The sequence below is a fragment of the Pseudorasbora parva genome, chromosome 23 (genome assembly GCF_024679245.1).
Source record: "Pseudorasbora parva isolate DD20220531a chromosome 23, ASM2467924v1, whole genome shotgun sequence".
Lineage (NCBI taxonomy): Eukaryota > Metazoa > Chordata > Actinopteri > Cypriniformes > Gobionidae > Pseudorasbora > Pseudorasbora parva.
The window spans coordinates 2,820,642-2,964,820 of record NC_090194.1 but is presented as its reverse complement, the minus strand read 5'-3'; the positions used below and the strand labels follow the sequence as shown (position 1 = coordinate 2,964,820).

At 35.9% G+C, this 144,179-nt stretch overlaps 6 protein-coding genes across 10 annotated transcripts in view; 5 read left to right on the top strand and 1 right to left on the bottom strand.

Moving 5' to 3' along the window:
- The window catches only part of lhfpl6 (LHFPL tetraspan subfamily member 6), a 61,083-nt gene extending 42,422 nt beyond the window's left edge, over positions 1-18,661 (top strand). Inside the window, exons 3-4 of the mRNA XM_067433693.1 lie at positions 15,191-15,289; positions 17,968-18,661. Of these exons, the coding sequence (XP_067289794.1) occupies positions 15,191-15,289; positions 17,968-18,086 (218 nt within the window). The 3' untranslated portion in view covers positions 18,087-18,661. The remainder of the gene's footprint in view (positions 1-15,190; positions 15,290-17,967) is intronic.
- On the bottom strand, positions 3,752-6,885 carry LOC137062544 (L-rhamnose-binding lectin CSL3-like). 2 transcript variants are annotated; one of them, XM_067433424.1, is made up of 9 exons: positions 6,758-6,885; positions 6,546-6,675; positions 6,444-6,467; positions 6,289-6,345; positions 6,000-6,135; positions 5,768-5,877; positions 5,621-5,665; positions 5,286-5,406; positions 3,752-3,932 (listed from the first exon to the last, which is right to left on the bottom strand). In XM_067433424.1, the coding sequence occupies exons 2-9, from the start codon at positions 6,634-6,636 to the stop codon at positions 3,788-3,790; spliced, it is 729 nt and encodes a 242-aa protein (XP_067289525.1). In that variant the 5' UTR covers positions 6,637-6,675; positions 6,758-6,885; the 3' UTR covers positions 3,752-3,787. The 2 variants fall into 2 exon arrangements, with proteins under 2 accessions (XP_067289525.1, XP_067289524.1); XM_067433423.1 differs by having other exon boundaries at positions 6,546-6,676; positions 6,767-6,879.
- Positions 18,662-25,872: 7,211 nt separating the features above from the next.
- si:ch211-266i6.3 (cytoskeleton-associated protein 2) lies at positions 25,873-33,733 on the top strand. 2 transcript variants are annotated; one of them, XM_067432766.1, is made up of 7 exons: positions 25,873-26,040; positions 26,747-26,823; positions 26,945-27,744; positions 28,500-28,830; positions 28,917-28,977; positions 29,608-29,920; positions 32,791-33,733. In XM_067432766.1, the coding sequence occupies exons 2-7, from the start codon at positions 26,791-26,793 to the stop codon at positions 33,077-33,079; spliced, it is 1,827 nt and encodes a 608-aa protein (XP_067288867.1). In that variant the 5' UTR covers positions 25,873-26,040; positions 26,747-26,790; the 3' UTR covers positions 33,080-33,733. The 2 variants fall into 2 exon arrangements, with proteins under 2 accessions (XP_067288867.1, XP_067288866.1); XM_067432765.1 differs by having other exon boundaries at positions 25,874-26,040; positions 26,750-26,823.
- Positions 33,734-34,722: 989 nt separating this feature from the next.
- thap12a (THAP domain containing 12a) lies at positions 34,723-42,592 on the top strand. Its single transcript, XM_067433679.1, has 5 exons — positions 34,723-34,981; positions 36,919-37,039; positions 37,331-37,411; positions 37,544-37,583; positions 40,536-42,592. The coding sequence occupies exons 1-5, from the start codon at positions 34,893-34,895 to the stop codon at positions 42,431-42,433; spliced, it is 2,229 nt and encodes a 742-aa protein (XP_067289780.1). The 5' UTR covers positions 34,723-34,892; the 3' UTR covers positions 42,434-42,592.
- A 1,804-nt stretch (positions 42,593-44,396) lies between these two features.
- Positions 44,397-65,244, top strand: si:dkey-250d21.1 (uncharacterized). Its single transcript, XM_067433830.1, has 14 exons — positions 44,397-44,709; positions 45,243-45,363; positions 50,691-50,798; positions 51,332-51,368; positions 51,459-53,308; positions 53,435-53,462; positions 54,459-56,230; positions 56,320-56,368; positions 56,611-56,654; positions 56,851-56,893; positions 57,009-58,855; positions 59,014-59,050; positions 59,218-59,301; positions 59,381-65,244. Exons 1-14 carry the CDS (start codon positions 44,606-44,608, stop codon positions 64,525-64,527), a joined length of 11,271 nt encoding a protein of 3,756 aa, XP_067289931.1. The 5' UTR covers positions 44,397-44,605; the 3' UTR covers positions 64,528-65,244.
- A 360-nt stretch (positions 65,245-65,604) lies between these two features.
- wnt11 (wingless-type MMTV integration site family, member 11) lies at positions 65,605-94,089 on the top strand. Of its 3 annotated transcripts, none has more exons than XM_067432913.1 (6): positions 65,605-65,709; positions 79,527-79,736; positions 80,806-81,032; positions 82,215-82,495; positions 85,392-85,684; positions 93,062-94,089. In XM_067432913.1, the coding sequence occupies exons 2-6, from the start codon at positions 79,654-79,656 to the stop codon at positions 93,234-93,236; spliced, it is 1,059 nt and encodes a 352-aa protein (XP_067289014.1). In that variant the 5' UTR covers positions 65,605-65,709; positions 79,527-79,653; the 3' UTR covers positions 93,237-94,089. The 3 variants fall into 3 exon arrangements, with proteins under 3 accessions (XP_067289014.1, XP_067289015.1, XP_067289013.1); XM_067432914.1 differs by having other exon boundaries at positions 65,695-65,709; positions 79,524-79,736; XM_067432912.1 differs by lacking the exon at positions 65,605-65,709 and adding an exon at positions 78,118-78,327.
- The last annotated feature ends 50,090 nt before the right edge of the window (positions 94,090-144,179 follow it).

Here is a 144,179-nt window from a genome sequence, read left to right as displayed (position 1 = left end):
AATGGTAAATGGACTGCATTTATATAGCGCTTTCAACAGACCCCATGGCCATCAATAAAAAGTAAAAAATAAATAAAAAAGTAATCGAATGTAATCAGTTAGATTACTTTAATAAAGTAATTCAAATAGTTACACTACTATTACATTTTAAATTGGGTAACTTGTAATCTGTAACAACATTTCCAAAGTAACCTTCCCAACACTGTTGACTCATTAAATTTGTAAGTGACAAATAAGTGTATCTTTAAAAAAAAAATGTTTTGCAGGCAACATTATTTGTTGATTGAATTTTTGGTTTTGTGCTAACGTTCATGGTTCGAGTACCATGGCCACAGGGTAAATATAATATACAATATTAAATTATTATTGGTTCTTAAAATCATAAAATTGACTTTTCAATTCAGAAGGGATTTTCCTTGTTTTTCCCTCTGAGGTCATGAAAAATGAACGTCAACAGAAAATGCCTTCATTTCCATATTTCTTTGATGCGATATCTTCTCTTCTGACTTCAGACAGAGGATGGGGCGAATGATAGCAGTGGCATGTGTGGAGACTGTTGTCTGCTGTCGGGATGAGAGATACGTCTTATCATTGTGTTTACTGAATCCATAAGCGACTGAAGCAGCAGTTCATCGCAATTGTAAGTGAAATGTGAAGTTCTTTTAGATTATGTGAGATCTTGAAGGTTGCATCTGCACTGCTGTCCCTCCACCACACATCTCGTTCCCGGTGGAAAACACGCAGATAGGCTACTGTATGAAGGACCGATCTGTGTGCTCTCAGTAGCAGTCTGAGGTGTTGCTCTTGCTGATAAGACCGTTGTCCCAGCTGTCATGAGTACGGTGAAGAGCCGGTGTTGGCACGCTTTCCTGAGGTGTTTTCAGGCTGTGTGAGCGCTGTAGTGTTGACAATACACACCATCTGCTGTGTTGCTCTATTGCTGATCACTAGAACACAACGTTCCCTTTGCTCTCAGGGGTTGCCAGTTATTTTTAGATTTGATTTTCACTACGCTGTGAATTATCTGCATATTTTTTATAATTGAAGTTTATTACATTTCTAAATGACTAATTTCTGTTTTGTGTATTATTTCTTATTAAAAGGCACAATATGTAAGTTTAAAAATAGCCAAAAACCACTAGAAAAATGTTATATATTTTTTGACTGAATGTTTCCAAGAACATTTAAATTTATGGTAAAAATAGACTGCATTATGTAGCGCTTTCCAACAGCCCCTATGGCTAGGCCTGTCCCGATAGTCGATAAATCAATTAATCGCACGATAAAAATAGTTTTAAAAAAAATAATTTTTCCGGCCGCGATAATTGCCATTTGCATGCTTGTTTGTTTTCCTCATCTCTCTCGTTGACTGCGCGCGCCTCGTCCGTTTGGGGAGGTGTGTATACTCGACGCGCAGGCCGGGTGCGGCGCGATGAGACGTCATTCTTGGTCAGCAGATTCGTCTGGAACTCATGGCTCTTCGGTTGCGGAGCCACACGCAAAGTTACGAAATTTGACGTGCACAAAGCCAAAGCCACTTTTGCCACGCGCACCCTCGCGCTCATGCGGACGCGTCGTGTAAAAACGAGGCTTAAAGCTACAATGAAGTTTGATAAACGCAAGTTAATTCTTCAGTTCAATCTTTGTGTGCTAAAAGCACATGAGTTCCTGTAGAGATAGCAATACACATTCTCCTTTTTTTGCCACATAAATGAAAAGCTTGTCATCAATGTCTTCTCTCTTGCTGTATCAAAATATCACTTTCCTCAGAGATGGCCAAGTTCAGTTTGTGCATGATTAGGCTATGATATGACTTTTTTTTTTAATACTGTATCCTAAATTGTGGATAATTAATAAATCAAATGGTGAAGCACATTTCTGGATTAAAAGAAACAAAAAGAACAAGAACCGTTCAGAACGGAAAACAGTGACACGAACCGCGCCGCCCTTAATATGCTCCTAAAACACAATCAGCCGTTGCAGTTTTCATCCATTTTATTTATTGTTTTTGGTACTTATTTAAATGCAATTTTTCTTTAAACAGACTGAGAGTCCATTGCTTTTGTTTTTGGTTGTTTTGTTCATTTATTGTGGTTATTTTAAATGTTTTCCGTTTTCAGTGTTAGTCTTTAGAAATTAAAGTTTATTGATCTTTGAAAAGTTTTACCTGCATTATTATACCATTATCATAGATGTAAATGGTCTCAGAACGACTATTATCGCAATAATTTCTTGGCCAATTTATCGTCCAGCAAAATGTGTTATCGTGACAGGCTTACCTATGGCCATCCAAAGCACTTTACATATTGCCTCACATTCACCGACGGCAATGTATTAGAGATTTACAGAAAATAGCAATTTTATGTCCGTGCGTCGCTTATCACTGACATCATACACTCATTACCAACTTTTATTTTGTAGAAACCATGAAAACACCAAAGCTGCTTTAATATCTGATGTGTTTTATTAGACACTGTTTGGATCATTGATGGACAGAAACTAATGATTGTTCTCCAGCTCTTAGTCTTATTGTTTAAATCTGGTGTTCTTGATTTACCGCAGAGTGTAACATGTTTTACCGCCTAATATGATCTCGCTCACTGCAGTGTGAACAAGTGTCTCATAGTAGCGCCGAGCCAACGCACAGAGTAACATTAACACACTCAAATGCTACACTACATACTATAACACTGCATCAGAATAAAAGCTCAAGCCGTGCTGGTTTCTAATTAGCCATTGGTCCAGTGGCCTCGTTCCACTCCACACTACAGTATTAAATATTTAATACTGTAGCTCATCATGAATATGACTTCTGCCCGAGTCCCATTGGATTTATTTCCGCTGGCTGTAGAGGTGAAGATCCCACATCAAAGTGTCTGCGTTTTGAAGACAAACTCTAGTGGCTAAACTAAACTGCATGAAGTATATTTCAATGAATCAAAATGACCCTGATGGCACGAGACATTAAGAAATCATGTTAATTTCAAATAATTATACTGGCTGTACCACAGTTGTCAGTGATATAGTCATTATAAAGTTGCTGCAGCCCTCAACTGATGATGTTGACATGTGTTTTGGCCTGAAGCTCCACCCTCCACCTGTTGACCAATCACAAAGTCAGTAGTGTTTCGGGTTGCCAGATCTGCTCTAGTTACCACAGCTGCAGATCTACAAACGTTCCTGCAGCCAATCTGGCAACAGGGGGGGGGGGTCGGGTGTTTGTAGTACCAGTTTTGGCCACAAGCTAACATACACTTCCTTTAAATTAAGCTTGAAAAAGCCAACTTCCTGATTTACTATTTAAACTAAGGCATAGTCCATGCAGACAGGTCATTTTTATAAACAGTTCCCTCAGGTTTCTATAAAAATAAAAAGCTATGAAGCACTGTCAAGTGCATGCCAAATCAACAGGTGGAAATAACCATAAAGCCATGTTGGCCAATCAGGAAAAAAAAAAAGTTTTGAAAATACCCATGCATGTTCATGTGGATACTGCTCACTTTAGGCACCATCTCCTCCTTGAGCTTTAAAGCGACAACTGCTGCAGTTCCAGCAGCGCTGACCAAACTGGTATTGGCACAACGTCCACTCCGACTGTTCGGATTCGGGGTGCCATTTTTTTTAACTGACTTACAGTTTACTATAAGTTTCAGCATAAGAGGAAAAATAATAGATTTAGAATGCATATAAAATCAGATTTTTTAGAAATGCTTAAATTTTTCCTATGATAACATTTGTAAAGTATCTGGACTTTTTTAAAAAATTTACTTTATTTTGCTTCCCATTGTCATTCATCATCATGATCATCATCATTGCACCCACATGGATATTTACAGCTGTATGTCAGTTCCAGATACTTATGGACACCCACACATGGGTCAGAGAAAACAGAATTTGAAGCATTTAGTTTACAAGACTTCTTCCCATTGCACCTGAAGAAAAAGAGAAGGAAAAAGGTAATTAGAAAGGCATGGTCTACTCAGGGCTCAACGCTAAGGGATTTTTCTACTGGCCCAGTGGGTCACATTTTTACTTGCCCTGCCAAAATTTGTTCCGACCCCAACACAAAACAAAACCAAAAAAGAGCCTAGTTATTGCTTTTGTTGTTTTTGATCCATGTAACCTTAATAAATTTCAAAAGGTTGACTCCAGAAAGCCTAACATTAGTTATGTATTTATAGTTAAAGACGTGCAACTAAAATAGAATTATGTGCAATAGCACAAATACAACAGATCAACACAGTCAAGGGTTGACTAATAAAGAATGAACTACGCTAGAATAAAGCAGAAGGTCGGTTCTCTCTCTTGATACGCGTGCCTGATTTGAGATTCTGTGTTTTATGAAAATTGAGAAAATTACAAAAACACTGGCGGTGACTGGCATTTCATGTTTACGTTCATTTAAAAAGACATAACCGACTAGGTTTACGATTATACTTGACAAGATTGACATACAATTGTGTAATTATTCACGGACTAAGAGACGCGTGGCGTAGGCGTGCGTCACTGTGCCGCGTGAGAACCAGACTGAGAGACTTTCGTCTATGAACGCTTATATTTAAATAGGCAAAGCTTACAAATGATCAACTTCAGTGAAGATGCAGCACTGTCCCGAGCGGGCAGGGGATAGTGCCGTCAACGGCGGGCAGTCCTCATCGTCAAGCCCTGCTATTAGTTCTTGAATCATTCTACGGTCTCTTAAGGCAATAATTTGTCTGTATTAAAGGGTTAGTTCACCCAAATTTAATTTGTCGTTCCACACCCGTAAGACCTCCGTTCATCTTCGGAACACAGTTTAGATTCACAAATAAAGATTCAAACTTATGAATCAATACACTGATTCATGAACCGTTTGAATCTTTAAGGTTTGAAAACAAGCGGCGAAGACAATGCTGAATAAAGTCGTAGTTTGTTATTTTTGGACCAACATGTATTTCTGATGCTTCAAGAGACTCTAATTAACCCACTGATGTCTCATATGGACTACTTTGAGGATGTTTTTATTCCCTTTCTGGACATGGACAGTATAGTGTGCATACACTTGCATTCGCTCTCAGACTAAATATAAAATGTCTTAAACTGTGTGTGAAGATGAACGGAGGTCTTGCGGGTGTGGAACGACATTAGGGGGAGGAGTTAATGACAAATTTCATTTTTGGCTGAACTAACCCTTTAAGTAGCAATTTAATATACAGCATGATGACGGTCTTAAATACATAGCTCCTTTAGTTTGTACGGTTCAAAAACAGCTGAAGATAGTGAGGTAATGTCTAAAGCTGCTGTACCTGGACGAAAGGCTTCTGGTCTGAAGAGAGAAACAGGCTGATGTGGTTGCAAAGCGATTAGGGCAGGTTTCAAGATCCCGCCGGCCATAATTGGCATGATGAATAGAAATAACACCAGTACCTTTTGATACACAAACACTTATGACAATTTCATGATTGCTAACATGTTAAAATGTCTAATCACAGTCTCCCAAAAAGAAAAAAAACATTTGTGCCAACATGTACTATAGCAGAACCGATCCAGTCAAAATAATTGTGGACATGAGGTCCTTAGGGATTAAAGCAGATGGTGTACGCTTTGGTCTCGGCATATTAGAGGACACAAAAGAACTTACCACACTTAATGACACTCTTATGGGACTCACAGGTTACACGTTTGGCTACAGAAGTCAGAAATATTAACAACAGGAACAAGATAAGTCTATTTTTACTCATTTGCCATGCCGTAAGTTTATAAAATATTAAAACGACAGTTCACTTACTTGCGGGAATACAGTCATAAAACACATCCAGGTATTTAAAAGTCCCAGCACAAGGATCAGAGAAGATGGAGTTCACTGCCTTGACAGTACAGTCCTGCAATCCATCACACCTGATTCATGGACAGACCAAAATAGCTTTAATATACTATGGACAATTATATGCATCTTGTCCTTATATAATGCATAGATATAAGGGTCTACAATATCGGTTTATGCTCGCAGGTAAACCTACCGAGTGGACATTATAGAGCGGGATGCTCTGGCTATGCAGTGTATATTTGAGAGCTGATCAGCTGGTCTTCCACTAGCGCAGGTGTTGCAGTCAGTTCGTCCATAGTTGGCTTTAAGGACCTTTATGAAACCCTTATCTGACATGTTTGAATGAAAGAAAGAGAGCGAGAGAGGGAGAGAATATTGCAGTAAGCATGTTCCATGAGTCTGGAGACATTGTTCAAGTCCAGCCTTATGATCTTGTTCCTCCTCACGGGAACAAAGGCCAAAAATATAACTGGATTACTCACCACATTTGAGACGTGCAGATTTCCCTTCACAGACTACCACACTATTTGCTTCCGCACCTGCACAGGAAAAAAAGGGGGGAAAACGACTTCATAAAACTACTGGTTTTACACTTGAAAGTCTTTAATGAAACTGTACATCATGTTAGTTGCCTTACCATGTTGACACAGTAAGAGCAGCACTGAAAAATTAAATTCATAGAAACAGATCAAACAATTTGAAATCATGCCAGATGAATTGGTTCCAAATCAGTACTTACAAGTGATCCAGCTTAGTTTTAGCACCTGCATGTTGAACGTGTGAACAGAATAAAAACTCTGGAACTCTTTTAAGGAGACCCGTGTGCACATGGCTCTTGTAACAGACTCACAAATGGAAAAACGGGAGCTCTGAAAATTGAAAAACAAAGATTCAAAACAGCTCTTTTTCCCACTCTCAAATTACAGAAAGGACTAAATTAAATTACAGCACCGTTATATTGTTATATTTAGTCCACTGAAGGCAAGTACAGTTGAATCCAAGTGCAACTTGACAAAAATAAAGTTCAAAACAATGACTATGACTTGGGTCATGTGAACATGAGAGTCACCAAACAGAAGGGAAAAAAGATTGACATGAAACATGAGGGCTATATATACACAAGGACTAATGAATTAACAAAACATACCTGAAAGTAATCAACACAATGAACCAATGGGAAGACACCACTGACTGAATACCACATGACAAGACCATAAACCAATGAGAACAAGACACATGAGGCAAAGGAACCAAATACACAGGGGGTGTGTGTCTCATTTAGGGCCTTTATTTATCAAGCCTCAGAATTACTTTCCAAAGAGGAGTTTACATCCAACACACATTTGACAATAAAGAGTTTTCAAGAGAATACATTATAATATACACATTTTAAATGAAAGATAAACATGTTTTCATCCATTTAATTACAATTTTTAAACTGGTGTGCTGTTAACTGACCTGCCTATATATAGCCTAGATTTTTTTCTATATAATCAGCCACCATGGATTCCAAAAGAAACCCGAGCTGGCAGGAGGAAGAATCGATCGCTACTGCTTGCTGAATTAGTCGAACAGCGTTTTTTTTTAATTATAAAAACCAACATTACCCAGTGCTGAAAAAGATGATGTCTGCTCTGTCCAAACGATACTGTTTGATTAACTGCTCGTCGTCAAACATTTCAAACACATTCTCCCTCTATTGAAAGATTTGCGCACGTCTCTGTCTCCTCAATGCTATCTCAAGCCGCTACTGGACACTCCTGACCACTGAGAGACCTCTCGAGCTGTCTTAAATAACTGGGAGAGTAAGAGTGATTCTTAGCTTTAAGAAATTTGATAACTTGCTTTTATACTTAAGTTTGAAAGTAGGAGTACATTTCATGAATTCTCAGCACTTAAGACTAAAATAGCACTTTATGAATAGCAACTGAGAAGCCCAGGGCCCGTATTTATCAAATATCTTAGAATTACTCACAAAAACACTCCTAAGAATTGACTTAAGAGTAAAAAAATTCTTGGCTCAAAGCTGCGCTTAAAAGTGAGTTATCAAGCGTCCCAATCATTCTTTAAGTAAAGTGTAGGACTAAATCTGAAGTGTCAGTCTTAGAGTTGATTTACGACACTTTGCTGTGCCACAAACGGGATTTTGGATGATGTCATAGGCATGAACCAATCACTGAAGAGATGTCCTTATTTAAGAATATTCTCAGATAAATTCACATTGAATGGTGAAATAACTGGGAGAATAAGAGTGATTCTTAGCTTTAAGAAATTTGATAACTTGCTTTTATACTTAAGTTTGAAAGTAGGAGTAAATTTCATGAATTTTCAGCACTTAAGACTAAAATAGCACTTTGAAATGCTTGATAAATACCGGCCCTGGTCTTCTTTTTTTTGCATGATGAGAGTAAGAGATTGACGTTGATCACTGTTATGTGGCCTGAATGACAATTCAAACCCCTGTGCCTCTCCATGCAGGCAGAGTATTGTGTTTAGATGAGGGTTTAAAACAGGATTATGGGTTTCAGGTTAGAGCTTGATCTTTATATGTGAGCAACATGAGAATCCTTAGAGACGAGGATGCTTCTGTTCTCCTGTTTCTCTCTCACACACATACTTAGCAGTTTTGATGCATCTTTATTCTTGATTTCCTCAAAATGTATAGCAGCTGCAGATATGAGACTTTGCCCAGTACACATAATGGTTGCCCTTTTTTGTCCTGTTATTCAAACACATATGAAGTAAACACACATGCATGCCATTAATGGGATCATTATCTGATTCAAACTTTCCACTGTTTTCTTCACTTTGTTCCTTGGATTAATTTTTTTTTAAGTTAAAGCAAAATCCCCATTGGGTTCTGAGCTCTGCTGCTAAATCTGTTCAGATCTGGTATACATTACTCGCATCTGCGACTAGTCAGCTTTAATAATGCACAATCCGGAGTGCACATTCGTTTTTATGCGTAGTTATTTATTTTGTAATGTAGACTTAATGCAATGCATGCTATTTTCGTTGTGAACGCTACATATGATATGCTGCATTTGTAATGTGTTTTTTTTTCTGTGAATGCTATCTAGTGCATACTTGTTTTGTAGTGTTTAGTGCATAGTTCAGTCTATTAGTGTAGTAAATCTTTGTTGTGAATGCTACTTCGTTGATACTTTTTTGTAGTGCATAATTCAGTCTAGTTGTGCAGGACACATTTGTTGTGAATGCTGCATAGTGCATAGTGCCTAGTTCAGTGTAGATTTGCAGTACATATTATGAATTCTATCTCATGCATACTTGTTTTGTAGTGCATAATTCAGTATGGTTGTGCAGGACATATTTGTTGTGAATATGCCATACTTGTTTTGTAGTATTTATGAAGTGTACACTAGTTTTCTAGAGCACTTTTATATTTTAGTGCACACACATTTATTAAAATGAACTTAAATTAGGATCCACTAGGTATGTGCCTGAAGCCGAATACAGAATTTGTAGCCTGGATGCCAGCTGAACTTAGCCCCGCCCACAATTTTTTTAGGACGGGAGGTTCGGTCTGGCCTCGCTCCATAGAGGAGTAATTATCTCTGAACAGAAACTGTTCGGACCAATGAGATCATCAGGGCGGGCTTTAGCCGATGATGGACAGATGATCAACAGTAACGTAATCATCACGTCATCAAAGGGGCTTGGGTTATATTTGAATCCTAAACGGAGAGCTTGTTTGTATCTGCATTCACCTTCACTTAGGGGTGGGCGATATCTCGATATTTAAAATATATCGAGATATTTTTTAAACTCGATATGGATTTTGACTTATCGTATATATCGATTTTGCTTTTGAAAGCATGAAATGAATGAAAAGAAGGCTATATGTAGGCCTATTATTTATTGTATTTTACAGTTAAATTATTATTATTTATGTTATCTGGGAGTTGTTGTTTTTTTGGTCACAAAAGCACTTTGTTTCTTCATGAACTGACTACCTCTTTGCACTTCAATAAAAAAAAGAATTTGTGGTATTTGGCATATTTGTTTTTGCTGTTGTTTTTAGGGGGTTATTTTTCCTGTAAAGATATTGAGATATATATTGTATATAGCAAAATATATATTGAGATATATTTTTTGCTCCATATCGCCCAGCCCTACTTTCACAATTTCTCTCAGAAATGATGATCATGTTGGGTAAGTACTCTGTGTATCATTAAATTATTTTATTTTTTTACAACACCGGCAAAGATAGTTTATTCCAGCGTGTGCAGACAGGGTTGCCAAGTTTTTACAACAAAGCCCCCCAACTACTAGCCCTAAACAATAGCTTCTCGGGGGGTTCTCCAGAAAAAAATGGTGTTTGGGGGTAAAATGTGTGTTATTTTGGCAAGGTTGCTGCTAAAATTTGCATTTATGGGTCTATATATCACATAATAGTCGCTTCAACCCGCGGACATAGAAAACAACCCGCGGGAAAAAAATGCGGACTTGGCAACACAGTGCAGTTGAGCTCTGTTGATGTCGCTTCGTTTCTCTGATTGGTTGTAGGTCTGTCCAATCGAGGTCTTTCCTGGTTCGGTTGAAACACGCCCCATAATCACAGCCCAATGGAGCATCAGACTCAGATTCTGACTAGAGTTGAATATGACCACGTCAAGCTACAGAATTTGGAAAGGAAATAACACATTCTGTGAAGCCTCTAAAGGGACTAATGAAATATATTTTTTCCTCCCATCTCATATTTTTTTCTGTTGCTTACTATATCCATGATTCTTTGGGGGCTCCAGTCCGTAGTATGCGCTATTCACGTTCATGTGTGCCTTTCCAAATGATGTGCTTCTTATTATTTAAGAACTTTCCTTATGCTTGTGCTAATATGACTATGAAACTATGACAGTGCTACCAGAAGCCCATTGCAGGACAACAACCTGTGTGTGCAGCTCTCCGTCTTATTCACTTTATCACTGTCAGTTTTTCCTCACCTTTTCTGTGACCAAAGGACCTCCTCGTTTCACAGTCCATTTTTCTCTTGGTCAAGGAGAACTGCAGTACTCGCAGCTTTAGAAACCTTGCATGAGTATGACGCCGCCATAAAGTTAATTTCTGCGTAAGTTGGCATTCTTTTCATGCGCTCACATATATAACTTGCCCAATATCAACTCATCGATTACTCATTCATAACTTCTGCGATTGCCTCGTGAAAGGTTTTTTCCTTTCCCTCGTTGCTGTTGTGAAATCTAGAGAGGAATGTCATTTTTATAAGCGTCTGACTCAATGTAATGGGTTTTCAGGCCTGCTTGAATGGATGCAGGGAACGGAGACATTTGATGAATTTTAAAGACAAAAGTCTTGAAACGTCTAACAAGAAGCGATTCTGGGATACTAATGCCTTAAACTAGGCTCTTTTATATATCAAAGAATCTCCATGACATCAAAGCAAGTACAAATGGAAGTGCGTCATTTTAAAAATACACGTTATGGGCTTTACTTTGCACTGTGGCAGTGTGGGAGTGTTCTTTGTGTTCAGTCCTCTGTCCTTTCATTATCTCAGACAACAACAACTCGGCACAGACAACTTGAGATGATCACACACCCTTTATTTGTAACCAGACACAACGAGAACCAAACATTACATGACACGCATAGTATGCACACAACAGCACTGGCTGCTAAAAATGTGTTTCATGCACACTGATACACACGGCAAAGTCACTGTAATCAGTCTACTGATTTACATATAATCTCTCTCCCTCTCTCTCTCTCTTTGTCTTGCAAAGCAGTACTGTGAACAGTTTTAGACACTTGTCTAAAAACGCTGTAAAGTAAGAATGCTTTTAAAAAATAATGTCATAAATAGATTTTGTTTATCAATGAACTCCTAATAACTAAAATCAGATCAGTGTTTGGTGTGACCACCCTTTGCTAGTGATGGGACATCTGAAGCGAGGCTCCGGAGCTTGTGTCGAGCAAAAAGGGGCGTTCCAGATGAAGCCCCGATTCGAGGCTTGTATCGTTTCCGTGAAAATCACGTGACGATGACAAACGAGGCCTCGTTTTCTGTTGAATACGTCATTGCTTCATTCTGAGTATCGCTTTCGGACAAAAGTGGTTCGAAACCTCGCGGCTCTTCTGGGGTTTGCAGTAGGCATTTGCATTGGTGTTGAGGTGTTGGTTGTATGTAGTAGCGATATCATTATATATATCATAGCTTGTATTATATATTACATTATACTTAGTTTAGTAGATTATTAGAGTAAATTATGCATAGTAAATTAGCCTATATCTAGTTGTAATACCTATACAACGTAATTATATATATATATATATATATATATATATATATATATATATATATATATATATATATATATATATATATATATTTTAGTAGTAGCCTAGTGTTATTATTATATATATATATATATATTATTGCTATTATTATTATTATTATTATTATTATTATTATTAATATTATTATAAGACTAGACTGTATTAGGGAAAGCTTTTCCCATCCCTGTTCCACAATTCCAGTCCCATCAGCACTGCACTCACAATAATTTATTTACAATCATTCTGGGCATTCACTGTCATCACTAACCCAAAGAACTACTGAATAGTTGAACACAAAGTTGTGTGTTTGTGTGAGTTGTGTGTACATAGGTTAATACAAGCAGAGTAAAATGCTTTATTAATACACAGGCAATAGAAAAAGGGTGTGCCCACAGTATGATCATTTGGTTGCTCAGGATGAATAGATTTGTGTGCGATGCATTGCTTTGCACAGCAGGTGTCACTAGAGAGCACACTGTTTCATGAGGCTTCAGGTAAATGAACCTTTTGGTGAAGCAATGGGCTGGAAAGCCTCAGTGGTTCAGGAAGCCTCATTTGGCCATCACTACCCTTTGCGTTTTTGTGACGAACTGCTCTGAGACAGAAGGTTGGAGATCCAAACGCAGTATTTATTGAAGGGTAATCCAAAGTCGTGGTCCATAGAACAGGCAAAAGGTCATAACAGGAAATCAGTCCAAAAAGGCAAACAAAACAAAAGGGGAATCCACAGAAAAGGCAAGAAATCAAAGACCAAGCTACATGAACCCAGGGAACTGGTCAGAAATGCAGTTGTGACACTGAACAAGACTTCGCAATGAATGACAGAGATAACCAGGCTTATATAGGCAGAGGTAATGAGGTGATGAGACACAGGTGTAAACAGTGAGTGCTAATGAGTCCGGGGAAAGGATTATGGGTAATGTAGTTTGTGATGGAGTGACAGTCCGGGGTGGAGTGCCCTCTGGTGGTGATCACGGGCACTCACACTGGTGAATTGTGACAGTTTTAAACAGCTTTTGTCCTGCTACACCTGCTCATAGTTTTTCAGGAGCTTTACAGGAGGGTTTCTTCAAGCGTCTCAGAGATGTCGTCGCAGTTCTTGTGGATTTTGTCTCAGTTTCTTCATGTAATCCTTCATGTGACTCGGTGATGGTGAGATTAGATCTCCGTGTGGATCAAACACAATGTAAAAAAATATTTCTAAAATAAGTTACCTGGTTGCCTTAAACTTTTGAGTTCATTGAAATAATTTATTTTAGTTAATACGATGAACATTTTAGAAAATCGACAACCTTTATTAAAATATTATTAAAAGATTTTTTAACCATATTGGGTTATTGTTTGTGTTTTATTTCTGATGATGCTGTGAAACATGCCAAATAGTGCTATTTTCATGATTTATCAATTTTTTTATGTGGTTCAGATACAATAATATTTTGAGTTTCTATTTATTAAACAAATTTCCTTCATTGTATCAACCAGGTTACTTACTTTTTAAGTTAAACCAACAAAAACCAACATTTTTTTTACAATGTATATATAAATATATACACTGTATTAAAAAAAAGTTGGTTGGTATACAGGGAGTGCAGAATTATTAGGCAAGTTGTATTTTTGAGGATTCATTTTATTATTGAACAACAACCATGTTCTCAATGAACACAAAAAACTCATTAATATCAAAGCTGAATATTTTTGGAAGTTTTAGTTTTTAGTTTTAGCTATTTTAGGGGGATATCTGTGTGTGCAGGTGACTATTACTGTGCATAATTATTAGGCAACTTAACAAAAAACAAATTGATACCCATTTCAATTATTTATTTTTCAATTATTTATCTTGTGCTTTTGGGCACTCCAGTGATGTTGCAGCACGAAATATGGCCAAACTGGTGGCAAGTGGCATCTTGGCAGCTGCACGCTTGACTTTTCTCAGTTCACGGGCAGTTATTTTGCGCCTTGATTTTTCCACACGCTTCTTGCGACCCTGTTGACTATTTGAATGAAACGCTTGATTGTTCGATGATCACGCTTCAGAAGCTTGGCTATTTTAAGACTGCTGCATCCCTCTGCAATATATCTCACTATTTTTGACTTTTCTGAGCCTGTCAAGTCCTTCTTTTGACCCATTTTGCCAAAGGAAAGGAAGTTGCCTAATAATTATGCACACCTGATATAGGGTGTTGATGTCATTAGACCACACCCCTTCTCATTACAGAGATGCACATCACCTAATATGCTTAATTGGTAGTAGGCTTTCCAGCCTATACAGCTTGGAGTAAGACAACATGCATAACGAGGATGATGTGGTCAAAATACTCATTTGCCTAATAATTCTGCACTCCCTGTGTATATATATATATAGTATAACATGAATAATACAATATATAAATAAAATAATATTAATATGAAAAAATAATTTGAATATATAAGTCATAATCACAAAATATTCACTGAAAAAAGAGACTGTTTCTAGTAACCAGAAGGCATCCAGATAGATGAAGGCCTATGGTTTGCAGTTCGTTTTTTTATTAGGAAACATTCTGGTATAGATTTAGAGCTCACTGGAGAGGAGGAGCCAAGATGAAACTACAGTTTTATATATTTCTGGTGGGAATTACATGCCTGTTTATTTTTGCTGATTTGGCAAGAACATAAAAGGGGAAATATGAAATAATTCCCAAGAAACTTGTTTATAAATAAGCTACTTGCTGCATTCATTATCATATTTTCATGGCTGTTTGGATCTGGAGCCCAGATGAAAACAAGATCTGTTTTTTATCGTCTCTGCGGAGGTGTGTGTTTGCATTTGTGTGTGATAGAGTATCTGTGTCAAATGGGGAAAAAAACAAGCTAATGATCCTGCGTTGTTTGCAGTAAAGCAAATAATAGCTTTTCATACCAATGACAAAATGCGTGAAGCTATATGGCTTTCATGGCTATCATCTATTTTTCAAGAGATATCCCGCTCTCCTCCTCACAGCGGGGAACTTTGTGAGCTCTCTTCTTGAGTTCTTCTCTACTTCTTGTGTATTTTCGTGTGTATTTGCATTGATAGTGTGTTTGGTGTCTCTGCAGGGCTGCTGATCGGATCCGGATGTGCCCTGTACCCTTTAGGATGGGACAGTGAAGAGGTCAGACAGACCTGCGGGAACAGCTCTGACCAGTTCGATCTTGGTACGTTGATATATACATCGAGACACAAAATTTCAGATTTAATTTTAGGCCTATAACGCAAACTAGGGGTATACCAATACTGACATTTGAAAATATAAGATATCATGTATTCCTTTTTTAATGTCAAAAATCATTAGGATATTAAAATCATGTTCCATCAATATATTATTCCATGTATTTACAATATATTATAATATATTTCAAGTAATATATTGGTAAATATATTTTCCTTTCGTAAGGGAGGTCTTCATTTGGACAACTTTAAAGGAGATTTTCTCAATATTTTGATTTTTTGCACCCGTAGATTCCAGATTTAATAGTTGTTTCTCAGACAAATATGGTCCTATCCTAACCAACCACACATCAATGGAAAGCTGATTTATTCAGCTTTCAGATGATGTGTAAATCTCAATTTAAAAAAAAAAGACCCTTATGACTGGTTTTGTGTTCCATGGTCACATTTATGTTAAAATAAATGCTGTTCTTTTAAGCTTTCTATTCATCTAAGAATCCTGAAAAATATATAATTTCCACAAAAATACTAAAGTCCCGGTGAACCGGAAGTAGCAAATGAGTTTTCTTCAGTGCTGTGACATATTTCCAAGTGAAAGTGAATATTGATTAGAGGGCAGGGTTTGACTTTAGCGCTCCTCCTCTCCATCTCTATAGGAGTATGATTAAAACCCATTTAATCCCACCGGTCAAAATAGTGACCGTATAAAAATGCTTAATTTCTAAGGCTATAAAAATGTTACTGAACAATCTATCAATGTATTTCCAGCAGATATTGAAATAATAAAGGGTCTCAATTAAATATGTGCAGTGTTGCATGTTTATGTTAAATTGTCGCATGACCAGAGCTGTTTACTTCCTGTTTGCGTCAAGAGAAGAGGATGGCAGCAAGAAAGCTCCCAAAGAAAAGGATAGTAAAGTAGGAAAGTATGTTAACATAAGGATGGAACATAGATTTTTGGTACACATCATGTTTAAGGTGTCTAGTATTGATATATGCATTTGCAATTACTCAACTTTGTTTAATGTGGCCATAGAACTCACAAACATGTCAACGGCAACAATAGTGACCGGTGGGATAACCCATTGTATCTACATGCTAATACACATAGGCTAACTGTTCTACCTTACTTTCCGCTACTATCTAACTTTCTACCTAATTTTACACAGACAGACAGACACACACACACACACACACACACACACACACACACACACGCGCACACACGCACACGCAGATCTATATTCAATCTGTCCAATGGTTGATACAACACAGTATCCCACCGGTCACAATTGTGACCGATCATAAAACACACTTTTTCACACACTTTTCCATGAAAATTTCAAAAAATTATGATTGATTGTTTGAAAGGGATACTAATGACACATGATTTGGATATATTTTTGTGTCTGGGAAAAATTTGGGAATAAACATTTTCAAACCTAAGCCGTCAAACTGACGTCATCTGAGAAGGAACGCCGTTTCCAGACCGGACGTTACTTTTCAGATTTTGATTAAAGATTACCGCAACAAACTATTTTTTTTCTGTGTATTAACTTGCACGGATTAATTGTTCACCCTAAGACCTGTAATGTGTGATAAGAAAGTAAATACGGTCAATTTTTATTTCATGAGGACTTTAAGCAGCAAAACTGTTTTCAACATTGATGATAATAATAATAATAGTTGGTTTATCTTATCTTAGGTACTGCCCTTCTTTGTATTGTATTTATTATTATGTATCCATTTTGTTAAATTGTTTTTTGTTTTATCTGTTTGTTTGTTTTTTTTGTATTATGATGCTGTGTCTACCTGCCAAGGGACTACAGATGAAAATTAGCTCTCTAGACAACTCTGGCGCATTTACTTTTTTGAGTGTAAAAAAAGTATATTTTTACACTCAAATATTTAATAAATATTTTGAGTGTAAAACAAAAAATGTTAATTAATGTGCATTGTCCCTTTTAAAAAAAGAAAAACAATTTTTTTTAAATTAAAATCAGCACATTAGAATGATCATGTGACATGAAGACTGGAGTAATGATGCAAAAAGCTTTGTTTAAGCATTATTAAAGAGTTAATGAAATGAGATGTGCGTGACAGCAGCAGCCTAATAAACCAGTCACTGAGATTATTCAATTTCTGTATATTGATTATATATTAAGGCCACGGGTAAATATGAGATTTATTATAATGAGTTTATGTGAAGATTGGTTTAAGTTCACTTAAATTAAAAGTATTTTTTAAAGCCTATTAAATGTTGAAATTGATATCTTTCAATGATACTGTAATGTTGGATGTCAATCATTAATTTTATCAGTGTCAGTGATACTGGCCTTCATTCATAAAAACTTGCCATTACAACAAATATTTAAAATATCCTGTCTTTAAGTTGTTTCTATATTAATTTGGAGAGTAACTGTGAAATGATTATAATATAACGTTACAAATATTTAAAACTCTTTTTTTAATTGTAATTAATTCGGAAAAATATACGATTAAGGTGTGTGTGTGTGTGTGTCCGTGCGTGCGTGTGTGTGAGAAATGCTAAATGGAACGCATAAAAAAATCCGCTACCATGGCTAAAGTACATGAAAACATTTTAATGTATTTATGTTTGAAAATAAGTAAGCCGATTATTGAATCTCTGGTTTGTGTCTTTCAGGTTCGTGTGAGATCGGATGGGCTTATTACTGCACCGGGGCCGGGGCCGTGCTGGCCATGCTCTTGTGCACGTGGATGGCATGTTTCGCAGGGAAGAAACAGAAACATTACCCTTACTAAACATGAGGAAGACAAAAAACAACAGTAGAGGACACTATGAACAGCACATATACAGGGCATGACCGTCATTCTCCGATTCAGAGAGCTTGTACATCCAGTGCGCTTCCCTAACACTTATCATATTCAAGAGACAGGGCTCAACGCTGACCTTTCCACGGCAATTCCCACTTGAGATTTTTTCTGTGACTGACCATTGACCTGCATTGGAATCTTTTGCATTTAAAGTTATTAAAAAAATACTGACTTTTGACCTTTTTTGCTCAAAAGGACTGTATTACTCTCATGTATCTGTTGTGTTTGTGTAAGAACAGTATTCTTGGTGGCTTAAGTTGTTGCGCTTTAGTACATTGTGATATTATAATAACCTATTCAATATTATGCATTCATTCATGTCCTGTTATTGACTTAAATGTCTCCTCTGCAATAATATACATCTTAAACGGACTGTGTATTTGCTAATTTGACAATATATTGTCTGATATATTTGTTTGTTATTTACAACTTTTATATAACACATGCATAAATGTCCATTTTATTTCACTGTATTTGTGAATAAATACTGTGATTTAACCTCATTTATTCATGTTAGTGTTTTTTTATTTTTATTTAAAGCTTAAACAGAGACGTCATTTCTTATCTGCATGATCTGTGTATTTTTAACCTGCATGAATCTTTCTGTTTTGGGATGATGGATTGCCTGGTGTTAATTTCCGACAGGGTGATGCAGTGCTGAAGAATTCGCTGCTGGAATGCGAAACTACAGGGATCTAGACTGCGGGGAGATGTAAAAGCTGATCAGAAGTTATTGACGATCTGCTGTTCTCGTTTAGCACTTTAAGCAAACCGTCACACACACGCGCTGAAGTCAGCTGTTGTTTTAGGAATGCATATGCTTGTGTGGGATTACAAATTTAAGAATCTGTGTAAGATCTGGTGATCCTGACATAACAGAACATTTAAAAAAATATCACTGCAAGCAAGTACAAGCACAATAAGTCATACAAGCGTGTCTGGGCATCAGAGCAACTGTAACAACGAGCACTTTAAAGGTGAACTATGTAGTATTTTTGCAGTAAAATATCCAAAAACCACTAGGCCGGTGCTATATATTTTGTTCAGTTGAGTTCTTTTTAAATATTTCAACTATTTGTAAATTGTGAGAAAATTGCTATTTTAACTAAGGACCGGGACGTGTCAGCATAGCGTTTGAGCGAGTCGCCTGTCAATCTCGTCATATCTGCATTACCCTCGGTTTCGGCTTTTATTTGGCAGGAGCGCTTTACTCTTAGCAGTGTGAACAAGTGAACGCACAGAGTAACGTCATAACATCATTTTAAACACACTTAAATGTATCTAATATGATAAACAGAGCTGCTTTACCTCATAATCATAACCGGAAGAGCGGATCAGTGCAGGCGCCCGGCGACTGTGTCCCGTCCCGTCATAATAAAAGTCCCGGTGCTCGCGAGCGGTGTGTGTGTGTATGACAATCGCTCCAGCGGCCGTGCTCAGCTCCACAACACTCGGTCCTGCTCTGCTTTACACTACAGTAACATTAATAACCGCATCCATGAACATGATTTCTGCCCGAGTCCTATTTTCCACCGGCTGTGATGTGAAGACCACATCTCCCAAGATACTGCGCTCACACTTGGCGTCATCAAACTACGCATTTGTTTAGAATAGGCGCCCTCCAGTGGACGGAAAGTTGCATAGTGCACCTTTAAAGGTCCTGTTCTTGGCGATTCCATCTTTAGTGTGTGTAATGTTGCTGTTAGAGCATAAATAATACCTGTACAATTATAAAGCTCAAAGTTCAATGCCAAGCAAGATATTTTATTTAACAGAAGTTCCCTTTCAAAGCCTACAGCGAACGGCCGGTTTGGACTACAGCCCTGCACTTCCTGCTGTAATGACGTCACTAGAACCATTTGTTGACGAACCCTCCGCCCACAAGAGCACGCAAAATAGGGGGCGTGGTCTCGTTGCTCTCCCACGTGGAGAAGAGGGCATATTGAGCGCGTGCATCTCCCAGTTATGGTAAGAGGCGGGACCTTTCCGGGCAAAGTGCGCTAAGCTGCTGTCCAATCACAGCACGGGAAGCGCTGGCCCAATCAGAACTCGTTACGTGTTTCTGAAGGAGGGACTTCATAGAACAAGGAAATCATCAGGCCGTTTTTAGGACAGAGGAAACAGCGCTGTACAGATAAGTCAATTGTGTGAAAAATACTGTGTTTTTTTTACACACGAAACATGAACTCATGTTATATTGCACACTGTAAACATAATCAAAGCTTCGAAAACACGAGAAGAACGGGAGCTGTGATTTATTGGTTTATTACGTTTGACCAATAGGTGGACTGTCAATATGCCAAAGCATTGCAGAGATACAGCCACACTGTCAGCACAAAATCCATACATTTTTGTCAGCACAGACTAAAGATGTTTATCAAATTTTTTATGGTTTTTAATGAAAATCTAAATGGTGGACAGTAAGTTTGTCCGAATATAGCAAGACTGATATCTATGTTCTCGGCATGACCCAGGGAATCTAATAAGATATGTTTCATTACAATAGGCTAATGTAATCAAAGGTTATGAGCATTTTTGTTATAACCTCTGAATACAAGGTGGCGCTGCCTAAAAACTTTTTGAGTACTTTGGTGCCGAAGACACCAGTCAAGTTGCGTAATGATATGCCAGTGCAATCATATTTTTTGGGACAAAATTCAAAATGGCTAATGTGCAAAATGTTCGATATGGGGAAATTGGAAATTGGAAATCTTTTGACTCAGCATGCTGCACCGAATCTAATGAGACCACTTTCATGATTTTTTTGGCCAAAGCGTTAAGTAGTGAGCAAAAATAGCCAAATTTTGTATCTCAAGACCACTAGGTGGCACTGTGCCGAAACACTGCAGGTAGCCTCAGGTCATGGTTTTCTTACACAACAAATGTGTTCAGAATACTCTAAAGCTTTGCGAAGATCTAGCTTCACATTAATTTTGGCGGATACTACACCAAATTCGTTCTGAAGATGATCTGGTTAAATTGTCAGGCTTTTTTAAGACTGAAAACTGGTCTGTGTCTGCTCTGTATTTCCTACTTCACGAGAGGCGTGATCAACTGGCATAGTTCAAATGACTCTGTACGAAATTGGCTCCTTCAACCAATCAGGCCAACGATCCATCACTTCTCTATCCGTCATCGTATTAAAGCCACCGATAATGCACCATGTGGATAAGCCGGTTTGTGATTGGTCCCAGAAGCAGGATAGAAATATGTACAGGTTTCCAGCCTGAGCTGCAGGGCGAAATCAAATCGCCGGCATATATTTTTTTCTGAAAATTCAAAATGGCGTAACCATTTTCATGATGGAAAATGATGTCATTGGTTGCAATCGAGGAAAACAACATTTTTAGTCCTTATGGTTCAAAAGCAGGGGTGTAACGATTCATCTACTACATCGATGTATCGATTTATATTCCTATGATCCAACTACATCGATCCGTGCTCGGCAAGTTGGCCTTAACCAGAAGAGATGTTGGTTGCACTTTATTTTTGATATTAATATTATATTTGTATTATTATTTTTATGTTGAAAAACAACAGCAAAAGTAGCAGGTAAACCTACACTGTCAGAAAAAAAGGTACATTGCTGTCACTGGGGCGGTACCCTAAGGTACAAAACCAAAAAGGTACTAATATGTACCTTTAAGGTTCTACTATGTACCTTTAAGGTACTAATTTGCACTCTTAAAGTACTGATATGTACCTTTTAAGGTACTAATATGTACCATTTGGGGGTGAGTAAGGTACAAAGATGTACCTTTTCACTTTTGTACCTTAGGGTACCGCCCCAGTGACAGCACTGTACCTTTTTTTCTGAGAGTGTACTGTTAATTAAACCTGAAGAGATGTTAGTTGCACTTTATTTTTTATATTCAAATTGTAATATTTTTATTTTGAAAAACAAGCAGAGGTAGCAGTATAGTAGTATGTTGGTTGAACTTACTGTACTTTTATTGAAAATGAGAGCAGAAAAGGTTAACTTACTGTTAATTCAACCTAAACTTTTGGTTGCACTTTATTCAAATAAAATGTGAACACATTTGCCATTAACATTGTTTATATCCATAATTAATTGATACCTGGTTCCCTTAAAAGAAACAACAGGAATCTAGGAAACTTCACCTGCACGTATTTATTTCAGTCACGCTGATTTAAATTTTTATCTACTGAATCGATTTCAAGTCACTGAATCGTTTCGGATCGTATCGTTCTAAATGAAATATCGTCCTTGAATCGTATCGACAACCTCAAATCGTGATACGAATCGAAACGTTAAAACGAATCGTTACACCCCTATTCAAAAGCTATCTGCACAAATGTAAGTCAAATTTTGGACAGGTGGTGACGCTAGAATGATTGAGTTAGAGACTCCAAATTTGCTAATGGACTGCCTTAGACTCAAGAGCAGAAGAAGAAACAGAAGCAGAATAATAGGATCCCCAATGGATACAATAGGTGGCCCCGCCCTAACTAAGGTGAAATACATTGCATTTAGCAGTTCCTGTTCTCTTTATTGTAAGTCAAATGAGTCAGATTACTGAGACTCACCTTTTTTCTTTAATGGCTCTTGGAATAGTTATGCAGATTGGATCAGGATTGATGATACTCTGTCTGATACTTCCTCTTCATTTGCATGCATTAGCCAAATGTCTCCATGTCTAAGCACTGCCTACTAAAATCTATATAAACTACAATATACGAGGCCATAGTTGGCTGCAGAATAAGAATAAGATGAACAGTTATTGATAATCACAGCATTTCATCAAACCCTGCAGGGTTTAACACTTGACTGAGGTGAGGAAAGGTTCAAACCTTTTCCTCCTTGATTAAGCTAAACCCGTCAGCGAGAGGGTGCAAGGCAACAGAAAATCAATGTCGCACATGGTGGAGTTTTGACAAATGTCCCACTTTGTTCAGCAAAGACAAGCAGAATCTGGCAGACTTCAGGGAAAACAAGCTGTCTGGATGTATTAAGCTCATCTCAGCTTTGCTCTGTGATTTCTTCTTACCTCAGTAGTTTTGTTGGAGACTTCACTCTCACTTTGGTCCATATCCCATTGCTCCTATACTGTCTTTGTTAAAAAAAATATATACAGTATAGGATATATACAGTATAGGATATATATATATATATATATATATATATTCCCACACTATATTCCCATAATATATATATTTCCACACCGCTGTCTCCACTGTCCTTTAAACGGCTCGTTTGCTTCCTGCTTCTATCCCTCTGAAAAACGTTTGGTTAGATGGCCAAATGTAGTTTCCTGTATTTTTATTGGCTGAAGTGCCAAGCACAGGTTAAGGCCACGCCCCTTCCCATTAGGGGCAGAAGTCACATCTGCGGAGACTAGCGAGGGTTTATGATGTCACCAACCCAGGAAGAAGCTCGTTGTAGTCCAAACCGGCCGCTATTGTAGGCAATAAACCGCCGTAACTTTAAAAGACAATATCTCCGTTTGCATTGAACTTTCAGCGCTGTAACTTTGCAGAGACTGTTTATGCTCAAGCAGCGACATTACACACTAACTAAAGTTAAAAAAGTGAAATTGCACGCAACCACCCCTTTAAAATCTGTTCAATTTTCGACATACCATAACATACATTTGCCGACTATGTAAAAAGTTACAGAGAAAAACTGGGCATCATGCACTAAATGACTGGATCACAAGTTTTTTTAACACAACATGCAGAAATACATCGTCATGTAATCACAGACAGACTCGATGATGGTGAGATCAGATGTTGTCAGATTCCTTTTGCATACAAAAATCTCACTGGATTATTACAATTAATGGCAAAAGGAATGTTTGGAAATGTAAACTGATATTTCCTACTGACACAGTACAGCGAAATATATAAATAATTGACTTAAAATAGTTTTTTCTTGGTGAAAATACTAACGCGCCTCAGACTTTTACACAATATGTATCTCTGAGTGAATCGGCTTCTCAAATAAGAAAAAGGGTACAAGAATTTTCATGAATTTTCAAAAAAGTAATGATGTGCACGGATATCATGAAAATTATAATTTATAACAAATACTGCAATATTCCATTAAAAAAACAAGATTTGTCCATTTTGATTTCATGGAGACTTTAAGACTCGAGATGCATTTCTATTATACACTACAGGGAACGATTGCTTTTGTTTTTGGCTTGATGTTTAGAGCCATATGGTTGTCATCAGTGCCATATGTGAAGTTTGAAGAGCTACTCTAAAGAAAGAAGTCTCAATTGTTAAAGGTGAGAAACTGTAAACTCAAAAAAAGTTTTTTTTTTCTCTTGTTTCTTCAGGACTGAATAACATTTATATATTACATTTAGAAATACATATGTAAAAATAAATAAACATTAGCAGATATTAAAGGCACAATATGTAAGGTTTTTTGGATTAAAACTAAAACAATGTTATACATTTTGCTGGCTTGTGCACTTACATTATCCCAAATGTTTCCAAGAATGAAACCATGGAAACACCAAAGATGTTTTAATTTAATATCTGATGTGTTTTATTAGCTACTGTTTGGATCATTGATGGACAGAAACTAATGATTGTTCTCCAGCTCAACACAGTTAGTCTTAGTGTTTAAATCTGGTGTTCTTGATGTCTCACATAGCGCCGAGCAAACACACATGGTAGCATTATAACATAACTTTAACACACTCAAATGTGTGTAATACCGGTATGATATTCCCCCCCCCCCCCCCCCACACACACACACATACACGAGCAGAAGAAACAGAGCGCTCATCTGCGGCAGAATAAACGCTCCACCAAATTCAGGCTTCATCAAGCTACGCGTTTGTTTTGAATAAGCAATCTCTAGTGGCGAAAATTACATATTGTGGCTTTAAGTAGGTCCATATCCATTTTAAATCTTATTGTGCATAGCGGAAAACACTGCTTTTCACTGCACATTTCCATGAAAACAGAATAACCAAAATGCTGATGTGCTAATCCAACCTGTTTTTTTTGGTCCCAGACACACAATTACCGACAAGGTAAATGAGTTTCCCATTCTTTATTTAAAATTAATAAAATAACCATACATGTGTGACAGACCTCACATAATCATGCAGTCAGCAGAATATCTCATGAATTAAATATTGCATTAATTAAAGTGGAACCCTCGAGGGAAGCAATTTGAGGTCACAGTTGGAGTCATATAAGCTCCTATTTACTCATTATCACACACTGAAATGAAGGCACATTTTACACTCATACTGTTTTTAATGGGTATCTGATATTCAGAGCTGGTTAAGAGGCTAGGTTAAGAGCATCACGATTGTGGAATCTTTTGCCATCTAGTGGCTAAATGTTATTTTTAATGCACGTGACGTGTGGTCAGTAGAACACATGAACTGTCAATAAGTCCACATTTTTCAATCAAGTACATAAATATATAAAGATATGCTACATCCAGTATGTTGGATTTGTCATTGTCCTTGCACGTATGTTACTGACTAGCAAAAAACATTGTTTACGTCTTATCTTTTCATACATTTTTTTCATACTTTGCATTAAACATTAATGTGATTAGACTGGAATTTAGGGCAACTGGGATCGTCCAAGACACTGGGCAGTTATTAGAGGAATTTTATTTTGGTTCAAAACAGAGGCAGCACCCAGTTTTCGGGACAAAAAGGGCGGGGCCGACTCGATTTTTACCACGTGATCAGAAGCAGCCAATACAATTCGTCGGCTAGAGTGACTCACAAACGGTCATCGCCAATCCGCGCTGATTCTGAACTCAAATCTGTTTGAAAGCGCGTGCGCTGCACTTGAATGTTAGGAGAATTGTTCTTCAAAAACATTTTAAAACTGAGATCCTTATAATTGTCTTTCCTGACTGACTGAAGAAGCCTCAGATAACGTAAGTAGATGTTGCTTTGTCAACCGTCATCGTTGGTTTGTGTGAGTATTGGCATGTCTTGCATCTTTCTGAAGCGTGTTGGAATAACACGGACTCGCTGATTCGCTTTATATGTTTTTTTCTTACCTTGCAAATCTAGCGTTCACTTCAATAATAATGAATGAATTGAGACTAGTGTATTGGTTTATCTTATATGTATTAAATGCAGGAGCCTTTGAGTTTGGGGTATTGTCAGCTACTAATAACTTACGACCTCGTTAAAAAGTCCCACTTTGTGATTGCGTGTGTATTTATATGTTTGTTTAGTTATATTTATGTCGATGTATGTATTTATGAATGTGTGTGTGTGTGTGTATATATATAATTGCGCACACGCCCGTGTTATTATTGTTCTGTTATAATAAAATAAAAATAATACAAATGAAAACAAGAAAAAAAAATACTTGACCTTAAATAAATTATAATCTAAGTGGGTCTATTAATACGTACTATTAGTGTATATCTAAAATAACACTTATATATGTATGTGTGTATATGTATAAATTAGATGAAAATAACTTATAAGTGACTTTGCCTTGTCTAACAGTGTGCTTGGAACACATTTAGCAGCTAAAAGTGGAAATGTTGCTGTTTTAAAAACTAGCTAGGCAGGTAAAGAACACATTTTCTTGTTTTGCTTGTTTGACGATCGTAATGTTATGTTCAGCAGGGAAGATCATCATCTTTGAGGAACTGTCCTTGCACTGGTAGATGCTCAGAATGGAGTCGGTGGTGATGAAAAAGGTATCATTGTATTTTGTGAAGCTGACCAGCTCTTTCATAGTTGGAAGATGTGTTTCTCACATGTACATGTGTAAAAGATGTCTGTATGCATGAAATTAGCTTGTTTTTTACTTCCATTCAGAGTAACAAGGAGAACACTAAACCTGTTTGTGGCCCAAAAAAACAAGTCTGCAGTATTGTATCAAAACAAAGAGTGATTCTTCAGTCGAAGGAGGAGAATTCTGGAAAAAGAGAGAAGGAAAAGGATGTTAGACCGAAGGCCAAAACTAATGATGCTGATCCTACGAAGCGCAACACCCTAAGCCAGGCCTTCCGTACGCAGCAGACTGTAAGACACAGGAAGCTTGTGGAAGAAGTTCAAAAACCACCTTCTACTGTCTCTGCCATTCAGAAATCCAAACCTGGTACGTATAAAGGCCGTGTGGTGCAGTCTAAAATCGACTGTTTCAGAAAACCCAGTGGTGATGTGAAGACTGCAGAAAAGAAAGTGATTCCGAAGCCGGATGCGACCAGACCAAAACCTGAAGTCCCTAAAGTCCGGTCTAAGTCTGTTACTTCCCTGTCGACGTCCACTAAACCCAGAGTCAACTCTTTGCTATCTAGGCCGAAATCTGTTTCTGATGTACCACTGAATGCCACTGAAAAACCAGTCCAGAAGTCTGTTTCCCATAAACGGATGCCTCAAAAGATCTCAGGCTCCGTCTCTCAAGCAGGTGCCCCTCGGGATCGTGTTCCTCCCAGGCCAGCCCCTTCAGCTACAGGGCGCTCGGCCATCAGCAGACCCATCGCTTCAAAGAAGAAAGAGGTGGCGGCGCATGTGGCGAAAACTAAAGCGGCCACCACTGAGCAGAATATCCGCAGACCTGTCACAAGTACAATCAGCCACTACAAAGTGCAAATGGAGACGGCTGAAGAGAGAAGGTGAGTTGTGTACACTGCCATGGATACAGGGTTCCCGTAGGGTCTTAAAAAGCCTTAAAGGTGCACTATGCAGCTTTCCGTCCACTGGAGGGCGCCTATTCAAAACAAATGCGTAGTTTGATGATGCAAAGTGTGAGCGCAGCATCTCGGGAGATGTGGTCTTTTCATCACAGCCGGTGGAAAATAGGACTCAGGTAGAAATCACTTTCATGGATGCGGTTATTAACGTTACTGTAGTGTAAAGCAGAGCAGGACCGAGTGTTGTGGAGCTGAGCACGGCCGCTGGAGCGATTGTTAAACAAATACCCGCCTCGCGAGCACCGGGACTTTTATTATGAAGGGACGGGAGACAGTCGCCGGGCGCCTGCACTGATCCGCTCTTCTGAATATGCATGAATATGAATTCTGCTCCAGTCCTGTCAGATTCTTTTCAATCGGCTGTAGAGGTGAAGACGACAATTCCCTTCAAGTTACGCATTTGTTTTGAATAAGCACCATCTAGCGAAAATTACATATTGTGCCTTTAAAATAGAAATGTTACTTTGAAATTGTACAATATTATTTTTTTTAATCAAATAAATGCAGCCTATGTGAGCATAAGAGGCTGCTTTCAAAAAATGTAACAACCAAATTATTGAACAGTTAAAACTTCAGTCGCATGCGTTACACTATCAATTTTAGCTTGATAAGTGTAACTGATAACAGAGGATATATTGATGGGGTTGCCTAATGTTTAATTTATATTCTGCTTTCAGAGCAAAGCTTGCAGAGTGGCTGGCATCTAAGGGAAAAGCTCTGAAGAGGCCTCCGGTCTCAGAAAAGTCAGCAATCTTTTCACAAAAACCAGCTCCACAGCCTAAAACTGGAGTCGAAGCCACAATTGGTGTGCAGTTTAAGCCTGTCATCCAGCCGGAGGCTGTTAAACCAACCCCTGCATTGCAGACAGACAACCAAACTGATCTCAAAGTCCCTGACGATAAACCAGTGTGTTCTAGCGGATCAAGCAATATTATGAACACCACGCTAGACTTGCTGGACAACAGTGACATGGATCTGCCAGTCGACCCAGAGATAAGAATGGAGTCGGTAAGAACCATAAGAGCGTCTTATTTGTCACACACATACTCGATCATGTGTATTGTCATTTTATAACTGTATTTTCTGTTTTGCAGTTGGTGATGAACTTGTGTGATAAACTAGATGCATTGGAGACGCCCTCATCATGTGAAGATGGTCAGTCTCATGAGGATTCTTTATGCAGTAATTGCAAATTAATAGGTTTGTAAACCCAAAAATGAAAATTCTGTCATTATTTCCTCACCCTCATGTCGTTTCAAACCTGTAAGACCTTCGTTCATCTTCAGAACACAAATGAAGATATTTTTGATTAAATCTGAGACACCAATTTAATTACCACTTTCAAGGCCCAGAAAGTAGTAAAGACATGGTTAAAATAGTCCATGTGACTAGCCATAATGTCATGAAGCCACAAGAATACATAATTCAACACTTTCTTCTCTTCTGTGTCATTCTCCTACACTGTTGAGAGCTTCAGAGTTCTACGTCAGAACGCCGGCTCATTATTGGCTAACGCTGGTCACATGAACACCACAATGCATGCATGTGATGCTGATGAAGGAGTTTCTTCAAAATGTTTTAATTTGTGTTCTGAAGATGAACGAAGGTCTTTCGGGTTTGGAACGACATGAGGGAGAGGAATTAATGACACAATTTTTATTTTTGGGTGATCTAACCCTTTAATACTTGTATAGTACTACTAGATCACCATCCTCATCCACATAAACCAATTTGTAGGCATGTTGTGACTTTAAAAAAAATAATTGTTTTGCCCATCGTCAACAGGCATAAATGGTGACAAAGTGGATGCATTGGCAGAGGAAACAATGGAAGGGCAAGTGGAGGAGCAGGAAATGGATAAAGTGTTTGAAATTCTGGAAGAGGAAGAACTGGGGGATGAGGAAGACTCGGAGAGTGACATTACAGAAGACACCAAGAAGGCTGATATAAAGAGTGATGATGATGATCTGGAACCCAAGGAGAAAAAGCCATTTGAGAGTGAAGATGACAGTGATGATGAGACGAGGAGTGCTACTCCAGAGATGGCAGGGGCTTCCATTGTGAAATACAATGTGAAAACGACTCCATATCTTCAAAGGTGAGTGTGAGGGAATTTAATGGTTTGTACAGACTGGTTTATATGTAAAGGCCCGTTCACACCAAACTCGCTAAATATATTATTGTCTGCACCAACAGACAATAATGTTCTGTTTATTAAAAGTGCGGTGCTGCAGTTATGCCGTCTGCAACTTTAAATGCTTGAACTCTATAACATGTGGTGGATTCTAATTGGTTGTCAATAGCCGCTTTTCCACTGTTGGGCCAGTGCGAGCCAGGGCTTTTAACTTGCCGGGCGAGGCTAATAACCTTGGACCTATAGCACCGAGCCCAAAACGGCACTGCGTTTCCACTGTCAGGCCAAAAGCTCCACAGCGCTTTACTCAAACTTGCCTGTAACACCTCTGGAGCAAAACTTGGTATTATTCCACAAATGAATGGAAGTTTTATTCGAAAATTTATAAAAGAAATCACTAGCAAAGATCGCAAAACGAACATGATAAAAGCAGCAAAAGAAAGAGGACCCGTACTTATTCAGTCGTGTCTGTTTCTGTTTATTTGTAGTCACAGGACAGCATGTTTACATCACATTTAGAAAGAACAAAGAACGATCATTTCTATACATTTTCCACCAAAAATACGACCTGAGCAGCTTTAACACTTTCTCCAGCGACAGTCCCAATAGTTTTCAGTCGGAGAAACAGAGGAAGTTCCTGAAAAAACGGCTAAATATGGATATCAGACAGTCCGATATAAAGAGAGGAGACGTACTGATAGATGAAATAAACATGATTGTTCAAGCGGTTGTATTTACTATGTTTACTATAGTAGCATTGTCTTTTACATCGCATATCAATAGGCCTGTCACGATAACAAATTTTGCTGGACGATAAATTGGCCAAAAAATTATTGCAATAAACAATATTGTCGTTCTGAGACCATTTTCTTTTAAAATAATGATAATGGCATAATAATGCAGGTACATTTTTTCAAAGATCAATAAACTTTTATTTCTAAAGACTAACACTGAAAACGGAAAACATTTAAAATATCAATAAATAAATCATTAATAAAAAAATCATTACAATAAATGAAGAAAAGACCAAAAACAATAAATAAAATGGATGAAAACTGCAACAGATGAGGTGCATATTAGGGGTGGCACGGTTCACAAAACCCACGGTTCAGTTCTGTACGGCTCTTGTTTTTTTGTTTTAATCGTTAACACTCCAGAAATGTACTTTAGCATATGATGAATAACTTAATTATCAACAGTTAAGGATACAGCATTAAAAAAAAGTTATATCTTGTAATCATGCTCAAACAGCTTGACTTGACCATCTCTGAGGAAAGCTATAGGTGAGATTTTGATACAGAAAGAGAGAAGACATTGAAGACATGCTTTTCATTTATTTGGCAAAAAAAGGAGAATGTGTATTGCTATCTACAGTACCTTATGTGCCTTTTTTAGCACACAAAGATTGAACTGAAGAATTAACTTGCATTTATCAAACTGCCAAAGACCCCATTTGTCTTGGCGCTGTGCACGTCAAATTTTGTAACTTTGCGTGCAGCTCCGCAACCGAAGAAGCACGAGCTCCAGGGGAAGCTGGCCAAGCATGACGTCTCATAACACCGGCATCCGGTCTGCGAGTCGAGTATAAACATCTCCCCAAACGATCGGCGTGAGCATACAGTCAACGAGAGACCCGAGGAAAACAAACAAGCATGCAAATGGAAATAATCGCGGCCGGAAAAATGATCAAGCTAATTTTTTTATCGTGCGACAGGTCTACATATCAATATTTCTGACTTGTTCGGTTGATCAGAATCCACATTGGATCACAAATAGAAGTTATTTTAAACACTCCACTGCTGTCTAAAAGTGAGTTTTGAATGAAAATTATTTGAACTGATGTTAGCTGGTATATGCCGTCTCCATCTCCGTTAAACTCCACCTTTGTTCGTAACCACTCCTCAAACCAGAGCTGGCCTACTTTGGACCAAGGTATTCGGCGGGCTAAAAAACCCCGGCTGTTGGCCTCGACAAGCACACCCGCCAGCTTTTGGCCCGCCAGTGGAAACACAGCTATTATTTTTATCGTTCATTAGCTAAAAAAACGTTTATAGCTGTTTTGTGGACTTCCCTATTCGTTAAATTTCGTTAGATGGAATCGGAAATTTCTTACGATTTCCAACCCTAATTTCCCCCAAATTAAAGCGTTATCGTCCTTTTGTGTAAACAGTAGGGCTGTAACGATATGCGATATGAAATCGAAATCGCAATACGCAGGTACACGAACCTGTATCGCGATGTGAGAAGGCAGTATCGCGACACACCCCTTCCAACTGCCAGAATTATCCTTCCTGTCCAGGTCCAACTTTTAAGTCAGCAGTATGGCAATATTTCAGCTACCCGGTGGAGAACAAGGATGGCAATCGTGTAGTTGACAAGACCCACACAATTTGCCGTAAGTGTTTCAAGAAGCTTCCCCAACCGGCTGGCAACGTGGTGTGAGCGTGGCGTTTCTGTTGCGTGTCATCCGCGGGGCGACTGCGTGGCGTTTTCTCTTTCTTTGCACACCAGAAGCGTGTCTGACGCTGCGTTTCTGTTGGTATTGATGTACAGGAGGCCCTATACTTCATGTTAAATATATATTGCCTATTGGTACCGCAAAGAAAACGTCGGCAGTAGCCTATTGACCATACAGATATATGGTATTGACGGCAAAATAGGCTACAGAATACTGTACAGAAAAAAACTGTTTTGTCCCCCCCATATCGAGGTTTGTATCGTACCGTTGGTCAAAAATCGTGATACGAACCGAATCGTGGGTTTGGTGTATCGTTACAGCCCTAGTAAACAGGCCATATGATGTTTAAATATTAATTTGTTTTTCTCGTCATTAGTGTGAAAAAGAGAATCGATTGTGAAACTGCACCAGCCAGTGGCTCGCGACGCAAAAGCACCATCAAAGACCTGAAGTTTCTGACGCCTGTGCGACGATCAACACGAATCCAGCGCAAGTCCTCTCGTCTGCCAGACATGCTGAACGACCATGATGCATGCATCTCCTCGTTGGCTGAGCTGGTGCAGATGGACGATGCAGATGCAAGTGCTTACATCTACAGAAAAAACCCAGCGCTACTGGAAGACCTTCCTGATCAGCCTGAAGACTTTGCAAAAGTATGCAGTTAAGCAATATAAGCTGATACAACACTAATGTCACTTTCAAATCGGATATTTATAGCATGTGTAACACCTATTTGAAGTACTCTGTGACACTATTGAAAATGCTTTATTTTAATATTTAAGTATTGCATTTGGCTGCTATTAATGGCTTAACACTTTCTAAGCGCAATAATTTGATTAATAAGCACTATTGTGAAAGTATCTTCTATGCTAACATTAGGCTCATGCAGTGTATGTGTATATATAAAGAGCTTTTTTGGTACTTTGTAGCATTTTAACTTAACTTAACACTGCTTTGTTCATTCTATGAATCTGGACGTTGGGGAAAATGGACACGGTTGGAAAAAAGTAGGATTTGTTTTGTTCTGGAGAGTATCAAAAAAATGAACAAACCAAAGAATATGTTGCCTTTCACTTGTATTTTCTCTTTGTAAGATGTTCTGCAGTTCTTTGTTAAGCTGTTCACTTTCTCACTTTTAAATATGTTTTTTGTATATACAGTAAAGTCATTAATCATTTTAATGAACTAAACTTTGTTCAGAGGATTTAATTCAACCCACACTAATGACCATGTCTTTTTAAAGGCAAGACGAGCGTTCACTGTATTTTAACTATTCTTTTAATCACTGCACTATAAAATAAAACATCTTAATAAAGAATACTTCAGTGTAATAAAAAATATCCTGTCATTATTAACCTACTTGACATTTCTGATGTGTGTATTAAAGGGTTCAAATGACAAATGTAGTTGATTCACCCTCATGGTAGCTTGAGATGTGCAGGATGACGGTTTCAGCCACCATTCACTTTTATTATATGAAAAAGATGCAAGGAAAGTAAATGAAAAAATACTATAGTATATAATAGTAAAATTACTCTAGTAAATTCTAGTGTTCTTGAACCATATTAGAGTATATTTACTATAGTATGGTTCCAAATCACTGTTTACTAGAAAAAAATACTAGTATATTATAGTAAAATTACTCTAAATACTATATAGTATTTTTTCTAGTAAATACTAATGGTTTTGAACCATACTACAGTAAACTGTAGTATACCTTATTATTTACAATAGTGCATATATTGTAGTTAATTGTTAAAATATAGTTTATACTGAAGTATAAATATACTGAAGTAATATCTTTACTATAGTTTGGTTCAAAAACACTAGTATTTACTAGAGCAGTTTTACTAAATTATACTAGTGTTTTTGAACCATACAGTAAATATATCACACTAAATTGTAGTATACCTCAGTATTTACTATATTTTAATAATTGACTACAGTATGCTGTTATATATATTAACAAAATGTATTAAATACTAGAATATACTTAACTTACTGTTGTATCTTTATTTTACTTTATTATAAAAACACTAAAGTATTTAGTCATTTTAGTATTTTTTCCCCATGTGGAGCTCTCCCAAAAACGAAAATAGTGTAATTCACAGTTTTTTATTTTGTGTTTTTTTAAATATAACACGTTATATTTTAGAGCTTTATGTTTTAATATCTCATTAAAAAATATTTATTTGAATTTATTAACGGTTTCTCCCAAACTGCCGCCAATTCCTTCCCGTAAGCGCAAGCTGATTGGCTGAGGATTTGAACTCGCGTTCCGCGAGCAAAGCATTGTGGGACGGAATCGAACTCCGACGCGCTTCTCCTCCAGGCCACACAAAGCACTAGAGTGCCGATTAATTTACCGCTTTATTAGTCTTTAAAACTACATTTTTAAAACTTTCTGAAGGGAATACCATAACAGTGTGTCAAATGAACTGGATTCGATATTAAGATTCGACTCAGAGTGAACGAACGATGCCCAATTTCTGCGCCGCGCTGAACTGCTCCAGGAGCAGCACTCACTCGGTGCTGGCGTTCTTCAGGTTTCCACGGGATCCCGAGAGGTAATACACACGATTTCCTCACCTATCCCACTCTTTGTTATCCTAACGATAGGATTTCGCGTTTGACCTTCATTTATCTTCGTTTATTTACCAGTACAGCACACCCAAAGCTCCGCTGAGCTAGTTAGCTCGCTTAAAGAGCAGATGCAAGTCTGTCATGTAACGTATTAACTAGTGTTTATATACTACATAAAGTCTTATGAGTTATTCTTCAGTGTTGCTCAGCATTATCATGATTTATAGTGGTTTATATAGGATAGGAAAGTCTCAACTGGCTATTCCAACACAGTTCTGATCGGATGTAACGTTACTCATCTGTCATTCATTGATCTCCGTGTGACCAGACACAATCAACAGTGTGTATTACAGTAAAAACAAAAATACGCACTATATTATTGTATTACACAGATACAATATTACACGTACATCATCGTGATTCTTAAAGGGATAGTTCACCCAAACAAATGAAAATTACTATTTATATTTACTCCCCCATAAGCAATCCTAGGTGTAACTTGATATGTCATTATACTTTCAGACGAATACAATCAAAGATATATTAAAAAATGTCCTGGCTCTTCCAAGTTTTATAATGGCAGTGAATGGAGGATTATATTTTGAAGCCCAAAAAATCCATCCATCAAAATATATCCAAACGCAGCGTTTCTTTAATTTTTTTTATTTTGACCATCCACAATTTAAAGGCCCTAAACTTGTCTTAAACTGGAGCAGAATTAAATTGGCATTAAATTAGGACCCTATGGTTACTGCGATGCAGAAAAACATTTTGCTATTGCAGAATCCAGTCTCTAAAAAATGTTTTGTTTTGTTTTTTTAAACGTTTAATATATTGTTGTTAAATTGTCTGTTTCATGATTTAAATTAATTAGACATGCTTTTTGAATGATATAATTGAATTTAACCATTAAAACAGAAAAATGTAAATAGAATAAACTATAAAAAATTAAATTGCACGAACTGCAAAAAATGTATATGTACCTCAGGATTGTTGTTTCAGTTTCTAAATATCCTTAAATCAAGATGCATTTGAAATGAAAGATTTAGAAATTATTATTATTATTTTTCTGAGAAATTTAACAAAATTAAATGAGTTTATGCTTAAAACAAGAACAAGTTATGTCAATGGGTATGAAAATTACTTGCATTTCAATTAAGTTGATTTTTTATGAACCCATAATATTCTTGTTTTAAAAATGAAATCACTTTTACTTTTACTTAGCAATGTTTTTTGGTAGAAATTAATGAAAAGGTTATGGAGATCATTTGGAAATTTTATTTTCAAACTTTTGCTAATACAACTCATTGTGCGCTTCCTAGAAACGTATATTTAACATATTAACGTGTTATGTTCCCTTCAATTTATTCCTTACATTTTCTTTAAATGGTCTTAAATTTACCAACCAGAAAGAAAAATTTCCATTTTTAAAACTAAAACTTTTGACGTGATGTATGGCTTAGGAGTAGCATAAGCTTTGAGGCCTCTAATTCAACTTCTAATTTGTGACCGGTGTTTTTTTTTTTTTTTGGTTATTTTAGTTCATAAGGTTTTAAAAATTGATATTTTTCTCACTGAAACGCATAGTTTTGCTTTAGAAGGTGTGTGTGTGTGTGTGTGTGTGTGTGTGTGTGTGTGTGTGTGTGTGTGTGTGTGTGTGTGTGTGTGTGTGTGTGTGTGTGTGTGTGTGTGTGTGTGTGTGTGTGTGTGTGTGTGTGTGTGTGTGTGTGTGGAGTTTTATTATTTACTGCCATTATAAATCTTGGAAGAGCCAGGACATTATTTAATATCTGATTGTGTTCGTCTGAAAGAAGAATGTTATATACACCTAGCTTGAGGGTGAGTTAATCTTGGGCTAATTTTCATTTTTGGGTGAACTATCCCTTTAATAACTACTATTCATGTCACATTTATTCCCTAGATGTAAGAAGTGGGTGGAAAACTGCAGTCGTTCAGACCTGAAAGACAAAACGCCTGACCATCTGAACAAATACCACAGACTGTGTGCAAGGCACTTTGAACCTAACTTGATAACCAAAACCGTAAGTTATGCATTCATGTTCAGTATGAAATTGTGGTCGTTTTCTAGTTAAAATTATAAAACGAATGTAAAATTAGTTTAATGGAAAGGGTATATTTTAGGTGCTGTGGCTGCTTACTTTTCAGTTCACTTAAATTTTATATATCTATATATTTTTTAATCTAAATTTAAAAAAAAAAAATGCATTTGTAGTAATTATCCAAGTATTAGAGATTGCTGTATAGAATAGTATATCAACTATTGGACGCTACAAATAGCATGAGATCTCTAACATATTGTGATTACTATCCAGAGCCCTTTCAGGACTGTACTGAAGGATAGTGCGGTACCAACCATATTTGACAATCCTTCCCTCAAACGGTCAAATAATGAGGTAATGGTTGTCCAGTATGTATCTATGTGACACTGTACTGTATTATGCCTGCCTCTTTACATTTCAAAGTAAAGTTGAATGTCTAAATACTGATTGTGAGTGGTACTAAAAACATATCGATTTCTTTAACAGACGGAAAATAAGGATGCCCCTGATGCGAAGAAGAATAAACGTGAGTCGTTTTTTTTTAAATTGTGTTTGTCTTTGTTTTATGTAGGGCTGGGCGATATGGCCCAAAAAATTATCATGATATAATTTTCCATATCAGTCGATATCGATAAATATCACAATAAATGTAAAATCATTATTTTTTTAAGTTTAAAGGCATATTTTTGCTCCTGAGTGAAAGATGTAGAAAACAGACAGTTAACTGTAGTTTTAAACTATCCTTTATTGCTAAAACATGACAAACACTTCCCAAACAGGTGAACAATTTATTAAAACTGAGGTAGGTTTATTTATAAAAAATTTAATTGTGGTCAGCATTTTTTTACTCTACACTGTATATCAATAATATCATTACCTTGTCGTGTAAGTAGTAAAACAATAAAAACGCAAACAGGCAAAAAAAAAAACATGGTCCACTGTTCATCTCTCTCTCTCTCTCTCTCTCACACACACACATTTACATTTACATTTATGCATTTGGCAGACGCATTTATCCAAAGCGACTTACATTGCATTTTAAAGGGGTACTTCAGCGCTGGGAAGATGAATCTGTATTTAAACTGGGTCCTCAATGTAGTAGAAATGTGAAATTATTTTTTAATTTGGTGCCTTCTAGACTGAGAAAAGACAGAAAATGTATTTTAGTCTCATGGGGATGAAAGACTACAATTACCAGAATGCTTCGCTGCCCTATGAGGCCATTCCCAAAGCCACCAACTTGATTACTGTGACTGAGTTAGAGAAGACACTACAATTAAAAACTGAACGTGTCTGTTCAATATAATGAGTGAGTCGCCGTGCGAGTATCACAGCACTGAGCAGGAGTGAGATAAATGAGCTGATGAGCTCTCGTGATGAGGTGAGGTAATCGCGACTACACTCGCGGCATACATTCACAACGCGAGTTCAGTCTGGCACGCGTTTCAGTTCATGCCTTTGCAAGCTTAACTTTCACAGAAATTAATTTGAGAAGTTAGAAGACTTATTGCTCACCATAGCTCCGTTTAAATGAGTGCCTGTAGCTGAGCTCTCCCTGCGAGCTGAGTGTAATCTCCATCCCCCATGCGAAGATTCAAAACATGCGGAAATGGCTCCCTCTGCTGGCTGTAGTCTTTAGCCTTTGGCCAAACATTCCTCCTATGATGCAAATATCGTCAATTTGCATCATAGGAGGAATTTTTCCAGAAATAAAATGCATAAATCTCTTGTCTCAGGGGGATATGAGGGGGGAAAGCACAATCATTTGAATATACTCCAGGGTTTCTACTGATACAAGGCCACATGCTAATCGCTGAAGTAACCCTTTAAGGTACACATTTGACATTTTTTGTCAGTTCTTGCTTTCCCTGGGAATCGAACCCATGACCTTGGCGTTGCTAGCGCCATGCTCTACTGTTTGAGCTACAGGAAAGCTCAACACATACACACATACAGCCGCATCTCACCGACACACACACACAGTGGGCTGGTCAAGAGAGGAGGGAGAGAGCAAAGTTCAGTATTTTTTGGATCTCCAGTAAGGGCTGTCCAGTCTATTTTATCATTTTAAACATCGGATGACATTATTTCTCTTTTGATACATGCGATGCCGAGTCATTAATACTTCGCCAAAGACAAACAATTATGATAGCGATGTACAAGTGATGTTTTAGAGATTATAGTTTGGTAACGTTAGCTTGTTGTAAGTCAACTAACAACGTAATAAGCCTGTGTGTGAATGTAGTTAATGTAGATTTACTGCTGTGTTGGGCTCAATGTTATATGGAAGAACTTCGAAGAAGTACGATAATTTGATAACTAAATTCCATGTGGTGAACGTGAACCTATGATAAGCAGTCCACGTACGTCGCTGTTTTATGTCGGATGGGATCGCCAAAATATCTCCAAACCACTGAAGTTGAGCGAACTAACTTGTCAACGATATCTGTGTCCGCCGAGCTGGTTGTGAGCTCTGAGTTTTCTTCACTACCGCTCATTTTTATCGCTCCACTTCACTTCACTCCGATCCTCAAGCCTGTCAGTCATTGACTGTAAACAACAGCGCGTGCAGCGCCCAGAAGCCCGGTCTGCAATACGTATGCGCAGCATTACACATAGCGCGTAAACATCATATCGAGAATTTATCGAACTGTTGTTATAGTCAGGAATCATGTTTCCTGATATTTATATGAGTCTGATTTCAAACATAAAACAAATTTGCCTGTGAACGCTTTATATTAATACAATATAGGTAGGTCTAAATCTAGGTGATCACTTATATAACGTCAAATTGACTCGTCCAGCCCTACGTTTGTTAATTTGTGTTTATGTGAATTATACCTAATAAATAGGCCGACTACAGCAAGTTGAGCCTTGGAAAAACAACTCTATATCGCGAATCATATCGTTTCCATCAACGATACATATCGTCATATTTTTATATCGCGCTTTATCGTTTAACAATATATCGTTACACCCCTAATATATATTCATGTTTATATCGCTATTGTGCCTGTTATGTGCTATTAACTTTCACACCTTTGCTAAAATATGGTACATTGCATACTCTTCCTATCACAAACATATAATAGTGACTGAGTGCGACCTGAATGCATCAGTTAATGGTGAGATTTGCTAAATAAAATGATCTTGCCAGAAGAATTGCGTGATAACTTTATTATATCTTGTTCCGTCTGTATCAAGAGAGCTTTAATGAGGTTTTACACGTGCACAGTGAGGTGAATTTTGAAAACGCTAGTGTGGACAGAGAGCGTTTTAAAAGGAAAACGCGGTTTTCAAATGTATCCGGATTAGTGTAGACTCTGTTGTTTTGCCACTCAGTGGGCGTAACTGTAGCCACTCCGGCCGACGGTGACGTCACATGCATACTCTCTGTTTGACATTCTTTATATTTACATGCATTCCACAATACAAAAGAATGACTAAACTTACACAACTATTGTTTTTACATTTTCAGCGGACTCCCAAAGTGAGGAAACTAAAGATAACAGTGAGACAACAACCAAAGAGATCAGTGCGAGCAAAAATGGCGATGGGGTGGACAGCAGCCCTCAGGTCATCGATGAGGAAACGCTGAATAAAGAGTATCTCAAGTCTCTGTTTGATGTTGTCGTGATGATGGGCACACAGAACATCCCTCTGCATGGGCACTCAGACAAAGAACCCAGAAGCAAAAGCTTCACTCCCAGCAACTTCCAGGCACTCTTGGAGTATCGGATCAACGCAGGCGACGAATACCTCAGGAAGAAGTTCGAGGGGTCGCCTGTAAACCTCGAGTACTGCTCCTCTACTCAATTGCAGCAGATGCTGGGAGTCATGGAAAAGGGCATTCGTGAAGAGCTTTTAGCTGATGTTAAAGAAGGACGCTTCTTCTCTTTGGTTGTAGACAACCTGGTTGAGTTCGGCGGAGAGAGCCATCTCCCGCTGTTTGTGCGTTTTGTGGACAAGACCAGCTCCCTCCGGGAAGAGTTAGTCGGGTTCCTGCTCTTCGAAGGTGATGTGGAGGCTATCACCGAAAAGCTTGTTGCAGAAGTGACTGAGAAATGTGGCCTGGACATGCAGTATTGCAGAGGACAGGCGTATTTGTGCTCAGGTGTGTCTGCTATGAAAGTCAAAGCGGTGGTGGCCAGAATCGCCGAGCTACACCCACTAGCCGTTCTCACTCCTTGCTCCAACTGCCCCTTGAATATCAACCTGGCAAGCACAATGACGTTCACCGGAGTGCATCTCGTCATGTCTACTCTAAAAAAGCTGGATGCATTTTTTAGTAAATCACCCTTGTTGCAAAATCAGCTGGAAAGTGCCATTTCCATCTACTACCAGGGAAATGAAGAGAAAGCCAGTGTCCTCAAGGAGGCGTGCAACTCGAAGTGGACCGAGCAGCACGACACATTTGAAGTAGCCGTTGACCTCCTGGAGTCTCTCCTGCTTTGCATGGATAGCGTCCATGACAATGAAGATCACAAATGGAACGATGAAGTGGCACACAACGCCTTCATCATATCCGAGGCGTTGGCCGATTTTGAATTTGTCATGACATTAGTGGTGCTCAAAAACGTCCTTTCCTTCACCAGAGCCTTTGGGAAGAATCTGCAAGGGCAAACGAATGAGGTCTTCTTCGCATCCAACAGTCTGACTGCCGTTCTGCATTCTCTGAATGAAGTTTACGACAATATCGAGGTCTACCATGAATTCTGGTTCGAGGAGGCCGTCAACCTGGCCGCAGCCCTTGAAATCCCAGTGAAAGTACCTCGGCTGTACTTCAGAAAACGACCAACGTCTGGTGAGGAAATCCAACCTGAGACCTACTATAAAGAGCAAGTCACCCTTCCCGTGGTCACCCATGTGATTAAGGAGCTCCCTGACCTTTTCTCCGAAAATCATCTGAAGGCCTTGAAGTCCTTGTCGCTCGTCCCTGCCATCATGGGACAGTTGAAGTTCAACACCACAGAGGAGACCAGTGCTGACATTTACAAAGAAGACCTGCTGAACCCAGACACCTTTCCTGCCGAGTTGCACTGCTGGAAAATCAAATGGAAGCATGGAAGTAAAGATGTCGTATTGCCAGCGACCATCTACGAGACACTTCAGCTGTCCGACGTGAAGTTCTTCCCCAACGTGTGTGCTCTCCTGAAAGTCCTGTACAATCTGCCGGTCTTTGCTCTGACCAATGAGAAATGCAGCAATGCGAAACAACGACTGACAACATACCTGGAAGACACACCTGTGCATCACAGAAACAAGAGCATGGCCCTGTTCTATATTAACTCTGCCATTAAGCACGATTTGGACAACATGGTGGAGACATACTTGAAAATGTATCCAGTTAGTGAGCCATCGGAGAAACGTGATTGATTTCAGTCTTATTTATGGCAGTATGATGACTCTGCTTGTCAATCAGCAGTTTGTAATTTTGTGTACGTTTGCTTTTCATGTACAGTCAGCCAAGATTACCAGGACTCGAGCCTTTTCTTATTGTCCTACTGTTTCTTTTAACATTGTGTGTGTGTATATATATATATATATATATATATATATATATATATATATATATATATACATACATACATACATACATACATACATACATATACATGTGCCCTCAATTTGAAAACATTAAAAAGGTATTTTCCTGCCCAACTCCATGAATGTGTCTTGAAATTGTTCAATGTATTTTTCAGAATTCAATACATCTCTGCAAAAATGTTAAAATCATATGTGTTCTTCATCTATAGTATAATTATTATATTAAAACAACTTTTTCACTTGGACTGTCTAATAAATTATGTCCTTTGGACACTGTATTATTAAATTTAATATTATTTATATATTTGTATAACGAATATAATTTAACAGTTATAGTGCTTTTAATTTTTACGTCATGCACATAAATATTTATTTTGCATGCATATTACATTAACTAAAGATTTATATTGCCATATCACAAAGCGTTGCTATTTTACTGGTACATTATTTATTATTTGCAAGGCCTTTGATTGCAGCATCAAAACACCATTAACTCATTTATTAAGTGAGCATGTGTTATACTCCTGGGAAAACCAGTTCAAATCCTATAATTGAACAAACTTTCAAAAACATTAAATATGTATCTAATGGGAAAATATTCCAAAATAGAATAAAAAAGTGACAAACAATAACTACCAGAATATTTATATAATTTTAAATTTGAATAAATATTAATGCATGTACCAAATATGGTGGTTGTGTCATATTTTAGAGGAGCAAACTGAAGTAATAAAGCTAAAGATAAGATGTAGCTCTGTGAAACTGACTGATAACATCCCTGGAAAATACACCTGCGCAGAAATATGCTTTAAAGATGTAATGGTTATTGTGAATTGAATGTTCAATTATTATGTCATGCACATAAATATTTCTTTTGTATGCATATTGAATTTACTAAAGATTTATTACTAAAGCTGCGCTAATTTACTCATACATTATATATTAACCGCGAGGCTTTTGATTGCACCATAAAAACAACTCATTTATTCACACCAGCGAAGTGAGCATGTCTTAAAACCAGTTCAAATCCTATTATTAAACAAACCGTATACCTTTTTTGAAAAGGTTCAAAAACATTAAATCTGTATCTAATGGAGAAATACTCTTATGTAGAATAGAAAAGTGGCAAACAATATCTTCCAGACGAAATTCATTGTTAAAGTAATACGTAATGAAATATTAATATAATTTAAAATGAGAATAAATATGAATGCATGTAGCCTACCAAATACGGTGGTTGTCACATCATGTAATTTATTGTTAACTTCTGTTAGATCCTTCAAAATCTAATGTTATAGGTGGACTTAAATGGGTTAAATTAATTGTTGCATGCATACTTACACCCATAACATAGTTATGACTTTTATATTAAGTGTTATTAAAATTAGAATAAATATGAATGCATGGTTGTGACATCTTGAGCTTGTATTGTTAACAACTTATATCAGATCCTTCAAAATCTAATGTTAGAGGTGGGATTAAATGGGTCAAACTATTTGTTTTACGTATACTTACACTTATTAAATAGTTATGACTTTTATATTAAGTGTTATTAAATGGGTGTGACCTCGAATGTTCACGTGGGTTACCAAAAAAACCCTTTGGCGCCTCGTGGAGAAGGAAAACCTTTTGTATTTGGGTTACCCCTTGCAAAATCATTAAATAAAAAATCAGTTGTGCAGCATTTTTATAAAAATTATTTTTGGACTTGTTCTGCAAATGCACGCGAAAAGGGGAACGAATGACGGTGATAGAGTTATTTTGGAGGGGATCTGTCCTTTAGTCCATTTCCGCTTTTGCATAGGTGTTCTTCCTGGTTGTTGATTCCGATGTGAAAGTAGCAACATTTCGGCCATGAGCAAGTTCCAGTTGCATGCACGCCACGATTGGAAAACGCGCTCGATAGCGTAAAATCTATGTAGACGAGCGCGCGTGCGCTCTTTTTTTGCTGTCAAAGCGTGTCCTTTTGTGCTGGAGGATTCATGCAATGCAATATTCATTATGATTAAGTCCAAAATGCCCGAATGCTGTGCCGCAGCAAACTGCAAGCAGAGTGCGGACCAGTCCAACGTCTCCCTGTTTAGTTTCCCGCTGGATCCTGATCGGTGAGTGCATGCTTTTAGGCGTGAATGCAGTCGCACTATAATCAGTGCTATTTCCCCCTCGCTATTTAGATTTATTTAAGTGCACAATAAGCAAATTAGCTTTATTGTTAGCTGGTTAGCTTCTGCCCTCCTTTTGCAATGATTCATTGAATGCATTGCACCTTAATTGTCATCATGTTGCTACCATTACTCTTTTTTTAGTGTGTCTATGCAAAGGTTTATTTTGTAGCTGGCTGCTAGGAAATCATCTTTCGTGTTTTTTAAAAGTGATATCTGCAACTTTTATGGGGTTACTGTAAGCAAACGAGTCCTGTACACGTTCGCCATCACCAGGCCCTTCCCAAAATGGCAGGAATTTAATTCCCCCAGAACACGTTATTCTGTTTATGGCTTTATTTGGTTTCTTTTTTTGTGATATTTGGTGTTTTGTGATTTTTTTATTTTATGAAACAAATGCTTTGTTTTAGTCCTGTGGTCTTTGATTAAAACATCATTTTTTGCACTACTGCAGTAACCTTACCTCATATCTTTAGATGTAAACTATGGGTGGGTAACTGCCACAGACCAGATCTGGAGACCAAAACGCCTGAAGATTTGCACAGGAACTACAAATTGTGCTCAAAACATTTTGAGACGTCAGTGATATGTCAGCAAGTAAGTGAGCATCTTCTGTTTTAAGAACAGTGTGGACCTTTGTATTATTAACTTTGTTGTATCTGGCATTATCTGCTTGATGTCAGTGAACAAAACCAGTGAAATTAATAAGTTTCCTATGATTGAGCTGTAGTGTTGATGAGTGGGCTGACATGTGTCAGTGTGTCTTTATAAATGTCAAATTAAATTTCCTACATGGCTATTAAAATTAGTTTTCTGACTGCGGAAAGTTGATTTAATCTAGCATTAATGTTGGTGAATTGCTAATGTTTGAAACCACGTTTATTCCACTTAAGGTTATTAAAGGATTAATAAGGATGCTGCATGCTTTAGTGTAAGTTTTAGGGGCTATACTAGATGACTACTTAGCATTTTTAAATGGATGTACAATTAGATTGGTCTTATTAAAATCCATTGTTTCTAATAAGTTAAATGGATAGTTCACTCAAAAATTAAAATTACTCACCTTCAAGCCATCCTAGTTGTATATGACTTTCTTCTCTCAGACGAACACATTAATCAATCAATCAATCAACTTTATTTATATAGCGCTTTTACAATCACGATTGTGTCCAAGCAGCTTCACAGTGTCAAACAATATTGCAACAAAATTACATTTGGCTGTACAGTCGTACTGGAGAAAACAGTGATGTTATCAGCTTATTTTAATTTATCATAGAGAGACAATGTTGGCATATCAGTATTATAGTTAAATAAAACCTAATTCATAAATTGTATTTGTATAATTAATTGAATAACTTTAATCATAATTTTAGTGTCCCCAACTGAGCAAGCCAAGCCAAAGCCGACAGTGGCAAGGAACCAAAACTCCATCAGGGCGTGATGGAGAAAAATAAACCTTGGGAGAAACCAGACTCAGTCGGGGTGCCAGTTCTCCTCTGGCCTATTAACACACCGTGGATGATTATTATTCTGGCAACCTTACAGGTCAAAAATCATATTAGATCGGAATATTCAAAATTTCAGGGTATCCCTGAAGAGACGGGTTTATTTAGGATGGGGCGTCGATTACACAAGAGTATGAATACATGAAAGATCGGAATTATTGTGCCTGAGACGGGTTAATTAAGAGATATATTTAAACATTTCTTGGCTCTTCCAAGCTTTATAATGGCAGTGAATGCGGGTCGAGATTTTAAAGCCCAAACAAGTACATCCTTCTATCCGTCCATCATAAGTGCTCCACACGGCTCCAGAGGATTAATAAAGGTCGTCGGAAGTGATTTAAAGTGTCCCTACTATGGATTTTTGAAAATTACATTTCATGTTGTGTTTAACAAAGCTTCAAGTTTTAAGTTTTAAGTCTGAAAGTGCAGTGTGTATAAAGTCATTGTCTCTCAAAAGTAAGTTCACTAAAGCATTTTTAGCCAGCTGAAAACGCTTTGCTGTGGACGCTTGAGAGCGTTTTGGCAGGGCATCGTGTTTTTCAGACTCTTTGCTTATGATACGGAATATGAAAACATCATGTTGGATAATCATCAAGTTTCAGATAGTTTGTTTCTGTATTGATTCTATGTAAAAATTCAGATACAATGTAAAGTATTTTCTCTGGCTCTCGTCTTGTCGGCTTTTGTTTATGTTGTACAGGCAGAATGTGGTGGTTGGTCTGTGTTGTATTTGTCCCGCCCATCCTCCACTGTGATTGGACGGCTGGGTGAGAAGTGACAATGATGAGCGTTAGGGCTGGGCGATTTTCTAAAAAAAAGAGTATCCCTATTGTCAATTTTTACGACATTTGATGCGTCTCTCGATTTTACAATTAATTTTAAATAAAAAAAAAACATTTTATTTTGCCCACATTAAAAACAACAAAAACGATTTAGATAGACGAAAGTAAATACAAATATTTTAAGTTTAGTGAACAGGTTGGGATGACCAAAATCTTATTTCAGGACACCAGTAATTACATTTTTTTTTTAATGTACTTATGTAATCACAATATAGATATTTAATTTTATTTTTGTTTTTAAAAATAAGCTAAACATGCAAAATACAAACAATACGAATTTTATGATAAGAGTATATTAAAAGCTCTGAAAATAACAATAATAAAGTCAGTAATTTTTCACCCCAGATGCAGCTGTAACCTAAATATTGTATTTTTGGATTTAACGTTTGTGCACATGAAGTGGGGGTGGCATGACATCCATTGATGCTGTCTTTTAATTCTACAATTATTGTAGAGCTCCTTGGATTATTTTTCATCATCCATTTCGTAAAATTTTATTACAGATTAATACACTGTATATAAAAGTATTTAATTTACAAGTGTCATGCTTGTGATTTATGACATCATTACTGATTTGTTTATTCAGAACAAGAAGTAACTTCAATTTATTTGTGTATTCTACTTTTCATTGTATTACTGTAACAACAGCGCACCCACTACATGTGTAAATATATAGCGGTCTAGCTGGAGGGCACTAGGACCTGGAGGAGCTTCTGCTGCTGTGGAGGCTGCCGCACGCGCTAGAGAGTGGGACTGGGGAGACGCGATTGGGCTTGTTTTGGGCTCGTTTTGTTGTGAAAACGTGGCAAATCTGCTGCTGACGGTCACGTCCTTCTGTACGTGCATTCAGAAATTCAAGGCAGCATTTAAAAACAGTCAATATAAATCACTGTACATGCAATGTATTTTCTTGTTTTCACTTGAAGAAAGACCGCAGTGCTGACATGGTCTCATCGCTGTAGCACTCCTTGCACACGTGAGTTATTGCAGGCGCATATCAACACGTTATCATATCGGCATAATGTTTTCATATCGGCCGATGCCGATTTTTATATTTTAAGCGTTTATCGGCCGATTCCGATGTCGTGCCGATAATATCGTGCATCCCTAGTCTTTAACAGTAGCAAGTCAAATTAATAATCAAATATATATTAAAAAACTGCTTAGTCTTCGCTTAATAAATGAACTGTACACTGATTCTTAATACATATTTAAGTTATTTAACCAAGCATGGGGTGGTTTTCTATTTTTCATTGTTGTTTGATTAAAATTACTTACACAGAATATTAGGCTTTCCTGTAGCTCAAACAGTAGAGCATGGTGCTAGCAACGCCAAGGTCATGGGTTCGATTCCCAGGGAAAGCAAAAACTGACAAAAATGTTAAATGTGTACCTCAAAATATCACTTTAGATAAAAGCATCTGCCAAATATGTAAATGTAGAATATTAGGTCCGGCTTAAGACCTGCACGGATTCAGTTCCATCAACTAAAGACATCCCCAACTGTGTTTCCCTGAACGCTCGCCAGGATGTGCATTTTTACATATTCTTGACCATCCAAACCCAATAATCCGTGAAAGAACTGAATCACGATCACATGTTGTCTGCCTGTGCACTTCAGGTCAGAGTCCGGCATTTAGGTTAAGTTCAATTAAGCCGCGTGCACATTGTGCGATTCTGGCCACGATTTGGCCGTCTGAGACAAATTTAGCAAATCCTAAAAGATTCCTCTGATCCTAGGCTAACATCTCACGCTAACATCGTTAGTTTGACATGTTCACCGGCAGCCGATTAATGAGCGCTGCGATCAAATTTTACCTCAGACGAAATTCTGGCAGTGTCAGAAGATTTGGCACACAATCCTGCAGTGTGACTTCTCCTACGACGACAGTCAAATATCTCCGTTTTTCAAGACAAACTATGACCAAAACGAGAGCTAGAGATTTCTTTGTAGCCAGCATTTCAGTCCCACGTGTAATGCAGCTCACTGTCACTGAACGCGTCATTCATTGATGATATAAATCTCCGGACGAGTTTTCTAGCGCGTGTCCGTTTTTAGCGCACCTTGCCTATCGTGCAGTCTAACATTAATGCCAACTGAGATCTTACAGTGTGACATGGCTTACATCGGGGATCATGTTCGTACAATCTGACAAAAGAAAATTCGCAAAGGATTTTGAAAAATCGCACAGTGTGCAGGACCCATTAGTTTGGTTTGTTTGGACTGGACCAAAAAACAAAAACAAAACATATAGTCCTGGTCCGCTTAGTGTTTACACTGGCATTTTTAACAGCGGACCTAAAGTTACCAAACCAAAGGCATAGAGAGACAGTCACAACCTGATTGGTTGACTTATATGAAGTAGGAGCTCGCTTACCGAACATTCAAAACAACGCTGTGTGCTGGATTAAACACAATTATTTTATGCGTGTACACATGCCATTATTTTTACCCGATGAGAACTCATGAAGAGCTCTTAAAATGTTCAAAACATTCAAAACAGCTCCAGGATTTCCTCCGTTGTATGCAGAAAAGAGACGGCCGTCTCTTATGCAAAAGAGATGGCAGTTCTGTCGTCTGTACTGACAAATGGGCAGCACAGGCCCTTTGATGAGAAGAACCAGGTACGTTTTTTTTCTAGCATTTTCGAAACCTGCTCGTCAATATTGATGAGGCACTTCCTCGTTGCTCTACATTTGCCCTCTAACGTTAACATTATTTGGTCATCTTGTGATATTACGTCCGGGTTTTGGTTCGTTTAATGTCTTTGGTCCGTGTTGCGTTCATATATCAATCGAACCGCACCAGAGTTCGTGCGCACCAGGGTTCGGATGGCAGTGTTCACATATGTGAATGGTCTTTTAACAGACCCTATGGCCATCCATAAGTGGCGTTCCTGATTTTGAAGTCCAAAAAAGTGCATCCATCCATCATAAAAGTAATTCATTACTTAGTAATTACTTAGTCAACAACTTAGTAATTTAAATACAGCATTTGTAAAATATATTGTCATGTAGTAAGGGAGGATTTTGAAAGTTTACACACAACTTTTCTGTTTTCTTCTGTCATGTCATAAGCTTTCTTATGCTTGTTATACAGCCAGTTATGAGGGACAATAAGGTATGACATATCGGATTAAAAGAGAAACATTATGAATGATACTTATTTTACACTTGAACAGTTACTATATCAACATCCCAACGATATGAGAATATGATTAAATAATGTATAGTTGTTAAGCTTTTCTTGCGATTTTGCCTCCTATCATGTGTACAGTACAGATACTTTTCATACACAAGAATCGCATTCAAAACCAGACACGCTGTGGTAATGAACAACCATACCTTAATGTGCAGACTTATGTAATGGGGACCATTTAAACAGCTATAAAATAAGTCGCTGCGCACATCCTTAATTCACGTTATATTTTATTTATTTATATTTGAAATATAATAAATCATTCACAAATTCTTAAATAATTCTCCTTGTCCCTGCCCCGACCCAATGTCACAGTTTACCCCTGTATGGTCAAATGTCTAAAACTCCTTTTCCCCCCTTTTTTCTTTTCTTTTTCAGAGCGAGCTCAAGTCTGTTTTGAAGGATGATGCCATTCCAACTATATTTGATTTTGCAGCCAACCAGGACAATGCACAAACTAGCAAAAGAAAAAGGACGAGGGAGAAAGTGAGTCTCTGATTTACACATAAAACCGAATAATTAAATCAGTAATGCATGGTCTCTAGCAACACCCTTAAAGATGGGTTTACCAAAATCTGGTATGCCTAATGAAGACGTGAATTGTTCTGTATTGGATGGGTTTTAAAGGAGTTTCTTTGTAAAGTGTGGTACAGTTAACCAATTGCACAGTAGGTTTCTGCATGCCTAATGACGTCTGCGTAAGACTTATTTATCAGCATGGTCTTATATAATATAGGCTTTTATGAAGCAACATAAAATAACAGAGCAAACCCACTTTTTTTAAGTTGATGTTCATAAAGTTAAATATGCAGTGACAAGGTACACAAACACTCCAGGGAAAGAGTTCTGTGTAGACTAATTACCATTTAAATGTACATGTGATTCCACCATTTCATGTAAATTAAATGTCATGCTTGTAATGCTCTTAGTTAATTTTTTTTATTTTTGTCATGTCTACAGTGTGTTGACTACAAACATTTTAGCATATGATGATACTTTTTTTGTTTGCATTTTTTCAGACTGGAGATGAGCCAATTGTTACAAAGAAAACTAAAGGTAGATGATGCATTTTCATGTCAGCATCTTTGAATTCTCTCTTTTTGTAATTATTTTGTATTAAGTGTTTGTGTTTTTTCTTTTTTGAAGGTACCACCGATAACTCCAACCCCTCTGTGACAGAGGTCGAAGTTAAAATTGAGAGTGACTCCGCAGAGAACGCTGAAGCTCAAAATCCTCCTGCACATGATGAATCAGAGGAGGATCCTGCTATTTCCAAAGCGAAGGAAACTTTGAAAGACTACTTCAAAGAGACGTTAGCCTTCACTGGTTTCAGCATCGCCAACAATGCATCTCTTAACACTGCTAAACCATTGGGGAGTGACCCAGCTGGGCCGCTTTCTGTCAATACCATATGTGCAGAGAAGATCGACCAAAAAGAAGTGCTCACCTTAGGTGAGGATGTAATGCGTGAGGAAATCCGCAATAGCCTCCGCCTTGCACGCTTCTTTTCCATACTTCTCCAAGACAAAATCAACATCGAGGGCAAGGACCAGATTCCTGTGTTTATCCGCTCTGTCACAGGTGAAGGATTCCCACAGAAACACCTCATGGGATTTCTTCCCTGTGATGTTGACTCTGAGAGCCTTTTCCTAATGCTTATATCCGAGATCCGCAACAAGTGGGGCTTACGAATGGAGCACTGCCGTGGCTTCACCTACCTGTCATCAGGTAGCATGTCTCAAAAGCTGAAGGATCTCTCCTGCAGGATGCTGCGGGATTTTCCGCAGGTGGTTTTGTCGCCCAGTGAGCCCTACGCCTTCAACATGTGGTTGATTCGCTCCATGCCTATCCTTCCAATTCAAGATGTTGTTGATACTGTAGAGCAGGTCGCTGCTGTTATTAGGCAATCCGAAACTCTGGCGAAGAAAATTGATATGAAGATCACTGCTTTATACAGCCACATCAAAGGCGAGGTGGACCGAATCAAGGATTCTTGCCAGAACCAATGGGAATATGGCACTGATGCTTTCCAGACCATGCTTGATATCTTGGAGCCGCTTTTGAGCAGCATTGGAGAGATGTGCACCAGTGCCCTTTCCGATCTGGATGCAGACACTGTCGAAGTGCTCCTAAAGCTGAAAGAGAAGCTGAAGAACTTCAATTTCATCATTACTCTTGTGGTCTTAAAGAACACGCTGTGTTGTGTAAGCATCCTGAACCCCAGCCTCAGGGGAATAATCAGCATCAGCAGCACTTTACAGTACACCATCTCAAACGCCTTAAAGCTTCTCACCAAACATATGCAGGAGATTGCCATTTTTCACAGGAAGTGGTTCTCCGATGCATTGGGCAGAGCCAAGAAGTTGGGGGTGTCTGTTAATTTGCCAGTGGAGATGGTGACTAACGGTGACGGCACGGAGAAACCGCAAGCATCATTGGAGGATTACTACAGGGAAGCACTGAGCAAGAAGGTTTTGCAGTACCTTGTTGATGAAGTCAAAAGAGTCCTTGGCACTGAAATGGCAAGAATCCTCAGATGGTTGTCATTGGTTCCCTCATACATGGCTGACCACAATTTTAGCATCCGCAAAGACAAAGTTGCTGATGCTAATCTGAATAACTTGGCTCGTCCTGATTCCTTTTATGATGAGCTGGGCTGTTGGGAAGTGAAATGGAGGCATGCTAGCAAGCGAAGGATTCTTCCCACTAGTGTGTTTGCTACCCTCAAGATCCCAGATATAGGCTTTTACCCAAATGTACAGAGCCTGTTGAGAGTGCTGGGGACCATCCCTTGTGTCCACGCAGATTCAGATGTGTATGGGCAGTATGACATGGTTCTGGACCGGTATCACACCTACATGAAAGAAGTACCAGTGGAAAAAAGACTGAGCAATATGGCCTTTGTTTATGTCAATCAAGATGTCCACTTCAGCATTGAGGAAATGGTGGAGGCCTATGTAAAGAAATATCCAGAAATCCTGCATCTATTACAAGAGGTATACATATTTAATTTATTATTATATTAGTTATATTATTATTTGTGTACAGACCATTACTTATCTCAAAAACCAACTCAAATATGATTTTAACCTGCTGTTCACGTTTTTGTGTGTTTGTTTTAGGATGACCTAATGGAAGTGCAACCATCAGGTAAAGCTTCTCACTTCTGACATATTCATCTTACAAATGTTAAAGTGCCCCTATTATGCTATTTTACAGGCTCCTGATTTTGTTTCGGCGTCTCTTACAACAGGGTACATGCATCAGTGGTCAAAAAAGCAAATTTTCTCATTATACACATTGGACATCACCACATTTTTCAATGATTCTCAAACAACTTGACGGATGAATCGTTCTCTCTAAATCCCTCGTTTCCATGAGTTACTCTGCTCTGATTGGCCAGACGGCCCAGTCTGTTGTGATTGGTCTACCGTGTACAGCTCATTACCATAACTGAACTTCAGCTCCGGAGAAGCTCCACGATCACACACACTGTAAAGACCGTAACAATGGCGTCGCTTTGACCGTATCAATCCTGAGCGCGAGTCCGATGAGGAAACATTGAAGAACTAGTTATTCAACCCGAACCTCCATCGCAAGGACGACTCAAGCAGGACGTTTCTCAGAGATACGCTACTCATTTTGAGGTTCATTATGAGATGTTGAGCTGTAATTCCTCACCATCAGCATTAACAAGTGTGTGTCCATCAACAAACCCATGTGTGTGTTTCTGATTTATTGCGGTGCACATGCGGGAACTGTATCAATAACGGCGCATACGTGAGCCCAGCACTAACGTCAATGACTGATGGAACATAAATCTGGCTCCATCCTTTATCTTTACTCACAGTAGTGCGAACGACAGACGATCTGCATTAATACACACAGATTTAGGTAATAGTGGCCACAGCTGATGAACAGAAGAGTTTCAGTAAGTTAGCAAGAAACTTGAGCAAAACACAAATTCTTTCTTTTAGGGGACAATAACTTGTTTATTTATCGTGCACTTTCAACAAGAGGGAATATTTGAAAAACCATAATGGGGCACTTTAACAGTCTTCTAGTTTTCATCGCTCAAACAAGATTATTGAATTTTATATAGCAGTTGTTGATTTTTCTTTTTCTTTTTTTTCAACCCCTATACAGCAGTTCCAGAAACCAGTGCAAATGACGCCTCTAAAGAAGATGCAGAAGAACAGAGAGAGATGACTTTAAATATGGACGTTGAGAGACAGAAACCGCCCGAGTGTGCAGAAACTGATAAAGAGGCTTTGAAATCTGCATTACAGGCTGCTCTCACTGCAGCTTACAGCAGGCAAAGCAGGCACGCTCAGGGTGACCAAGATCAAGAAGTAGAATATGTTACCAAATCTGAGATGAATGAGGTCCTTAAAGTGTGTGAGGATGTTGTTAGAGATAGGATTCTTTCAGAGGTCAGAAATTCATTCTTCTCCCTGTTCATCGACAGACTTGTCCAATTTGGAGAGACTGACTACTTGCCCGTTTTCCTCAGATTTGTTGACAGTTTTGATGTCATGCGCCTCGAGCTTATGGGATTTGTCGAGGTTACTCTTGACACTGAGGCCATGTGCGAGCGACTTTATGATGTCATCACAAATGAGTGGTGTCTGGATTTAAGCTACTGCAGAGGTCAAGCTTACCTTGGCTCTGGTGAAGTGTCCTACAAGCTCAAGGCTTTTGCATGTAAAATACAGGAGAAGTATCCTCTTGCTATATGCACACACTGCTCGTGTTACTCTTTCAATACCTGGTGGTCAAGGTCAGTTCCAGTAGCTACAGTCATCAGAGCCATAGACACATTAGAGGAGATAGTGTCTTTTTTCCACAGCATGCCTGCCCTTGAGAAACAGTTGGACCAAGTCTTAGCCATAGGCCTAAGGGAGAGCTATGAGAAAATCCATGAGCTTCAAGGAAAGTTTTGCTCTTCTTGGCTTGAAAAGCATGACTCCTACGAAGTCTTCGCTCAGATTTTGGAGCCTCTGGCAGATTGGCTAGAAAATATTGATAACTGCCAACCTCAAAGATGGAGTTTGGCAGTATCCAACCGAGCCAAAAGACTACTCCAGTTAATTCGGGACTTTGACTTCATTGTGGCAATTGTTGCGCTAAAGAATGCTTCATCCTTCACCAGAGAACTGAGTGCAGCGCTACAGAAAGACCATTTTAGCGCTGCCTCGCAGCTCAGCCAGATCAGTGGCATTGTGGCCACGCTTAACCGAGTGAAGACCAACATCAAGGTTTTCCATCAGAACTGGTTTGATGAAGCTTGCGGTTTTGCTCAGAGTCTGGGTGTGCAGGTTAAAGTGCCTGATGGTGTGGTTGTTCCAAGGGACAACCTCTTGAAACCAGGTTCATACTACAAAGATGCAATGAGTGTCCCTTTAGTTGACCACCTGATAAACATGGTGAAAGATTATTTTTCTGATGACCACAAGGAGGCTCTCAACTTATTGTCCTTGGTCCCATGCTCTGTGACAATGAGCTATGTTTTTGAAACGCTGAAGTCAAAACCTCCGTTGTACATGGGTGACCTTCCAGATCCTGACAATTTCTTCACAGAGCTGAGCTGCTGGAAAGTGAAGTGGAAAACGAAAGTGGTTAGTGTAACCATACCAGAGACCATTTTTCAGACTCTGCGTCTACCCCTCATGCAGTACTTTGCGAACATCAATACGTTGCTAAAGATTATGTGCGTGTTGCCGAGCACAGCTTTGGAATATTGTGGTGAGGTGAAGCGGCATAAAATGTATCAAGACTACTTGAGCAACTCCTCAGCCATGGACAGATTGCCCTGTTTAGCCATGCTTCAGGTCGGCATTGACTTCAACAGAGACCTAGACAGAATGGTTACTCAGTGCTTAAAGCTCACACCTAAGACGCTGGAGGGCATTTGCCTGGTAAGGATCAGTTTTTTCAAAGAATTAGTTTGTTTTAAATGTTTAATATGCTTTCCAGATGTGTTTCTAATGTCTGTTGTGCTCCACAGGACAAAGAATCCAAAACCTTAGGAAGGCCTGGTGAAACAAAAACAGGAGGTATTTAATCTATGATTATTCTTAATGCTGTCTTTTTTTTTAAAGAATCAATATCTAAATGTTTTTTTCACTCTTATCTTTTGGGTAAGAAAAAGTATATGTGTGTTCATGTATGATGTATACGTTTGTTTTACTGGTAGATGAGTTATTTACAATAAGATCAATAATATGCGTTAAGAAAAATGCATGAGGTGAATTGTCAGTTTATGTCGACATTAATGCCCACTTTGCCAACATTGCAGATGACATCCACATGGTTGAAGTAGAGAACAGGGACACTCTGCAGGTTTGTAAAGTGGCCTTAATAATGATTATGTAGTATATATCTTTATATTTCAAGGGGGGTTAGAGAAGAGTAATGGCCTATAATTAAAACTATAGATTAGTAATGTAGTTAAAAATTGTTTTGAACCATAAAACGTTTCTTCATATCAGTTGATTTCTTTTTTTCTGCTTTATTCACAAGTACTTTTTTTTTACAGGACAAAGACTCCAGAACAGTAGTGGTGAATTCTGAAGTAACAGGTAGTTGTTTGTAATTTGTGTGACTGGCCTTTCATTTGAGTCCTTGATGTGTTCGAGTCATTAGTTTAATTTAAACTTATACATAATCTAAAATAATGTTTACCCTCCCTTATAGAAGCAGATATCCACAAAGAGGGATCAGAGAGCATAGAGATTCAGCAGCACTCTGAAATCATAACTGTAGTGATTGGTGAGGACCAGCATGTAGAGGTTCAAGATGCAGGGCAGGCTGTGGATGAGAGTGGCCGTTCTGATGAACCAGAACAGAATATAAGGACTTGTGAAGAAGTCTTCAAACAGGCAGCCATAATTGCAAGGAGAAACTGCTCACTGATTGACCTTAACAAACCAGAGCAAGATGCTGTTGTACAGAAACTTGCCTCATGTCATTGGGTACAGAAGGAAGGGACATCATTTTCAGAGGGGGAAATGCTACAAAGTATTGTGAAGGCAATACGAGAAACGATCATCGCTGAAGTTCAGGACTCTCCTTTCTTTTCCATCATCACTGATAGAGCAATCTCAGTGGGCGAGGTGAAGTTCATACCACTCTTTGTTAGATATGTGAACGACTGCATACCTAAAGTGGAGCTCATCGGTTTTCTGCCCTTTGATGAAAGCTCTGATGTGGATTTGCAAGCTAAAGCTCTTTCAGCCACTCTTGAGGATGAGTGGGGACTTCAGATGGGCTGCTGTCGTGGCCAGTCCATTATGTGCATTGGTACGGGGAGCCAAAGTCTCAGGAAGATGGCTTTGAGCTTTTTAGAGAGCTATCCGCTAGCTGTGAACACTCCCAGTGAGTCTTGTGGACTTGCCTACTGGCTGGCTTTAAGCCTACAGAATACCTACATTACAAAGGTTTTAGAGACCGCAGAGGATCTGCTCCAGTTTTTTGACCAGTCACCTAAATTAGAGAGTGAGCTTGCCAAGACCATGGATGGGCTGCTGAGTACGCCACGGGAAGCACTTGCAGAGATCCCAGAGACCTGCTTGTCGAGATGGAAAAAGAGAGAAGACTTTTTCGATATTCTGGTGGACATGCTGGAAGGAGCCCTAAACTGCTTAGATTCTGTGATTACCAACTCCAATGGGTTATGGAGTAGTAGCATGTCACTGCATTCTCAGACCCTGTGCACAGCTATTAGACATGTCGATTTTGTCATCCCCTTAGTGATCTTGAAGAACGCCTGTGCTCCCTTGAGGAACTGCAGCACTGTGTTTCGCTGCGGAAACCCTGCTGACATTATTTGTGAGCTTGAGAAGATTATGCCAATAATAGATTCTCTTAGCAAAATGTTGGACAACGTGAGTGCAGTGCATTCTATCTGGTTTGAGGAGGCCGTTGAGCTTTCTACTAAGGTTACGGGATTGCTGTCGTATGCGGAATCTGTTAGTAGCTATGATTCACCAGAAGCGTTCTACATGGAAGCAGTTAGCTTACCAGTACTAAATGGTTTGATTGAAGAAATGAAGTTTAACTTCTCAGAGAATCACCTAAAAGGCCTAAAAGTGTTGTCCCTTCTGCCAACATGCAACCCTCTGCCCATTCTCCCAGAATCCACTGATAAACTGCACACAATATACCTGAGTGATCTCCCTGAGCCAGAAATGGCTGAAGAAGACATCAACACCTGGGCCACAGTATGGAGGGAGAAATATCAAGATATTTGTCCTCCCACCTCCATCTCTGAGACACTGCTCCATAATGAAGCCAAAAACCTTCCAAACATTGCAACTCTTCTCAAGCTTGTGGCTGTGTTGCCTAGCATTAGCATGGAGTGCGATCTAATGAAGACAACGCTAAATGCCTTGAAGACCTTACTTCGAGATGGTATCTTCAGCAGAGGCAGTAAGACTGATGCAGTCATGCTTCTTATGCATCGCCAGACACTGCAGAGCCTGGAGGAAGTGATTGAGAAATGCATGGAGGGTGATCTGGAAAGTCATCAATTTCTTGCTATGGTATGGTAAATTTCTTAGTCTTTATATGGTTATAATTCATTGTATTATCAATGTATTTTGCTGTATGTTCTTAACAATATTAATATCAACTGATAAATAAGTTAATGTTCCTTAAAAACCTCTTCTGTTTTATTTTCTGAACATATTTCTACATGTAGGTAAAAGCAAGAGTTAATCACCTGAGAATGGAAGGTGGTAAGTAAAACGCTAAAGTAATTACTCTAAAAATATATGCAAGTAGAAAGATTGATTATTGATATGTTAGTTGACCAATTGGTTTTTGAGTAGCTCAAATACGTCCTCAAAGTATTGAAATAAGCTGTTTTGTTTTTATTCTGACACACTTTCCTATCCTTTCTCAGAGGTAATTGCCATGGCTCCACAGGAGATGGCTGTGGATACAAATGGTTCTGGTTATTTACAAGCAGCAAAGGATGCTGGAATCGGTCAGTAATATTAAATGAGAAGTATTAGTAATAGCCTGGGAACTTTTTTTTCTTACACAATGTCTCATCTTTTGTTTAGATGTTAAAACTGTTGCTCCAGAGGAAATTCCAGTGGAATCGAGTGAAATAGAAACGGCTGAAGAAATACATGTCACAAGTACACCTGACCAGCCATCATCTTTAATGCTCCACAGCTCAGACAAAGCCACAAATGCAGCTCAAGTCATCCCTGCTTGCAGCTCAATGCCGACCAGCACACCTGACCAACCAACAGAGTCTGTCCAAGATGCCACTGTGCAAACCACAGCTGTAGTACATGATCAACTGATCGCACTTGTTCAAGATGTAAATGATAGGTCTGAAGTAATTGATCCAAGTGGTATTGATCTGATAGTAACAGGGGATTCAATTGTATCTAACCAAGGTGTAACTGAGCAGTCTAATGAAGAACCGCCAGTTAGAATAGTTCAGTTAGTATCAGTTGATCAAAGTGAAACTGAGCAACCCATGGATGTTGATCAGTTTGTAGCAGCAGAACCAATTGAAACAGATCAGCCAGCAACAGAGAAACAAAGTGATTCATCTATAAATGCTCAAGATGAAGGTTGTCACACAGTTACCGGGTTAGCAGATGATCAGTTAATGTCGGTGGATCAGACTGAATCGGTTCAACTCATTGCAGTTGATTACAGTTTAAATGATCCGTTTGTGTCAGTAGATCAAAACGAAACCGATCAAGTCATGGAAATTGATGAGAGTGGAAAGGATCCATGTGTAGTTGAAGTTGAAAATGGCCAGCCAACAACAGGGGAACAGCGTGCAGTTGAGCAGTTGGAAGTTAGTCCAGTTGAAACCGATCAGTCTATTGTAAAAGATCAGAATGAAGCTTGTCAGATAGTTACAGGGATAGAAGATGAGAGTGAAACTTGTCAGTTGGTATCAGGGGATCAGATTGAATCTCATGAATATGAGGCTGTTGATAACTCTCGAGATGATCATTCTGCAGCATCAGGTCAGGGTGAAACTGATCAGTCAGTAACCCAAGATCAGACTGTAAATAATCAGTTCATGGCAGATGGCCAATTTAAAGTGGATCAATCATTTGTCGAAAGTCAAAATGTGGCTGGTCAGACAGGAGCTGGGTTAGCAAAAGAAGGTGAGTTAATATCAGGGGATCAAAGTATATCTAATAAGCTCATGGTAGTTAACTCTGGAAATGATCAGTCCTTAACAGCAGATCAAAGTGTAACTGGTCATTTAGAAATAGTAGATCCAAGTGTAACTCAACAGTTCATTGTAGTTGGTCAAGATGAAAATGTTAATTCTATAGTAGAGAGTCAAGATGAAACTGCTCAGAGAGAAACCAAGATTCCAAATGAAGGTGAAACCAGTCAGTTAGTATCCGGAGATCAAAGTGAATCCAATCAGATAAAGGTAGTTGACTCTGGAAATGATCAGTCCTTAACAGCAGATCAGAGTTTAACTGGTCAGTCAGAAGTAGTAGATCTAAGTGTAACTGAACCATTCTTCGTAGTTAGTCAAGTTGAAAATGATCATTCCATAGTAGAGGGTCAAGATGACACTGCTCAGACAGAAACCAAGTTTCCAAATGAAGGTGAAACCAGTCCGTTAGTATCCGGAGGTCAAAGTGGATCCGATCAGCTCATGGTAGTTGACTCTGGAAATGATCAGCCCTTAACAGCAGATCACAGTTTAACTGGTCAGTCAGAAATAGTAGATCTGAGTGTAACTGAACCATTATTGGTAGTCAGTCAAGTTGAAAATGATCATTCTATAGCAGAGGGTCAAGATGACACTGCTAAGACGGAAACCAAGTTTCCAAGTGAAGGTGAAACCAGTCCGTTAGTATCTGGAGATCAAAGTGGATCCGATCAGCTCATTGTAGTTGACTCTGGAAATGATCAGTCCTTAACAGCAGATCAGAGTGTAACTGGTCAGTCAGAAGTAGTAGATCTGAGTGTAAGTGAACCATTCTTGGTAGTCAGTCAAGTTGAAAATGATCATTCCATAGTAGAGGGTCAAGATGACACTGCTCAGACAGAAACCAAGTTTCCAAATGAAGGTGAAACCAGTCAGTTAGTATCCGGAGATCAAAGTGGATCCGATCAGCTCATGATACTTGACTCTGGAAATGATCAGTCCTTAACAGGAGATCAGAGTTTAACTGGTCAGTCAGAAATGGTACATCAAAGTGTAACTGAATCATTCTTGGTAGTCGGTCAAGTTGAAAATGATCATTCCATAGCAGAGGGTCAAGATGACACTGCTCAGACAGAAACCAAGTTTCCAAGTGAAGATGAAACCAGTCAGTTAGTATCTGGAGATCAAAGTGGATCCGATCAGCTCATGGACGTTGACTCTGGAAATGATCAGTCCTTATCAGCAGATCAGAGTTTAACTAGTCAGTCAGAAATTGTAGATCTAAGTGTAACTCAACAGTTCATGGTATTTGGTCAAGTTGAAAATGATAATTCCATAGTAGAGGGTCAAGATGACACTGCTCAGAGAGAAAATGGGTTTCCAAATGAAGGTGAAACCAGTCAGTTAGTATCCGGAGATCAAAGTGGTTCCGATCAGCTCATGGACGTTGACTCTGGAAATGATCTGTCCTTAACAGGAGATCAAAGTGTTACTGGTCAGTCAGAAATAGTAGATCTAAGTGTAACTGAACAGTTCATGGTTGTTGGTCAAGTTGCAAATGATCATTCTATAGTAGAGGGTCAAGATGACCTTGCTCAGACAGAAAACGGGTTTCCAAATGAAGGTGAAACTAGTCAATTAGTATCCGGAGATCAAAGTAGATCTGATCAGTTGATGGTAGATGATGACTCTGGAAATGATCAGTCTGTAACCGAAGATCAAGATGTAACCTGTCAGTCAGTAACAGAAGATCAAAGTGTACCTGATCAGTTCATAGCAGTTGAGTCCGATCAGTCTATAATTGATGGTAAAAGTGAAGCCGGTCAGACAGAAATTGTATTTCCGAATGAAGTTGGAACTAGTCAATTAATTTTGGGGGATCAATGTAGATCAATGCAGTTTATGGTAGTTGACTCTGGAAAGGATCAATCTGTAATGACGGATCAAGGTGGAACTGGTCAGTCTGTATTACCAAAAGAAGATGGAGCTAGCCAGCTAGTCTTGGGGGATGAATGTGGATCTGATCAGCTCATGGTAGTTGAGTCTGGAAATGATCAGTCTGTAACAGCAGATCAAAGTAGAACTGGACGGTCATCAGCTGATCAAACGGTAACGGATGCATTTGTGGAAGATGCAACTCATCCGCCTATAGTAGAAGATCAAAGCAGATCTGGGTTAGCAGATAATGTTAGAACTTGGCAGGTAGCATCAGGGGATCAAAGTGAAACCGATCAGCTTGTGGCAGATGTACCCTGTGGAAATAATCACTCTGTAGCAGAAGCTCAAGGTGGAACTGTTCTTGCAATTGGATTGAATCAAAGTGTACCAGATCACTCTATGGAACTTGGTCAAGTTGGAACTGACCAGATAGTACCCGGGAATCAAAGTGAAATTGATCAGTCCAACACTGTAGATCAGTTTGGCCTTGACCAGCCTAAAGTTGCCTCAGAAGGTGGCACAAATCAGTTCAATTCAGTGGCTCCAGATGGCCCAGACCAAGAAACTACAGCAGTACATGTTTGCCTTGATCAGCACTCTGCAATAACTCCAGGTGTTTCTGACCGTTGCACACCTGTTTCACCTGAGGATATTACTGATCATCCCATGGCAGCAGAATCAGAAGGCACAGCCCAGTCTGAAGTAAAGGCTCATGATGGCGCAGACCAAGTAATTACCCTGGATGTCACTGGACCTGAAAAAATAGTCTTTACCCCCTACAATGCTGATGCTCGAGAAGAACTGCTCAAAGAACTATGTAACATAAAATTCTTTTCTATAATCACTGAGGAGGAGTTTGCGATTGAAGGCCAACAGTACATCCCTGTAGGAATACACTACCTTGACAAACAAGACTTTCAGAGAGAAAATATATTAGCATTTATCCCCCTTTCCCCAAACATTGCTTCATTTGTGGATACACTCACCATTGTTCTCTCTGAGAAGTGGGGTTTGAACTTGGCACTCTGTAGAAGTCAAAACTTTGCAAGACCAGGTGCCTCACTCTGTCAGATGACACAGGCTTCAGCTTTGCTTTCACAGAGACTCCCTCATGCTTTCAGTTTCCCGAACCCTGTAACTCTGAAGTCTTTGCTAGCCAGTTTGTCCTCCCTGAGAGAGATAACTCACAGTTTTGAGTGCTTAGAGCAGCTGTTTATGTGGTTCTCTGAGGATGTTCAACGGAGGGTAAGACTAGAGGATGCTGTTGTACATTTGTTCCAGAAGGACGAAAGTAAAGCCAGTGAGCTGAAAGCCAAGATCAGCAGCAATCAGTTGGCAATGAGCCATGAGGTTCTGGAAATGACTGCAGACATTCTAGAGGCCGTCGTCCTTTGCTTGAATGAGATGAAAGGAAACCAAGATAATGAGGCAAATGCAGCACAGGCCCAGAACTTCCTTACTGCTGTCCAAAACTTTGATTTCATTTTGACAGTTGTGATTATGAAAAACATCATGAGCCTCACCAAAAACCTAAGTTTGAGTCTTCAGGGAAATTCCTATGACGTGTATCAAGCTGTAAACCGCCTGTCGGATCTCCTGCCCTCTCTCAGTGAAATGAGGAACAGTATTGGCACACACCATCAAACCTGGGTTCAAGAGGCAGTTGCACTAGCTACTAAGCTGCAGGTACCATCAGTACAACCACCCTTAAATGCGCACTACAGAGAGGACCTCAGTAAAGGGGCCATTGAGCACTGTATTGCTGAGGTGGAAGGGCTCTCCCAGGATGTTCTGTCTGCTCTTCGCTGCTTGCAGGTTGTGCCTTATGTCATGTCAAATGTGGAGGGATGCTGCAAGGACACTGAGTTTGTCAAGGTGTTTCAAGAGGACTTACCTGACCCAGACTCCTTCCAGACTGAGCTTCAAAGATGGAGGGACAGGTGGCAAGAAATTTCCGCCACTCATCAACACCTACCCGACACTGTCCTTGGAACTCTCAAAGCTTCTGACATCCAGTTATTTCCCAACATTTCAACCATCCTTAGGCTCCTGGCAGTCCTGCCCATCTCCAGCATGCACCGTAGCATCAGACAGGGAAAGATGAAATCTGAGCTGTACCCTCTGTAGTAGGCTTGACTTAACTTCCCCCAAACAAGCTCTCCATTAGGATGTCATACACTGCTGAAACTTCAGAATGTCCCTCTGTATTCTCTAAACTGTAGATCACATCTGATTGTAGGTTTCAGTATGTTTATTTTATTACTTAATTATGAATTAGACCTGTACACTTTAAGCATAATCACATAATGGTTTTATTGATGTTTTGTCTTTTTTATTTTCCTTTTACGTAAGTGGCATGGAAAAAGAGGACTGCCAATTGGGACCAATGTCTTGCCAAAAAAAAAAAAAAGAGAGAATATGATGCCCTTGGGGGGGCCTTACTGCTTTGTGCCTTTATGCAAAAACCCTACATAACTTTAAATCACGAGACAAAAAGTCTGGATGGACACTTTCAGACCAGACTTTCTGGAAATTTCCTAATATCTTCAGGAACTTTTAAAGACTTCAAATCATGTAAATCCTCTGAGATGCATCGGGGGGTGAAGAAAACCATGTTTTATCACAATAAATTATGATGGTTGTGTTACACTGTCACAATGTCATCCCACGGCACAAACTAAAAATGGTCTGTCCCTGTATCATTATGCGTGTTACAAAGGTTGATTTGTTTGCAGTTTTATTTAGATGAATGGATTTTTCTGTAAACAATTCTCCCAGAAGCCCTCCTCATGAAGGAAGCATTCATATATATTTGACTAAAATAAATAAAATCATTGAAAAGAAGCAATGTTTTATCTGAATCTCTGCTCAATTCAAAGTCAAAACATCTAAAGATGTCCACAAGATGGCAGTGTATGCATTTCAAAGTATGTGGAGTACTTGTGGGTAAGTACTGATTCATTTCTGTATTCTTTTTTTTAGTTTTTATTTTAGTTTTGTCATGCATTATAGAAACTAACAAGTCTTTTTTTATCAGTTGATAAATTGGCCAGTAATATTACATTTATTTAATAAATTGTGCACCATTAATGAAGTTAGTTAATGTGTGCAATATGGTGGTAGTAGTTAACCGTTGATGTCGTTGGTTGGTTGTGAAGTCTGTTCAAATATTTTAATTCCTCCTTTTAATTGCGTTATTCTTTAATTCATAGCCTTTGATAGTTCTTTCCTTTTTTCCAAAACTAAGGAGAATCCTGCTTCTGTTTACCACTTCCTGTCAGTGTCCTCAACTCTCCCACTGAGTCAAAGGTAGGTAATGATTAATGTCTTCAATTTTTAATGCCTTTTTCTAAGAGTTCAGGCTTTTCACAAAGTAGCTTTGGCCCCCTGTAGCCTGTCGATGATTTGCAGCCATTCTTTAGCCCTTTGGTTCATAGACTGCAGATCCATCATAGAATATTGTTTTCAGGAGTAGATTTCGAGATGTCGTTGAGAAGCAATCAGTCTCCCATTTCCATGTAACCTTGGACCTATGATTCACCCTTGGGGGCTACAGTCTTTGACCTTTTAGGGTCATTTTTTGTGAGAGCGGCAGTAGATGTGGTTGGAAAGGCAAGAAAATAAAGCTATTAACAAGACAACGCCACAGTAATTGCAACTACAAATCAATCAAGGCCTGGTTTATTACTTTATTGTGGCAGTCAAGAGAAAGTAGGTTCTGAGACCAACCAAGGCAATTCCGAAGAATGTATGCATTTTTCTTTCTTTCCTCCCCTGTGGTTTTTGTCACGAGTTTAAGTGACTTAAGTTTGTAACAAGACAAATGCATGATTTTTTTATTTTTTTTTTAAGGATCAACAGTTTCATCAAAGCATTTTGTACAAATACATTCATGCTCTTATTCTACTCCGTTGTTAATTGGAAAAGTGTGGTTAGAAAATGTAGCTGTCCCGAAAACAATTGCTTGTTTGGTCAGTTCCCTGCGGATTTTTTTTTTTTTTTTTTTAAATGTGCCGTTGGATATTGTTCTGACAAGCCAAGTCCTTGTCCGTCTTCATCGACCAATGCGTTTCGCATACCACAGAGGTTTTGATTTTCTCCCAATTTTCCACAAGCAATAAATTATTATTTGTTTGATCTGGCCAGATTGTTGTGAATGCTTTGAGATATTCACTGTGCTTCAATACAAAGTTATATACAACATTTAGATGTTCAACTTATCTTTCTCATCTTTTGAAACCGCCAACATCAGTCAGGTGAATTTGTGTATTATATTATATTTCCAGCCACGGAATACACCTCATATGATGAGTTCACACTCTAGATCCAAAGACCCTGTTGCTCTAATGGTTTCAGATGATTTTATAACTATTCATTATAAACAGTGAACATTAAGTCCATCTTTAAGGAATGACTTAAGTTCCTTTGTCAGCCTTTTCCAGGCTAATAACTTGAGCCTTTAAAGCCCCCTGGAGCCATTAACCGCAGCTGAAATGCCAAGATACCTTTTCCCGTGTAAACTGCTATCTGGGATTAGTACATTTCCTCTCTCTGTCCTCCAAAAGCACTCAGTCTGAACGTTGTTTCACTCTGTTCATCTGGAGCATCCTCCGCTCTGATCACAGTGAAGAGGGCTCATGTATTCTCTGTCTGTAGGCCGAAACAGAGCTGCCCTCTCTCTCCTCTCAGAACAAAGGTCTGATTGTGTCTGCTCAGCCCGGTGTGAAAGAACTATCTCTTCGTGTTCCCCCTGCTCATCCACAGAGCAAACGGATCTGTCTCCTCTGTCGACTGGGCATCCCAGCAGCGCTGTTTGCAGACAGGATTACGTCTGAGTTCTTCTAGCTCTGAGACTTCCACCATCAGATTTTGTCATAGCCACTTTATTTCAAATATATTTTAATTCCTTAAAGGGTTAGTTCACCCAAAAATGAAAATTCTGTCATTAATTCCTCACCCACATGTTGTTGGACACCCATACAAAAAAAACGAAATAACGACTTAGTGATGGGTCGATTTCAAAACAAAGGTTCGAACCGTTAAGAATCAGCGTATTGATTCATGATTCGGATCGCCAAAGTCACGTGATTTCAGCAGTTTGACACGCGATCCGAATTATGAATCGATAAATTGATTCATAACCGTTCGAATCTTTGTTTTGAAATCGGCCCATCATTATATGTCGTTATTTCGTTTTTTTGTGCACAAAACTTCTCGTGTCTTCATAAAATGATTGTAGAGGCGCTGTAGTGAGATGGGCTTTGTAACGACGTCTTTAGTGCCTTTATGGGTCTTGAGAGAGGAAATGACATTGGTGTCAATGAAGGCCTTCCTGAGCCATCGGATTTCAACACTAATATCTTCATCTGTGTGTGAAGATGAACGGAGGTCTGACGGGTGTCCAACAACATTAGGGTAAGTAATTAATGATGGAAGTTTCATTTTTGGGTGAACTAACCCTAAATCCTACATTTTGTCTGTAATCTTATATTGTAAAATCAGATGTACGGCTGATTTAAAAAGTATGTTATATTTTTCGTCACTCTGTTTGATTGCATTACATCGCTTGCTAATCTTCCGGCCAAACCGAAAATTGCCCTAATTGAACTCCTGAGCTTGTTTCCTGCTGGAAGTCAAGGCTGGGCCATGCCGTAGGACCGGTGCATAATCATGTCCATGCACAGCTTGGTTTTAACTATACTCTTGAGAGAGAGAGGCAGAAGGCTTAACAAGGTTTTATTTCAAGGTTTCCACACCGGCAATCCCTAGCTAAAATCTCAGAACCCCCAACAAATAACGCATTTGGTTTGAGTTATTTCCAATGTCAAATATGTTGGTCAGATCCGGAAACACTTGATGTTTTTTTTTTTCATTCTGTGTATTCTGCATGTAAACCTAGACTTAAACATCAGATCTCTCATGTATTTAAATGCCATGGATTAACCTGTGAGTTTTTAAGGAGTGTTAGTATTTCTGCTTTCTCCCCTCTACTCTTAGTGTTTTGGAAGTAAAATAAGCATATCTTTGACAGATTAATATGCCTGCTTGAATTCTTGAAATAACTGTGTGCTTTTTGGCTTTCTAAATCAAGAGTATTAGGAATGTGTGTCACTGATTAATTTGCTTATGAGAGTTTGAGGTCTGAGTGCCTGCCGATGTGAATAATGCCCTGCTGGAAGAGTGGAGGGCAAGTAGGATTACCTTGTGATTTGGAGTGATTAGGTTACCGCTCTGGCAGCCTTTGCTCCCAACTACTTTACTTTCGGATCGGAGTGTCTGTAGTTCTTATAACCGACCCTGGTACTCTGGTTTCTTTTTGCTTTAATCCTACAGCAGGCTATTGATCAAAAACAGATGTGTCCGTACAGTTTATCTATTGTTCTACTTGTTACCTCTTTCTGCCCTGTTAATCTCTGCCGCCTTAGTAGATCAGTGTTCATCTAGACCCAAAACTTTTGCCAAGTCTGTGCCCTTACCACCCAGACAGCTCAATCCATTCTTTCATTTGGTTCAAATTCTCTAAGTCTTCAGAAACCGATATACAGGACAAAATCTGCAAATCAGGTGAAAGGCTATTATAATAGGCCACGTTCGCACAGCAGCAGAATGCAGTTGTCAGTAGAGTTGCCAAGTCCGCTTATTATAAGTGACTTTGGGCTTGCTTTATTATCCAAGAAGTTGCTTATAGATTTGTGCCGTCGTATGCTATTGCTTTATTTTATTTTGATGGTGTATTTCCATAATAGAGTTGTACATTTGAGCCTGTTAGGTTGGCACCCATAGGACAGCGTATGTGTTGTGCGGTTTCAAGAGATTATATTTTATATTGCATATTCTCCTTGCTCTTCCTCAATGTTTGCGATTGTTGTTCAAACTTATGATTTGATCACGAATGAGAGATGGTCTTTTTTGTGAAGCTTGATATAACAACACTTGTTGGATTTGTAATATTGCCAAATCCAAAAACCTAAGATTATAAAATAAGGCCTGCTCATTTTTACCAACATCTGTCTCCTGCTTTCTTTTCTTCCCTGGCTTCTTCTGTCAGGCTGATGGAAGACTTTTCGTAAATACCGTTTTGGATATCAGACATAATAATGCTATCTCACGACCAATACGTATGTATTTTACAAGGTGGCTGCGAATTCGTACAGTGTGTTTAAACCCAGTTATGGGTAGGTTTAGAGGCGGGGTAAGGGGTAGGTCATTTGTAAAACTGTATAAGAATTAAGCGACTCGTTAAATACGTACGATTTGCAAAAAATCTCACCAATTTGTTCGAGTGAGGTCATACGAATAAGCCACCTTGTTAAATACATACAAATTGCTGTGAGGTTGTTTTGGACATAATGCAAGGTTATTAATTTTGGTATCAGACACAACCTGCTGACAGGTTTTGGATATCAGACAAAATGGATATCTTCTCATGGGATTTAGTAAAGAAAGTGGTTCCAATATTCAGAGCGATTCAATCCAACAAGAGGTCCCACCCGTTGTAAATCCCAAAAGCTGACTGTGTGAACGTCTATAATAGCTATCCTAATTGCTATTTTATTGGCATACGTGAAATACAAATATGATTATTGTGTATTGGTTTACGGCCAGCTGTATTCTTCTTGCTCTTGTGTTGCACAGTTGCTTTTGGTCTATAGGAATGGCGTCTCATGACAGTGGTTATATCTCATGTGTACAAACCTCCATAACTCGCCCGGTTTGCTTGATGAGCAGCTTCTTTTGATCTTGTTTTGCTCTTACCATAAGTGCGTCTCTTCTGACCGATAAAGTCGCTGATTTTATCTCATCTGTATCGCCTGTCCCAGAATTCTCCTTGGCAGATGGGTTAAGACTTTGATCCTGTACTGAGGGAAAAATAACGCTCTCTCAAATGTGGACAGGACAACATGGATGCACACAAGGCGATGTCTGTGAGGCCGTTCATGCTCCTGCTGTTTGTAGCCATAGCTTAATTCTCCTTCCATGTTTCATGCTGGCTTGTGAACAAGCGTTCATTGTTCCTCCCCTTCACTTCCTTGTCTTTCCCACCTATTTTATCATTTACAAGTGGAGAGATCAAACCCCACACAGCTATGACGAGCCACAGACCATGCATCGAGTTCCCTGCGTGTTTGCTAATGATTATAGAATTTGATTTCATGAAAGTTTTCATTTTCCAAATCACTTTGCATATAACCATATCTGAGAGACTTCTTTGAAGTAGCAAATGTTACCAGACTGCAATAGCATAAAACAAACGGGTGCATGTTCCCATACAGTGAGACAAGTCACTTGTGTTTTTGAAAGTACCTCCCATCTGGTACATGAAAGAGGCCATCGGCTTCAAAGAGGAGAGAGAGAGAGAGAGAGAGAGAGGGCCAGTCCCAAACAAATGGTCCCTTTCTGAAGAACAGGTCCAAACTCTCTAAACAGTCTGAATTGGACGCTGAACGTTTTCTCTCTGGGTTCTCCTGCTGAGTGTGACTGTCCCAGTGTTTTTACAGCAAAAAGCACTTGAGAACACACACACACACACACACACACACACACACACACACACACACACAAACAAACAAAAGCATGTTCTGTGTTTTTTTGTGAATAGAAAACAAGTGTGTGTGGAATTTAAAATTAAGTCATTTTGACAAGAGTTCTGCACTGGAATCTTAATTGTGTGTGTGTGTGTGTGTGTGTGTGTGTGTGGAGGTGGGGGGGTGTAGCGGTTTCTACGTTCTCATTCTTGTATGTAAACTTCCTACAATGTTCCCCTAAACAGTAATTTGTTTACATTCACGCCATTTGAACTTTAGCACCACCATGCTCGCAATAGAAACAAAACCTCAGGATACTGGCATGCCGACATAAGCTGTTTGTCAGGTCTCTCTTCGTTCGGCCTATTAAATCATGATTTGTTTTTATGAGATTGCCTAATTAAAACAGGTTTCAAAAGAACAGCCAAAACAAAGCTTCTCCCACCTTAGCTTAAATAAACTGGCCGGACTCAGAGCTGCAGCCAAAATGATGCATTTCCTCTGAGTTTAAACAGCCAGTCAATGACAGACTCTCCATCACGGAGAAGCAGACAGCACCAAACAGACGCTGCCGCCTTTCTTGCGTCTCAAACAAATGGATTTTGTATTTGTTGGAGACGCGGAGCTGCTGAACAATGTTTCAAATCAACATGGCTGCCGTGTTCTGTTTGTACTGCGTAGATGTTTCGCCTCAAACGGGACGAGTCCAACCCTCGGGCACCATGTGTTCATGCAGAGCAATGCGTCTCAATCTTTATATTACAGATCTGACGGTCCAAACGTCTAAATGTATTGCTTCCCGAAACGAGAAGTTATAATAATTTTTGTATTATTTAACTGTTATTTATGGTGGTCTACCAGTAAATTATCTACATGTAGATATCTTTATTTTATTTGATATATTTTTGATGTTATATGTGTAGGGTATATAATACAAAGAAATATAATAATAAAATGTATTTGTTAATAAATTAACATTTAAAAATGGTCTATATATAATTATACATACACTGTACTTTTACGCACACACACACACATACAGTAGATTATTTACATTGATATTCTTGCATTTGTGAAGATTTTATTTGTCATATGTAGTCTATATAATGTAATGAAATATAATACATATGTATGTTAATAAATTAACGTTTAAAAATTGTCTATAAATAATTATATGTTGTACTTTTACGTGCACTCAGTAGATTATCTATACAATTTTTGCATTTGTGTAGATATTTAATTTATTATTGTCATATGTAGGGTGTATAATATAATGAAATCAAATTTTTTTTTAAATAAATTAACATTTAAAAATTGTCTATACAAACGTGAAATATGAGCTTGCTTATGGGAGTGAGTTCAGTGAACACACACACACACACACACACACACACACACATATATATATGTATTTATGTATATATATGTATGTATGTGTATATATATATATATACATATATACATGCGCACACACACTGCCCCTAAACCTACCCATCACAGGAAGCATTCTGCATTTATACATTTTCACTAAAAGAACATAATTTAGTATGTTTAGATATCCATTTACATTGTGGGGACCGCTGGCTGGTGATCTCAGGGGATCCCACAATGTAATATAAACAAGTATACACACACACACACACACACACACACACACACACGATAATATAATGACGTTTTCAAACAGAAATACATGTCTATAAAGTTATGAATAATGATGACCACAGGTTTTATTAGCATCAAAACGCACTAAAACCTCATCACTGTGATGAAGACACTCAGGTATTATTTTAAACGCATTAAGACAGATTTGTTTAGCCTTCGGCAGAAGTTTATTTGTTGGCGTAACTGACGTGCAGCTCCGATCTATCCGTGGCGGACAGTCGCTCAGACAGGAGACAGCTGTTAGACGTCTCTGCACTCCTTCAACAAGCTCAGGATGAATGATCTGAATATGTGTCGGGTAAATGGCGCGATGTGTCCGCTGATGTCTCAGATAGAAGACAAATAGCGTGGAGCAGTTGGCACAGCTGCCACAAATGATTCATTACGCAAACGTTAAATCATTAGTCTCAGTAACGGCATTAAACTTCACACATGCATACCCACCACAAAATGTCTAAAATTACTAAATCGAGTTAACGTTTCAAACTAGAAATACCCCCAAAAAGGCATTTTCTCATTCAAAACACATGTATATTTCAGCCCCATGCATAATTTCAGTTATATAAACCGAAGTAGCTTTCTTGCCCTCTGTGAACCGGCCTAAGGCTGTGTGAGACTGTTTGAAGATCAAAGTGACTGTGGTGTTGATCGTGGTACGCGGAGGAATTGAGAATCTGCATGTTAAAACCTCGAACACAGACACTAGAGAGGTCACGGCTCTGCTGGTCAGTCTTCAGTCCCGTTTGACCTGATATTAAGAGTTCATGTCCATTCACATCTCTCTGCTGCTAATGCTCTTCACGCCAGACTCCTGTAATGGCTCCACACTGCTGCGAACGCATACAGGGGCAAGACAAATGGCATCTTTTGCAGAATCTGAATCAATTTAACAAATTAAGAAAACATACAAAATGAATGTTATTTTTTTAGCACTGTCCTAAATAAGATATTTTATTTAAATATAGACCAAAAAAAGCTGAATTTATAAAAAATACTGTTCAAAAGTTTACATACACACCCTTGATTATTGTTGTTCCCTGATGATCCGTGTGTGTGTGTGTGTGTGTGTGTGTGTGTGTGTGTCGTTCCCTGATTATCCACCGCTTTGAGAGTGTGTGTGTCTTTCTCTGATGATCCACGGCTGTGTGTGTGTGTGTGTGTGTGTGTCTCGTTCCCTGATGATCCACTGCTGTGTGTGTGTCGTTCCCTGATGATCCACGGCTATGAGTGTGTGTGTGTGTGTGTGTCTTTCCCTGATGATCCACGGCTATGAGTGTGTGTGTCATTCCCCAATGATCCACAGCTATGAGTGTGTGTGTGTGTGTCATTCCCTGATGATCCACGGCTTTGAGTGTGTGTGTGTCTTTTCCTGATGATCCACTGCTGTGTGTGTGTGTCTCTCGTTCCCTGATGATCCGTGTGTGTGTGTGTGTGTGTGTGTGTGTGTGTGTGTGTGTGTGTGTGTGTCTTTTCCTGATGATCCACTGCTGTGTGTGTGTCTCGTTCCCTGATGATCCACGGCTGTGTGTGTGTGTGTGTGTGTGTGTGTGTCGTTCCCTGATGATCCATGGCTGTGTGTGTGTGTGTTTGTGTGTGTGTGTGTCTTTTCCTGATGATCCACTGCTGTGTGTGTGTCTCGTTCCCTGATGATCCACGGCTGTGTGTGTGTGTGTGTGTGTGTGTGTGTGTGTGTGTGTGTGTGTGTGTCGTTCCCTGATGATCCACGGCTGTGTGTGTTCTATGATGGTTGTTCTTGAGCCTCTTGTTTGTCCTGATCAGTTAAACTGACCAGCGTTCTTCAGGAAAATTCTCCATGTCCTTAAAGCATCTTCTGCATATTTGAACTCTTTCCAGCACTGACTTTGTGATTCTGAGATCTGAGGATGTGTGTGTGTGTGTGTGTGTGTGTGTTTGAGCCTCTCCAGCAGTGACTGTGAGATTCTGAGAACTTTTATTGGTTTTATCATTTAAATAAGACCCGTTTATCGATGCTACTACCATCCAGTCACAATGTTCAGAATGCACTGAATCTCTGAAATATAATGACTGTGGTTTTTATTATTGTCCAAACTCTATTATCTCCAGCACGTCCCCCTCAGCTTGGCTAATTCCCATTCCCACATATCATTTTCTGTGGGCAGATGCGTACATTTGCTTCCCGATTGCTTTGGGTCAAGATTAGCGCTCCACGGGCATTTCCCGTTATATTGAGCTGAAACGGTGCAGCTTGGCAGAGAATGAAAATGTCATGCTTCGGCAATTGGCGGTGGTACCTCTTAAGAGTATCAGATTAGCTCTAAATATACACGCTGCCCTCTTTTCTGTGCTTCGCCGCTTTGGTTTCAGCTGTGAGCAAAGGATTACTTTATTAGATTATTTCTTAAATCAATTAAACTAAAATAGTCATGCCTACAGTTTCCAATATCATCGCATGCCTTGCTGGAGTGAATGATAGACGTCTGAGTCATTTGTGTCTTCCTGACATCCCTCAGCATGCCTTTATTATGCAATAAGATGTGTATGGAATGGCTCAATCAAGGTTATAGTGCATGATTTACTGCGCATAGGTAAATAGTGGCAGGCATTTACTCGCGCGCGCACACACACACACACACACGCAAGACCTTGAACAAAAGGGTTCTGCACAGTTATTTGAGACGAGAAACATCCACATTTTGAGAATAACCTCGTTCAAACATTTGCAGAAATCTTCAGCAGATTTTGTATTGTTCTTTTACTGTTGACGTATTGTAACGCTGCATTATGTGGCTTAATAATTCAAGAACTTTACAGTAATTTACCCTGAAATGTCATGGTAATCGTTTCATAAGTGCACTGTAAACCCGAATAAGTTGGCCGGATTTATAGCAGAACAGGCAGTGCCTTATTCAGAGTCTAATAACACAGACTCCGCCCAACAATGCCTGATAATTGGGCGACTCGAGATTATAAAAGACGTCCTCAGTGGCGTATGCAGTAGGGTCTTAACGCGATCGACCCGGGTTCGAATCCGCCTTTTGCCGAGCTTGATCTTCTCCCTTTTCCCATTACATCGGAAAGGCATTTAGTTTCAATAGAACTTAAGAACATTTTCTAAAAGTGGAAATAAAGTGCCTAACGAAATGTTTAATCATAATAATAAAAGCATTTATTGGGTCAGGTTTGGGGTCGGTGTATGGAGGGCTATTATTGTCCCACTAAGGCAGCTTCCATTTAATAATTTTAATAAATATAATAATTGACATGGGTATTATTGCATCCTGTTAATGTAGAACAATCCTGAGGTCCAAATAGTATGTATCTGTCAATATGAAGTATAAATAGCATGTTATTACTATTTACACATATTGCAAAGAACTGCTACATTTACATGGAGTAAATGTATTATTTATGTTAATATTTATTCATGTGCGTTATTTTTACATTTTCTCTCCCTTTTGAGTGTCATGGCAAAGCATGCTGGGAAATATAACTTCCAGCCCAGTTTCGGCTAAATTTAAGTTAGTCTAAATAAAGAGAAACAAGTTCACAAAACTCTTAACAATTCCGATTACTAAAATGTGTTTTGAGAACTCAGATTAAACAAATGAGTTACTTTTATCAGAGTATTTATTTACTTTTTCTTTTAAGTTTACCCTACTCAAACTAATGAATTATTGTGAGCATTTACACGCCTTGTTTTTATTATTTTGCACTGTTGATGTTTGTTTTTTTGCTCATTTGTCTCACATTCATCCTCTCAGCCCTGCTTTTACACACGTAACCACAGAATCAGTGGAATTGCCTGCTTTATATAAAACAGTAGATACTGTTAACAGTGGAAAAACTCTTAATGATTGTATTTTAATTGCATCGTTATTTGAAAACTGGGTTGTGCGGTGTGTTTTACAGGGGAATCTTGTGAGTTTTTCACTGCAGGAGGCGTTTTTTTGGAGCAGAAAGCCAGGTTAATAAGAGAAGCATATGGCCAGAGAACATCTTGACTTTTATTACACCGTAGACACTATTAAAATGACACTTACCTTAGATGGTTAAAATATTAACTTGGCCATTGTGTGTGGTGGGATCTGTAATAAATGGATACACATAGTGGCCTATTTTTTATTCTGTACAAATATTTTCTCAACACATTTATATTTATTATTAGCAATCTGTAATGATAATGAATCCTTTAATGGACTCTTTTATTCTTCTCGATAGACCAAAAATAACACGAGAATTTAATAGCTCATTATTATAAATTAGGAAACGTCTTTGTTCAGATGTGGACTTCAGTGGGCTACTGGGAGTGTTTCTGAAGGTTAAATCATTTATTGTGTGAAATGTAGAAGAACCTTTGTCATATAGAGGCTAATATGAAACGTGCATCAGGATGTATTCATCACATGGAAATCATTATTGGCCTGCTTGGAAAATTGCCTCTGCCGTTTTTGGAGTGGCCAATACGGGCCGTGTAAATGGCATGAGTGTGGAAACTTCATTTTATGGACCATGCAAACACTAGAGTTGTAATATTTCCAACTTTGTAGCAAATTGTGTGAATTTTTTTTTTATTCCACCCGAAATTGATGCTCCCACGATTTCTCCCTTCCCATGGATCGCAGAAAACAACCTTTCCCAAAGTATCAGTTTTCAAATATATGCTAGAAAATTGTATGATATTATGAGTGGTTTATTAGAAAGGACATTTGGTTACACTTCATTTTAAGGTTTCATTGTTAGTGTAATTATACAATGATAAATAAATATATATATATACTGCGTAATATTAATTAACATGTACTTACTATAGGGTTAGGGGTTGGTTCAGGATTAATTGCATGTAATTATGCATACTTAACTGTTATTACTATGGTAAGTACATGTAAGGACACTGTAAAATAGTGTTACCAGAAAAGTAATTGTGATATTTCAAGAAAGTTTTAAATTGGCTAATCACTACTGTACAAAATAAAGGTGACAGGATGGACTATTTAAAAAATAATAAGATAAATCACACACGCAGGGATGATGGAATTATAAATCATTTTAAATTATAGGCTATATAGAGAGAATAAATATATAGATATTTTGTTTCCATCGAAATGTGGCTAATTAAGAATAATTTGGGGTTACATTTTATTTTAAGGGGTCATCGTTACAGTGTATTTATATATTTAAGTACTGTGTAATATTAAAGAACATTACTATAGGGTTATTTGCATGTAATTATGCATTATTTACTGTTATTACTATGGTAAGTATATGTACCGTGTAATAAGGACACTGTAAAATAGTGTTACCTAATTTGGAAACGAGAGGAAATTAAAATAATGTCAGATATTCATTGTTTACATTCATAAGGTACGCAAAACGCACATTTGTCGAGGAAAATTCCGTGTCAAAAGTAGCGAGATGGTCTGAGTGTCACCGATCATATTTTCCGCGTTTTCTTTGGCTTCGTAACCTTAAGCACTTTGTTATGCTAATGGCCCCTGACATCAGCGCGAGATCAAAGTGGCGCGCGGGCTCTTATAGTCTCGAGCTCCGTCTGCACCGTCAGTTCGGCGGATTCCAGCGCGAGAGCAACACACACACACACACACACACACCTTTTCTCTTCATCAGTGGACTGTTGCATGATGCTTTCTCATTCGGACTTCACAATAGCGGATTAACAGGAGAAGTTTGTCTGGATTTAAAGAGAGCTCACCTTTGGATTACTTTACACACTGAAGTCAGCCTGAGTTTGATAAAGGTGAGGATGAACGCGCGCTCCGGTTTATTGCCCGTTGCGACTCATGTGGAGATGTTTTAGTTTGGAAATTTCACTGGTGCAAATTAAAGTCAATTGACAGGGCAATAGTGCATTGATTATAGACCACCCTGAGGGGTTATTATAGCCTATCGAGTGGACTAATTACTTTTTAAGTTGACTTCGGTTCAGCCCAAAGTGGAAATAAAGGAGATAAAAGATAAAGCACAATCTGAGCGAGATCGCAGCCTGCAGAAGTCATAAAGCTGTTTTATTGCTCTTACACAGGCTATATATAGCGATAAAGCTTACAATATAACCATGCTTATCCTTAAACAGGCATCATCTAGATCTTAAATGAGGGTTGTTTAATTATGTAGCTCTGAAAAATATTAAAATCTGAAGTACGTACATGCGTTCATCCATCTGCTAGTCTGTATAGATTATAGATATTGCATTCAACTATTAGTCTTTAAAATGAGTACGCTGAAGAAAAAAAGAAAGAATTAAAGTTACATTTATGACTTAAATTGGCTCCACTTTGAAATTTGTTGATGATAAACTCTAATAAATAAATAAAATCGTAGAAATTATAGTATAACAAGTTCTATAATTTGTGATACGTTAGCTACATCTGTAATTGTAATATCACTTGTATGTATAGTTGTCTGGGTAGCCAGGAGCGAAGAAAAAATCCCTCTGCAATCTGGACAATCGCTGTGTGTGTGTGTGTGTGTGTGTGTGTGTGTGTGTGTGTGTGTGTGTGTGTGTGTAAGCATCATGCCTGAGGCCAGACAGCATGTCCACCGGGAGCTATATCGGTTTATTGCCCTCCTATCCCAGCGAGTGGAATAATCTCAAAACATTTGATAACATTCCCAAAAAACGCCACACCTATGATTCAGAATTTTGCATGTAGAGTATTAGAAAACAGCTATTTAACCCACTGAAAAAATATAATTTATCTTTTGCAATTTGCTTTTATCAAAAACTACAAATGTTTAAAAACCCAACGTACCAACAAATGTATTTTTAAATCCTCACTACAATATACCGTAATAGCAAAGCAATAGATGAATATAATAACAATACCGCCTTAAAATACTAAATTACTAGGAAAGAGGTTTTTAAGAAAATCTTCAAGGTATGCCAAGTGTGTGTGATCGGTGTAATCTGAATCTTTTTTTTTTTTTTTCAAGCAGGAGAGGGACAGAAAGAAGGAACGAGTGTCATGGCTTTTGGCTTTTAATTGTACCCGTGTGTTGAAGCGAGGGGTCAGCGAGCACCTGCATCCGCGTCTTCTGATCGAGCTGGATCGTGTTGTACAGCATGAAGCGAACCTTCCCTTCACTCCCGCTCTGTCTCCTCACATTCCTGCTCCTGTCTCAGCAGTGCACAGGAATCAAATGGCTGTGAGTTGCTTTTCTCTCTATACACACCGAGCGCATTTTTGCAAGCTGAGTGAATTGTTAAACAATGTGCAATAAGAAAAATACAATTTTGGAACTTGGGAATTGATCTTGAAACAGCGGAACAAATCAGGATTTTTTTTTCTTAATTCCATTAAGTCAAAAGTAACATTTTCTGGTAATGTTTTGTACTCCCATAATTGATACGTTGCAATGGAAGACATGACGGTGGTGAAAATGGGACGCAGAGGCCATTGCGCATGCACGAGATGCTTTGGTTTCCAAAGTCTTGATATTGCATGGCAAGAAATGCAAAACAGATGCCGCCGTAAACACCTGTGTTCCCTGGATAACAAAGACTGTGTGTTTTTGTGTGTGTGGAGGTTAAGACAGGGGTCTGTCAGTCACAGCATATCATGGAGCATAAAGTGGCGGCCCCTAATCTGAAACAGGCAAAGGTAGAGCTGGCATTGGTTGGTTCTCACGAATACCGATACATGTGTGTGTTTTTAGTAAGAGAACAGAAATCATGCAAACAAAGTCTTATGAAGATGAATATTTTTGCAATAACTACGATTTTTTTGCGTTTTCTACCTTGCAAAAATCCATCTAGCTTTACCATGTTGCATTCACTAAATGAATCATCTTAAGCATAAACCAGATTTTTTCCATTGGCAGTTGCTTTTTGCTTCCTTTCTTGCGTCCAAGTGATGCAGAAATAATCTTCTTCCATTTGGTCTAATCTTGATTGATTATCTCTGGGAATGGGAATGGGTTGTTGTTTGCATGCCTTTGCGAGCGAGACGCTGAACAGTTTTAGCCCGCAGCTCATATGCGTGCGAGGGCGCTTTTGCAAACCGTTGATATTACTCTTAATGTTTTCGAGTTGGCTTTAATCATGTTTATTTGGTTTTGCTTTAAAACTCAGACTTGCCACAAACATTTCGATCACTCCTCACACCACCAAACATCATTTGAATCACTTTTTTGATTAAACAAAAGACATTTAAATGAAGGAATACAGTTCACAGACATCCGGTGTTCACTGAAACACATGCCTTTCTTCATCCAGGGCACTATCACAGACCACACAACACATCAACAAGACCCAGCACTGCAAGACGCTCCCAGGCCTCGTCTCCTCTCAGGCTCAGCTCTGTAGGAGTAACCTGGAACTCATGCAAACCATCATCCAAGCTGCACGGGAGGTTAAAAAGGTCTGCCAAAAGACCTTCACAGACATGCGCTGGAACTGTTCCTCTATTGATGCTCAAAAATTCCTCCCAGACCTGGAACGAGGTGAGTTACAGGAGAAAAGCATGTCCAAAGAGGATTTATTTCCAATTCAAAGCCATTTCTGTGCGAACCGTTTCTGAGATCTAGCCGCAGATGTTCTGTTTAGACACTAAATTTGCGAAAGGGCCACCGTCCGTCTATTGCCAGTTCCTTCAAGGCGACTTAAGTGACCACACACCTCTCTTTATACCCGAGTGAGGTTTCCATTCAGGCCTTAATAAGTCTAAGGAACCCATCTAATTGTTGAGGGCGAACTTTATGAGGGCAATGGTTTAAAAGCAGCCTATGGTGATCTCTAAACACTCTCGCTCCGGGTAACGCAGACTATGCCAGTTAAATGCTGTAATTCGGCCTAAGTGCCTCGCTGCATGATAAAAGAAATCGTAGCCCTGCTCACCCGGAAACCTCCGACCCACAGAATTCTTGCACATCGCCCCCTTTTTTTTCTTTTCTTACACTCCGTTAGATGTGAGGCTTCACGGAGGAGCAGCGTTTACTGTGAGGACTAACAATAGGATCCATTCTATTCAATGAGAGATGCTATTGAGTGAGTTAGTCAGTAATGGACAGAGAATTGCCTTTTTTTTCGGGGGGCTAGTCTTTCAAATCCTACAGTTTTACCCTGTGGCCGACCCCTGCAGCACAGATGGGATTTTCAGCCAACAACAAATTAAAGAAATATGAAATCAATTAGATAAAATAGTCATGAAAGGACAATGTTGTGGCGGCACGTCTTGAATTTCATCACGGCGCTGACACATGCATGCTCCGCTTTTACGGGTGGTTTAATCGCCTCCCTATTTATTTATTAAGAGCTTTTAGTGTGATCCAAATGCCGGAGATAGTCAAACTAAATCTTGTTGAAGTTCTAGAGAACAGACCGTTTGCATTTGTCAAGAGTTAAAGCGCTCCTGCTTCTCATAAGTGCGCCGCTAAGGAGATGGTCTTTGATGTACCTTGTGCGGGGTCAAGTTGAGCCTCTCCTGTTTCTACACCTATTATCTTGTCATGACATATGTGCGCTGTGAGAGCGGCTCCGTAATCTCCACCATTATCCTTTCATACTGCATTCCGACTGGTTTCTCATGTTGCTATAAGGGGGAAAAAGTCAGTGTTGAGGATTCAGAAATTGTTTATTTTTTATTAGCAACTCATTTTAATCTGTTTTCCCCCTCCATCTTTCAGGAACGAGGGAATCTGCGTTTGTATACGCGCTCTCTGCAGCCGCCATAAGTCACACTATAGCACGGGCGTGCACCTCCGGAGAACTGAGGGTGTGCTCGTGTGGTCCGATTCCAGGTGAAATACCCGAGCCGGGGTACAGGTGGGGCGGCTGTGCTGATAACCTGCATTATGGTCTCCTCATGGGATCCAAGTTTTCTGACGCCCCCATGAAGTTGAAGAAGAAGTCTGGCTCGCATGCTAACAAGCTAATGCATCTTCACAATAGCGAAGTGGGCAGACAGGTGAGCAGTACCTCACAGAAACCATGTGGAATTAATTATTCACTTAGAAAGACTTGATAAATTCTGTTTTCTCCATTTCTCACCCTCATGTCACTCCAAACAGACTTTCGTTCGTCTTCGGAACCCAAATGAAGATCTTTTTAATGAAATCTGAGAGCTTTCTGTCCCTCCATAGACAGCTACACAACTACCACTTTAAACAGAACATTGGTTCTCGCCGAAGCTCAAACGTGATGCGTAACACGAGAATGAACCTCATTGGTTCTCGCTGAAGCTCAAATGTGCTGCGTAACACGAGAATGAACCTCATTGGTTCTCGCTGAAGCTCAAACGTGCTACGTAGCACGAGAATGAACCTCATTGGTTCTCGCTGAAGCTCAAACGTGCTGCGTAGCACGAGAATGAACCTCATTGGTTCTCGCCGAAGCTCAAACGTGCTGCGTAACACGAGAATGAACCTCATTGGTTCTCGCCGAAGCTCAAACGTGCTGCGTAACACGAGAATGAACCTCATTGGTTCTCGCTGAAGCTCAAATGTGCTGCGTAACACGAGAATGAACCTCATTGGTTCTCGCCGAAGCTCAAACGTGCTGCGTAGCACGAGAATGAACCTCATTGGTTCTCGCCGAAGCTCAAACGTGCTGCGTAGCACGAGAATGAACCTCATTGGTTCTCGCCGAAGCTCAAACGTGCTGCGTAACACGAGAATGAACCTCATTGGTTCTCGCTGAAGCTCAAACGTGCTGCGTAGCATGAGAATGAACCTCATTGGTTCTCGCTGAAGCTCAAACGTGCTGCGTAGCACGAGAATGAACCTCATTGGTTCTCGCTGAAGCTCAAACGTGCTGCGTAGCATGAGAATGAACCTCATTGGTTCTCGCTGAAGCTCAAACGTGCTGCGTAGCATGAGAATGAACCTCATTGGTTCTCGCTGAAGCTCAAACGTGCTGCGTAGCATGAGAATGAACCTCATTGGTTCTCGCTGAAGCTCAAATGTGCTCTGTAGCATGAGAATGAACCTCATTGGTTCTCGCTGAAGCTCAAACGTGCTGCGTAACACGAGAATGAACCTCATTGGTTCTCGCTGAAGCTCAAATGTGCTGCGTAGCATGAGAATGAACCTCATTGGTTCTCGCTGAAGCTCAAACGTGCTGCGTATAGGGGTGTCCCCGACTACTAAGGATTTACACATTCGAATCAGAATTTTCGAATCTCTCTATGGTCGACTGATAGTCGAATCATCTATGTGTGTGTAAATCATAGAACGTAAAAAAATAAAAGGTATAAATGGGTTGGGAAGGGCAGGACACTAGTCAGGAGGAGGCTAAGACTAGACAAAGAAGAAAAGTGATCAAAACTAGGCTACGATACACATTCGTAAATTCTCTCATAACATTTAAAAGCCGCGATCGAAACACAGAACATCACACAAATATATAAAAAGAACATTTTGATTAATAAACCTAAAAAAATACCTGCCTAGAGAGGACAAGAACACTTTGAGTGAGTTTATATGCACGTTCTTAAGCCGATTGTGCCTAAAGGAGGTCGCACAGACGCACACCGGACTGAAGCTCAGCGCCGTGTCTCAGGATCTCACACCAGGCAGTCGTGAACATTATATACGCGCAAGCTCAATTTTGAATCGACTTCTGACAGAAGAGCCGCACGATGAGTGTATCTCGTAGCACAAGGTGAAATCAGTATGTACATTCACGATTTTAGGGAAATACATTTAATCGCCACGGACAGCCGTCAAATGCCGCCGTCGGTGTGAATGTGTTCGAATTTTAAAGGCGCGGCGTGTCCGGTGCGAAGCTCAGTGCCCTTAAAGGGGCGATTGCTCAGCGCCGCGACACGTCTTTATAACACTAATATTGAGCACCCCCATATTGCCAAAATGGTACGATCCTCGTTTCATAACACCAGCGAAGATTCGACCATGAGATCAGTGGTCGAATCCCGTCCTGCATATCGATGCATCGAATCTTCGACTCTTAGGGGTCACCCCTAGCTGCGTAACACGAGAATGAACCTCATTGGTTCTCACTGAAGCTCAAACATGCTGCGTAACACGAGAATAAACCTCATTGGTTCTCACACGTCAAGGGAACATGCTTGTACTTCCGTTTACCACAACTGATGTGAGTTGATAAATGTGAATCAAGGCCAAAGTACATTCTGTTCGTCAAATAAAGCGATCGAGTCTCTCAGATTAAATTGGACTAAACAGTTCAATTCATACAGATTATTTTTACAATCTCTTTATGAACTTTTTGAAGCGTCAAGCGTCAAAGTGTCAGTTGCGTTGCTGTCAATGGAGGGATAGAAAGCTCTCAGAATTCATCAAAAAGGTCTTAATTTGTGTTCTGAAGATGAACGAAAGTCTGACAGGTTTGGAGTGACATGAGGGTGAACTGTCCCTTTAAGGTGCGTTCACATGTATTGCTGCTTGCCGAAATTTCACAGCAAATTCCAGACATTCCCAAAAGCATTCACGTGGAGTTTTTTCTTTTAATTTGTTCACATGTATTTGTTGCGTTGGCCGACAGAAAGCTGCTTCTGTGTGAGCTGTTCTTCATACATTCTACATATTTGACAATCAACCTTTTTTGGCTGCGAAATCTCCCTGAAATATTGCTAATGTGACCGCAACTTCGGGCAAGGAATCTGAATCGAATTATAAATCTGGTTCAAGCCAAATTCTTTGAATTAAAAGGGGTTTTTTGGTATTTTGTTTGAGTATGATCTGTATTTGGGAACAGATCATACTCAAAAGTAGTTTTGGGGAAATTATGTGTACATTATAGCATGCTTAAGGTGACCAAATTCACTAGTATTTTGCGTTCCTGTGTAGAGTCTCATTTTACTATTGAATTCATGTGAATCCACGCAGGCTTTGCGAGACGCTCTGGTCATGAAGTGCAAATGCCACGGTGTGTCTGGATCCTGCTCCATTCGGACCTGTTGGAGAGGCTTACAGGACCTGAAAGACATCGCAATAGATCTGAAGACCAAGTACTTGTCAGCAACTAAGGTGGTCCATCGGCCCATGGGCACACGCAAGCAACTCGTCCCCAAAGACATCGACATCCGGCCGGTCCGAGAGAACGAGCTGGTTTATCTGCAGAGTTCACCAGACTATTGCATGAGGAATGACAAGATGGGCTCTTTTGGTACTCAGGACAGGTGAGACTAACTCATTTACAGATTACATACTTCAGTGCTCATACAAGAAGGACTTTTAAATGTAGCTCAGATTTCTCCAATATTTTCACATGCTCTAATGCAAAAATATCTCTAATCTAATATCATATTTTTATGTCATGGACACAAGTTCTTCAGTATGTGATAGAAATGATTAAACATTAAAACTCGTCTTAAATTGCAAGCATTTTAAGTCCAGAAACGGCTGACAAAACTAGAGTCAAATTGAACTTACTTAAACAGCCTCCTTCTAACTTGCTGATCAGAAAAGCAAACTAATCCACATTTTTAAAACCGTTTTAACCGTTTAAGCACAACACTCACGCCATTAGATGTGATGCAACCTTTAATAATAATAATAATAATAATAGATTTTAATGCACTTTTCATTCCAAAGATTCTCAAAATGCAACAATGGAAAAGGGAAAAAAAATAACAAAAAATGAATAAAAAGTACAAATCTAGAATAATACATACAATCAACCCACACCTAACAGTTCAAAGCTTTTCCGAACAGAAAACGGAGCTGATGGTGGTAGTCTCTGTAAGCTCCACAGTGCTAACTTTGTGTGTATCTTCATAAGGGTTCTTCTCTTCATTCTCTGGTGACACCATTTTGCTGAGAAAAGCCCTGATAAAGCAGAGGGATCAGTCTGTTTGTGTACACACGTGTCTTTGACATGTCTAAAGTGACGGTGTCCTCTTTACCGTTATCAGAGTCAGTCTGTGAGTAATGCAGCTATTCAGAGCCAAGAGCTCTCAGCTGATACCGCCACTGCACACAGATAAGCACCACAATGAATTCTTCCTGCTTATTTCCTTATTGCTTTATCAGTGGAGACTCAGGTATAGATTTAGGTGAGAATGGGGTAACCTCAGCTTCCTTGCTTTTGTTATGTGTGTGTCTAAATGTGCTCTGTAATGTTGTTTTTGGCGAAGATACATGGAACTACTTGTTCATATGACTCTTTTTTTTTTAGCAACTGTGTGCAATCCCCAATCTTAAAGTCACCTTGAAAGGATACATTTTTATTTTTAAATTTGTGCGGCCTCATAATTTATGATCAAAATAACGTCCCCTCCCTCTTCAATGACATATCTATGGGAAGCCAAACAATCCAAAAGTGGGACGAGACAGCGGGCTGTTACAGAGCTCGCGCCGCGCGGACATGTCATCTGCGCGGTTCAATAGACCGAGCCGCGCGGCCGACTCGTCAGCGCAGCGCGGACGTGTTTACTAGCGCTACCCAATGGGCAGCGCGGCGCGAACCATAAATGCACTCAAATATAGGCTACAATAAAGAAACCCCTCATTCCTTACAAACATTGGTTCTCTGCTGAAGTTTAATTGTTTTCCCTACAGTAGATAAATGAAATCGGGGATAAAATGCCTTTTCTTTTGTTTATTATCTTGAAAAGTCAAGTCAGTGTTGTGTCGATACTGAACTGCACGCTATATGGAAATATCTGTAAAGCAAACGTTAATGATTTTCAATATCATATTCCTCTTGAGAAGCGCCAACCTCCTGGTAATTATATCAGAGTTTATATGTTCAGGTAATTAATCTTATTAGCCTATTGTATGAAGTTTTGCATTCAGCTATTATTTGTAGACTAAATTACATTTTTTTTATTTGCTTCCGACGCCCGTGACTGTAATACTTAAGCTTTTTATATCTGAATTCCATAATTATAGATAGATAGATAGATAGATAGATAGATAGATAGATAGATAGATAGATAGATAGATAGATAGATAGATAGATAGATAGATAGATAGATAGATAGATAGATAGATAGATAGATAGATAGATAGATAGATAGATAGATAGATAGATAGATAGATAAGGCTATATCATAATATCATAATATTGATAACAAAGTCATTGAAGTTTCTGCTTCAAATGAACTTGTATCGGTTTAAATTGTTCATTACAGCGCTGGTGAGGATTAGTTCCATAGACCGTGAAAAAAACGGATTAATTCGCGCCGCGCTGCCCATTGGGTAGCGCTAGTAAACACGTCCGCGCTGCGCTGACGAGTCGGCCGCGCGGCTCGGTCTATTGAACCGCGCAGATGACATGTCCGCGCGGCGCGAGCTCTGTAACAGCCCGCTGACTCATCCCACTTTTGGATTGTTTGGCTTCCCATACATATCTGATGTGTTTACTGGAGCGAGGGCGGGGCAACCTGTCACTCACATGACATCACAGCAATAGGAAACCACAACCATCTAATGATACAATCAATTACGGATTGACAATATCAAGTCCCGCCTACATTTGTTCTTGTTTGAGAAGGTGAGGGAATCGCACAATCCAATCATTCCTTGATTATGACAAGTGCCATCAGTCCCTTCAAAGTCCCCACCTCTGGGGCGCAAGGAAATAGGGATGCTTATTTCCGATTGAAATTTGTCCACTAATGTATAGTAATAATAGTTACATATTATTAATTTCTCTCTGTGGTCGTTAAAAATCCCAAATTTTAGGGATCCCAAACCCCTGGCCAAATTTGCCCATTGGCCTCTGTCCATCATGGCCTCCTAATAATCCCCATTTAATGATTGGCTTCATCACTCGGTCTTCTCTCCACCAATCAGCTGGTGTTTGTGGAGCGTTCTGGCGCAATATGGCTGCCGTCGCATCATCAGGTGGATGCTGCACATTGGTGGTGGCTGAGGAGATTCCCCCTTCTATATGTAAAGCGCTTTGGGTGTCTAGAAAAGCGCTAAATAAATGTAATGAATTATTATTAGTTATTATTATTATCATTTATATTAAGGCACCTATTGTAATCATCTTATGGTTCTTCATCTGACTTCTCTGGAAGTCTATAGCAGCCCATAGTACCACTCGAGGGAAAATTATGAAATTTGGCGCACAGGTAGAGGACAGTCTGATCTGTACCATAGCAAATTTGGCATCTCTAACTCAATCCCTCTATGCCACCAACCAAAGTTGCACTCATATTTATATTAATATAAAATAAGTTTTGAACCGTAAAGGTTAGAAACAAGGTTCCTCGGCTCATTAATTCCTTGATTCAATTGCACCCTATGACGTCCTTTTCCGTAATGAAATTTTCCGCCATTTTTTTTGTAACTCCTCCTGTGCTATTTACAAACATTAAACCAGATCATCTTCAGACCATGCTGACAAAAAGTGATGGAATTCAAGTTGATTCGTTGAACTGTTCTTGAAAAATGCACAAATTCAATGAAGAGTGCGCCCAAATAGACGTTGCAGTGTGTGTATTTGACAACCATGACCTGAGGCTACCTGAACAGTTTTGGCTATCTAGTGGTCAGGTGATATAAAAAAATGTACATTTTTTGCTGATAACCTCTGAACGATTTTTCCCAAAAAATGACGGTCGGCCATTTTGAATTTTGCTGTAAAATGTCAGATTTTATGAACGATGCTAAAGACAAATACCAAGTTTTGTAACCAATTCATGTTCTGACAGTACTCAAAAAGTTAAGGCAACCACCTTGTGGTCAAAAGTTTCCGAAAATGCTAATAACGTTTGATTAAATTAGCCAATTGTCAAAATAGATTCCTTGGGTCATCCCAAGAACATGTACCAATTTTGCCATAGTCAGACAAAATTCCTGTCCGCCATTTTGTTTTTTAAAAACCCACTTTTATGAACCGTTTATGAAACTAGACCGTTACATAAATTGTGTATCATCATCCACAGACCATGCTGGATACAATTTATGGATTTTGTGTCGATGGTCAAAACCGTTTTCGTATATACTGACCACACCACATCAGTTTTGTAACAGTGACTAGTAATATGATTGAATGGTTAATGTACGCACTGTATTAATGATTTTTTTCAGCCATTTTGACGTGATTGGCATTTTGGTTGTTCTTTGTGCTTGGCCCTAATAATTGCTGATTGCAGCTATATTTTCTATTATTATTTGACTTGCTTATTTTATGGATCAAATTATGCAAACACTATACAATAAATATTTAAATTTTATTGCTAATTTGAAATATGTCTGCCTGGATGTCACCAAGATCTCACTGAGAAGATTTGCTGTAGATGGACTTGGGTATCACAATGTCTTTGTGTGTGGCTCATCTAATATTTTCATTTGAACATTATAACCGTTTAACATATAGGTCAGAGCACAGATAACCTAAGACATGCTGCATGTCAGGTGCACTCAACACACAGCATGCATCCTCAGCCTTAGTCCTGATAAGACTCACACACACGCGCTCTGTTCATATATTTAGTGCTTTGCACTTGGACTGCATTTGGTCACAAGACACTGGTGTGTTTTGTAATCAATAGAGAACGTCAACAGGGAAGTGTGTGTGTCGCTTCCATGGTGGTCTCTGGTATGTAGAGGGTTCAGCGCCTCTGTTTAACCCATCACCCTATACCTGTCTCTAAAACATGTGACTACAACATCTCCTGACTTCACATTTAATCGATTTGTTATGCTGTCAGTCCTACAGAAGGTCAGTTAGCATAAAACGAGGGGGAATCTCATGAAACCTGTGAAGAACAAGACCGTGTTTCACCCCAAGATCAACACTTTTATAGTGTTTTTCTTTTTTGATTTTTTTGTGGTGAAACTTGAGATACACCCAGGAAGTCAGGAAGCAGTCAGGAAGCTGCTATCATTGCACATCCTCTCTTTGTGATTTGGAAGGTCTTAAGATAATGAGCTGTAAGTGTTACCCTAACTAGATAGGTTTCCTGGTAATCTGATTTGGCGATGATAGATGGTTAGAGACATCGTATCTCATCTATAGTTACATTGCTCTCCATGTTCCCCGCGCTGCGTTGTGGGCCACAAGACTGTGATTAATGAAATTGGGATATTGTTCTGTCTGAACTTCTAATGTGCCAGAGGTTTAGAGATGATGGTTATCACTAAAGAAATAAGAAACAATCTCTGAGCGCTGTTCTAAAATGTGTTTTCACTTTGGGGTTAAATTTAAAGTTCTGCTCACAGCTGTTAAATTGTAAAAACCGATGGTAAAAGCATATCACTTTGAGGACATTAGGTGTTTGAGAGTCAAATGGACTACATTTAGGCTTTTTTCTTTCTTTCTAAGGCCTCATACTCTTCATGAATTATAAACTTTTTGACTGGTCAGCGTTGAACATATGCTACTCATTGAGTCCTAAGGCATATTTGCCTGCCTTTCTGCCCTTTCAGCGTTGACCTGGGAGAGACTTTTCCTTTAGTTTTAAATAACAGCATTCTTCACTTCTCTCTCCTTCTCATAGTAGCCATCCCCTCTGCCTGTCTCTCAGCACCCTGAGCATTAACACAGCACAATTATAAAACAATGCACTTACACGGAGAGGGCTTCACACAGGCCGACCCCTAGTGTATAGAGCTTGATTTACGACGGGGCTATTCATTGGTCAGATGCCTCAGGCTTCAGTACACGAGGGCGTCTGCAGGATCCACTCCTGCTAGATTTAAATGTTCCCAGGGTACGAATCAACCGGCTCTTAAAACGGCTATACGACGGTTTATTGCTGTTGGTTTAATATGTGGCTGAGCTAAATGTTTACCTTGGTTTGAAAAGACGCTCATGTGTAGTAATGGCTCTCATGGTCACACAGAGATGTTTGGTCGTCTATTTGTGTACATTTATTTTTGAAGTCTTGGTCGTGGATTAGGTAGGAGTTAGTTGTACAAAAACGGACTAGTCATTTAGCCTTTTTAAGAGTGTGTTTGTTTTTGTGAAATATCAGGACACAAATGTGTATAATGCCATGGGTATGACACAGGTATTACAGGAGAGGGTGAAATATGAGGACATTACCCATGTCGCCACTTTTCAAAAGGCTTATAAATCACACAGGAGGAGTTTTTATGAGAAAGTAAAAATGCAGAATGTTTCCTGTGATGGGTAGGTTTAGGGGCTGTGTGTGTGTGTGATGGGTAGGTTTAGGGGCTGTGTGTGTGTGTGATGGGTAGGTTTAGGGGCTGTGTGTGTGTGTGATGGGTAGGTTTAGGGGCTGTGTGTGTGTGTGATGGGTAGGTTTAGGGGCTGTGTGTGTGTGTGATGGGTAGGTTTAGGGGCTGTGTGTGTGTGTGATGGGTAGGTTTAGGGGCTGTGTGTGTGTGTGATGGGTAGCCTTAGGGGCAGTGTGTGTGTGTGTGTGTGTGTGTGTGATGGGTAGGTTTAGGGGCAGGGGCAGTGTAAGGGGATAGAATATACGGTTTGTACGGTATAAAAACCATTACGCCTATGGAATATCAAACGTACGTGTTTTTTGTTGTTCAAATTTAGAGTATTAATAATGTTTTTAAATCAATGATACAAATTGGACATTTTATATTTTATACATTTAAAAAGATAATAATGATAAACATTTATTTGTATCCATAAAAGGAATGCAACTAACAAATAATGGGGATACAATTTCACAATGTCAATATAAAAATATTCCAAAGCAATTTACCTGATTATTTATATAAAATAAAGATAAATCAAATATAATCAAATATAGTATGATTAAATATGGTTTTTAAATCTCTGGATAAAAAATAAAAAACTATAGTTTAGATATAGATAGTGTGGATTTAGGTTGATAAAAAATATATAGAAAAAAAAACACTTATATAATGAACTTTATATTTTTAAAACTTTTTTTTGTTACAAAAAGTACTATTTTATCAGAAAAATAAGTTATCATACAAAAATATAGAAAATATTTCTGCAGATTTTTCTACAAAATATAATTGATCAATCAGAAGTCTTGATAAATTGTCAAAATCTCTATAAAGTGCTATTTTTTTATTTTTATGTTTTGTCTCACTAAAAGCATTGCATTTAAGATGACCTAAAAAAATAGCCCTTAATTAAGTTTACCTTAAAATACAATGTACTTAAGTGCAAAATTCTGTTAAATTGTTACAGTACTTTTTTTGTGTATTGTGTAAAAATCTTCATTATGACTGATTAGTCAACTACAGCTCAAGACTTAACATTGAGAAATCCATGTTTAAGGGTTAGTTCACCCAAAAATGAAATGTCATTAACTCCTCCCCCTAATGTCGTTCCACACCCGTAAGACCTCCGTTCAGCTTCACACACAGTTTAAGTTATTTTAGATTTAGTCCGAGAGCGTATGCAAGTGTATGCACACTATACTGTCCATGTCCAGAAAGGTAATAAATACATCATCGAAAATAATTTAATTTTTGGGTGAACTAACGCTTTAACATGGATTTCTCAAGTGGTCTCTTAATTTTTTCCAGAGCTGTGGTTACTGTTGTCAACCCATTAATCAGTCTGTTTAATTTGCATTGTTTAGTTTTTATAACGTGTAATGATGCTCTAAAGTCGTGTTTGTCTGTTTGTCCTGCAGGCAGTGCAATAAGACGTCCAGCGGCAGTGACAGCTGTGATCTGATGTGCTGTGGCCGAGGATATAACCCGTACTCTGAGAGAGTTGTGGAGCGCTGCCACTGCAAATACCACTGGTGCTGCTACGTCACCTGCAAAAAGTGCGAGAGGACTGTGGAGAAATACGTGTGCAAATGAGCCGGCCGTCCATCCCTGCGGTCTGCTCCGATAATTCCCCCGGCACACATACCTACTCTCAGCTAAACTAATCTAAAGGAGATCTGGAACAGAACTGGACTGAATTCCCAGACATGTGGTTGAACGCGCTGAAAATGTCCAGACTGATGTCTTCAGCCTGGGTGTGGAGCATAACCTCTGTCTACCTGACACGGCCACAGATAACCAAAGCATGTTACCAACAAGGCTTGCTTTTGTCTTACGCTTTTCCAGCTTGTATGCTTTCGAGAAGACTTGGTTTAGGAACTTTTATAAAGAAATATCAACTCAGAAGCTGGACTTTATTTTTTTACTGCACAAATGGGTTTTACTCACCGTCCTCAAGAGGATTTTTCCTCTCTTTTTAAAAAAACAAACAAACATGCGCCTTAGATTTTAAGTCTATTTTCTTACACAGTACCATTTCCCCAATTTTTGACATGGCATTGATTTTAAAGCACTCTTTTTAAAACCTTGCTTGATGGAATTTCTAAGGGATTCATTCAGGCCTGAAAATGTCCTCAGATGGTACTTTATCTCGTCAGACTCTTACCTGGTGAAAGTGCTGAACACGCAAAGGGAACTTCAAATGCGGCTCTTGGATGAGGAACGTTGCAATGGCTTCCATTGGTTGGACTTCAGTTCTAGAGGGAGAATACCTGTATTTATTCCACATATATCAGCAAGGACATTGGACTATATGTGTTGTGCCTTGTTATATTTTTACCCAACATTAAAAAAAAAAGCCAAACCTCTCTGATCCATTATGGCCTTCGTGAACCACTTATCTGTGGATGTAGATACTGTCATTTTTGTATGCTGAATAAAAAAAGAAATATTTATAAACTAATTAAAAATCTTTACCATTTAAAACTCTTAAGAATCCTTTTCTTCTTGACATGTTGAGCAAGATTGACTGCAAAAACAAAAGCACACTGGCTAATTATTTCTTGACCGAAAGTTTTAACATAGTTGTCATCAATTTACGTTTCTTGTCTTGAGCAATTTAGCACAATTACACATGACACTTCTATAAATCATCTCACACTTGTTATTGTTCTGGTTAAAAGCACACAAGAACTGGTCTCTCAAACTGAAAAACCCTTGGGAAGTGTTTGTTTGGACATCATAACCCAATAAATAGCAATGTGCTATAACGCTAGCAAAACCTCTGTGCTTGGCACAATGAGCTCAGCCTTTTCCAGCATTTAATTGTCCATTACTCGGGGGTCTGTACGACTTGTTTTATAACAACAGAGATGACGTAGATGGAGAGAAACGCTACATGAAAACATTTCAGGCTCAATTCCTTATTACTTTCAAACCGCTTCTCATGGTATGACCAGAACGGAAAGGGATTTTCAAGGGGTTAGCGTTAAGACGAGGCTCTCTGCTTTAACACTTTGAGGTCATGAAGGCAAGCACATGTTCTCCATGCCGAGCAGGAAAGCGGACAACGCAACACCAGTCAGGGAGGCCGGCTCAACTTTAGAGGTTTTACAGCGTTTCGTTTGTTTGCAGTAGTCAAGAAATCAGTGTGGGGGTGATTAGCACATATTCTGAGAGGACTTTAATGATAAAAGTGCACAGTTTCGTATACAGAACAGTTCTGCCTTGTCAGCTAGCCAAGCTGTTGTCATGGGTTTTTCATGCGGAGACTGCTCTCGGGCCAAGAACAACGCTGCTGTCTTCATACACGCCGAGGAGGAAGCAACATGCTCGTACCTCAATTTACAAGTCGATTAAAATCCAAACACAACCGCAGATAGTAGCAGCATTACTTCCTGTTCTCCCTATCAGTGTTGAACCAGACTTTCAACGCAGATTAGTGTTTTCACGTAGTACAGGGTCGACATTTTTTCTTGTAATTTGGACTTTAAAAACAGCCTCGACAATATATAAGACTGTTTAAAGTCCACCGGGAAACAACATTTTGACAGAGGTGGACAGTAAGTAACTGTACTTAACTTTTAGAGTATCTGTACTTTACTTCAGTATTTTTTTTTTTTTTAGGGAAACTTTCTCCCAGACATTTACATTATTAAACATTTTATGATAATGCGATGGAAAGTTTCCCAACATTTAGTGTGCACCCAATGGTTTTCTGAAAAGACTAAAGATATGTTTAGTTGGCACACACTTGCATGTCTCATAAAATGATTAAACATGTAAATGTCTGGGAGAATGAGAAGAGCATATGATGACACCAGCTCTGGGTTTTTTTTGTGCGCACACAGAAAGCTGCCCCTCAGATGCCAGACCATGAGCACTGAATAGAGCTCACATTTATGTTTTTTTTTAGCTCTTAAAGGGATAGTTCACCCAAAACTGAAAAGTACCCCATGAATTACTCATCCTCAAGTCATCCTAGGTGTATATGATATTATTATTTTAGAGGAATACAATCGGACTTGTATATATAAAAAAAGTCATGGCTCTTCAAGCTTTATAATGTCAGTGAATGGTTGTCGTTTTTGAAGTCCATAAAAGTGCATCTATCCATCATATAACGGCTCCACACAGCTCCAGGGGGTTAATAAAGCAAAGTGGCGCGTTTCTCTAGCAAAGTGGCGCGTTTGTGTAAGAAAAATATCCATATTTAAAACTTTACAGACTAAAATACCTAGCTTCCGACGCTCAACGGTGCGCGAGTCGACTTGATGTATTGATGAACGCAGAAGCACAGAGGATGGAGCAAAACAAAATAATGGACACATTTTTGGGTGAACTAACCCTTTAAACAGTATTTACGTAAAGTTGATTGTCTTAAGTGAACGTAAACAGTTGGGAGAATATCAGATGTATATCAGTGTATATGATCCATGCATTTAGCCTTAAAGTGACAGTAGCTTTGTAACTTTTAAACAAGTTTTTAAATGAGTATTTGTTTGCTAGGTTGGTGAATGGAGCATCACTGACTGGCTTAAACCACCATGATGGTATAGCGTGCATTTATACAACAATGAAAATTACTTTTACTTTTGATACTTAAGAAAAAGTACAGAAGTACTTGATTTTAAAAGTACTTGAGTAAAAATTGAGTAATATTTGACTAGTAGTACTTTCACTTTTATTCCAGTACTTTGTCCACCTCTGCATTTTGGCTGTATCTTGTTCAAATTTCCAAAATGTCACGTTAAAATATAACACGAGCCCCATTTCCATTACCGCTTTACAATTGCTCAAATTGAAAATACGCCCAATGGAAATGCATCAATTTCGCAAAAACTTTTCATAATCGTTGAAAGTCAAAATCAGTATAAGATTAAATCACACAGCCCTAACTCAGACTGTCCAATATCTGCACTGCAGATCTGATTTTCAACAACTAGTGTCGACTCATGACTGCAAAATCAGGGCAAACATTTGGGTAACAGTCATGAGATGGTCTTTTCCTGTCTAAGTGGGCGGTTCTTGAACCAGAATAAGCAGCAATCAGACTTAATCTCCAACTATAAGTTCACATGACATATGGGTTAGCTTAGTATGAACAAAGTCAGTCATGGTGTTGAGCTGGCATTGGATGTCTACGTGTAAGTCTAAGTTTGGGCCTGTTTGTGGGGGCAGGTCAAAAGAGAGCAAATAGCCATCTTGTGCAGGTGGGAGGGGTACTTCAGCACCCACAGCTAGTTCTGTCGACAGACTCAAGGACGCCTCTGTCAGTTGCGTGCCCCATCCTGGCAGCTGGAGGGGGGTTTGGGGTGTTAGTCGCCCCTGTCCTCTCTCTGTCAAAGGGGCTTGAGCTATCACCAACACCAGGGACTCTCAATGATGATTGAGAAGACACATGAGCGGGTCCCCGTTAAAAGAGGACCACGAACACACAGCCCCACAGTCCTTTTCGCACACACTCTCTTAGCCAGTAGCCATACCTGTCACACACACCTTTAAAGGAGTGTGAAGCTCGTCCTGTCATGAGGTGGAGGTGTGGCCAACTAATTATAATGGGACAGGTATAATGGGAACAAAACTGAAATAGAAATTGTGGCTGATACTGAGAGCCAGTTTTTATTTTTCATGCTGCTCCCAATGACATGATGTCTGGTATTACATTGTTAACAGTGTTTGTCACTTTTATTACTGGGCATAATTCATATTTGTTTAAAGCATATTAAAGTTTGTGTGCATATGTCAAAACATGGATGGAAAAAATATATATATACACCAATCAAGGATAACATTATATATATATATAACACCCTGGTGTCCCCCATAACCCATAACACCCAATATATGACTAATATTGTATTGTGCTTTCAGCGGGGTCAGGGGTCAGCATGGGCATGAGCCCTGACTGTTCAGCGGCTATGCCGCCCCATACGCAACAAACTGAGATGCTCTGTGTATTCTGACAGCTTTCTATCAGAACCAGCATTAACTTCTGGAGCAGTTTGAGCTCCAGTAGCTCGTCTGTTTGATCGGACCACACGGGCCAGCCTTCGCTCCCCACGTGCATCAATGAGCCTTGGCCGCCCATGACCCTGTGGCCGGTTCTCCACTGGTCCTTCCTTGGAGCACTTTTGATAGATACTGACCACTGCAGACCGGGAACAGCCCACAAGAGCTGCAGTTTTGGAGATGCTCTGACCCAGTCGTCTAGCCGTCACAATCTGGCCCTTGTCAAACTCGCTCAAATCCTTACGCTTGCCCATTTCTCCTGCTTCTAACACATCAACTTTGAGGACAAAATGTTCACTTGCTGCCTAATATATCCCACCCACTAACAAGTGGCATGATGATTATATATATATATATTAGGGCTGTGCAATATATCAAAATTATTGAAATATCGCAATATGCATATCGCAATGGCACGCAATATCTGAATAATTTTAATAGCTACTTTAACATTGTGAAAATTGTACATTTTAGGTTGACGCATATAGCAGAGAATCCACAGGGCACATGACTAGTAACGTGAAACAAATCACATAAGTAACAAACGCAAAAATTGCGAAAACAACAACTTGCAGTCTCGCGCTGTCTGGCACACACACCGAAACGTGTGCGGAAGTCGTCCACCCCTAGTTCAGGAGTCTGTTTACCTGGATGTTCTTGATGTTAAGTTTTAGGTTGATATAACTATATAATAACTATATATTACTAAGTCAAGCAAAGAGTTTTTGGTATTTAAATAGTTGCATTACATTTTTTGTTTGCTTGCACTGATGTTAAAACTGTATTGTCGGATGTGTGACATTTTTATTGTAGCGATGCTTTCTTTTCCCAGAAAGAATGTAAAACACATAAATGGTATCATTCTCAGTTTTAAATATTTTTTAAAGATATAGTTTAAAATAGATTTTACACACTTATAGCACTATGGTATTGCATATCGAATATCGCATTTTACTTCAATATCGCACAGCACTAATATATATATAAGGGCCGGCACTTTAACGCGTTAATTAAGATTAATTACGCAAACAATAAATAACAATTTTAACCACACTTATTTTTGCACCGCGTAACGTTTTTCAATGAATGAGTTTCGACGGACCGATTATACTGGAACACCAACTAGCGTTCACGAGTCACGACAACAACAAACCATAGTGAACATGAGCGGAGAAGCTGATGAGAGCGCTCTGCTCGGCCCCGTGGATGGGACATTTAGTTTTAAAAAGCGAAAGGATGGAAGCGTCGACAAGAGCACGGTTGTGTGAAAGCTATACAACAAGGAGTTAGCGTATCACCGCAGCACATCGAGCCTCAAATATCACAAATACGCTTTTGCTACACTTAATGGCAAACATTGCACTGGTCTGCTGGACTGAAATAAAGAAACTATATTTTGTTGATTAAGCTTATGTATTCAGTCATTATTCAATGGTGTACTAAAATCTAGGGATGTAACGATATTGACGATATCGCGGTGGTAAACGTGTCTCGATATCGTCGTGGTTTGGTTACAATATTAAAAGGACAGGTGTCCATCAAAAAGCAAGAGGAATAAACACAGTCCCGCAGAAAAAATCATCGTTAACTACAGACCATGATCGTTAGCGACCCGGATCTATATTTAACATGGATAGATCTCTACCTGTCATGATAATATATAAAACTCCTGATGTTAGTTACACTTACAGAAGAATAAAATAAAACCTATTTCGTTACCTTTTGGAGCTTGGAAGGATTCAGTTTGAGCAGATGTTTAATACTCATAATTTTGACTATGGTTAGTATGGCGTTTTTGATCATAATTTTGACTATGGATAGTATGACGTTTTTGATCATAATTTTGACTATGGTTAGTATGACGTTTTTGATCATAATTTTGACTATGGTTAGTATGACGTTTTTGATCATAATTTTGACTATGGTCAGTATGACGTTTTTGATCATAATTTTGACTATGGTCAGTATGGCGTTTTTGATCATAATTTTGACTATGGTTAGTATGACGTTTTTGATCATAATTTTGACTATGGTTAGTATGACGTTTTTGATCATTATTTTGACTATGGTTAGTATAACGTTTTTGATCATAATTTTGACTATGGTCAGTATGACGTTTTTGATCATAATTTTGACTATGGTTAGTATGACGTTTTTGATCATAATTTTGACTATGGTCAGTATGACGTTTTTGATCATAATTTTGACTATGGTTAGTATAACGTTTTTGATCATAATTTTGACTATGGTTAGTATGACGTTTTTGATCATTATTTTGACTATGGTTAGTATGACGTTTTTGATCATAATTTTGACTATGGTCAGTATGACGTTTTTGATCATAATTTTGACTATGGTCAGTATGACGTTTTTGATCATAATTTTGACTATGGTCAGTATGACGTTTTTGATCATAATTTTGACTATGGTTAGTATGACGTTTTTGATCATAATTTTGACTATGGTTAGTATGACGTTTTTGATCATAATTTTGACTATGGTTAGTATGACGTTTTTGATCATAATTTTGACTATGGTTAGTATGACGTTTTTGATCATAATTTTGACTATGGTTAGTATGACGTTTTTGATCATAATTTTGACTATGGTTAGTATGACGTTTTTGATCATAATTTTGACTATGGTCAGTATGACGTTTTTGATCATAATTTTGACTATGGTTAGTATGACGTTTTTGATCATAATTTTGACTATGGTTAGTATGACGTTTTTGATCATAATTTTGACTATGGTTAGTATGGCGTTTTTGATCATTATTTTGACTATGGTTAGTATGACATTTTTGATCATAATTTTGACTATGGTTAGTATGACGTTTTTGATCAAAATTTTGACTATGGTTAGTATGACGTTTTTTATCATAATTTTGACTATGGTTAGTATGACGTTTTTGATCATAATTTTGACTATGGTTAGTATGACGTTTTTGATCATAATTTTGACTATGGTTAGTATGGCGTTTTTGATCATAATTTTGACTATGGTTAGTATGACGTTTTTGATCATAATTTTGACTATGGTTAGTATGACGTTTTTTATCATAATTTTGACTATGGTTAGTATGACGTTTTTGATCATAATTTTGACTATGGTTAGTATGACGTTTTTGATCATAATTTTGACTATGGTTAGTATGGCGTTTTTGATCATAATTTTGACTATGGTTAGTATGACGTTTTTGATCATAATTTTGACTATGGTTAGTATGACGTTTTTGATCATAATTTTGACTATGGTTAGTATGGCGTTTTTGATCATAATTTTGACTATTGTTAGTATGACGTTTTTGATCATAATTTTGACTATGGTTAGTATGACGTTTTTGATCATAATTTTGACTATGGTTAGTATGACGTTTTTGATCATAATTTTGACTATGGTTAGTATGACGTTTTTGATCATAATTTTGACTATGGTTAGTATGGCGTTTTTGATCATAATTTTGACTATGGTTAGTATGACGTTTTTGATCATAATTTTGACTATGGTTAGTATAACGTTTTTGATCATAATTTTGACTATGGTTAGTATGACGGTTTTGATCATAATTTTGACTATGGTTAGTATGACGTTTTTGATCATAATTTTGACTATTGTTAGTATGACGTTTTTGATCATTATTTTGACTATGGTTAGTATGACGTTTTTGATCATAATTTTGACTATGGATAGTATGGCGTTTTTGATCATTATTTTGACTATGGTTAGTATGATGTTTTTGATCATTATTTTGACTATGGTTAGTATGACGTTTTTGAACATAATTTTGACTATGGTTAGTATGACGTTTTTGATCATTATTTTGACTATGGTTAGTATAACGTTTTTGATCATAATTTTGACTATGGTTAGTATGACGTTTTTGATCATAATTTTGACTATGGTTAGTATGACGTTTTTGATCATAATTTTGACTATGGTTAGTATGACGTTTTTGATCATAATTTTGACTATGGTTAGTATGGCGTTTTTGATCATAATTTTGACTATGGTTAGTATAACGTTTTTGATCATAATTTTGACTATGGTTAGTATGACGTTTTTGATCATAATTTTGACTATGGTTAGTATGACGTTTTTGATCATAATTTTGACTATGGTCAGTATGACGTTTTTGATCATAATTTTGACTATGGTCAGTATGACGTTTTTGATCATAATTTTGACTATGGTTAGTATGACGTTTTTGATCATAATTTTGACTATGGTTAGTATGACGTTTTTGATCATAATTTTGACTATGGTTAGTATAACGTTTTTGATCATAATTTTGACTATGGTTAGTATGACGTTTTTGATCATAATTTTGACTATGGTTAGTATGACGTTTTTGATCATAATTTTGACTATGGTTAGTATGACGTTTTTGATCATAATTTTGACTATGGTTAGTATGACGTTTTTGATCATAATTTTGACTATGGTTAGTATGACGTTTTTGATCATAATTTTGACTATGGTTAGTATGACGTTTTTGATCATAATTTTGACTATGGTCAGTATAACGTTTTTGATCATAATTTTGACTATGGTTAGTATGACGTTTTTGATCATAATTTTGACTATGGTTAGTATGACGTTTTTGATCATAATTTTGACTATGGTTAGTATGACGTTTTTGATCATAATTTTGACTATGGTTAGTATGACGTTTTTGATCATAATTTTGACTATGGTTAGTATGACGTTTTTGATCATAATTTTGACTATGGTTAGTATGACGTTTTTGATCATAATTTTGACTATGGTTAGTATAACGTTTTTGATCATAATTTTGACTATGGTTAGTATAACGTTTTTGATCATAATTTTGACTATGGTTAGTATGGCGTTTTTGAACATAATTTTGACTATGGTTAGTATGACGTTTTTGAACATAATTTTGACTATGGTTAGTATGACGTTTTTGATCATAATTTTGACTATGGTTAGTATGACGTTTTTGATCATAATTTTGACTATGGTTAGTATAACGTTTTTGATCATAATTTTGACTATGGTTAGTGTGATGTTTTTGATCATAATTTTGACTATGGTTAGTATGACGTTTTTGATCATAATTTTGACTATGGTTAGTATGACGTTTTTGATCATAATTTTGACTATGGTTAGTATGACGTTTTTGATCATAATTTTGACTATGGTTAGTATGACGTTTTTGATCATAATTTTGACTATGGTTAGTATGACGTTTTTGATCATAATTTTGACTATGGTTAGTATGACGTTTTTGATCATTATTTTGACTATGGTTAGTATGGCGTTTTTGATCATAATTTTGACTATGGTTAGTATGACGTTTTTGATCATTATTTTGACTATGGTTAGTATGGCGTTTTTGATCATAATTTTGACTATGGTTAGTATAACGTTTTTGATCATAATTTTGACTATGGTTAGTATGACGTTTTTGATCATAATTTTGACTATGGTTAGTATGACGTTTTTGAACATAATTTTGACTATGGTTAGTATGACGTTTTTGAACATAATTTTGACTATGGTCAGTATGACGTTTTTGAACATAATTTTGACTATGGTTAGTATGACGTTTTTGAACATAATTTTGACTATGGTCAGTATGACGTTTTTGAACATAATTTTGACTATGGTTAGTATGACGTTTTTGAACATAATTTTGACTATTGTTAGTATGACGTTTTTGATCATAATTTTGACTATGGTTAGTATGACGTTTTTGATCATAATTTTGACTATGGTTAGTATGACGTTTTTGAACATAATTTTGACTATGGTTAGTATGACGTTTTTGATCATAATTTTGACTATGGTTAGTATGACGTTTTTGATCATAATTTTGACTATGGTTAGTATGACGTTTTTGATCATAATTTTGACTATGGTTAGTATGACGTTTTTGAACATAATTTTGACTATGGTTAGTATGACGTTTTTGATCATAATTTTGACTATGGTTAGTATGACGTTTTTGAACATAATTTTGACTATGGTTAGTATGACGTTTTTGATCATAATTTTGACTATGGTTAGTATGACGTTTTTGATCATAATTTTGACTATGGTTAGTATGACGTTTTTGATCATTATTTTGACTATGGTTAGTATGACGTTTTTGATCATAATTTTGACTATGGTCAGTATGACGTTTTTGATCATAATTTTGACTATGGTTAGTATGACGTTTTTGATCATAATTTTGACTATGGTTAGTATGACGTTTTTGATCATAATTTTGACTATGGTTAGTATAACGTTTTTGATCATAATTTTGACTATGGTCAGTATGACGTTTTTGATCATAATTTTGACTATGGTTAGTATGACGTTTTTGATCATAATTTTGACTATGGTTAGTATGACGTTTTTGATCATAATTTTGACTATGGTTAGTATGACGTTTTTGATCATAATTTTGACTATGGTTAGTATGACGTTTTTGATCATAATTTTGACTATGGTTAGTATGACGTTTTTGATCATAATTTTGACTATGGTCAGTATGACGTTTTTGATCATAATTTTGACTATGGTTAGTATGACGTTTTTGATCATAATTTTGACTATGGTCAGTATGACGTTTTTGATCATAATTTTGACTATGGTTAGTATGACGTTTTTGATCATAATTTTGACTATGGTTAGTATGACGTTTTTGATCATAATTTTGACTATGGTTAGTATGACGTTTTTGATCATAATTTTGACTATGGTTAGTATGACGTTTTTGATCATAATTTTGACTATGGTTAGTATGACGTTTTTGATCATAATTTTGACTATGGTTAGTATGACGTTTTTGATCATAATTTTGACTATGGTTAGTATGGCGTTTTTGATCATAATTTTGACTATTGTTAGTATGACGTTTTTGATCATAATTTTGACTATGGTTAGTATGACGTTTTTGATCATAATTTTGACTATGGTTAGTATGGCGTTTTTGATCATAATTTTGACTATGGTTAGTATGACGTTTTTGATCATAATTTTGACTATGGTTAGTATAATGTTTTTGATCATAATTTTGACTATGGTTAGTATGACGTTTTTGAACATAATTTTGACTATGGTTAGTATGACGTTTTTGATCATAATTTTGACTATGGTTAGTATGACGTTTTTGAACATAATTTTGACTATGGTTAGTATGACGTTTTTGATCATAATTTTGACTATGGTCAGTATGACGTTTTTGAACATAATTTTGACTATGGTTAGTATGACGTTTTTGAACATAATTTTGACCATGGTTAGTATGACGTTTTTGATCATAATTTTGACTATTGTTAGTATGACGTTTTTGATCATAATTTTGACTATGGTTAGTATGACGTTTTTGATCATAATTTTGACTATGGTCAGTATGACGTTTTTGATCATAATTTTGACTATGGTTAGTATGACGTTTTTGAACATAATTTTGACTATGGTTAGTATGACGTTTTTGATCATAATTTTGACTATGGTTAGTATAACGTTTTTGATCATAATTTTGACTATGGTCAGTATGACGTTTTTGATCATAATTTTGACTATGGTTAGTATGACGTTTTTGATCATAATTTTGACTATGGTTAGTATGACGTTTTTGATCATAATTTTGACTATGGTTAGTATGACGTTTTTGATCATAATTTTGACTATGGTTAGTATGACGTTTTTGATCATAATTTTGACTATGGTTAGTATGACGTTTTTGATCATAATTTTGACTATGGTTAGTATGACGTTTTTGATCATAATTTTGACTATGGTTAGTATGACGTTTTTGATCATAATTTTGACTATGGTTAGTATGACGTTTTTGATCATAATTTTGACTATGGTTAGTATGGCGTTTTTGATCATAATTTTGACTATTGTTAGTATGACGTTTTTGATCATAATTTTGACTATGGTTAGTATGACGTTTTTGATCATAATTTTGACTATGGTTAGTATGGCGTTTTTGATCATAATTTTGACTATGGTTAGTATGACGTTTTTGATCATAATTTTGACTATGGTTAGTATGACGTTTTTGATCATAATTTTGACTATGGTTAGTATAATGTTTTTGATCATAATTTTGACTATGGTTAGTATGACGTTTTTGATCATAATTTTGACTATTGTTAGTATGACGTTTTTGATCATAATTTTGACTATGGTTAGTATGACGTTTTTGATCATAATTTTGACTATGGTTAGTATGGCGTTTTTGATCATAATTTTGACTATGGTTAGTATGACGTTTTTGATCATAATTTTGACTATGGTTAGTATGACGTTTTTGATCATAATTTTGACTATGGTTAGTATAATGTTTTTGATCATAATTTTGACTATGGTTAGTATGGCGTTTTTGATCATAATTTTGACTATGGTTAGTGTGATGTTTTTGATCATAATTTTGACTATGGTTAGTATGACGTTTTTGATCATAATTTTGACTATGGTTAGTGTGACGTTTTTGATCATAATTTTGACTATGGTTAGTATGACGTTTTTGATCATAATTTTGACTATGGTTAGTATGACGTTTTTGATCATAATTTTGACTATGGTTAGTATGACGTTTTTGAACATAATTTTGACTATGGTTAGTATGACGTTTTTGATCATAATTTTGACTATGGTCAGTATGACGTTTTTGAACATAATTTTGACTATGGTTAGTATGACGTTTTTGAACATAATTTTGACCATGGTTAGTATGACGTTTTTGATCATAATTTTGACTATTGTTAGTATGACGTTTTTGATCATAATTTTGACTATGGTTAGTATGACGTTTTTGATCATAATTTTGACTATGGTTAGTATAATGTTTTTGATCATAATTTTGACTATGGTTAGTATGACGTTTTTGATCATAATTTTGACTATGGTTAGTATGACGTTTTTGATCATAATTTTGACTATGGTTAGTATGACGTTTTTGAACATAATTTTGACTATGGTTAGTATGACGTTTTTGATCATAATTTTGACTATGGTCAGTATGACGTTTTTGAACATAATTTTGACTATGGTTAGTATGACGTTTTTGAACATAATTTTGACCATGGTTAGTATGACGTTTTTGATCATAATTTTGACTATTGTTAGTATGACGTTTTTGATCATAATTTTGACTATGGTTAGTATGACGTTTTTGATCATAATTTTGACTATGGTCAGTATGACGTTTTTGATCATAATTTTGACTATGGTTAGTATGACGTTTTTGAACATAATTTTGACTATGGTTAGTATGACGTTTTTGATCATAATTTTGACTATGGTTAGTATGACGTTTTTTATCATAATTTTGACTATGGTTAGTATGACGTTTTTGAACATAATTTTGACTATGGTTAGTATGACGTTTTTGATCATAATTTTGACTATGGTCAGTATGACTGTAACGAACTGCTCTGAGACAGAAGGTTGAAGATCCAAACGCAGTATTTATTGAAGGGTAATCCAAAGTCGTAGTCCATAGAACAGGCAAATGGTCATAACAGTAAATCAGTCCAAAAAGGCAAACAAAACAGAAGGAACAGGCAAAAGGTTAATCCACGGAGAAGGCAAGAAATCAAAGACCAAGATACATGAAAACAGGGAAATGCTCAGAAATGCAGTTGTGACACTAAAAACGACTTCGCAATGAATGACAGAGATAACCAGGCTTATATAGGCAGAGGTAATGAGGTAATGAGACACAGGTGTAAACAGTGAGTGCTAATGAGTCCAGGGAAAGGATTATGGGTAATGTAGTTTGTGATGGAGTGACAGTCCGGATGGAGTGCCCTCTGGTGGTGATCACGGGCACTCACACTGGTGAATTGTGACATAGCCCCCCCCTCAAAGGAGCGGCTTCCAGACGCTCCTAAAATTGTCCAGGAGGGAGGTGGAGTGGAAGCGGACCCGGGGGCGGGATGGAGGGCCAGGCCCATGTAGTAGAAGACAGCCTGGAGATTCAGACAGAGCAGGAGGCCAGAATGGTGCTGGTCGGGCAGATGACCAGGGTGGCGCAGACCACACAGATGACCAGGGTGGCGCAGGCGACCGGAGCGGAGCCGGCGGTCTTGAAGACCCCCACGGTGGAGCAGACGACCACCACAGCAGCACAGGTGAGGTTGAGGACCCCCACAGCGGGGCAGGCAGAGCAGGTGGTCCAGCCAGAGTCCCCTCTGGACTCGGGGCAGGAGGAGGAGCCCTCTCTGGACTCGGGGCAGGAGGCGGAGCCCTCTCTGGACTCGGGGCAGGAGGCGGAGCCCTCTCTGGACTCGGGGCAGGAGGCGGAGCCTTCTCTGGACTCAGGGCAGGAGGCGGAGCCCTCTCTGGACTCGGGGCACGGGCCGGAGCCCTCTCTGGACTCGGGGCACGGGCCGGAGCCCTCTCTGGACTCGGGGCACGGGCCGGAGCCCTCTCTAGAAACGCCGCACGGGCCGGAGCCCTCTCTGGAACCGCCGCACGGGCCGGAGCCCTCTCTGGAACCGCCGCACGGCCCGGAGCCCTCTCTGGAACCGCCGCACGGCCCGGAGGTTCTGGAAGATCCGCTGAGATGACACGAGGCTCTGGAAGGTCCGCTGAGATGACACGAGGCTCTGGAAGGTCCACTGAGACGACACGAGGCTCTGGAAGGTCCACTGAGACGACACGAGGCTCTGGAAGGTCCGCTGAGACGACATGAGGCTCTGGAAGGTCAGCTGAGACGACATCAGGCTCTGGAAGGTCCGCTGAGACGACACCAGGCTCTGGAAGGTCCGCTGAGACGACACCAGGCTCTGGAAGGTCCGCTGAGACGACATCAGGCTCTGGAAGGTCCGCTGAGACGACACCAGGCTCTGGAAGGTCCGCTGAGACGACACCAGGCTCTGGAAGGTCCGCTGAGACGACACCAGGCTCTGGAAGGTCCGCTGAGACGACATCAGGCTCTGGAAGGTCCGCTGAGACGACACCAGGCTCTGGAAGGTCCGCTGAGACGACACCAGGCTCTGGAAGGTCCGCTGAGACGACACCAGGCTCTGGAAGGTCCGCTGAGACGACACCAGGCTCTGGAAGGTCCGCTGAGACGACACCAGGCTCTGGAAGGTCAGAGCGCAGAGGCCTGTGGGTTGAAAAACGTCATACTAACTGTTATGAACGCCTTGAGCGGTTGGAGACTCCAATGGACAGAGGAAACAGTTGGTCAGGGTTAAGTGGTTTTTATTGTGGCACAGGGTGACAGACACTCAGGTGGGAGAAAAAAACAACAACAAAAGAAAACAAAACTTAGATGCAACAATATAAACTGCACCAAACAATATATAGTGGTGGAAACAACCTGACCTGTGTGTGCAAACAGCACTACATAAGCAGCACATTCCCAGAGACTCTCTCACAGTCTCTTAAGAGTCTCCAGTTGTAGACTCAGACTGTCCATGGTCTGCCTAGACCTCTTCACACCTCCTATCTCTGAACTGCCCAACTAACTTTCTGGAGTCATTTTATAGGCCTGACTCCTCCTACTTTGGAACCTACCATTTTGGAAGGTGACATGTTGCACAGACATCACAGGAATACATAATCAAAAATAACAAAACAATAACAAGAATAATTAATACAAATAAAGATGCAAACAAGAAATCATATCTGCAAATATACATAAAAATACATATTGAAAGAAAACAAATAACTTGAGAAGCCTTTCTCTCCTACACCTGAGAATTGACCCTCCAATGACGGCACAAGATGGAGGAAAAACAACTATAAATGGATTGGCTGTCAAATTAAACAGGTTTGGCCAACGACTACTTAAATCTGGTAAGTATCATCTGTATCTCTCACACTGTATTCAATAAACGATGCAAAGCAAATACTTGTGGTGGTGATTTATTTCTATATGAGAAAACAGTTTTATTATGCTATCATCTGCACTTGATTGCTAGTTCACATTTCTCAGGTCACACTACACACAGGACATCGTACCAACAGTTTACAACACACAGTTACATCAAATATTCCACAGTTCCATGCATACATGAATGTATGTCAGCTAACAGACTGATAATACATGAGGCCGGTGTGTGCGCATTACGTGCATGTGCATGTGTGTGTGTAGTCCATGACTAGTCGCAGGCTTACCCTGTGACACTAACCATAGTCAAAATTATGATCAAAACTGTCATACTAACCATAGTCCAAATTATGATAAAAAACGTCATACTAACCATAGTCCAAATTATGATCAAAAACGTCATACTGACCATAGTCAAAATTATGATCAAAAACGTCATACTAACCATAGTCAAAATTATGATCAAAACTGTCATACTAACCATAGTCAAAATAATGATCAAAAACGTCATACTAACCATAGTCAAAATTATGATCAAAAACGTCATACTAACCATAGTCAAAATTATGATCAAAAACGTCATACTGACCATAGTCAAAATAATGATCAAAAACGTCATACTAACCATAGTCAAAATTATGATCAAAAACGCCATACTAACCATAGTCAAAATAATGATCAAAAACGTCATACTAACCATAGTCAAAATTATGATCAAAAACGTCATACTAACCATAGTCAAAATAATGATCAAAACTGTCATACTAACCATAGTCAAAATAATGATCAAAAACGCCATACTATCCATAGTCAAAATTATGATCAAAAACGTCATACTAACCATAGTCAAAATTATGATCAAAAACGTCACACTATCCATAGTCAAAATAATGATCAAAAACGTCATACTATCCATAGTCAAAATTATGATCAAAAACGTCATACTAACCATAGTCAAAATTATGATCAAAAACGTTATACTAACCATAGTCAAAATTATGATCAAAAACGTCATACTAACCATAGTCAAAATTATGATCAAAAACGTCATACTAACCATAGTCAAAATTATGATCAAAAACGTCATACTAACCATAGTCAAAATTATGTTCAAAAACGTCATACTAACCATAGTCAAAATTATGATCAAAAACGTCATACTAACAATAGTCAAAATTATGTTCAAAAACGTCATACTAACCATAGTCAAAATTATGATCAAAAACGTCACACTAACCATAGTCAAAATTATGATCAAAAACGTCACACTAACCATAGTCAAAATTATGATCAAAAACGTCATACTAACCATAGTCAAAATTATGATCAAAAACGTCATACTAACCATAGTCAAAATTATGTTCAAAAACGTCATACTAACCATAGTCAAAATTATGATCAAAAACGTCATACTAACCATAGTCAAAATTATGATCAAAAACGTTATACTAACCATAGTCAAAATTATGATCAAAAACGTCATACTAACCATAGTCAAAATTATGATCAAAAACGTCATACTAACCATAGTCAAAATTATGATCAAAAACGTCATACTAACCATAGTCAAAATTATGATCAAAAAAGCCATACTATCCATAGTCAAAATAATGATCAAAAACGTCATACTAACCATAGTCAAAATTATGATCAAAACTGTCATACTAACCATAGTCAAAATTATGATCAAAAACGTCATACTAACCATAGTCAAAATTATGATCAAAAACGTCATACTAACCATAGTCAAAATTATGATCAAAAACGTCATACTAACCATAGTCAAAATTATGATCAAAAACGTCATACTGACCATAGTCAAAATTATGTTCAAAAACGTCATACTAACCATAGTCAAAATTATGATCAAAAACGTTATACTAACCATAGTCAAAATTATGATCAAAAACGTCATACTAACCATAGTCAAAATTATGATCAAAAACGCCATACTAACCATAGTCAAAATTATGATCAAAAAAGCCATACTATCCATAGTCAAAATAATGATCAAAAACGTCATACTAACCATAGTCAAAATTATGATCAAAAACGTCATACTAACCATAGTCAAAATAATGATCAAAAACGTCATACTAACCATAGTCAAAATTATAATCAAAAACGTCACACTATCCATAGTCAAAATAATGATCAAAAACGTCATACTATCCATAGTCAAAATTATGATCAAAAACGTCATACTAACCATAGTCAAAATTATGATAAAAAACGTCATACTAACCATAGTCAAAATTATGATCAAAAACGTCATACTAACCATAGTCAAAATTATGATCAAAAACGTCATACTAACCATAGTCAAAATTATGATCAAAAACGTCATACTAACCATAGTCAAAATTATGATCAAAAACGTTATACTAACCATAGTCAAAATAATGATCAAAAACGTCATACTAACCATAGTCAAAATTATGATCAAAAACGTCATACTAACCATAGTCAAAATTATGATCAAAAACGTCATACTAACCATAGTCAAAATTATGATCAAAAACGTTATACTAACCATAGTCAAAATTATGATCAAAAACGCCATACTAACCATAGTCAAAATTATGATCAAAAACGTTATACTAACCATAGTCAAAATTATGATCAAAAACGTCATACTAACCATAGTCAAAATTATGATAAAAAACGTCATACTAACCATAGTCAAAATTATGATCAAAAACGTCATACTAACCATAGTCAAAATTATGATAAAAAACGTCATACTAACCATAGTCAAAATTATGATCAAAAACGTCATACTAACCATAGTCAAAATTATGATCAAAAACGTCATACTAACCATAGTCAAAATTATGATCAAAAACGTCATACTAACCATAGTCAAAATTATGATCAAAAACGTCATACTAACCATAGTCAAAATTATGATCAAAAACGTCATACTAACCATAGTCAAAATTATGATCAAAACTGTCATACTAACCATAGTCAAAATAATGATCAAAAACGTCATACTGACCATAGTCAAAATTATGATCAAAAACGTCATACTAACCATAGTCAAAATTATGATCAAAAACGTCATACTAACCATAGTCAAAATTATGATCAAAAACGTCATACTAACCATAGTCAAAATTATGATCAAAAACGTCATACTAACCATAGTCAAAATTATGATCAAAAACGTCATACTGACCATAGTCAAAATAATGATCAAAAACGTCATACTAACCATAGTCAAAATTATGATCAAAAACGTCATACTAACCATAGTCAAAATAATGATCAAAACTGTCATACTAACCATAGTCAAAATAATGATCAAAACTGTCATACTAACCATAGTCAAAATTATGATCAAAAACGCCATACAATCCATAGTCAAAATTATGATCAAAAACGTCATACTAACCATAGTCAAAATTATGATCAAAAACGTCACACTATCCATAGTCAAAATAATGATCAAAAACGCCATACAATCCATAGTCAAAATTATGATCAAAAACGCCATACAATCCATAGTCAAAATTATGATCAAAAACGTCATACTAACCATAGTCAAAATTATGATCAAAAACGTCATACTAACCATAGTCAAAATAATGATCAAAAACGCCATACAATCCATAGTCAAAATTATGATCAAAAACGTCATACTAACCATAGTCAAAATTATGATCAAAAATGTCACACTATCCATAGTCAAAATAATGATCAAAAACGTCATACTATCCATAGTCAAAATTATGATCAAAAACGTCATACTAACCATAGTCAAAATTATGATCAAACACGTTATACTAACCATAGTCAAAATTATGATCAAAAACGTCATACTAACCATAGTCAAAATTATGATCAAAAACGTCATACTAACCATAGTCAAAATTATGATCAAAAACAACATACTAACCATAGTCAAAATTATGATCAAAAACGTCATACTAACCATAGTCAAAATTATGTTCAAAAACGTCATACTAACCATAGTCAAAATTATGATCAAAAACGTTATACTAACCATAGTCAAAATTATGATAAAAAACGTCATACTAACCATAGTCAAAATTATGATCAAAAACGTCATACTAACCATAGTCAAAATTATGATCAAAAACGTCATACTAACCATAGTCAAAATTATGATCAAAAACGTCATGCTAACAATAGTCAAAATTATGATCAAAAACGTCATACTAACCATAGTCAAAATTATGATCAAAAGCGTCATACTAACAATAGTCAAAATTATGATCAAAAACGTCATACTAACCATAGTCAAAATTATGATCAAAAACGTCATACTAACCATAGTCAAAATTATGATCAAAAACGTCATACTAACCATAGTCAAAATTATGATCAAAAACGTCATACTAACCATAGTCAAAATTATGATCAAAAACGTCATACTAACCATAGTCAAAATTATGATCAAAAACGTCATACTAACCATAGTCAAAATTATGATCAAAAACGTCATACTAACCATAGTCAAAATTATGATAAAAAACGTCATACTAACCATAGTCAAAATTATGATAAAAAACGTCATACTAACCATAGTCAAAATTATGATCAAAAACGTCATACTGACCATAGTCAAAATTATGATCAAAAACGTCATACTAACCATAGTCAAAATTATGATCAAAAACGTCATACTAACCATAGTCAAAATTATGATCAAAAACGTCATACTAACCATAGTCAAAATTATGATCAAAAACGTCATACTAACCATAGTCAAAATTATGATCAAAAACGTCATACTAACCATAGTCAAAATTATGATCAAAAACGTCATACTAACCATAGTCAAAATTATGATCAAAAAAGCCATACTATCCATAGTCAAAATTATGATCAAAAACGTCATACTAACCATAGTCAAAATTATGATCAAAAACGTCATACTATCCATAGTCAAAATAATGATCAAAAACGTCATACTATCCATAGTCAAAATTATGATCAAAAAAGCCATACTATCCATAGTCAAAATAATGATCAAAAACGTCATACTATCCATAGTCAAAATTATGATCAAAAACGTCATACTAACCATAGTCAAAATTATGATCAAAAACGTCAAACTAACCATAGTCAAAATTATGATCAAAAACGTCATACTAACCAGTCAAAATAATGATCAAAAACGTCATACTAACCATAGTCAAAATTATGATCAAAAACGTCATACTAACCATAGTCAAAATTATGATCAAAAACGTCATACTAACCATAGTCAAAATTATGATCAAAAACGTCATACTAACCATAGTCAAAATTATGATCAAAAACGTCATACTAACCATAGTCAAAATTATGATCAAAAACGTCATACTAACCATAGTCAAAATTATGATCAAAAACGTCATACTAACCATAGTCAAAATAATGATCAAAAACGTCATACTAACCATAGTCAAAATTATGATCAAAAACGTCATACTAACCATAGTCAAAATTATGATCAAAAACGTCATACTAACCATAGTCAAAATTATGATCAAAAACGTCATACTAACCATAGTCAAAATTATGATCAAAAACGTCATACTAACCATAGTCAAAATTATGATCAAAAACGTCATACTAACCATAGTCAAAATTATGATCAAAAACGTCATACTATCCATAGTCAAAATTATGATCAAAAAAGCCATACTATCCATAGTCAAAATAATGATCAAAAACGTCATACTATCCATAGTCAAAATTATGATCAAAAAAGCCATACTATCCATAGTCAAAATTATGATCAAAAACGTCATACTAACCATAGTAAAAATTATGATCAAGAACGTCATACTAACCATAGTCAAAATTATGATAAAAAACGTCATACTAACCATAGTCAAAATTATGATAAAAAACGTCATACTAACCATAGTCAAAATTATGATCAAGAACGTCATACTAACCATAGTCAAAATTATGATAAAAAACGTCATACTAACCATAGTCAAAATTATGATAAAAAACGTCATACTAACCATAGTCAAAATTATGATCAAAAACGTCATACTAACCATAGTCAAAATTATGATCAAAAACGTCATACTAACCAGTCAAAATAATGATCAAAAACGTCATACTAACCATAGTCAAAATTATGATCAAAAACGTCATACTAACCATAGTCAAAATTATGATCAAAAACGTCATACTAACCATAGTCAAAATTATGATCAAAAACGTCATACTAACCATAGTCAAAATTATGATCAAAAACGTCATACTAACCATAGTCAAAATAATGATCAAAAACGTCATACTAACCATAGTCAAAATTATGATCAAAAACGTCATACTAACCATAGTCAAAATTATGATCAAAAACGTCATACTAACCATAGTCAAAATTATGATCAAAAACGTCATACTAACCATAGTCAAAATTATGATCAAAAACGTCATACTAACCATAGTCAAAATTATGATCAAAAACGTCATACTAACCATAGTCAAAATTATGATCAAAAACGTCATACTATCCATAGTCAAAATTATGATCAAAAAAGCCATACTATCCATAGTCAAAATAATGATCAAAAACGTCATACTATCCATAGTCAAAATTATGATCAAAAAAGCCATACTAACCATAGTCAAAATTATGATCAAAAACGTCATACTAACCATAGTCAAAATTATGATCAAAAACGTCATACTAACCATAGTCAAAATTATGATCAAAAACGTCATACTAACCATAGTCAAAATTATGATCAAAAACGTCATGCTAACCATAGTCAAAATTATGATCAAAAACGTCATACTAACCATAGTCAAAATTATGATCAAAAACGTCATACTAACCATAGTCAAAATTATGATCAAAAACGTCATACTAACCATAGTCAAAATTATGATCAAAAACGTCATACTAACCATAGTCAAAATTATGATCAAAAACGTCATACTAACCATAGTCAAAATTATGATCAAAAACGTCATACTAACCATAGTCAAAATTATGATCAAAAACGTCATACTAACCATAGTCAAAATTATGATCAAAAACGCCATACTAACCATAGTCAAAATTATGATCAAAAACGTCATACTAACCATAGTCAAAATTATGATCAAAAACGTCATACTAACCATAGTCAAAATTATGATCAAAAACTTCATACTAACCATAGTCAAAATTATGATCAAAAACGTCATACTAACCATAGTCAAAATAATGATCAAAAACGTCATACTGACCATAGTCAAAATTATGATCAAAAACGTCATACTAACCATAGTCAAAATATTGATCAAAAACGTCATACTAACCATAGTCAAAATAATGATCAAAAACGTTATACTAACCATAGTCAAAATTATGATCAAAAACGTCATACTAATGATAGTAAAAATTATGATCAAAAACGTCATACTAATGATAGTCAAAATTATGATCAAAAACGTCATACTAACCATAGTCAAAATTATGATCAAAAACGTCATACTAACCATAGTCAAAATTATGATCAAAAACGTCATGCTAACCATAGTCAAAATTATGATCAAAAACTTCATACTAACCATAGTCAAAATTATGATCAAAAACGTCATACTGACCATAGTCAAAATTATGATCAAAAACGTCATACTAACCATAGTCAAAATAATGATCAAAAACGTCATACTAACCATAGTCAAAATAATGATCAAAAACGTCATACTAACCATAGTCAAAATAATGATCAAAAACGTTATACTAACCATAGTCAAAATAATGATCAAAAACGTCATACTAACCATAGTCAAAATAATGATCAAAAACGTCATACTAACCATAGTCAAAATAATGATCAAAAACGTTATACTAACCATAGTCAAAATTATGATCAAAAACGTCATACTAACCATAGTCAAAATAATGATCAAAAACGTCATACTAACCATAGTCAAAATAATGATCAAAAACGTCATACTAACCATAGTCAAAATTATGATCAAAAACGTCATACTAACCATAGTCAAAATTATGATCAAAAACGTTATACTAACCATAGTCAAAATTATGATCAAAAACGTCATACTAACCATAGTCAAAATAATGATCAAAAACGTCATACTAACCATAGTCAAAATTATGATCAAAAACGTCATACTAACCATAGTCAAAATTATGATCAAAAACGTCATACTAACCATAGTCAAAATTATGATCAAAAACGTCATACTAACCATAGTCAAAATTATGATCAAAAACGTTATACTAACCATAGTCAAAATTATGATCAAAAACGTCATACTAACCATAGTCAAAATTATGATAAAAAACGTCATACTAACCATAGTCAAAATTATGATCAAAAACGTTATACTAACCATAGTCAAAATTATGATCAAAAACGTTATACTAACCATAGTCAAAATTATGATCAAAAACGTTATACTAACCATAGTCAAAATTATGATCAAAAACGTCATACTAACCATAGTCAAAATTATGATCAAAAACGTTATACTAACCATAGTCAAAATTATGATCAAAAACGTCATACTAACCATAGTCAAAATTATGATCAAAAACGTCATACTAACCATAGTCAAAATTATGATCAAAAACGTTATACTAACCATAGTCAAAATTATGATCAAAAACATCATACTAACCATTGTCAAAATAATGATCAAAAACGTCATACTAACCATAGTCAAAATAATGATCAAAAACGTCATACTAACCATAGTCAAAATAATGATCAAAAACGTTATACTAACCATAGTCAAAATTATGATCAAAAACGTCATACTAACCATAGTCAAAATTATGATCAAAAACGTCATACTAACCATAGTCAAAATAATGATCAAAAACGTCATACTAACCATAGTCAAAATAATGATCAAAAACGTTATACTAACCATAGTCAAAATAATGATCAAAAACGTCATACTAACCATAGTCAAAATAATGATCAAAAACGTCATACTAACCATAGTCAAAATTATGATCAAAAACGTCATACTAACCATAGTCAAAATTATGATCAAAAACGTCATACTAACCATAGTCAAAATTATGATCAAAAACGTCATACTAATGATAGTAAAAATTATGATCAAAAATGTCATACTAACGATAGTCAAAATTATGATCAAAAACGTCATACTAACCATAGTCAAAATTATGATCAAAAACGTCATACTAACCATAGTCAAAATTATGATCAAAAACTTCATACTAACCATAGTCAAAATTATGATCAAAAACGTCATACTAACCATAGTCAAAATTATGATCAAAAACGTCATACTAACCATAGTCAAAATTATGATCAAAAACGTCATACTAACCATAGTCAAAATTATGATCAAAAACGTCATGCTAACAATAGTCAAAATTATGATCAAAAACGTCATACTAACCATAGTCAAAATTATGATCAAAAACGTCATACTAACCATAGTCAAAATAATGATCAAAAACGTCATACTAACCATAGTCAAAATAATGATCAAAAACGTCATACTAACCATAGTCAAAATAATGATCAAAAACGCCATACTAACCATAGTCAAAATTATGATCAAAAACGTCATACTAACCATAGTCAAAATTATGATCAAAAACGTCATACTAACCATAGTCAAAATTATGTTCAAAAACGTCATACTAACCATAGTCAAAATTATGATCAAAAACGTCATACTAACCATAGTCAAAATTATGATAAAAAACGTCATACTAACCATAGTCAAAATTATGATCAAAAACGTCATACTAACCATAGTCAAAATTATGATCAAAAACGTCATACTAACCATAGTCAAAATTATGATCAAAAACGTCATACTAACCATAGCCAAAATAATGATCAAAAACGTCATACTAACCATAGTCAAAATTATGATCAAAAACGTCATACTAACCATAGTCAAAATTATGATCAAAAACGTCACACTATCCATAGTCAAAATAATGATCAAAAACGCCATACTATCCATAGTCAAAATAATGATCAAAAACGCCATACTATCCATAGTCAAAATTATGATCAAAAACGTCATACTAACCATAGTCAAAATTATGATCAAAAACGTCATACTAACCATAGTCAAAATAATGATCAAAAACGTCACACTATCCATAGTCAAAATAATGATCAAAAACGTCATACTATCCATAGTCAAAATAATGATCAAAAACGCCATACTATCCATAGTCAAAATTATGATAAAAAACGTCATACTAACCATAGTCAAAATTATGATCAAAAACGTCATACTAACCATAGTCAAAATAATGATCAAAAACGTCATACTAACCATAGTCAAAATTATGATCAAAAACGTCATACTAACCATAGTCAAAATTATGATCAAAAATGTCATACTAACCATAGTCAAAATAATGATCAAAAACGTCATACTAACCATAGTCAAAATAATGATCAAAAACGTCATACTAATGATAGTAAAAATTATGATCAAAAACGTCATACTAATGATAGTAAAAATTATGATCAAAAACGTCATACTAACCATAGTCAAAATTATGATCAAAAACGTCATACTAACCATAGTCAAAATAATGATCAAAAACGCCATACTAACCATAGTCAAAATTATGATCAAAAACGTCATACTAACCATAGTCAAAATTATGATCAAAAACGTCATACTAACAATAGTCAAAATTATGTTCAAAAACGTCATACTAACCATAGTCAAAATTATGATCAAAAACGTCACACTAACCATAGTCAAAATTATGATCAAAAACGTCACACTAACCATAGTCAAAATTATGATCAAAAACGTCATACTAACAATAGTCAAAATTATGTTCAAAAACGTCATACTAACCATAGTCAAAATTATGATCAAAAACGTCATACTAACCATAGTCAAAATTATGTTCAAAAACGTCATACTAACCATAGTCAAAATTATGATCAAAAACGTCATACTAACCATAGTCAAAATTATGATCAAAAACGTTATACTAACCATAGTCAAAATTATGATAAAAAACGTCATACTAACCATAGTCAAAATTATGATCAAAAACGTCATACTAAACATAGTCAAAATTATGATCAAAAACGTCATACTAACCATAGTCAAAATTATGATCAAAAACGTCATACTAACCATAGTCAAAATTATGATCAAAAACGTCATACTAACCATAGTCAAAATTATGATCAAAAACGTCATACTAACCATAGTCAAAATTATGATCAAAAACGTCATACTAACCATAGTCAAAATTATGATCAAAAACGTCATACTAACCATAGTCAAAATTATGATCAAAAACGTCATACTAACCATAGTCAAAATTATGATCAAAAACGTCATACTAACCATAGTCAAAATTATGATCAAAAACGCCATACTAACCATAGTCAAAATTATGATCAAAAACGTCATACTAACCATAGTCAAAATTATGATCAAAAACGTCATACTAACCATAGTCAAAATTATGATCAAAAACTTCATACTAACCATAGTCAAAATTATGATCAAAAACGTCATACTAACCATAGTCAAAATAATGATCAAAAACGTCATACTGACCATAGTCAAAATTATGATCAAAAACGTCATACTAACCATAGTCAAAATATTGATCAAAAACGTCATACTAACCATAGTCAAAATAATGATCAAAAACGTTATACTAACCATAGTCAAAATTATGATCAAAAACGTCATACTAATGATAGTAAAAATTATGATCAAAAACGTCATACTAATGATAGTCAAAATTATGATCAAAAACGTCATACTAACCATAGTCAAAATTATGATCAAAAACGTCATACTAACCATAGTCAAAATTATGATCAAAAACGTCATGCTAACCATAGTCAAAATTATGATCAAAAACTTCATACTAACCATAGTCAAAATTATGATCAAAAACGTCATACTGACCATAGTCAAAATTATGATCAAAAACGTCATACTAACCATAGTCAAAATAATGATCAAAAACGTCATACTAACCATAGTCAAAATAATGATCAAAAACGTCATACTAACCATAGTCAAAATAATGATCAAAAACGTTATACTAACCATAGTCAAAATAATGATCAAAAACGTCATACTAACCATAGTCAAAATAATGATCAAAAACGTCATACTAACCATAGTCAAAATAATGATCAAAAACGTTATACTAACCATAGTCAAAATTATGATCAAAAACGTCATACTAACCATAGTCAAAATAATGATCAAAAACGTCATACTAACCATAGTCAAAATAATGATCAAAAACGTCATACTAACCATAGTCAAAATTATGATCAAAAACGTCATACTAACCATAGTCAAAATTATGATCAAAAACGTTATACTAACCATAGTCAAAATTATGATCAAAAACGTCATACTAACCATAGTCAAAATAATGATCAAAAACGTCATACTAACCATAGTCAAAATTATGATCAAAAACGTCATACTAACCATAGTCAAAATTATGATCAAAAACGTCATACTAACCATAGTCAAAATTATGATCAAAAACGTCATACTAACCATAGTCAAAATTATGATCAAAAACGTTATACTAACCATAGTCAAAATTATGATCAAAAACGTCATACTAACCATAGTCAAAATTATGATAAAAAACGTCATACTAACCATAGTCAAAATTATGATCAAAAACGTTATACTAACCATAGTCAAAATTATGATCAAAAACGTTATACTAACCATAGTCAAAATTATGATCAAAAACGTTATACTAACCATAGTCAAAATTATGATCAAAAACGTCATACTAACCATAGTCAAAATTATGATCAAAAACGTTATACTAACCATAGTCAAAATTATGATCAAAAACGTCATACTAACCATAGTCAAAATTATGATCAAAAACGTCATACTAACCATAGTCAAAATTATGATCAAAAACGTTATACTAACCATAGTCAAAATTATGATCAAAAACATCATACTAACCATTGTCAAAATAATGATCAAAAACGTCATACTAACCATAGTCAAAATAATGATCAAAAACGTCATACTAACCATAGTCAAAATAATGATCAAAAACGTTATACTAACCATAGTCAAAATTATGATCAAAAACGTCATACTAACCATAGTCAAAATTATGATCAAAAACGTCATACTAACCATAGTCAAAATAATGATCAAAAACGTCATACTAACCATAGTCAAAATAATGATCAAAAACGTTATACTAACCATAGTCAAAATAATGATCAAAAACGTCATACTAACCATAGTCAAAATAATGATCAAAAACGTCATACTAACCATAGTCAAAATTATGATCAAAAACGTCATACTAACCATAGTCAAAATTATGATCAAAAACGTCATACTAACCATAGTCAAAATTATGATCAAAAACGTCATACTAATGATAGTAAAAATTATGATCAAAAATGTCATACTAACGATAGTCAAAATTATGATCAAAAACGTCATACTAACCATAGTCAAAATTATGATCAAAAACGTCATACTAACCATAGTCAAAATTATGATCAAAAACTTCATACTAACCATAGTCAAAATTATGATCAAAAACGTCATACTAACCATAGTCAAAATTATGATCAAAAACGTCATACTAACCATAGTCAAAATTATGATCAAAAACGTCATACTAACCATAGTCAAAATTATGATCAAAAACGTCATGCTAACAATAGTCAAAATTATGATCAAAAACGTCATACTAACCATAGTCAAAATTATGATCAAAAACGTCATACTAACCATAGTCAAAATAATGATCAAAAACGTCATACTAACCATAGTCAAAATAATGATCAAAAACGTCATACTAACCATAGTCAAAATAATGATCAAAAACGCCATACTAACCATAGTCAAAATTATGATCAAAAACGTCATACTAACCATAGTCAAAATTATGATCAAAAACGTCATACTAACCATAGTCAAAATTATGTTCAAAAACGTCATACTAACCATAGTCAAAATTATGATCAAAAACGTCATACTAACCATAGTCAAAATTATGATAAAAAACGTCATACTAACCATAGTCAAAATTATGATCAAAAACGTCATACTAACCATAGTCAAAATTATGATCAAAAACGTCATACTAACCATAGTCAAAATTATGATCAAAAACGTCATACTAACCATAGCCAAAATAATGATCAAAAACGTCATACTAACCATAGTCAAAATTATGATCAAAAACGTCATACTAACCATAGTCAAAATTATGATCAAAAACGTCACACTATCCATAGTCAAAATAATGATCAAAAACGCCATACTATCCATAGTCAAAATAATGATCAAAAACGCCATACTATCCATAGTCAAAATTATGATCAAAAACGTCATACTAACCATAGTCAAAATTATGATCAAAAACGTCATACTAACCATAGTCAAAATAATGATCAAAAACGTCACACTATCCATAGTCAAAATAATGATCAAAAACGTCATACTATCCATAGTCAAAATAATGATCAAAAACGCCATACTATCCATAGTCAAAATTATGATAAAAAACGTCATACTAACCATAGTCAAAATTATGATCAAAAACGTCATACTAACCATAGTCAAAATAATGATCAAAAACGTCATACTAACCATAGTCAAAATTATGATCAAAAACGTCATACTAACCATAGTCAAAATTATGATCAAAAATGTCATACTAACCATAGTCAAAATAATGATCAAAAACGTCATACTAACCATAGTCAAAATAATGATCAAAAACGTCATACTAATGATAGTAAAAATTATGATCAAAAACGTCATACTAATGATAGTAAAAATTATGATCAAAAACGTCATACTAACCATAGTCAAAATTATGATCAAAAACGTCATACTAACCATAGTCAAAATAATGATCAAAAACGCCATACTAACCATAGTCAAAATTATGATCAAAAACGTCATACTAACCATAGTCAAAATTATGATCAAAAACGTCATACTAACAATAGTCAAAATTATGTTCAAAAACGTCATACTAACCATAGTCAAAATTATGATCAAAAACGTCACACTAACCATAGTCAAAATTATGATCAAAAACGTCACACTAACCATAGTCAAAATTATGATCAAAAACGTCATACTAACAATAGTCAAAATTATGTTCAAAAACGTCATACTAACCATAGTCAAAATTATGATCAAAAACGTCATACTAACCATAGTCAAAATTATGTTCAAAAACGTCATACTAACCATAGTCAAAATTATGATCAAAAACGTCATACTAACCATAGTCAAAATTATGATCAAAAACGTTATACTAACCATAGTCAAAATTATGATAAAAAACGTCATACTAACCATAGTCAAAATTATGATCAAAAACGTCATACTAACCATAGTCAAAATTATGATCAAAAACGTCATACTAACCATAGTCAAAATTATGATCAAAAACGTTATACTAACCATAGTCAAAATTATGATCAAAAACGTCATACTAACCACTGTCGAAATTATGATCAAAAACGTCATACTAACCATAGTCAAAATTATGATCAAAAAAGCCATACTATCCATAGTCAAAATAATGATCAAAAACGTCATACTAACCATAGTCAAAATTATGATCAAAACTGTCATACTAACCATAGTCAAAATTATGATCAAAAACGTCATACTAACCATAGTCAAAATTATGATCAAAAACGTCATACTAACCATAGTCAAAATTATGATCAAAAACGTCATACTAACCATAGTCAAAATTATGATCAAAAACGTCATACTAACCATAGTCAAAATAATGATCAAAAACGTCATACTAACCATAGTCAAAATTATGATCAAAAACGTCACACTATCCATAGTCAAAATAATGATCAAAAACGTCATACTATCCATAGTCAAAATTATGATCAAAAACGTCATACTAACCATAGTCAAAATTATGATCAAAAACGTCATACTAACCATAGTCAAAATTATGATCAAAAACGTCATACTAACCATAGTCAAAATTATGATCAAAAACGTCATACTAACCATAGTCAAAATTATGATCAAAAACGTCATACTAACCATAGTCAAAATTATGATAAAAAACGTCATACTAACCATAGTCAAAATTATGATCAAAAACGTCATACTAACCATAGTCAAAATTATGATCAAAAACGTCATACTAACCATAGTCAAAATTATGATAAAAAACGTCATACTAACCATAGTCAAAATTATGATCAAAAACGTCATACTAACCATAGTCAAAATTATGATAAAAAACGTCATACTAACCATAGTCAAAATTATGATCAAAAACGTCATACTAACCATAGTCAAAATTATGATAAAAAACGTCATACTAACCATAGTCAAAATTATGATCAAAAACGTCATACTAACCATAGTCAAAATTATGATCAAAAACGTCATACTAACCATAGTCAAAATTATGATCAAAAACGCCATACTAACCATAGTCAAAATTATGATCAAAAACGTCATACTAACCATAGTCAAAATTATGATAAAAAACGTCATACTAACCATAGTCAAAATTATGATCAAAAACGTCATACTAACCATAGTCAAAATTATGATCAAAAACGTCATACTGACCATAGTCAAAATTATGATAAAAAACGTCATACTAACCATAGTCAAAATTATGATCAAAAACGTCATACTAACCATAGTCAAAATTATGATCAAAAACGTCATACTAACCATAGTCAAAATTATGATCAAAACTGTCATACTAACCATAGTCAAAATAATGATCAAAAACGTCATACTAACCATAGTCAAAATTATGATCAAAAACGTCATACTAACCATAGTCAAAATTATGATCAAAAACGTCATACTGACCATAGTCAAAATAATGATCAAAAACGTCATACTAACCATAGTCAAAATTATGATCAAAAACGTTATACTAACCATAGTCAAAATAATGATCAAAACTGTCATACTAACCATAGTCAAAATAATGATCAAAACTGTCATACTAACCATAGTCAAAATAATGATCAAAAACGCCATACTATCCATAGTCAAAATTATGATCAAAAACTTCATACTAACCATAGTCAAAATTATGATCAAAAACGTCACACTATCCATAGTCAAAATAATGATCAAAAACGTCATACTATCCATAGTCAAAATTATGATCAAAAACGTCATACTAACCATAGTCAAAATTATGATCAAAAACGTTATACTAACCATAGTCAAAATTATGATCAAAAACGTCATACTAACCATAGTCAAAATTATGATCAAAAACGTCATACTAACCATAGTCAAAATTATGATCAAAAACGTCATACTAACCATAGTCAAAATTATGATCAAAAACGTCATACTAACCATAGTCAAAATTATGTTCAAAAACGTCATACTAACCATAGTCAAAATTATGATCAAAAACGTTATACTAACCATAGTCAAAATTATGATAAAAAACGTCATACTAACCATAGTCAAAATTATGATCAAAAACGTCATACTAACCATAGTCAAAATTATGATCAAAAACGTCATACTAACCATAGTCAAAATTATGATCAAAAACGTCATACTAACCATAGTCAAAATTATGATCAAAAACGTTATACTAACCATAGTCAAAATTATGATCAAAAACGTCATACTAACCACTGTCGAAATTATGATCAAAAACGTCATACTAACCATAGTCAAAATTATGATCAAAAAAGCCATACTATCCATAGTCAAAATAATGATCAAAAACGTCATACTAACCATAGTCAAAATTATGATCAAAACTGTCATACTAACCATAGTCAAAATTATGATCAAAAACGTCATACTAACCATAGTCAAAATTATGATCAAAAACGTCATACTAACCATAGTCAAAATTATGATCAAAAACGTCATACTAACCATAGTCAAAATTATGATCAAAAACGTCATACTAACCATAGTCAAAATAATGATCAAAAACGTCATACTAACCATAGTCAAAATTATGATCAAAAACGTCACACTATCCATAGTCAAAATAATGATCAAAAACGTCATACTATCCATAGTCAAAATTATGATCAAAAACGTCATACTAACCATAGTCAAAATTATGATCAAAAACGTCATACTAACCATAGTCAAAATTATGATCAAAAACGTCATACTAACCATAGTCAAAATTATGATCAAAAACGTCATACTAACCATAGTCAAAATTATGATCAAAAACGTCATACTAACCATAGTCAAAATTATGATCAAAAACGTCATACTAACCATAGTCAAAATTATGATAAAAAACGTCATACTAACCATAGTCAAAATTATGATCAAAAACGTCATACTAACCATAGTCAAAATTATGATCAAAAACGTCATACTAACCATAGTCAAAATTATGATAAAAAACGTCATACTAACCATAGTCAAAATTATGATCAAAAACGTCATACTAACCATAGTCAAAATTATGATAAAAAACGTCATACTAACCATAGTCAAAATTATGATAAAAAACGTCATACTAACCATAGTCAAAATTATGATCAAAAACGTCATACTAACCATAGTCAAAATTATGATCAAAAACGTCATACTAACCATAGTCAAAATTATGATCAAAAACGTCATACTAACCATAGTCAAAATTATGATCAAAAACGTCATACTAACCATAGTCAAAATTATGATCAAAAACGCCATACTAACCATAGTCAAAATTATGATCAAAAACGTCATACTAACCATAGTCAAAATTATGATAAAAAACGTCATACTAACCATAGTCAAAATTATGATCAAAAACGTCATACTAACCATAGTCAAAATTATGATCAAAAACGTCATACTGACCATAGTCAAAATTATGATAAAAAACGTCATACTAACCATAGTCAAAATTATGATCAAAAACGTCATACTAACCATAGTCAAAATTATGATCAAAAACGTCATACTAACCATAGTCAAAATTATGATCAAAACTGTCATACTAACCATAGTCAAAATAATGATCAAAAACGTCATACTAACCATAGTCAAAATTATGATCAAAAACGTCATACTAACCATAGTCAAAATTATGATCAAAAACGTCATACTGACCATAGTCAAAATAATGATCAAAAACGTCATACTAACCATAGTCAAAATTATGATCAAAAACGTTATACTAACCATAGTCAAAATAATGATCAAAACTGTCATACTAACCATAGTCAAAATAATGATCAAAACTGTCATACTAACCATAGTCAAAATAATGATCAAAAACGCCATACTATCCATAGTCAAAATTATGATCAAAAACGTCATACTAACCATAGTCAAAATTATGATCAAAAACGTCACACTATCCATAGTCAAAATAATGATCAAAAACGTCATACTATCCATAGTCAAAATTATGATCAAAAACGTCATACTAACCATAGTCAAAATTATGATCAAAAACGTTATACTAACCATAGTCAAAATTATGATCAAAAACGTCATACTAACCATAGTCAAAATTATGATCAAAAACGTCATACTAACCATAGTCAAAATTATGATCAAAAACGTCATACTAACCATAGTCAAAATTATGATCAAAAACGTCATACTAACCATAGTCAAAATTATGTTCAAAAACGTCATACTAACCATAGTCAAAATTATGATCAAAAACGTTATACTAACCATAGTCAAAATTATGATAAAAAACGTCATACTAACCATAGTCAAAATTATGATCAAAAACGTCATACTAACCATAGTCAAAATTATGATCAAAAACGTCATACTAACCATAGTCAAAATTATGATCAAAAACGTCATACTAACCATAGTCAAAATTATGATCAAAAACGTCATACTAACCATAGTCAAAATTATGATCAAAAACGTCATACTAACCATAGTCAAAATTATGATAAAAAACGTCATACTAACCATAGTCAAAATTATGATAAAAAACGTCATACTAACCATAGTCAAAATTATGATCAAAAACGTCATACTGACCATAGTCAAAATTATGATCAAAAACGTCATACTAACCATAGTCAAAATTATGATCAAAAACGTCATACTAACCATAGTCAAAATTATGATCAAAAACGTCATACTAACCATAGTCAAAATTATGATCAAAAACGTCATACTAACCATAGTCAAAATTATGATCAAAAACGTCATACTAACCATAGTCAAAATTATGATCAAAAACGTCATACTAACCATAGTCAAAATTATGATCAAAAAAGCCATACTAACCATAGTCAAAATTATGATCAAAAACGTCATACTAACCATAGTCAAAATTATGATCAAAAACGTCATACTGACCATAGTCAAAATTATGATAAAAAACGTCATACTAACCATAGTCAAAATTATGATCAAAAACGTCATACTAACCATAGTCAAAATTATGATCAAAAACGTCATACTAACCATAGTCAAAATTATGATCAAAACTGTCATACTAACCATAGTCAAAATAATGATCAAAAACGTCATACTAACCATAGTCAAAATTATGATCAAAAACGTCATACTAACCATAGTCAAAATTATGATCAAAAACGTCATACTGACCATAGTCAAAATAATGATCAAAAACGTCATACTAACCATAGTCAAAATTATGATCAAAGACGTCATACTAACCATAGTCAAAATAATGATCAAAAACGTCATACTAACCATAGTCAAAATTATGATCAAAAACGTTATACTAACCATAGTCAAAATAATGATCAAAACTGTCATACTAACCATAGTCAAAATAATGATCAAAACTGTCATACTAACCATAGTCAAAATAATGATCAAAAACGCCATACTATCCATAGTCAAAATTATGATCAAAAACGTCATACTAACCATAGTCAAAATTATGATCAAAAACGTCACACTATCCATAGTCAAAATAATGATCAAAAACGTCATACTATCCATAGTCAAAATTATGATCAAAAACGTCATACTAACCATAGTCAAAATTATGATCAAAAACGTTATACTAACCATAGTCAAAATTATGATCAAAAACGTCATACTAACCATAGTCAAAATTATGATCAAAAACGTCATACTAACCATAGTCAAAATTATGATCAAAAACGTCATACTAACCATAGTCAAAATTATGATCAAAAACGTCATACTAACCATAGTCAAAATTATGTTCAAAAACGTCATACTAACCATAGTCAAAATTATGATCAAAAACGTTATACTAACCATAGTCAAAATTATGATAAAAAACGTCATACTAACCATAGTCAAAATATGATCAAAAACGTCATACTAACCATAGTCAAAATTATGATCAAAAACGTCATACTAACCATAGTCAAAATTATGATCAAAAACGTCATACTAACCATAGTCAAAATTATGATCAAAAACGTCATACTAACCATAGTCAAAATTATGATCAAAAACGTCATACTAACCATAGTCAAAATTATGATAAAAAACGTCATACTAACCATAGTCAAAATTATGATAAAAAACGTCATACTAACCATAGTCAAAATTATGATCAAAAACGTCATACTGACCATAGTCAAAATTATGATCAAAAACGTCATACTAACCATAGTCAAAATTATGATCAAAAACGTCATACTAACCATAGTCAAAATTATGATCAAAACTGTCATACTAACCATAGTCAAAATAATGATCAAAAACGTCATACTAACCATAGTCAAAATTATGATCAAAAACGTCATACTAACCATAGTCAAAATTATGATCAAAAACGTCATACTGACCATAGTCAAAATAATGATCAAAAACGTCATACTAACCATAGTCAAAATTATGATCAAAAACGTTATACTAACCATAGTCAAAATAATGATCAAAACTGTCATACTAACCATAGTCAAAATTATGATCAAAAACGTCACACTATCCATAGTCAAAATAATGATCAAAAACGTTATACTAACCATAGTCAAAATAATGATCAAAACTGTCATACTAACCATAGTCAAAATAATGATCAAAACTGTCATACTAACCATAGTCAAAATAATGATCAAAAACGCCATACTATCCATAGTCAAAATTATGATCAAAAACGTCATACTAACCATAGTCAAAATTATGATCAAAAACGTTATACTAACCATAGTCAAAATTATGATCAAAAACGTCATACTAACCATAGTCAAAATTATGATCAAAAACGTCATACTAACCATAGTCAAAATTATGATCAAAAACGTCATACTAACCATAGTCAAAATTATGATCAAAAACGTCATACTAACCATAGTCAAAATTATGTTCAAAAACGTCATACTAACCATAGTCAAAATTATGATCAAAAACGTTATACTAACCATAGTCAAAATTATGATAAAAAACGTCATACTAACCATAGTCAAAATTATGATCAAAAACGTCATACTAACCATAGTCAAAATTATGATCAAAAACGTCATACTAACCATAGTCAAAATTATGATCAAAAACGTCATACTAACCATAGTCAAAATTATGATCAAAAACGTCATACTAACCATAGTCAAAATTATGATCAAAAACGTCATACTAACCATAGTCAAAATTATGATAAAAAACGTCATACTAACCATAGTCAAAATTATGATAAAAAACGTCATACTAACCATAGTCAAAATTATGATCAAAAACGTCATACTGACCATAGTCAAAATTATGATCAAAAACGTCATACTAACCATAGTCAAAATTATGATCAAAAACGTCATACTAACCATAGTCAAAATTATGATCAAAAACGTCATACTAACCATAGTCAAAATTATGATCAAAAACGTCATACTAACCATAGTCAAAATTATGATCAAAAACGTCATACTAACCATAGTCAAAATTATGATCAAAAACGTCATACTAACCATAGTCAAAATTATGATCAAAAAAGCCATACTAACCATAGTCAAAATTATGATCAAAAACGTCATACTAACCATAGTCAAAATTATGATCAAAAACGTCATACTGACCATAGTCAAAATTATGATAAAAAACGTCATACTAACCATAGTCAAAATTATGATCAAAAACGTCATACTAACCATAGTCAAAATTATGATCAAAAACGTCATACTAACCATAGTCAAAATTATGATCAAAACTGTCATACTAACCATAGTCAAAATAATGATCAAAAACGTCATACTAACCATAGTCAAAATTATGATCAAAAACGTCATACTAACCATAGTCAAAATTATGATCAAAAACGTCATACTGACCATAGTCAAAATAATGATCAAAAACGTCATACTAACCATAGTCAAAATTATGATCAAAAACGTTATACTAACCATAGTCAAAATAATGATCAAAACTGTCATACTAACCATAGTCAAAATAATGATCAAAACTGTCATACTAACCATAGTCAAAATAATGATCAAAAACGCCATACTATCCATAGTCAAAATTATGATCAAAAACGTCATACTAACCATAGTCAAAATTATGATCAAAAACGTCACACTATCCATAGTCAAAATAATGATCAAAAACGTCATACTATCCATAGTCAAAATTATGATCAAAAACGTCATACTAACCATAGTCAAAATTATGATCAAAAACGTTATACTAACCATAGTCAAAATTATGATCAAAAACGTCATACTAACCATAGTCAAAATTATGATCAAAAACGTCATACTAACCATAGTCAAAATTATGATCAAAAACGTCATACTAACCATAGTCAAAATTATGTTCAAAAACGTCATACTAACCATAGTCAAAATTATGTTCAAAAACGTCATACTAACCATAGTCAAAATTATGATCAAAAACGTTATACTAACCATAGTCAAAATTATGATAAAAAACGTCATACTAACCATAGTCAAAATATGATCAAAAACGTCATACTAACCATAGTCAAAATTATGATCAAAAACGTCATACTAACCATAGTCAAAATTATGATCAAAAACGTCATACTAACCATAGTCAAAATTATGATCAAAAACGTCATACTAACCATAGTCAAAATTATGATCAAAAACGTCATACTAACCATAGTCAAAATTATGATAAAAAACGTCATACTAACCATAGTCAAAATTATGATAAAAAACGTCATACTAACCATAGTCAAAATTATGATCAAAAACGTCATACTGACCATAGTCAAAATTATGATCAAAAACGTCATACTAACCATAGTCAAAATTATGATCAAAAACGTCATACTAACCATAGTCAAAATTATGATCAAAAACGTCATACTAACCATAGTCAAAATTATGATCAAAAACGTCATACTAACCATAGTCAAAATTATGATCAAAAAAGCCATACTATCCAGTCAAAATTATGATCAAAAACGTCATACTAACCATAGTCAAAATTATGATCAAAAACGTCATACTATCCATAGTCAAAATAATGATCAAAAACGTCATACTATCCATAGTCAAAATTATGATCAAAAAAGCCATACTATCCATAGTCAAAATAATGATCAAAAACGTCATACTATCCATAGTCAAAATTATGATCAAAAACGTCATACTAACCATAGTCAAAATTATGATCAAAAACGTCAAACTAACCATAGTCAAAATTATGATCAAAAACGTCATACTAACCATAGTCAAAATAATGATCAAAAACGTCATACTAACCATAGTCAAAATTATGATCAAAAACGTCATGCTAACAATAGTCAAAATTATGATCAAAAACGTCATACTAACCATAGTCAAAATTATGATCAAAAGCGTCATACTAACAATAGTCAAAATTATGATCAAAAACGTCATACTAACCATAGTCAAAATTATGATCAAAAACGTCATACTAAAGATAGTCAAAATTATGATCAAAAACGTCATACTAACCATAGTCAAAATTATGATCAAAAACGTCATACTAACCATAGTCAAAATTATGATCAAAAACGTCATACTAACCATAGTCAAAATTATGATCAAAAACGTCATACTAACCATAGTCAAAATTATGATCAAAAACGTCATACTAACCATAGTCAAAATAATGATCAAAAACGTCATACTAACCATAGTCAAAATTATGATCAAAAACGTCATACTAACCATAGTCAAAATTATGATCAAAAACGTCATACTAACCATAGTCAAAATTATGATCAAAAACGTCATACTAACCATAGTCAAAATTATGATCAAAAACGTCATACTAACCATAGTCAAAATTATGATCAAAAACGTCATACTAACCATAGTCAAAATTATGATCAAAAACGTCATACTAACCATAGTCAAAATAATGATCAAAAACGTCATACTAACCATAGTCAAAATTATGATCAAAAACGTCATACTAACCATAGTCAAAATTATGATCAAAAACGTCATACTAACCATAGTCAAAATTATGATCAAAAACGTCATACTAACCATAGTCAAAATTATGATCAAAAACGTCATACTAACCATAGTCAAAATTATGATCAAAAACGTCATACTAACCATAGTCAAAATTATGATCAAAAACGTCATACTATCCATAGTCAAAATTATGATCAAAAAAGCCATACTATCCATAGTCAAAATAATGATCAAAAACGTCATACTATCCATAGTCAAAATTATGATCAAAAAAGCCATACTATCCATAGTCAAAATTATGATCAAAAACGACATACTAACCATAGTAAAAATTATGATCAAGAACGTCATACTAACCATAGTCAAAATTATGATAAAAAACGTCATACTAACCATAGTCAAAATTATGATAAAAAACGTCATACTAACCATAGTCAAAATTATGATCAAGAACGTCATACTAACCATAGTCAAAATTATGATAAAAAACGTCATACTAACCATAGTCAAAATTATGATAAAAAACGTCATACTAACCATAGTCAAAATTATGATCAAAAACGTCATACTAACCATAGTCAAAATTATGATCAAAAACGTCATACTAACCAGTCAAAATAATGATCAAAAACGTCATACTAACCATAGTCAAAATTATGATCAAAAACGTCATACTAACCATAGTCAAAATTATGATCAAAAACGTCATACTAACCATAGTCAAAATTATGATCAAAAACGTCATACTAACCATAGTCAAAATTATGATCAAAAACGTCATACTAACCATAGTCAAAATTATGATCAAAAACGTCATACTAACCATAGTCAAAATTATGATCAAAAACGTCATACTAACCATAGTCAAAATAATGATCAAAAACGTCATACTAACCATAGTCAAAATTATGATCAAAAACGTCATACTAACCATAGTCAAAATTATGATCAAAAACGTCATACTAACCATAGTCAAAATTATGATCAAAAACGTCATACTAACCATAGTCAAAATTATGATCAAAAACGTCATACTAACCATAGTCAAAATTATGATCAAAAACGTCATACTAACCATAGTCAAAATTATGATCAAAAACGTCATACTATCCATAGTCAAAATTATGATCAAAAAAGCCATACTATCCATAGTCAAAATAATGATCAAAAACGTCATACTATCCATAGTCAAAATTATGATCAAAAAAGCCATACTATCCATAGTCAAAATTATGATCAAAAACGTCATACTAACCATAGTAAAAATTATGATCAAGAACGTCATACTAACCATAGTCAAAATTATGATAAAAAACGTCATACTAACCATAGTCAAAATTATGATAAAAAACGTCATACTAACCATAGTCAAAATTATGATAAAAAACGTCATACTAACCATAGTCAAAATTATGATCAAAAACGTCATACTAACCATAGTCAAAATTATGATCAAAAACATCACACTAACCATAGTCAAAATTATGATAAAAAACGTCATACTAACCATAGTCAAAATTATGATCAAAAACGTCATACTAACCATAGTCAAAATTATGATCAAAAAAGCCATACTATCCATAGTCAAAATTATGATCAAAAACGTCATACTAACCATAGTCAAAATTATGATCAAAAACGTCATACTAACCATAGTCAAAATTATGATCAAAAACATCACACTAACCATAGTCAAAATTATGATAAAAAACGTCATACTAAACATAGTCAAAATTATGATCAAAAACGTCATACTAACCATAGTCAAAATTATGATCAAAAACATCACACTAACCATAGTCAAAATTATGATAAAAAACGTCATACTAACCATAGTCAAAATTATGATAAAAAACGTCATACTAACCATAGTCAAAATTATGATAAAAAACGTCATACTAATGATAGTCAAAATTATGATCAAGAACGTCATACTAACCATAGTCAAAATTATGATCAAAAACGTCATACTAACCATAGTCAAAATTATGATCAAAAACGTCATACTAACCATAGTCAAAATTATGATCAAAAACGTCATACTAACCATAGTCAAAATTATGATCAAAAACGTCATACTAACCATAGTCAAAATTATGATCAAAAACGTTATACTAACCATAGTCAAAATTATGATCAAAAACGTCATACTAACCATAGTCAAAATTATGATCAAAAACGTCATACTAACCATAGTCAAAATAATGATCAAAAACGTCATACTAACCATAGTCAAAATAATGATCAAAAACGTCATACTAACCATAGTCAAAATAATGATCAAAAACGTTATACTAACCATAGTCAAAATAATGATCAAAAACGTCATACTAACCATAGTCAAAATAATGATCAAAAACGTCATACTAACCATAGTCAAAATAATGATCAAAAACGTTATACTAACCATAGTCAAAATTATGATCAAAAACGTCATACTAACCATAGTCAAAATAATGATCAAAAACGTCATACTAACCATAGTCAAAATAATGATCAAAAACGTCATACTAACCATAGTCAAAATTATGATCAAAAACGTCATACTAACCATAGTCAAAATTATGATCAAAAACGTTATACTAACCATAGTCAAAATTATGATCAAAAACGTCATACTAACCATAGTCAAAATTATGATCAAAAACGCCATACTAACCATAGTCAAAATTATGATCAAAAACGTCATACTAACCATAGTCAAAATTATGATCAAAAACGTCATACTAACCATAGTCAAAATTATGATCAAAAACGTCATACTAACCATAGTCAAAATTATGATCAAAAACGTCATACTAACCATAGTCAAAATTATGATCAAAAACGTTATACTAACCATAGTCAAAATTATGATCAAAAACGTCATACTAACCATAGTCAAAATTATGATAAAAAACGTCATACTAACCATAGTCAAAATTATGATCAAAAACGTTATACTAACCATAGTCAAAATTATGATCAAAAACGTTATACTAACCATAGTCAAAATTATGATCAAAAACGTTATACTAACCATAGTCAAAATTATGATCAAAAACGTCATACTAACCATAGTCAAAATTATGATCAAAAACGTTATACTAACCATAGTCAAAATTATGATCAAAAACGTCATACTAACCATAGTCAAAATTATGATCAAAAACGTCATACTAACCATAGTCAAAATTATGATCAAAAACGTTATACTAACCATAGTCAAAATTATGATCAAAAACATCATACTAACCATTGTCAAAATAATGATCAAAAACGTCATACTAACCATAGTCAAAATAATGATCAAAAACGTCATACTAACCATAGTCAAAATAATGATCAAAAACGTCATACTAACCATAGTCAAAATAATGATCAAAAACGTTATACTAACCATAGTCAAAATTATGATCAAAAACGTCATACTAACCATAGTCAAAATTATGATCAAAAACGTCATACTAACCATAGTCAAAATAATGATCAAAAACGTCATACTAACCATAGTCAAAATAATGATCAAAAACGTTATACTAACCATAGTCAAAATAATGATCAAAAACGTCATACTAACCATAGTCAAAATAATGATCAAAAACGTCATACTAACCATAGTCAAAATAATGATCAAAAACGTTATACTAACCATAGTCAAAATTATGATCAAAAACGTCATACTAACCATAGTCAAAATTATGATCAAAAACGTCATACTAACCATAGTCAAAATAATGATCAAAAACATCATACTAACCATAGTCAAAATAATGATCAAAAACGTTATACTAACCATAGTCAAAATAATGATCAAAAACGTCATACTAACCATAGTCAAAATAATGATCAAAAACGTCATACTAACCATAGTCAAAATTATGATCAAAAACGTCACACTAACCATAGTCAAAATTATGATCAAAAACGTCATACTAACCATAGTCAAAATTATGATCAAAAACGTCATACTAATGATAGTAAAAATTATGATCAAAAATGTCATACTAACGATAGTCAAAATTATGATCAAAAACGTCATACTAACCATAGTCAAAATTATGATCAAAAACGTCATACTAACCATAGTCAAAATTATGATCAAAAACTTCATACTAACCATAGTCAAAATTATGATCAAAAACGTCATACTAACCATAGTCAAAATTATGATCAAAAACGTCATACTAACCATAGTCAAAATTATGATCAAAAACGTCATACTAACCATAGTCAAAATTATGATCAAAAACGTCATGCTAACAATAGTCAAAATTATGATCAAAAACGTCATACTAACCATAGTCAAAATTATGATCAAAAACGTCATACTAACCATAGTCAAAATAATGATCAAAAACGTCATACTAACCATAGTCAAAATAATGATCAAAAACGTCATACTAACCATAGTCAAAATAATGATCAAAAACGCCATACTAACCATAGTCAAAATTATGATCAAAAACGTCATACTAACCATAGTCAAAATTATGATCAAAAACGTCATACTAACCATAGTCAAAATTATGTTCAAAAACGTCATACTAACCATAGTCAAAATTATGATCAAAAACGTCATACTAACCATAGTCAAAATTATGATAAAAAACGTCATACTAACCATAGTCAAAATTATGATCAAAAACGTCATACTAACCATAGTCAAAATTATGATCAAAAACGTCATACTAACCATAGTCAAAATTATGATCAAAAACGTCATACTAACCATAGCCAAAATAATGATCAAAAACGTCATACTAACCATAGTCAAAATTATGATCAAAAACGTCATACTAACCATAGTCAAAATTATGATCAAAAACGTCACACTATCCATAGTCAAAATAATGATCAAAAACGCCATACTATCCATGGTCAAAATTATGATAAAAAACGTCATACTAACCATAGTCAAAATTATGATCAAAAACGTCATACTAACCATAGTCAAAATAATGATCAAAAACGTCACACTATCCATAGTCAAAATAATGATCAAAAACGTCATACTAACCATAGTCAAAATTATGATCAAAAACGCCATACTAACCATAGTCAAAATTATGATAAAAAACGTCATACTAACCATAGTCAAAATTATGATCAAAAACGTCATACTAACCATAGTCAAAACTATGATCAAAAACGTCATACTAACCATAGTCAAAATAATGATCAAAAACGTCATACTAACCATAGTCAAAATTATGATCAAAAACGCCATACTAACCATAGTCAAAATAATGATCAAAAACGTCATACTAACCATAGTCAAAATTATGATCAAAAACGTCACACTATCCATAGTCAAAATTATGATAAAAAACGTCATACTAACCATAGTCAAAATAATGATCAAAAACGTCACACTATCCATAGTCAAAATAATGATCAAAAACGCCATACTATCCATAGTCAAAATTATGATCAAAAACGTCATACTAACCATAGTCAAAATTATGATCAAAAACGTCATACTAACCATAGTCAAAATAATGATCAAAAACGTCATACTAACCATAGTCAAAATTATGATCAAAAACGCCATACTATCCATAGTCAAAATTATGATCAAAAACGTCATACTATCCATAGTCAAAATAATGATCAAAAACGCCATACTATCCATAGTCAAAATTATGATAAAAAACGTCATACTAACCATAGTCAAAATTATGATCAAAAACGTCATACTAACCATAGTCAAAATAATGATCAAAAACGTCATACTAACCATAGTCAAAATTATGATCAAAAACGTCATACTAACCATAGTCAAAATTATGATCAAAAATGTCATACTAACCATAGTCAAAATAATGATCAAAAACGTCATACTAACCATAGTCAAAATAATGATCAAAAACGTCATACTAATGATAGTAAAAATTATGATCAAAAACGTCATACTAATGATAGTAAAAATTATGATCAAAAACGTCATACTAACCATAGTCAAAATTATGATCAAAAACGTCATACTAACCATAGTCAAAATAATGATCAAAAACGCCATACTAACCATAGTCAAAATTATGATCAAAAACGTCATACTAACCATAGTCAAAATTATGATCAAAAACGTCATACTAACCATAGTCAAAATTATGATCAAAAACGTCATACTAACCATAGTCAAAATAATGATCAAAAACGTCATACTAACCATAGTCAAAATTATGATCAAAAACGCCATACTAACCATAGTCAAAATTATGATCAAAAACGTCATACTAACCATAGTCAAAATAATGATCAAAAACGTCATACTAACCATAGTCAAAATAATGATCAAAAACGTCATACTAATGATAGTAAAAATTATGATCAAAAACGTCATACTAACCATAGTCAAAATTATGATCAAAAACGTCATACTAACCATAGTCAAAATTATGATCAAAAACGTCATACTAACCATAGTCAAAATTATGATCAAAAACGTCATACTAACCATAGTCAAAATTATGATCAAAAACGTCATACTAACCATAGTCAAAATTATGATCAAAAACGCCATACTAACCATAGTCAAAATTATGATCAAAAACGCCATACTAACCATAGTCAAAATTATGATCAAAAACGTCATACTAACCATAGTCAAAATTATGATCAAAAACGTCATACTAACCATAGTCAAAATTATGATCAAAAACGTCATACTAACCATAGTCAAAATTATGATCAAAAACGTCATACTAACCATAGTCAAAATTATGATCAAAAACGTCATACTAACCATAGTCAAAATTATGATCAAAAACGTCATACTAACCATAGTCAAAATTATGATCAAAAACGTCATACTAACCATAGTCAAAATAATGATCAAAAACGCCATACTAACCATAGTAAAAATTATGATCAAAAACGTCATACTAATGATAGTAAAAATTATGATCAAAAACGTCATACTAACCATAGTCAAAATTATGATCAAAAACGTCATACTAACCATAGTCAAAATTATGATCAAAAACGCCATACTAACCATAGTCAAAATTATGATCAAAAACGTCATACTAACCATAGTCAAAATAATGATCAAAAACGTCATACTAATGATAGTAAAAATTATGATCAAAAACGTCATACTAATGATAGTAAAAATTATGATCAAAAACGTCATACTAACCATAGTCAAAATTATGATCAAAAACGTCATACTAACCATAGTCAAAATAATGATCAAAAACGTCATACTAATGATAGTAAAAATTATGATCAAAAATGTCACACTAATGATAGTAAAAATTATGATCAAAAACGTCATACTAACCATAGTCAAAATTATGATCAAAAACGTCATACTAACCATAGTCAAAATAATGATCAAAAACGTCATACTAATGATAGTAAAAATTATGATCAAAAATGTCATACTAATGATAGTAAAAATTATGATCAAAAACGTCATACTAACCATAGTCAAAATTATGATCAAAAACGTCATACTAACCATAGTCAAAATTATGATCAAAAACGTCACACTAACCATAGTCAAAATAATGATCAAAAACGTCATACTAACCATAGTCAAAATTATGATCAAAAACGTCATACTAACCATAGTCAAAATTATGATCAAAAATGTCATACTAATGATAGTAAAAATTATGATCAAAAACATCATACTAACCATAGTCAAAATTATGATCAAAAACGCCATACTAACCATAGTCAAAATTATGATCAAAAACGTCATACTAACCATAGTCAAAATTATGATCAAAAACGTCATACTAATGATAGTAAAAATTATGATCAAAAATGTCATACTAATGATAGTAAAAATTATGATCAAAAACGTCATACTAATGATAGTAAAAATTATGATCAAAAACGTCATACTAACCATAGTCAAAATAATGATCAAAAACGTCATACTAACCATAGTCAAAATTATGATCAAAAATGTCATACTAATGATAGTAAAAATTATGATCAAAAACGTCATACTAATGATAGTAAAAATAATGATCAAAAACGTCATACTAACCATAGTCAAAATTATGATCAAAAATGTCATACTAATGATAGTAAAAATTATGATCAAAAACGTCATACTAATGATAGTAAAAATAATGATCAAAAACGTCATACTAACCATAGTCAAAATTATGATCAAAAATGTCATACTAATGATAGTAAAAATTATGATCAAAAACGTCATACTAACCATAGTCAAAATTATGATCAAAAACGTCATACTAACCATAGTCAAAATTATGATCAAAAACGTCATACTAACCATAGTCAAAATTATGATCAAAAATGTCATACTAATGATAGTAAAAATTATGATCAAAAATGTCATACTAATGATAGTAAAAATTATGATCAAAAACGTCATACTAATGATAGTAAAAATTATGATCAAAAACGTCATACTAACCATAGTCAAAATTATGATCAAAAACGTCATACTAACCATAGTCAAAATTATGATCAAAAACGTGTTTAGTACTTGCTCTCTGCTGTAAATCACTGAAGCCATTTCAAGTTTTGCAAATTATAATTATTGTTTCGTTTTCTGTCAGAGGTAACGTCACTTCATCATTGAGTATCAGACGTTGCCACCTTGTGGAATAAAGGTGAATTGCGCCCTATTTTTTATTATAGATTAATTTATCAGTGTGCAATATATATATATATATATTTTTTATTTTATTTTTATTTTTTTGCACACTGATAAATTAATCTATAATAAAAAAATAGGGCGCAATTCACCTTTATTATATATATATATATATATATATATACATATATATATATATATGTACAATCCTAAACACCTCGGGTCGTTGGCGACCCTATACAATTTTGACAAATACTAGTGAAAAAAACAGGCATTCAATTATAATTCTATTATTGTTTTCTTGTTATATTGTTTAAAATGGATTGATTGAGAAATACTAAGAATGTTGATGTCTAACTTTAAAAAATGAATGAGGAACCGGGTAGTGAATGACGCGACCCGAGGTGTGCATTTAAGGGTTAAAAGCACTGTGATCAGCGTTTTATGTTGTCATGGATCCATGAATACAACAATAAATTGCCTGTTGACTGGCAAAAGCAGAATAAATGTCAGCATCGTTTCGCTATTATCATCACAAATACTATCGTGAGCTATTTAACAATACCGTGAGCTTTTCCACAATATCGCAATAAATATCGTACCGTGAGGTCAATATCGAAATTGTATCATACCGTGAGATTTTGATATCGTTACACCCGTACTAAAATCCATGTGAAAAATTACTTCTCATTGTTCTCAGGTCAAATATTAAAATGCGATTAATTAATTACAAAGCCTCTAATTAATTAGATTTTTTTTTTATCGAGTCCCGATAATATTATTTATATATATATATATATATATATATATATAGAGAGAGAGAGAGAGAGAGAGAGAGAGAGAGAGAGAGAGAGAGAGAGAGAGAGAGAGAG

Bases quoted from the DNA above. Each gene is read 5' to 3' on its own strand.
- thap12a (XM_067433679.1), top strand. From the start codon at position 34,893: ATGCCCAATTTCTGCGCCGCGCTGAACTGCTCCAGGAGCAGCACTCAC. The intron at 34,982-36,918 runs GTAATACACACG...TTTATTCCCTAG, and splicing joins TTTCCACGGGATCCCGAGAG to ATGTAAGAAGTGGGTGGAAA. The intron at 37,040-37,330 runs GTAAGTTATGCA...ATTACTATCCAG, and splicing joins CTAACTTGATAACCAAAACC to AGCCCTTTCAGGACTGTACT.
- LOC137062544 (XM_067433423.1), bottom strand. From the start codon at position 6,858: ATGACCCAAGTCATAGTCATTGTTTTGAACTTTATTTTTGTCAAGTTG. The intron at 5,407-5,620 runs GTAAGTTCTTTT...GTGTATCAAAAG, and splicing joins TAAGAGTGTCATTAAGTGTG to GTACTGGTGTTATTTCTATT. The intron at 3,933-5,285 runs GTACAGCAGCTT...CTTTTTCTTCAG, and splicing joins ACCAGAAGCCTTTCGTCCAG to GTGCAATGGGAAGAAGTCTT.
- wnt11 (XM_067432913.1), top strand. From the start codon at position 79,654: ATGAAGCGAACCTTCCCTTCACTCCCGCTCTGTCTCCTCACATTCCTG. The intron at 79,737-80,805 runs GTGAGTTGCTTT...TTCTTCATCCAG, and splicing joins TGCACAGGAATCAAATGGCT to GGCACTATCACAGACCACAC. The intron at 82,496-85,391 runs GTGAGCAGTACC...GAATCCACGCAG, and splicing joins ATAGCGAAGTGGGCAGACAG to GCTTTGCGAGACGCTCTGGT.
- si:dkey-250d21.1 (XM_067433830.1), top strand. From the start codon at position 44,606: ATGATTAAGTCCAAAATGCCCGAATGCTGTGCCGCAGCAAACTGCAAG. The intron at 45,364-50,690 runs GTAAGTGAGCAT...TTTCTTTTTCAG, and splicing joins CGTCAGTGATATGTCAGCAA to AGCGAGCTCAAGTCTGTTTT. The intron at 56,894-57,008 runs GTAGTTGTTTGT...CCTCCCTTATAG, and splicing joins GGTGAATTCTGAAGTAACAG to AAGCAGATATCCACAAAGAG.
- si:ch211-266i6.3 (XM_067432766.1), top strand. From the start codon at position 26,791: ATGCTCAGAATGGAGTCGGTGGTGATGAAAAAG. The intron at 26,824-26,944 runs GTATCATTGTAT...ACTTCCATTCAG, and splicing joins AGTCGGTGGTGATGAAAAAG to AGTAACAAGGAGAACACTAA. The intron at 28,831-28,916 runs GTAAGAACCATA...TCTGTTTTGCAG, and splicing joins CAGAGATAAGAATGGAGTCG to TTGGTGATGAACTTGTGTGA.